Source organism: Ischnura elegans (genome assembly GCF_921293095.1).
Source record: "Ischnura elegans chromosome 13 unlocalized genomic scaffold, ioIscEleg1.1 SUPER_13_unloc_1, whole genome shotgun sequence".
NCBI classification, from domain to species: domain Eukaryota; kingdom Metazoa; phylum Arthropoda; class Insecta; order Odonata; family Coenagrionidae; genus Ischnura; species Ischnura elegans.
In genome coordinates this window covers 12,323,897-12,468,075 of record NW_025791657.1, presented here as the reverse complement: position 1 = coordinate 12,468,075, position 144,179 = coordinate 12,323,897, and the positions used below count along the sequence as shown (strand labels likewise).

Genomic DNA, 144,179 nt, shown 5'->3' with positions numbered 1-144,179 from the left:
AGGGTGGGCAGTCCCGAACTAAGAGGGTTCACCACCTGCTTAACACACACCCGGGGTCCACGAATAAATATCTTTCCCGCTCAGGTCCCGCACACAGTGGCAGAAAAATGTTGACGCTCCCGCAGTTAAAGGTTTTAAGCTACTGGCTGCGTCCGCCGAAGATGAAGATGTTGTGTCAACATTTAATCATTAAGTTAAGCTGCGATATAAGCAAATTTATATGTCGAATAAGCAGTCGTGGAGAAAAGGCAGCAGTGATTCGAGCAGATATGAGCCTATCCCTGGGCAAGATAGGCCAACTAAATGACACACAAAACCTCTGATAATGCCGTGATTTGGCGATGGGAGGCTTCTTAATTTGCCTCGCATCATCTAGAGGAGAAGGCAGCGGGTCATCTTCAAATGAGTAAAGGCAGCTCCACGGCGGTCAGTACAGCGACACTCATTTCACTGCAGGCGTGAGAACAGTTACGTGAACGGCTGTAGTACTGCGATGAGGAAGGCAAGGGGAAACAACCACATTATTATCCCGAGGAGTCGCTGTCTCTCCAACGTTATATTATCACTCACGATGGAATTCCCTTGGGTAAAACATTCCAGAGGTAAAAGTAGTCCCCCATTCTGATGTCCGGGAGGAAACTGCCCGAGAGGTTTTAATAGTCACCTGCGATAAAGTTTTGAAGATAGGTATAATGGCGGAAAAATTGACGCACGGCTCATCAGAGTGTGAAAGCGGCCAGTTCAGGAACCACTTGTCTTCCAAAATTTCCTAGCGTTTAGCGTTTTCGAAGTCAATCTTGGGCATGCTTCACAATGGCGGATATACAAAATTGTCTATTTTGGTGGGCCTTTAGTGCGTTTCCATTCTGCATTTCAAGGATGTATGCATCCGAGACATCGGAAAAAGGTGCGAGGGTTCTGGCAAAACACGGCGTAGTCACATAGTCACACCAAAATTCTTAGCATTTAGCGTTTTCGAAGTCAACCTTGTTCGTGCTTCGCAATGGCGGATAAACGAAATCGTCTATCTCGGTGGGCCTTAGGCGCGTTTCCATTCTGCATTTCAATGACATATGTATCCGAGACATCGGAAAAAGGCGCGAGGGTTCTGGTAAAACACGGCATAGTGACACTTTTGTGACTTTGTCGTGTTCTGCAAGAATCCTGTGGCAAGGAGACAGACGACCCCATATGAAAGGCCTAGTGCCATTCAGATACAAAGGCGAATACACCGAGTCGAGTGCTCTTGCGGAGACTCGTGCATGTGCCAAACACCACGAGCCTTGAAATGCAGAATGAAAGAACACCAAAGAGCTACCAAGAATAGATCATTTCGTTTATCCGCCATCGCCGAGCATGTATAAGGAGGGCCAATGCACAACCAGACAGAAGCAATAATTTCCCCGGCTGATTAAAGAGGCTATCGAAATAGCCAAAACACCAAGCTTCAATAGGGAGGACAGCTACTCGCTCTCCAACGCCTCGAAGAAACTTCCCCAAACCAGCCAATTGCCATAGCTTGCCGCATCTGCGCTCTCGGTTCGCTGCCTGTTTATTACTTTTGTTTTACTGCTGACATTTAACGTGTATGATCTACGTATATGTATTACTAACATTCTACGGAAGACAACAGTAGGTACATATCAATTTTCAATTGATCCCCTGGTTTGGAAGTTAGCAGAGGTTTGCGTTTTATACAACAACTCCGTTAATTTTAGTGGTATAAATAGCTTGATTTCGGCTAACTACTAGTGATAGATGTGGCTTGTTCATATCAAGATTGTAGTTATAGGAACGAAAACTACGGTAAAGCCAAATGCTCAAATTAGGGAAACTTGATTTTACGCGCATAAAACGGGTTCTTTTGGGGAAAAAAATTAAGAACAGGAAAAACTATGAAGCCGAAGATTTTTTAAGCACATGTTACAACATATAAATGTATTCTATTTCGTATGCTCTTTGTTGCATTGAAGTTGATTGCTTCGTTTAGACGCTAGAGCTCCTCAAACTCGCGTATCTTGCTTTTTTACAGACAGTACATGAGTTGGAAAATGATGCAAGACCCTTTGAGAATAATGGTAATAGAATACACGTAACGGATCACATTATCTCCAGATCGCCCCGTGATTAGGAAGAGGAAAATTCTCGAGCTCCTGAAGGAGAATGAAGAATGTAGCCCGAGGACGTGCAAATAGTGCATGCTATCCCCGGAAACGGTAACGAGGAGGCTGAATCGATTGATGCAAGAGGACCGCATTCTTTCATACACAAATGAGACCTTCACTTCTACAGAAAAGAGAGAAAACTTAAATAAAGTACAAGAGCAAACATGAGCAAGAATGTCTATTGCTTTGCCCATTCCTGCCTGATTGTGATAGTGACTCTACTGAAAACTTGGATATATCATTTTGAGGCAGTGTATGGAGAAATTCCTGAGAATATTCAGAGTATTGGTATATTTTTAGTGAAAAACATAGAACCTGGGTGTAATGTACTATCCATCCAGACATTGTCCAAGTGTTATGTTGCCATATAAAGAAGGTCAGTTTTTATTAATACCATATTTGAATATAGAAAAATTAATTAGTTTGACAAATAAATCTACAACAGAAAGATGCTGATGAAATGTTGTGTCCTAGAAAATAAAGGTGATGGACCCTCAGAAAAGATTATTTTTTTCCACTGTTTACCACTAACCTTGTCTTGTCCAATAGCATTGGTTATTCAAATGTTAATGTTTTCAAACCCAAACACTATGTAAGCATAAAAATTACGTGTGGAATCATTCGGATGATAGTGCAGTAGTGCGAGCATCAGGTGAGTTCTCTTTAGGATTAGCTTATAATAGGGTGGCTTCCTATTATTTTTTATTGCATATATCGGAAGATTATTACTCCTGGAGTACGTATTTCACGCTTTTAGATTTTAAATGACGATATCTATTTTTCGCGATTAAATGAAAAGTGAAAATTTTCGAGCGCGCGAAAACGCGACGGGTAAGGAAATCTCTCCGTGTGACGTATTTCTGGTTCCCCCTCCCGCCTTGTGAGGTGACCTTGATCGAGGCTCTGAGCGCTGATAGGACGCAGGATGCTATCGGGTAGCTGAGTACCTTGATGGCTGGTAGCGCTTGGCTTAAAAAAGGTTTATTAATACCTTATCAAACGAAGAAAACTTTCCGACCGTAGCCAGTTTTAATAGGTGATTCTTAAGACATGTTTCCCTGAGCTCTGCGCCTCATACATGCATTTATAATCTCAGACGATGTATAACTCCTATCTTCTCCTATAGAAACTACCTCCCTGTGACGTCACGTGGAGTTGCATTGCATGGGCGCCAATCTGGCCGTTTTCAAATGAGGATAAAAATGGGCCATTGCCATTCGTCTAAACCGGTATTTCTAAAACTAAATAATTTGTATATTATGAAAACAGTAATGGTGGGTAACAAATAGCAATCAATGCCTTTCGGTTTCTTTGATGAAGGAAACTACCCTATTCTTACGGTGGAGGGTTTGTTGTAATTGCACATGCCTCCCCCTAGATCTGCCTATGATGAGATGTTTCGATCCCACACGAAGTTTTATTTTCGGCTAATGTTTCAAGCTAATAGTTTTATTAACCTTGCCACACCTCGCATGCAGAAATCATCTTTGGATTTAATATGCTCTTGTGTCCTAACCATACCCTGAAACTTGGATAAATCGAGCATCAAGGAACCAGTTAAAAACTTTGAATTATCCAAAAATTCGATTAAAAGAGGTCCTTCATAAAAAAATTCAAAAAATAAAATTCTTCTTTCCAATCAAAACTCACTCACTTATTGCCCTATGCTTCCTTGAAAAATCAGTGGGCACACACTTTTGGACTCCGAAAATATCCTGATTGAGAAAAGCTATGCTTCTGGATGGAAGCCGCACTCTATGAACAGCACTTGTCCATGACAAAATCATCTTCCTCATCACCCATAAACAAATGAGGTGCATATACTCCATTGGACTCTGTCACCACCCTAATTCCAGGTATCCTAAGGAGGATTATAATTATGAATTATAATTCCTCATGATTTTCTAAAATAATGTTGTTATTGTAAAAATAACTGCAGAAAAGGAGTGAGTATGCCAAAAAAACATTAGTGGTGCCATTTTCAAAACAATCCCACAAAAATCTGATTTTTTGTTCTACTTTCTCGCAATCCGGACCACTGTTCGCCGTTTCTATTACGAGGTTGGGATAGGGAAGGGTAAGTTTCCAGAAAAAAGAATCAGGAGTTGAGGAGGTGGAGTATGAGTGTGTGTGTGTGTGTGTGCGTGTGTGTGTGTAGCTGCACAAAGGGAAGATCTATATTTCATTGAGAAAGAATCTGGAAAACAGAAGAAAATGGTCGCGTTGAATTCTTTTTAAAAGAATAATTGTCGCTGTCCTAAAATTTCCGAAATAGCTCTCAGAAATAAAGTCTCACGTTTTAAAACTCACTTTCTCAGGTAATTAGATTTAAATTATACTCCGTTCGAAGAGTTTCATTGTCCGAGATAACCCATAACAGTACTGAATCAATCGCAAAATATTTTTTATACGAAATTCATGATAAAATTAAAAATAATGTATTTCGGAAGAACATAATATTGCATGAGGTTTGAAGTCATCATAAACGGGGAAGGAGTTTGAAATTTCAACTATTAAATAACATAATTGTTTGCGTATTATTTTCTTTTACATTTGTAGCAGCAAATACTGTTTCATAAACTTTTATTCGTTGTTCTAAGGAAGGACCAAAGACTCAGTATTGTGTTGTAGTTTGAATGCGTGTACCACAATCACAATGCAATTATTTGTACAAATGACAATAAAATGCGTCCTCTTGAAAACAATATATTGCCAGCCATGGTTTCTCAGGGAAACATTTCTGCTTTCCAACTGCCTTGGAACCCGTTTTAAAACACCAAAATCTCCCATGGAAATGCTGTAGAACTCCATTTCGATTTATTTATACCAAAATTTGACAGTATGAAGACGTTTTTAACTCATTTGTAAACACCTTTTTAACTCCTTTTTGCAGAGAGTATTCGTAAGGCACTGCTTTCTACACGTTTGGAACTCCTTTTGAACGATTCGGCAGGATTTTCAGACGTCATCATTCGTATTGTAACTGCTGTGTACTGAAAAGATTCATGTGTAGCTGCTTTCCATATGTTTGCAACTCTTGTTTAATGACTCCATGTGATTTATAGACGTCCTTATTTGCTTTTCAACTGCCTTCTTCGCGCCAACACAACATGGACAGGTTCAGTCTGATTCGTTTGGTCAAGAAAGCGAAAATTCTTTAATATAGGCAATATTAATGTATAAGCGGTTAAAGAAATAGTAAGTCAGTTAATAGAAGCAGAACTCTTAAATATTCACTCGAATGAGGTTAAATAATAATTATTCTATTTTCCTTGTAGCTTAAATCGTATTTTTGGGGCAGTTTTGAAATGCGACAAGGTTATCTTCACTACGTACACAGAATCTTGGTTGCGTAGATTAAGGTATTTAATTCAAGGAATTTATTATTGTAAAAACATCAATGCTTTCGAAGTACATTTCGCACTCAAATGTTGAATTTTACGGTACCTTTTGCAAATTTTTGTCAATTCTTCTTTATATTTTCGAAAAAAGTAGTATTTTGCATCGATTTATATACATAAAACAAACCGGTCGACGCATTGTATTCCATATCCCCGGACAATGGTTTATGCCCATCTTTTGTTACGTATCTCAGGACTTAATTTACGCAAAAAATGAATTCCTCCTTAGAAAATCTGTTTCAATGTCGCGGTATTGAGACAATTTCAGAAACCCCGAAAGGAATTTTTCCGCATGTTGCATAGGATTTTCGGGTTTTTTAACATGACGGTTTTCAAGAAAACAATATCCAAAAATGGAGGCATTTCACTCAGAAATGAACACTGAATGATCCACGCCAACCAATTAAGACCGGAGTTAGGCTCTCAATGTGGGCTTTCTTGACCACCAAATTAACTTTCCCCTACTTCCGTATGAGTACGTATTCTGCATGGTAGTACTAAAATAAATAAGCAATTGCGCATGCCGACGGTCGCGTGCGGTCAACCGGATTTCATTTCCAACGTGCATCTTGGGAAGACTACTGGATCTTATGGTGAACAATTTTTGTTTATAGGATATTGCACCCAAGGAACTGCGATGTCTTTTTGCTCGGTTTCTGGCTGCAGCAATAGCTATCGCAAATGCAAAGGGAGTGTGAAGTCTTTTCGTTTTCCCAAAGATTTGGAGAGAAGGAGAATTTGGATCGACGCTTGCCGGAGACAGAACGTAGTGAGTGCAGAAACAGCTACGATATTAATGCAGATGGTTAAACACTATTTAAAAAACTTTCGTTTTCATGATAAAAATAGTTTATCTTTTACCAATATTCCGTTTTCAAGTTTACTGATTGTAAAATTCGGAAAAAGGAGCATAGTATTGTGTTCAGTCACAACGTGCACTGGGTTAGGCATGTGCCGAAGAGATAAATTTGCATCTCCCGTAGTATTGTAACTATTGCAGCATTTATTGTGACCATTCAGAGCATTCATGAAAAATAGGAAGAATGCATTTTTGTGCAGCTAACGCTTGAGGTAGGATTCCACGAAAGATACTAACTTTAAGTTAAATTCCGGCAATTACATTACATTTAGCTAAATGCGCAAGTGATTCATTTGTTTGAATACAGAAGATTTCATAAAATAAAATATTTGCCTGTTGTAAGCACTAAGCGTATAGGAAGGGCTAGGGTCGTAGAAGGCAGAATGAGATGACAAGTCTGGTTCCACACGTTTAATTGTCAGAGCACAGGTACACACTCCCCCTCCGAGACACAGCGTAAGACTCCTCGTGTCTATTCCTTCCAAGGGGCTTCCTCTCGTGTCGCGTCCGTCCCGTGACCCTCTCGGCGTCTTCCTATTGGCCGGGAAAGGCCGCATGGTAATGCATTCCAGACGCCTTACCACGCCAAGATACTGCAACGTGTTACGGCATTAAGTGTTGGAGAAATACGCGGAGACCAATTCCCAGGCGAGAGCAAGTTGTTAATCGGGTTAGGGTGTCAGAGTCATGCACGAGGATGGATCCCACGCGAGAGGTTGCATCGCGTTATGAGTTTCAGATACTGGACCCATCACTCGAACGCGACTCTGAGATTCTTCCATTACCCCGAGAGCGAAACCGAGCTGACACGAGACGGCTAGTGACACCCTTATACCGTTGAATTTTAGAATACTGGCAAATTCCAACCGATTGCTCTCCCTACTACACCTTCCCACGTCCATAATGCAATCCTAGACCTAGCGCTCAACTTTCTATCACCTCTCCTCCCATCTGAATTCTCTCCATCCTTACATCGATCCTTTTCACCTGCCATACAAAAAAATTCACCTCACAAGTTCCGTCCCATCCGTCCGGCAATTGAATGTTTTCCTTTCTCTACTGGTTAATGCTTTGTTAGCTTATATATTGTTATTGTATTGTCTTATTCATGTAATTGTAACAAAAATGCTGTAAATTGGCATCGTGTCTGTATGTGAAAATTTTCTTAAATAAATAAATAAAAAGAACAAGATCACAATGTGAAGGTTTTCGGGGTTACAACCGCGTAGTTTTATCTCTGCGGACGACAGTTTTGCTGGCATTGTAGCAGGCTTCTTCAGGTCAACCAAGTGGAGAGCAAAGCCAAAGGTAAAGCCCCCGCAGGAAACGATTGTGGGGTGTAGCGAGTCAATTGCACCTTTGGCAGAGCATATAACGAACAAACTTGCAGACCCCCTCAAGTTGCGGCTCCAAGAACACCAAAGAGCCACAAGGAATCAACAACTGCGCCTCTCGGCCATAGCTGAGCACACGTGGAGTAGACCGAATCACTATCCCGACTATGACAATGCGAAAGCCATTGCCAATGAAAAGAGACACTTCCCTCGGATCATTAGGGAAGCTATGGAGATAATTAAGACACCAAATAACCTCAATGGGGAGAATGGATACCAGCTCCCTAACACATGGAGAAAAGTCCTCAAGAGTAAACCCGGAGAGACAGGACAGAGCCGGGAGGTGGGGACCAACGAGAAGCCACCTGGGCCTCATGAACCAGCCAATGAGAAGAGACCGGCCTCCGACGGGGTGCATAGGAGACAGTGATACCACGAATCTCCACTTCATTGACCTGAAGAAGCCTGTTACAATGCCAGAAGAACTGTCGTCCGCAAAGATGAAACTACGCGGTAGTAACCACGAAAACCCCCACGTTGTGATATTGTTCTTTTTATTTATTACTTAGGTGTTTTTTGACATACAGCCATGACGCCAATTTACGGTACTTGTGAGGTAAATTTCTTGCACGACAGGTAAAAAGGATCTATGTAAGGATGGAGATAATTCAGATGGGAGGAGAGGCAATATAAAGGCGAGCGCTTGGTCCAGGATTGCATTCTGAGAATAAGAAGGTGGAGTAGGGAGAGCAAGCTGGTGGAGCGAATCCGTATTCTGAAATTCAACAGAAAGAGGAGTTCAGGACAGTCTGAAGTCGAATTTTTGCGGCCTTAGTGGCTTTCACACAGGGCCGCAATAGTTCGCTACGCAAAATTTCACCTTCAGTCTCTAAGTCTTTTCTTTGTTTGGATGGGAGCACAGAATTGATGGCAAGCCGGGCTCTGCCTCCTGTCAAAATGGCGACTCTTTCCCCGCATATTATGCTGGTAAAGTCTTATCGGGTTTCCCACCAGGTGAGATCTTTGTAGGCCGATGTTTGAATGGCTGCCTCTGCCATCGAAACGTCGGCATACAATCATCTCACCAGATGGAAAACCCATGAAAACCTCACCAGCAATTCTACTATCAGTGAATATGTTGCACTCTCCTTTTTCTTCTCTCATTCTGTCTACCTAATTTGTAGTTTCTTAAAACTGCCTTATGTTACCATTATTTAACGTGTGATATTACGGTAATTTTCATAAATATTGTGTGATGAATTGACCCATGGTCCTTGTATGCAGGGACTGTACGTTAACCCTCGTGCAGGCAAGCCTGATATTTTTACATGGCCGGGCACTTGGCGTACTTTGACCACGATATATGCATTTTATATGATAACACTTGATTTTTGTTAAAATCCATCTTTCTTTGTGGAAATTACTTCAAGCTTATACATTCATAGTTGAGACAAATTAATAGGTACAGATTTGATACATGGCCGGTTGTGCGGCGTAATTTATAAGCCATGGGTGTTGAGTTCCTAATGCCGATCGTAAAAAAATCTGCTACAACACTTCGAGCTTTGAAAAATCACACTGTAGACAGTTAAAGTAAAATATATGAATACACGAGGCCAATTTAGACCAGAATGTAAGTACAGTGTTGAAATCCTTGGTTTTCGAAGACTGGCGAACTTATTCGTCAACAAGCTACATAGCTCGAGTGTTAATAGTATGCATTTGCATCCTGCCGTATATGCAACACACAAATTCTCTTGTATCGCCGCGCAGTGTGGCGCACAGGAAAATAAAAAGTCAAAGCAGCGACTCCTTTTGTTTGGTGCAGGCCGGCCAAATCGCATTAAAGGAAAATATATAATACTCGTTAATCCGAGCGAAAATTTCGCACTTTCAGGGCATGAATCAAGGAATTAGTACTTTAAGGAAACGGTATAGTTGGGTTTCAAAGAGAGAATAAAGTACTTTCTTTGTACTTTTTCTCTTGCAAAAATACACAAAATATATGAATACATTACAGGCATGAGAGTTTTATACCACTAGAATTGTTAAAGGCGTCTGTTAATGGATAATGGCACGCAATTCACAAAACTTCTGTAAAGATAATACCAGAAGTAACATTGTTGTTTAACATTATTCATACTTCTAAGGTTTTTATTTTTATTATTTTTGCGTGTTTATGTTAAGTTTCTTTTCTTTGGTTTAGTTATGGGTTTCATAGGTTTTTAAACTTTTTTTTGAAGTTTAGAACAGAAAAATGTGTGGAGTCGATATACTTCCATATGAGAAAATCGAAAATTTTCAGTGAAATTAAAAGGTAAATAGTGCAATTCGAGATTGAGATTGTGTATTTCGTCTAACGCCGGTGATTCAACGTTTAAAATGATGCATCACATATCAGCGTATGTGCAGTATTAACGGAACACATGCGGGATGACAGAAAAGACCTTTCTATAATAATACATAGAATAAGGGATTTATTTTTTTACTTAACTTAGAAAGTGACGTGAAGAAACATAAATGATACCGATGGTCGTCAAGGGGACAGTAATCAAGAAACGCTAAAGTTCACGCATTTATATGTTCTTTTTTTCGAAATTCACAATTAATATTCACTTGGGAAACAAACCACGAATGCAAAAGTGAGAACGTGTATTTATTTTTCTTTCGAATGGTATATGTTTCAACTATATGTTACCATTACCACTAATTTAAATATGTAAAAGAAGAAAGATCAGCAGGTATTAATAATTAACATCTTCTACACGCATTTATTATCGAAACTTTTAAGTCAAATTAATAGGTAAATAGTGAAATTCGAGGTTGAGGTTGTATTTTACGTCAGAAGCTGGCGAGAAAAAGTTAAAAATGATACCTCGTTTTTCATTTTAGGTGCAGTATTAATGGATCACATGCGGCATTTCTGAAAAACACCTTTCTTTAACAATACATATGATTCAATGACTTACATTGTCACCTAATAATTAATATCTTAATGCAGCTCACCACTTTCGACCCATTTCTGACTTCTTCATGTTCCACTCATACTTAAGACCTCAAACTCAATCCTACATTAGCTATATTAAGTCGCAAAGAAATGAATTCCCTTTCAGATATAAAAAAGTAGGCAAAAAGAGAAGAGAATGTAATACACATCAGAAACTATTCTTGGAACAATTTCTGATGTTTGCAACTGCTAATACTGCCAACCTGTGCAAATTCCATGTGTAGACCACGAAATCTCCAATTGTTAGTCCACCAATTACACGCTTTATTCTCAATGAGATTGATTTTTATCAAACTTGATGACTTAGTCCACTTTAGAGATATCAACAGTTGTCAGGGGCTGATCCAGGATTTTTTTCTGGGGGTCGCACGGGTCTGACAGATCTTCTCATCTATGAGATTAAAAATGAAATACAACAATTACTGTAGAAAATATTCCCTTTTTTGATATGAAATTTATTGATATTAAATTAAAATGATTGAGGCTCCGAAATAAAAAAACAAAACAAACCTAATGATAATTGTATTAAGAATCTTGTCTATTTCTTAAGCATCTGGGAGGGACGGCTCTCCTAAATCCACCAATGCCAGTGGTAATGGGAAAATCTGTCTGATGAGAATGAAAATTGATGGCTGATATTGTAAAAATGGAAAAATATTGGGGTCGTCATTCTTGGTCGATTATTTCTTCTCCAACACTGTCGGCTAATTCAACATTAACCCAAACATTTGCTATTTTCAATAATTTAATCTCCACATGCACCTTTTCAACCATGAAAATCCTTGATTTTACTTGATAGCCACAATAACAGCCAGATTCAACTTAACCATGCATTATAAAATCTAATTTAGGGACTAAACCAATGCTATACTCAATAAATATCTAGTTTATTCAGACGTTACAAAACAGCCCTTGATCTGACAACGCTTACGTCCCATGAAAATGCCGTAATCATGCTGATGATACATTGAAACACAATCGTTCTGTTTGATACCTTTCTCTGTCAGATGAGGCCTACATTCATAATGCACCATACATCTCAGTCATCCATGCATAAGACAAAATTTATCTTTCAAATCCAAGGAACTACATACAAAAATGTGGAAATGATTGGAAGCCTTCCATCATGCACTATAGCAATTGACTTTCCGGGCTAAAAAAAAAAACACGTTAAGCCAGTCAATAATTCATTTTTATTGAAAAATGAAATAACATCGACGATGTTTTTTTAAATAATGACGAATCCTCTGTAATAGCAAAACCTTTATTTGACGAAAACCATTAGTGTAATTTTGAACTCAGAATTTTACATAGTATTGACAAGGGGAGAAAAATGGACTTATTAGAACAGTTTGAGATTGTGAATTGCCCCACTAAACTTGGTAATGACCATATGTTCCCCACCCAGTCACCATTGCTTTACGTCACACTACCATCCCCCTACGACCCTCAGCCTTGATTCCCTCATGTCTTTTAAACCTTTTGAGAACCCCTCCTCCCTTTATCTTTTTTCTTTGTCGTTTATCCCATGCAAGCCAACCCAAGGTCCCCCCACTCCTTTCTTCAAGAAACAGCTTTACCCGTCATCAACGTTCCTTCCCACCCGCCCCCCTTTTTCAGTTCTCCCCCCCCTTCCACCCAAGTTTACCCATTTAAGAGCATGCCACCCATCCAATTGTACCTGATGATAACACTAGATGTTGAAACCCGGGTCGTACTATTTAAAGTAAAGTGAGGAATAAAACAAAGTTATTTTATTTCATTCAAATGAGGTTTTTGACTTCTAAAGGACGATATCTATTTTTTGAAATGAAATGAAAAGTTAAAATTTTCAAGCGTGTGACGGCTAAGTATGAATTCTGGGAAAAGCCCGTTTGACATCATTCTGGTTCCTGCTGCCGCTGTGTGAGGCCACCTTGGCGCGCGGCTATGAGCCCTGCTATGATGAAGGCTGCTAGCAGAGTCCCCTTCTGGTAGGTAGTGCTTGGCTTAAATAAACATCAATGGCTTCAATAACTATTATATTATTTTTATTATTATTATCAAACTTTAGTTAGAAATAAATATTGGTTTAAGCATTAGCTTTTTTTACTTAACAGCTGGTGTCCTAACACCCCCTGCCGAACACCTTTTAATGCGGCTTCCAGGGGGAAGTAGATCTAGATGTAGATGTGTGCGGTGCCGACAGTAGATGTCATTTAGACATGGATTATTAGAAGATTATTGCTTTTAAATCTGCAGTTTATTCTATGATAGATTTACTTTATATATAGTTATAAAAAGTGTTTATTTCTGACGCATGTGTTTACTGAACTCCAAATCTTAATCCTCTCGACCTCTTGGCAACGCGTTAAATAATAATATTCTTCGAATTTGAGCCACCGTATTCCTAACGGCAATACCTGTAAAGTATATTTCCCTCAAAGTCATATTTAAAAACTGTACTATTTGATGGTACTCACTAAAACGACTTCTTTTAACCTCAATAGTGTTGTATTTCTCCCCTATTTTCAGTGGCTTCTGCACAGGGTTTCTCGTCTGTACTGGCTGGTGGCTAAAATTGTGAACTCCCTTAGCCCAAGGGATAAGCCATTACACTCATATGACACAAATTAACAATGATGTTATGCACAGGATGCATTTCGGTGTGACTGCACTTGCGGTTGGACACAGTCGAAGGTGATCACGCACGAAAGATTCAATCAGGAGGAGGCAACATAAAATATCCAAGACAGATTATGAGGGGATGAGAGGGAGGAGGAGGATACAAAGAAGATAAGGGATAAACACACGATGGAGATAATCAGAAGGCCGACGCAATCAAGAAGGATGGAATCTTCTTAAATGGGAGTCTCCACCATCGTCAACATATTCAGAAGTGAAGTTTTCGAGTCGGCAGTCTGACTGTATTGCATTTGGAGAAGTCGACTGAGAGAGTATAGTGAATTTGCATTTCCATGAAAAAGGAGAGAAGGGAGTGTGAAGGGAGACCTGACTTCGTCATTCATAGGAATGGCAAGGTTGGTATCAAGGCTTAAAGTTCCATCCGAGGGACGGAATATTATAATTAAATTTTCCCTGGAAAGTAACCAACTGGAGAAGTAGGAATTTCCTGATATACTTCCACCAGCGTTTGCTTTTGATACAGAAACCGCTGGCACGACTTCTTCATGTTTTCTACCGAAGTAACTTTTCAATTATTTTCGTATTTTCACCACCTATTTTTTCATCATATTATTTATGAGCATAGATTTTCATATACAACTTAACGAGTTTCATATTTGTCAGGCGTGAGTAGGATTACTAACCAATAGTAGATTTTAGTTTTCAATGTAGACGTATTAGTCATTACATCTTTCAGTGACAGGAGCGATACTTGGCAAGTGGTAGTACACTTCAGCTTATGGAATATTTGTCTTCTTTTATTAATAAACATATATTTCACTACGATTTAGCCTGCTTATAGGGTAATGGCAGCCTGAAAACATATTTGGAAGTGGAAAATGCGGACAAATTAAGTTTCATTTACGTTTAAAAAACATGGCACCCATAATTTTCAGATTAGTAACATAAAAATTTATAATGCCGAGTCATGCTTTAAAATTTGGATGTGTAAGGTTCAATATATCGATAGCATCAGGGAAAGGCAGGATTAGTTAAAAGGAAAAACTCCATTACTCAAAGCAGGTTTATTGGGCACATCCGCACTCTACAGCCGCAAAACACACTCTCTCCGCTCTTCGTGGACGCAACTCCAATGGCCGTTCTCATAGCACGCCTCTCCGCGTGATATCTCCTCTATTTCCCAATTCGCGGCCACCCAAGAGGCTGCCTTCTGCTGACGCTGCACGGTTCTCACGCATAAGGCGATGGGGAGTGGGGTGCGTGACAGGAAGGGTGATAAGACGAGACGCAAACCGCCAATGCAGCGGCGCGTGGGCGGTGGGTGGCGAGAGGTGGAAAAAGGAGGTCACGTCCCATCTTCGTGATACTTACATCACCCTCCCTCCAAACAACATTTAATCCCCCGATTAAATGGGGATGGCCGGAAACTGAAAAAATGCTTAATAAGTGACAATATATACCAAAGAACCAAAAACATCCAAGCAATTGGGATTACCCACACGATACAAAAGAAAAAAAATTAACACTCAGTAATGGTAAATCATGTCCCCAAAATAAAAGAAAAAACATAGCATTCAAGGAATAATGTTTACACAAAAATAAATTCTAAGAGACAATAAAAAATAAACGTGATCAAAACCATCGTGGAATAATAATTACACTTCTACCATTACACAAATCAACAAATTCAGTACATCAACAATAAAAGCACAAACCAAACTATGAAAGTACACTTCAAACGCCACCGTGAAAGAAAGAATTGGGAAGAAAACAAATTATTCAAATTTTTCACGCGCCTTTCTCTCTCTCACTTCACTTCTCCTCACTTTCATTTACTCTACGCGATACACAATAAAAATTTCTTCACTTTTCTCAGGATCTCTGACAGCCACGAAAAAGCTCTTCGGGGCAAGGGGGTTGGGAAGGGCAAACAGTTTTATTTTAAATCAGTCACACACTCTGAACATTTCACGCTACAAACACTGGCCTTTGAATTACTTTTCTCGTCTCGGCCGTAAGTCGTAGACACGGGGACCACTCACACCCACTGGGACCTCGTCGGGGGAAGCAGGGGAGGCTAAGGGCGTCTTCTCGTCAATGACGTCTTCTCCAGCTGGCGGCGAGACGTCCTGCCGTGGCGGTCGAGGGCGGAGATGATATGGGGGTCTCCGCGGAAGTGCCGGCGTGTCGACCTTCGCAGGAATGCAGCCTATCTCACGCTCACCGCCCAGATGATGCCGCATTGTTTGTTGACACTCTTCTTCGCCGGCCGCCGAGTTAACACTCGATTCTTCGTTACACTCCGTATTCAAGTCTGGGCTTGATGCTTCCTCTCGAGAGACAGTGGACTGAGGGGGGGAAACTTGAGGGATTTCACCAACACTAGGGGTGGGGGAGGGCTCACTTTGGGAAGGGGGGGCTTCAACTCGCGTATTCGGCGATTCTTGGGGAGGACATGTGGAATTAGTCATATAAGGTAAATTTTTCCTTGGTCTTCCCCGTTTTTTCTCTCCACTCGGAGGGGGAGGGGTGGATAAATGGCTTGGGTGGGGTTTAACTCTATCCTGGTGAAAAATTACCGTTCGGTGTTGAAGTTGCACCTTGAGATTGTGGGGTGGGAGAATTTCTATTATCTGGTAGGGGCCCTTCCAGGGGGAGTGGAATTTTCGAATTTTGCCAGTTTTAATGGTCGGGTCCGTCATATAAACATAATCACCCACTGCATAACGCCTATTACTTAAACTAGTCTTTGCCCCTCTGGCCTGTTCCTCTCGAGCTTTGCGATCATTACGTTTACACTTACCCCAAACTACCCTTAGTCTGTCTTGCAGCTGCGACACAAAATCGTCCACTAGAATCGTAGAGGAGCCGAGGCACTCGAAGGGGGTTTTCATTCGTTCTCCATACACTACTTCGTGCGGGGAGTGGCGAACACTCCGATGCCAGCTTGTGTTATAGGCCGTGACGGCGTAACCAATTAAAATGTCCCAATTATTGTCCTTGCTATTTACATAGTGGGAAAGAATTTGAGCTATGGTTCGGTGTACCCTCTCCACACGCCCATTGCACTGAGGATGAAATGGCGACGTTAGTAATTTCGTAATCTTTAATAACTTGCAAACATTTCGAAAGAGTTCGGAAGTGAAGTTACTACCTTGATCAGATAGCAGTTTTTCGGGGACACCAAATTTAAGTATCCATTCACGGACGAAGGCCACGGCTACTGTTTCCGCTGTTTGGTCACTTAAAGGTACCATAACTAAATATCTCGAGAAGTGATCAATGATCGAGAGTACAAAACGGTTTCCGCGCTCCGTCTTCGGTAAGGGGCCGACAATATCCATTGCTATGAATTCAAATGGTCTACAAGCCTCCGGCAGTGGCTGCAAAGGCGCCCTCGTTTTCCCATAGGGGGATCTCCTCAAGCATGACACGCACCCTTTCACATACCTCTCGCAATCTCTCTTCCAACCCGGCCACCAATATTGCCCACTCACACGATGTGTAGTAGATTCTACTCCCAAATGACCAGCAAGCATATGGTCATGACACTGTTTAAGTATTCCATTTCGCAAACCCTTCGGCACGACTATCTTACGTTCTCCTTCCTCTACGCGGCACAAGAGACCATCCACTACTTCGAAATGTTTCTCCTTTCTCCAATGAATACACTCCTCGTCACCTTTTTGAGCATTTCGAATGTCCATTACCTCGTCTGCCATTATTTTTCTAACTTATCTGCTTAAACCATCCGCGTTTCCGTGCAATTTTCCCGGCTTATAACATACTTCATAATCATATTCTGACAATTTTAATGTCCAACGAATCAACCGGCTATTAGGATCCTTCAGACTAAATAACCATTTAAGAGCCGCATGATCAGTGATAATGTTAAATTTTCGCCCATATAAGTAACACCTGAAATATCCTATGGCCCAAACGACGGCGAGTAATTCTCGTTCAGTGGCAGAGTAATTTTGCTCCGCTTGATTAAGCCTACGAGATGCAAAGGCGACGGGATGTTCTTCTCCACCAATCTCTTGTGATAACACGGCGCCGAGGGCGTGATTACTAGCATCGGTAGACAACGTGAACGGTTTCCGAAAATCAGGATATGCCAGCACAGGGGTGGAAGTTAGAGAGTATTTCAATTGACTCAACGCAGCCTCGCATTCAGCGTCCCACTCGAATGCCCTCCCCTTTTTAAGAAGATTTGTGAGCGGCTTTGCAATCGACGCGAATCCCTTTACAAATCGCCGATAGTAGTTAGCCAGGCCGAGAAATGACTGCAGCTCTCGGACGTTCGTAGGTGTTGGAAAATCTCGCACCGCTTGAATTTTTTCTGATTCCGGTCGCACCCCTTCACCACTTATCACATGACCCAAATACTTCACGCTGCTTTCCGCAAAATTGCATTTCTCCATTTTTAACGACAACCCAGCGTCACTTAGCCGCTGGAAAACAGAGCGTAACCGGTCAACATGATCATCCACCGTGTCACTGAATACGATAATATCGTCTAAATAGACAAGACAACGTTCCGGCTTAAGGCCTCTAAGTACGCCGTCCATCATCCGCTGAAAACTTCCCGGCGCGTTCCTAAGGCCGAAGGGCATGCGTTTATACTTATACAGACCGCTGTCGACAATAAACGCGGTTTTCTCCTGCGAGTCTTTAGCCATGGGTATCTGGTGATAACCACTCGTCATATCCAAAGTAGTGAAATAGCGACACCCCCCTAAATAATCCAAAGTTTCTACTATGTTAGGTAGCGGGTACACGTCAGGAATTGTGACAGCATTAAGTGCCCTTAAGTCTACACAAAAACGGTACGCCGGCTTTCCATCGGTAGACTTTTTTGGAACAATAACAATTGGGCTTGCCCAAGGACTGGAACTAGGTGATATTACCCCAGTTCTTAACTGCTCTTGGACGAATTGTTCAACCAAGGGCTTCTGGTGAAAAGGAGTCCGATACGGACGTCGGTATATTGGACGAGCGTCACCAGTAGGAATATGATGTTCGACGAGATTAGTAACAGGGATGGATTCCTTTTCACTAAATAGCCCCCGAAAACTTTCTATTAGTTCCAGAAGAGGTTTCCTTTCCGACTCTGAAAGGTGTGCAAGTTTTTCCGTGAGATCCCACCCCGACTTGTCCTTCTCCGCGCGTCTAATCACTCTTTCCGGAACTTCACTGATTTCCACACCGTTTGCCGCGGCAATCGTCGTACCTCGACGTATTCTAATTCCCTCGTCACTCCAATTAGACATCATTACTATTACCCGGTTTTCCTCATCCACCCTACTCAGAGTCCGGGCAACGGCACACCCTTCCACTTCAATCAATCTGGGTTCTATCACAACCATTTCTGCGCCCCCTACCGCCGCGCGTGGTACAGTCACTCGAAACCTTTTTTCAGACCGCGGCGGTGTGTACTCCTCATCTGAAAGAATTACCGCATGGTCCTTGTCCGTAGTGATCCGGAACGCACTAAATGTCTTTTCCGAATGATCATTCTCTACCCCATCAGCCCCGTGCAGCGGAATTACACGCCCGTCTAGTTTCATTGCCCTTTCTGGAAGGTTGATTACACATCCGTATTTACATAGAAAATCTAACCCCAAAATCCCTTCAAAACCGCCCAATGTTTCAACTACTTGCACATTGATTGGATAAACATAACCGCCTATTTCTAAAGACACCGGCTTCTCACCATAACTTTTCAGCACCCGCCCCGCGACGCCTCGGATGCGATATTGTGACGGCTTCATCCCGCTCCCTCTACACGATCCCCGCACTAATAATGACACTTGGGCCCCAGTGTCTAATAGAAACGAGCACATTTTCCCTTCAACCACCGCTCGCACGACTAAGTCCTTCACTCCCGCACTCACCTGAATGGCTGGAATCAGCACTTCCTTTACCAGGGGTCGGTGCCGGCGGGACGGTCGACCCCTTTGCCGTTTAAATTGGCCGCCCGGCTCGATGACCCCTTCCTGCACTCACGAGCAAAATGGCCCTCCACGCCGCAGCTGTAGCACTTCCCACGGCGTTGGCTGCGACACTCACGGGCGAGATGGCCAGTGCGCCCGCAATTGTAGCACTCATGAGCCGTCACCTGGAACGCTCGACGACTGGGCGATGGATTACGCGGCGTCCTCTCAGCCTCCCGGATTCTCACTGCCGTCGCGACGGCGGCGTCGAAACTCTCGGGCATAGCGAGTCGGCATAGCCTGCCCAATTCGCCCGAAAGGCCTCTCAAGAAGGCATCCAAGGCTCGCTGATCAGCCTCGTATCTCATCGCCTCCATCCGCTCCGGAGTTCCACCAATTTCCGCCGTCCGCGCGTTGATCCGCCTGACTCGATTCGCGAACTCTTCGATGTCCTCCTTCAGCTCCATGTGAATGACTGCTAGGAGCTCTCGGTAGAAACGAGCGGTCTTCTTCGAGCGATAGCGGTCGAGAATGATGTTCTTCCACGCCGAGTTAGTGGCCGCCGTCTTACATTCTGATCTCGTGCGCTCGTACACCGCGGCTTCCCCACCCAGACGTAGCCGCGCGGCGGCGAGCGTTTCCCCATCGCTCCATCCGCTCAGGGACGCCACCTGCTGGACTCGCTCGAGGTAGGCATCGACGTCATCGCCGGGGCGACCATGGAAGGGTAATATGGAATTTAGGAGTGTGAATTTTGCCCTCGCGGGTGAAGCGACCTCCTGCCCTTCTCCCCTGGCGACGACGGCTCTCAAACGCTCGTTCTCAGCACCCAGCTGCTCAAGTTTGTCTGCGAAGTCGTCGATCACCCGTTGGAGGTCCACCTCTTGCCCGCCGAAACTAACCCGACTCGCCATCTCGCCTTAGGTCGTCTCGTGTACTGCCCCCTGATACATATCGATCCCCACTTCGGACACCAGATGTAAGGTTCAATATATCGATAGCATCAGGGAAAGGCAGGATTAGTTAAAAGGAAAAACTCCATTACTCAAAGCAGGTTTATTGGGCACATCCGCACTCTACAGCCGCCAAACACACTATCTCCGCTCTTCGTGGACGCAACTCCAATGGCCGTTCTCATAGCACGCCTCTCCGCGTGATATCTCCTCTATTTCCCAATTCGCGGCCACCCAAGAGGCTGCCTTCTGCTGACGCTGCACGGTTCTCACGCATAAGGCGATGGGGAGTGGGGTGCGTGACAGGAAGGGTGATAAGACGAGACGCAAACCGCCAATGCAGCGGCGCGTGGGCGGTGGGTGGCGAGAGGTGGAAAAAGGAGGTCACGTCCCATCTTCGTGATACTTACAGATGGTATATTTAAGACAATAGGGTGGTTTCCTATTATTTTTTGATTGCCTAAATTGAAAGATTATTACTCCTGGAGTAAATATCAAGCGCGCGAAAGCACGAGGTGTAAGTATGAATGCTGGGAAAACTCCCGTGTGGCGTCCTTCTGGTTCCCGCTGCCGCAAGTGAGGTGACCTTGGGGCGAGGCTCTGAGCGCTGATACGACGCCGGATGCTAGCAGGTAGCAGAGAACCCTTCTAGCTGGTAGCGCTTGGCTTAAATAAGGATTATTAATACCTTATCAAACGAAGAAAACTTTCCGACCCTATCCAGTTTTAATAAGTGATTATTAAGACACGTTTCCCTGAGTTCTGTGCCTCATGCATGCATTGGTAATCTCAGACAATGTATAACTCTTATCTACTCGTATAGAAACTAGGTCCCTGTGACGTCATGTGCAATGGAATCGCATGGGCGCCAATCTGGCCTTTTTCAAATGAGGATAAAAATTGACCATTGCCATTTGTCTAAACCGGTATTTCTAAAACCAAATATTTTGTATATTATGAATACACCAATGGTGGGTAACGAATCGCAATCAACGCCTTTTGTTTTCTTTGATGAAGGAAACTACCCTATTATCAACTTCACAGGGTCGTCCCTGGCTAAATTTTCAAGTTCCTAGGGCATTACCTTTGGATATAGGTTACATTAGCTAGTCGTGGTGATGAGTTATAAAGTTACAATGAGATTCTAAAATTTCAGTTCGCTAAAAATGGTTTGCAGTGACACACTCTTAAAAGAAATGAGTCAAAGCGAATATTTTCACAGAAGACAATGCATTTCACATTTTTTAATCGACATTAATTATCCCATTAGTCATTTCTAACTTCACGAATCCACGAAGAATTACATGGCCAATCTGTTTATGGACGTAAATTGTATAGGGGTACGTCATTCATTGACTCCTACACTCAACTTTTTAGATTCGTCCCGGGCAGATATGACTTGAAGTCTACCAGTGTCATTTACTAACGTTGCAAATCGTGTACTAATTCCAGATGTGAGTGCAAACGCTGTTCAGTAAGTGGATTAACTAGGCCTTTTTTCCCTTGTATTCCAGTGCGGTAATTTGCATTCGCATTTCGTGTAGGCCCACACCTCCAAGTCATTTACTATACCCTTCATTAACTCGAGGCAGTGGAAAGTATTTCATTTTTTTACTTAAACGTTTCCCTGCGACCAATAGAAACGCAGAACTCGTCTTGCTGTCTACAATGACAACCGAGTTATCATTCCATCGAAGAATACTGAGGCTTACAGCTTCATCAAATGCTTATTCTCATTTTCCTCTCGGTCTCATGCGGATGATTTCGCCATATTTTACCAGGTACTCTTCCGTTCTATATTCACGGATGGTTAAAATGACAAAAAATCATATTCCTTTCAAAACAATAAATAGGATTCCCGTTCTGATCCCAAAATGAAATTCCATCAAGGAAAAAATGAATTTTCTGCCTATAGTGAACTTCAAAATGATTTAGCGTCAATGAAATATCTCTTTTCCGTTGTAAAACGGATTGTATTTCAGGTACTTGTACCTCAGACTTTACCTCAGATAGTAGGCCAGTTCTACAAGTGTTCCTCTAGTGATAATAAAAATAGGTTATAACTTGTGATGGTTTAGAATGAAATGAATGACCTGGCATGACTTTATAGTCTCCAACGCTCACGCGACCATCGAGTATTTAGAAGAACATGTAATAAAAGGAGAGTTCACCTGGAAAAGAATCCTTATCACAAAGTCAGTATACATTAAGACGGACTTCCGAAGTTTCACTGACTAACGCACTCACTCACACCGATGTTTACGGTGAACGGGACAAGATACGACCAAGAGCCATTCCATCACCCCCTTCAAAAATCGACAGAAGACCATGGCAATATTGTCGCAACGCTTGAGCCTCAGACTGCAGGAAAAAATATTTTAGAAGTTTGACAATTGCTGGACTATATACCTCAGTTTCCCATACTTTTTATTGCCTCCCGGGAAGAGCCTAAGTGACTTTTCCTCACTGTAGGGATCGCTAATGCTGCTTAAGCCCCTCCGGCCATCCTCACTGCAATGGATGATTCACGGCATATCCTATCGCACTGCCCATTTCGTATTATTTCTTTCTGACTCCACGACGTTAATATGCCTGCAAGAAGTCCGAAAAGGAAGGTCTTTCGGTTATTTTCCATGCCATTGGTTTAAAAATGAAAAAGTCTCAATATAGGTATTGCATTATTAAAATTACATAATTTTTATGTGATAACGAATGTGGAAATTATTTACATTTTCCCTTCCTTTTTCGCAAAAAGTGACATTCTATGATTTCGTCATTTTGGCGTTATTTTCCACTTTGCATTTCCTGTCCTGCAGTTAATTTCATATTGTTTTCTTGCCGCTCCACGCTGTAAATGGCCTATGAAAAATGCCCAAATGCAGGCCCATCTGTTGATGAGAAAGGAAAAAGGGTTTCTCCGGATTATATGAGTCCACTCCTTGCGAGGCAATCGGCTGTGGATTTGAAGACGCCCAGCTAGAGGAAAAAATATTTCTTGCTTTTCTTCCGCTCAGGCTGGTAACTAAAATCAAGAACTCCCTCAGCTCAAGTGTTGATTTTCTCTTTAATGCAGTGTTGCCATTGACTTTTGCCTAATTCATTAGGGTGGTTTCCTATTATATTTTTACTGCCTAAATGGAAAGATGGAGTACGTATTTCACGCTTTTACATTTTTAAATGACTACATCTATTTTTCGCGATTTATTGAAAAGTGAAAATTTCCAAGCCCGCGAAAACGCAACAACTAAGTATGAATGCTGGGAAGAGCCCGTATGTCGTCATTCAGGTTCCCGCCACCGCCATGTGAGGTGACCTTGGAGCGATAGTATGTACGCCACTGCGATGCGGATTGCTGGCAGGTAGCGCTTGGCTTAAATAAGTACTATTAACACCTTATCAATCGAAGGAAACTTTCCGACCGTAGGCAGTTTTAATAGGTGATTATTAAGAGATGTTTCCCTGAGCTCTGTGCCTCATGCATGCATTTGGAATCTCATACGATGTAAAACTGCTCTCTTTTTGTATAGAAACTAGGTCCCTCTGACGTCACGTGGAGTGGCATCGCATGGGCGCCAATCTGGCCGTTTTCAAATGCGGTTAAAATGACCATTGCGATTCGTCTAAACTGGGTTTCTAAAACCAAATTATTTGCATAATATGAATCACTAATGTTGGGTAACTAATCGTAATCGATGCCTTTTTTTTCTCTGATGAAGGAAACTACACCATTTGGGGTGTCAACAAAATATTCGCTTCGAAAACTTCATTTTTGGAATGTAGGCCACATAATATGTCGAGACCATTTTCAAATTTGACCAAATCCTAGTTAATTCTCTATTTAGTTACTTATTATCTCAACAACGAGGAGAGATATTGTATTCTGTCATGGAGACGAATATAAAGCGTACGCCTTTTCCATAGGAATCTGGAGGCGGAAGGGAAGCACAGCCCTCTCATCAAGTGTTAGAGAATCGCTTTTTAATCCTCATTGAAATTCACTTTCATCATTACGTCAGACCCTCATTTTTCAACTGGCCATCCATTTTTTTGGAGTTCTCCATGACAGTATATTTCTACTTCGTACACTGCATCAACTACTAGTTAAATGGTGAAGTTGTGACATCAGAAATAGCTGTTGACCTGTTATAGCATATAACGGAAATAAAGTCGCATTTCCTAACTCACCGACGAATTTCTTAACATTACGTTTCCCTGAAATCGTATCATTAAAGAATCATCAAGTATTTATAATTTTCAAGTATTTTATGTAACTGCTGCTTCTTAACTTGCAAGTCCCTCAATCATTTTCAGCTTCAATCTTTTTAGCAGTGGCGTAACTCTTTGGATGACGGTGGATGAGGGGATGTATCCCCCCCAAAGCCTCAGAGATATAAAAAAAAATATTTAAATTTCTTGCCTGGATTTGACATACACTAAATGCGTCTGCTTCAAGTTAAATTCAAAAAGAAAAAATGATGTAAAATGCGTTTTAAGGCATATTATGATTTTGTTTTCCTTAAATCCCCGTTTCCAAAGCATATTCTCTCAAGAATATACCTCCGCTTTTTGGTACTGATATATTGTAATTAATCAGCAAGCCCAGGAGTTAACTATCATTTTATAACCGTTTGATGTAATATTGATTTGATTAAACCGGAAGCCTGAGTTATTGATGACCCACTGGTTTTTCGTAATGAATAATGGATTATTTGAATCACTTATTAATCGTGTCTTCAATTCACTTTGAATGAATCAATTGCGATCGCCCTATTCTTAGTGTGAATTTGAAGAGACCCTAGTACATACCTAAAATAGCGCCCTTAGACGCTAATTGTTATAGTTTAATTTTTGTTGTTCTGTTGGGAGTAATTGAAAAGGCTTTTATCCCAGCGATGAGTGTCTATCTACACTCATCGCTGGGAACGAGAGATACATTTATTTATATGTATTTGCATGCTATACGATATTTCGCGTGTATTCTTACAATTCAAGCCTATTGTGAATCGTAGTGCATTGATAGTTGAAATTTCAGCTCTGCCAAGTAGAAAAGTAACAGTTGCGTAAACTATTTTACTCTACTTAATTTCTCTATATTCTTAAACGTAAGAATTTACAATTTCTTTGGTTAAGTTAATAAAATAAAAAATTTCCTGCAAAACGCTTCTCAGGAGCCTTTTGTTTCAGATGGCTCGTATTCAGGTGAGTAACCGTTAGCTGAAAAGTTGATTGATCAATGGCGGATCCAAAATTTATTTCTATGGCGGAGTTACGATGGTCTGACAGGTAAGTGGTCTTCTCATACGTGAGCTAAATATCTATGTATGTCCATTACTAAATATACTTCTTGTTTGAATATTTAAGTTTAATTTATGAAAACATTAGGACCTTAAATGTATGATAACAACAGTTTTCCTAAATTTTTCTTTACCTATCTTATATTTATTACTATTCCCTCGTGATCAATGTAAGATAAACCGGTATGCATTTACTTTGATCTTTGCATAGTATGCGCTGTATCGCCTAAAATATTTTTTTGAATTTCGCGTCTCACCATCTCCGTTCACGGCCTTTTTTTCATTTTAATTGGGAAATAACTTTTCATATCTGAATTAACGTGCGAAAGAAAAGCTTATGAAGTACCTCAACCTTCAACTCTGTTTCTGATAACACGAAGCATAACGAACGAAATGATGACGGAACCGAATTAAAGATTAGTCATTTTTTTCCTATTCGCGCCAACCCCGGTGTGGAGCCGACGGGCAGCTTCCAACGCAGAGCACCAGTCGTCGGGTATAGCTGTCGCTGATTTTTCAACACGGACGACGGCTCTGTCCAACGTGCCTTAATTGTGGGATACATTTAGGCCCGGCCTGAGACCCAGGTAATCGAGTCCTTAGGGCAACTCCTCTGCGATTAAGCCCAATCCTTCCACTCATTTATGACCACCCTCATTACAGGAATCCAATGCAAAGTGGTTACATTGCCAATAGTTCGTTCTACGATATATGTTGCTGCATACTACAAATTTTTATTCTTTGAAATGAGTTTTTCGTCTTATTCTGTCCGTAGGCAATATTTAAGATACATTTTAGCGTTAAAAATAACAAACTTCGGGACTTAAAGCCGTTTTATTTCATATTTACTATATTTGATGTAATCAACGGTAGAAATCCGTTTAACACTAGAACCGCGGACTTTTTCGTATACCTAGAACCGCGGAGGGGGTCATTTTGACCCCTCGTCTTTTCTTGCCATATTTTTAGTATTTTGGGTTCCTTTTGGATGCTGCACTATGTGAAATGAATTCTCTGAGATTTTACATGGTAAAGTATAATCGGATAGTTCCAAGTTTGTTGCGTAAATTTGGCTTGTTCACGGGGCAGGTTAACGCAACGCTAAACCGACGCTTGACTGATGCTCAAAATAGTGTAAGAAATGTCTCTGTGAAGCACCATTCGTATCAAGTGACTTTAGGCCTGCCAGTCATAGTATCTCTGTTTGGAAAAAATGCACTGCGTTAACGTGCTGCATGCCTAAACGCACCACGGTGTGCCCTACACATTCAGGTTTAATGTCTTGCGTCAAGCACCTTCTGATAAACAACAATTTTTTTTTGGTTATCAGGCGCAACGTAAAGCGGATGAAGCTAAAAAATAGCGAAGCGAAGCAGTGACAGAGCGAGGGTTTTTTTGGGGGATAAAACCCCTCCAAGAGCTCAGAGAATTTTTTAAATAAAAACTTATGTTACTAATGTTAGGAGAACGGATGAGTAACAAACAAAACATATTTTACTATTCACACACACGCAAAACCAACTATTTTGAACCATTTATCTTAAAAAATGACTGAGGGAGGGCCCCCACACGTCTCGAGTAGTACCTTAGCGAGTTTTCTATTCCCTACAGACCCGTAGTATTACCTGCGCTTAAAACCTCCCTATCCTAGCCGCACCTTTGAAACGAAGGAAGAAATACAGCGGATGGTTTTCCGACTCGTAAACGTACTACGTTTAATTGACGATGAGAAAATCATGGGTTTTCATTAGCAAATGAGCACAAACATCACAAAAACTGAAAGCTTGGCCATGCGATTTGTTAATCGTTATCACGAATACAACACAATTTGGAAATTGAATACGTTTAAGCTCTAACGGGCACATAAGTTTGGATAATGGAATCTGCGGAATGGGAACCTCCTCATCTTTGAATTTTCCTTTGAGTGAAGTCGCGTTAATCACATTCATTGTCAATTTTTTAATCACCAAACGCGTTCCGTTGGATAGTTATGGTTGGTTTAGGTTTCGAAAGATCATGAACACAGAGCCGATTTAGTTATAAATCGTGCCTTGGTAAGCCAGGTACGTCCAAGGACTTAAAATATTCAGATAGATAGTTGGTGATTTCGTCTTCGTTTGTTACAGTTAAAATATTCTAATTCATGCTGAGTACCAACTATCTGATCCTTATATACCTCGTTTGAGTCATTCACATCTTCATTCTAGGCCGTCAAAATTGTTCGCTCAAACAACCATTTGATTTTTGTGGTGATCAGTCATATTCTGGAACACTTTGTTGATGAGCTCACCTTCCGATTAAACTAATTTGCAAAGTTCCTCGACAGGAACACGGACATTACGGTTTGTCAACAATTGCTTGGAGATTTGTTTACAAACACGGTAGTGAAGAGTCAACTCGAGCTGGGCTTACCATTAGCTCGAATTAATTTTTTTTAAATCAATTTCAATATTTTGAATAAACTTAGTAATTAAAGTGTTATATTGCTACGAAGTTCAGTTATTAAATTGGTAAAAACAAAACAAATAATTTAATTTGTAGTTTTGACCGACTTATCAATTGTTGTTGCGTTACTAACTCCTAAAAACATATCACTAAGAAAGAGATGAATATTTTTGCGGAATTATCCTTTTTAAATGTCCTATATGTTATCCGGGGCTAAGACGAATCCAAAGAACCTAGTGTGATTAAAATCGGTGCAGCCGTTCTTGAGTTATAAGTGTTCTAACTAACACGATTTTCGACTTTCTTATATATATATATATATATATATATATATAGATTAAACATTTTTAAAAACGATACAGCTGTTCTTGATTTATAAATGGTGTAACTAAACACTACCCATACAAAAAAAGCTGTGCTGTGACTGCACTAAATCTGCACTGTAACTGGACTAAACTCTGTGTTTGGCACAGTCACAGTACACTTTTCTGTACTAGACTGTACTATGGCAGCAAGAATTTGAGAAGAACTGTACTGTAACAGTGCTGGATCACTGTGCTTGATTTGTGCTAGAGCTCAGACTGCACTGCGACTGGGCTGGGTAACATGACTGGAGCTGTACTATGGCTCAAACTGGACTGTGACTGGGCTGGGTAACTGGACTGGAACTGTACTGTAGCTCAAACTGGACTGTGACAGGGCTATAAAACATGACTGGAAGTGTACTGTGGCTAAAAGTGGACTGTGACTGGGCTGGGTAACATGACTGGAACTGAACTATGGCTCAAACTGCAATCTGACAGGGCTGGACTTAAACTAGTCATTGACGGGAGAAAGTATTTCCTATATTATTTCATATTACGATCAACTATCATTTCCATAAGAAAATGAATGCGTAAGTTAAATAAAAAATTTATGTTGACATTACCGCGGCAATGCATAGCTCCAGCTTGCTTATTATTTTGGTAAAGTATGGTCAAAAGAACAACTTCCGCCGATACTCGGCCATCTTTGTTAGACAGCATTGGTGTTGAACTGGTGGTAACATAACTTGTTTACCTGCTCCCATCCTATGAATTCCACGCAGTACGATGGATGCGATAACGTAATATCGACGCTAAGAACGTGAAGAAGTGAACTTTACTTCAATTACATCAAAATAAGCTACTTAGCCGGGAATTTTTCTTGCGGGTGAAGTGATATCGTCGATTTTGCTGAAATCCGTGTGGTTCGCGATGAATCAACTTTCCATGATTTATTCCGACGACTCGCAATCTACTCCTTTTGAAGCACGAGAGAGTTGAAAAAAGACATATCTTTATTTATACTCTGCTGCTGGGAGTAAGTACTCAACTTCTCTAATATTAAATCCAGACAAACTCAAACAGTCAAATTTTGACGTAACACTTTATTAGATATCAGTATGTAATGTGTTTTCCTTTTAATTTCAGGAAGGAAGCCAAAGAGGCAAATGAATTGAGCGGCCATGCCTTAACAAGACTTTCATTTTTATGTTTATAATCATGAGTATATTTGTATTTAATAAATTTCTTTTATTTTCATATCTTATTGTCATTTATTGTGCTCCACGGCGTTAGCACTGAAACTTCATCAACAAAAAATATCGAGGTGGGCATATTTGTGGCAACTAGACAAATAGCACCGAAGTAAATGTTGGTGGTTTTTATGTTGAGTGCCCGTTGATGTGCAGAATAGGATTTGTCAATTTTTCTCATAGAACTTAAGTGCTTCGATAGCAATATTTTTAGTACCATAAACTTTGTTCATATTAAGTAAATGGAACGTAACAAATTCAGTGAGTGTCTGTTAGGAATATGGTTTATCTTTCCTTAGACTAGTCAATATTCGAATGAGTGTATTCGTTTTGGCCACTGTTATCTCTTTGCGGTTTTCTGATGGAATCAGGCAACCATTCTTCCAACACCTAAAAATGGAACTATATATCTCTACTAATTGGCCTATCTTGATTTAATTCTGCTTCTTGCTTTCAAAAAGATATACAGGGAATGCAATAGTCACATCAAGACTTTCAATTATTCATTCATGGAAAGAGTATTACAGTAAAAACTGTGCTATGGCAACTGCACTGTGACTCAGCTATGGCAGCTGCACTGTGGCTGTGCTATGGCAACTGCACTATGACTGTGCTAAGACAACTCCACTGTGACTGTGCTATGACAACTGCACTCTGACCGTGCTATAACTGTACTGGGATGTTTCAATTCAAGTTCAGTTTAAGTAGAGTCACAATACAGCCCTTTTAGCACAGTTACAGTGCAGCTTTCGTACAGCCACAGCACAGATTTTTTTGTATGAGCAAGTTCATTGATTGTTAGGCGGTACGAAGTTCGCCGGGTCAGCTAGTATTAAAACAAAATGCAAAATAAGTAATATAGGACTGAATAATGTATAAACATTTTCGTTATATTACAACAAAACTTGCAGTCGCGTGTCTTGAATTTTGAAATTTTCATAAAAAATAAATCGGGATTTAGAATAAAATTTCCTTTAAAATGACGTTTCATTCATTATAATTGCATGCACAAAGGTCCAGATATAAATTTGCAAATTACAGCGGCACATCATTTTGACGCCTACAGTAAGATATTTGCTGAGCAGTGCACACAGACAACCACTTGAACGTAATATAGTAACACAATATAGCGCATGCAAACTTGAGGAAAAAATAAAATACATCCAATAAACATGGGGTCGAAACTCCTTAGTTAACAAGCCATGGAAAAGTAAATATTTTGTTGGACACACTTTGCAGTTAATCCAGTAATGGTGCAGATTTAGTGCCGTCACAGCACAGATTGTTTTTATATGGGAATGCAAGCATCAGAGCCGGCCAATCCATGGTACACCAAATAACCCGGCCCATGGAACAAACGCAGTATGTCTTCAATATCAGGAAATATATGACTGGGGTGTTTCTGGACCAGTCCAAAGGATATGACATGAGTCTGTTAAAAGGGATTCATTTGTGAACAACTCTCCTATTCCGATTCATTTCATCAAAATCACCCAATGTTAACCTTCAGATCAAACGCCATTCTTCCCCGTAAGCCATTTACGTTTCTACGTTCACCCTATCACATGCAATGCTCCACAACGATAAATTCAGTCCCCAATCCACATCTGCGGATATGTAATCCAAACGTCTTCAATTGTGACCTATCCACTCGGATGAACATTCATCCTCCACACTGAATACTTCTCCATTGTCGCACGTCCTTCAAACAAATCACGGATGTGGACTGCATCCCGTAACACCTGGACTAAGTCGAAGACTGGATTACCACCAGGAAGCTTCAATTTAACCCTTAAAAATCAGGTGATACAGTTCACAAGGAAGAATAAACACTCAACATGAATCCTGATTTACCATGGCAAATATAGAATCAGGCGAAGCAAAACACTATGAAATTTCTAGGAGGTACTGTGGATGAAGACATGACTCGGAGCGCAAACAACACAGCACCAATCAAAAAGGCGTAAGGTTCATCACCAGCAATGACACTGAAATATTTTAGAAATGGTTAAGGTCCAGCCAATACTCGAGTGCTCCCGGTTAATATGTGGACTGAAATGGGAGAAGGCTATCAGCCCAAGGCTGTTGCTAAATCGTATATATAACCATTATTTTGCTTTTTGTCAGAAAAATTTTTCAAAATTACTGTCAACAAAAGCTAGATCCGAGCTACCTTGGCGTTTCGTGTCTTTATTTCAATTTTTCATTCATACGGCACAAATTCACTAAAATCGAGTCAACATTAAATCTCATCATTCATCACGCAGAATCCACAGCAACCTAATTTCTTTCATACACTGCATGGGCATAGACTAATTGCCCTACAAGTGAATAGAATTATTAATGCAGCGTTGAATTATTAATTTATCTACATAATTCACTCAAAAAAATTATAAATACTAAATAACACTTGAGTATGATAAAAAGTATGAGATGTTAAATGTAGTTACTAAAATTAGCAACGTGAACAGAGCTATAGAATTGTTAATTGTAAAACACAATACTAAATGCCAAATAAATTCCTTCCTCTTCAATATTTTTGTTGAAGAAGTTGACTTATATTTTGGAAAGAGTAACACCAAAATGTAAGACAGACAAGTTGTATGATTAAATTTTTATGACTTTGCTTCCAAAATATCTACATGATAGCAATGCCTTTGCGGACTTAGAAAACTGGGGCTTTTCATTCCCTGCGATAAAAATATGTATATTAACCACAATTTTACGTGAAATATTTTGACCATGATAAAATCATCTCAATTGGCATATCTCAACAAGCAAAACCACGCGTGTTATAATACCAATTAACTAAACAATGTAAATATACACAGCAGGCAAGTTGCACAAACGCAACACAGTTACCAGTAAATATACGGAAATTCACCTTAAAAAGAAATTCCTTGCATCGATCATTTTGAGCCTTAACCATGGCTAGCAATGTTTTCGAGAGGAAATATTATTGCCATTTGAACTAATAATTGCATGGTGATTGTGGTGCAGGCATTCAAACTACAACCTAATACTGATGTTATCATTGAAAAGAATGTGGGTACATCAACCATTAAAACAGACCAGTCACTCAGTTAAGTACTCTCTTCATCAATCGTGTATTATTATTAACCCATTTACGGCCAACGTTGCGAAAACGCAACATTATTGAGAAATGCAAAATAAATGTTTCAATTGAATTTTATTCATGTTGAATTCGCTTTATTCGATAAAAATAAGTTTTAAATTGATTTTTAGTGAGATTTATGACATTTAATGACATTTAATAAGTATTTCGATATTTATAAAAATGCTGAAAATATGTCAATTTCATAGTCTCCTGTTATAAGCAAGATAAATAATTTTTCCTAAGAGTAACTATTCCCTTTATTAAGTTTTTTATTCGTCCATGTGAACGTAGAAACTTCAATTAATAGATATTAAAGCTTATATTTCGTCAGTCAGTCAACATTAAGCCAAAATCAGATCCTGAAAATAATGTTGCGTTTTCGCAACGTTGGCCGAATCCGGTATCTATAGGCATTTATGCAACCCGCATCACCACATATTTCCGCCTCGTAGAATTATGGCGTTTTTACTGTCAGATATAATCCTACGTCTTTTTTTGCCTCGTATTTGACAGATATCGTCATATTTGATTATTAAAATTCTTAGATATTATATTTCCAATGAGATGCTGCATTATTTTACCTTAATCCAATATAAATTAGAGATGCATTACGGCTTGAAAGAAATGAGTCAAAGTGAATATTTTTACTGAAGATAACGTATTTTCCAGTTTTTAATTGTCATTTTCATCACAACAGAATGAATTACAACAAATAATGACTATTTATGAAACAAATGAAAGCATTTCGGGTGCAATGTAACACAAAACTTTGTACATTCAATCCGAATTAGTCCTTCCTTACTTCACGATTCAGCGATATCACTGACTTCCACAACAAGATATTGGGTGAAATAAGATGATAAGGCGTTGATTTGGTTCGGAAATGATTGAAAGAAAACATATTTAGATTAATAAAAAATAATCTACACTTTTCAGACAATTCCTGTCTGGACAAAAATGACAGATTTCTAAATTATGACCTCTTTTTGACAGCTTGAATTAAAAATTATTGCAATTCGGAATATTTGCGCATAGATTTTGAAATAATGACCACATGGTCCCTTACTTTGGTCACTAGAGTGCATATTTGTTATTTTAAAACAAGTCTTTTAGATTTTGCTTTTAACTTTGGTGCTTATGTTATTCAGACGGTTTTAGGGTTCAACCAGGCGATAGAAAATTACTTCCCTCGAAATTAAGGCTTGGGAGCAAGTGTTATTCTAGAATTTGTCAAGGTTATCCCTGATCCCTTGAATCATCGTATGTTTTTCGATAACTTCTTTTCATCTTGAAGATAATTTATTGTTTTGAAAGAAAAAGGATTATTTGTAACTGGAGCCATCTATGAAAATATAACAGAGGAGTGCCTGACATAATATAATAAAATCGTCGACGGGAAACCGAGAGGAACATGAAAACAAACATTTGATAAAGCCGAAGGTCTTAGTATTGTTCGATGGAATGATAAATAGATTGTCCATGTTAACAGCAATACAAGTGTTTTGCTTCCATTGGGCACAGGGAAAAGTTTCAGCAGAAAAAAGAAAATACTATTTCACATACTACTCTATGTTAATAAAAGAAAATACTATTCGTGTTATTGGGGAGTATAGTAAATACATGGGTGGTGTGGACCTACTAGGTAATCCAAAATACCGAACTAGAATTTAGGGGAAAAAAGGTCCTAGCTTATCAACTTACTGGACAGCGTTTGCACTAACGCCAGGAGATTGTACAGGTTATGCAACGGAAGTAAATTTCACTGGTGGACTTCAAATCGTATCTAGCAGCGACGCATCTAAAAAAAGAAGTGAATCAGTCAGTAGATGACGTACCCCTATACAATTCGCGTCCTTAAACATAGAAAAAGTTCATGTAGTTCATCGCGGATTCTTGAAGCATGAAAGGACGAATCTGGCCATAGAGTTAAAAAAATTCAGTAGTTGCCGAAACAGTGTAAAAGCCCAACCATGGATGAATGTACGAAAGTTTATGTTCCATTGCACCCAAAATGCTTGAGTATTTTCTTAACTAGCCATTTATTGCTGTAATACAATCTGCAATGATAAAATTTAAGTCAATGAAAATATGTGAAATACATCTTCTGAGCTCTTCTGAGAATATATTCGCTTTGACTTATTTCTTTCATATCGTAAATCATATCTATTTTATAGTGTATTTAGGTCAAATAACAACATCTCATTGGAAACATAATATATAAGGATTTTATTAATCCAATATGACGCTATTTGTCATATACGTGGCATAAAAAGGTATAGGATTATATACGACAGTAAAAACAGCAAATTCGTACAAGACGGCAATGTATTGGGATGCGGATTGCATAACTGCATACAGATACCGGATTCGGCCAACGTTGCGGACACGCAACATTTTTTTTACCATAAGCAAATTTTTTTGAAGCCCATATTATCAATGTAACTTATTTAGCATGTTATTAGGTGAAATGAAGAGAAAAAACATATATTTTCAAGTATTTCTTTACTCGGCCGGTAATGGGTTAACTTGATATTTGCATGTAAATTAAATAGAAGCACAACATCCTCACATTGATCAGGCAATAAACATTGATCAATCACACAATTAAAATTGACATGACATTGAAAATTATATTTGCCACTAAGTGCCTAGAGTTTGTATCGATAGTTTTGAAATGCATGGCTTACATTTAAATGTAAATAATTTTCAACCAGTTAAAAAAATTAGCAGTTAATATACAGTAATAAATTATTTAGTCCTTGAAAATAAAGCAGAATAAATATACTTGAACATAAATGAAATAAGGTCACAGGCCTAACTAAATATTTTTTATAATTTTCAACATTATGGGACGCTTTTGCTTTTCATACAAGCAGTACTCGTAATAATAAGAATTGTTTCCCTTGATTAATATTGATTGACATTGATAATGAATACCAATCAATTAGACAACTAAGACCTAACCCTGTGTGTTTCCAAGTGAAAGAAAAGGTGGATCTATAAGGAGCAAGTCTTATCACATTCATTTAAAGAATAAGGTTTCTCCTTCGTATGAGTCCGAATGTGACGGACAAGTTGACTCTTTACAGAGAAAGACTTTTCACATTCCTTGCAAGTATAAGGTTTCTCCTTCGTATGAGTCCGATTGTGACAGACAAGAGTGCTCCTTCGAGTGAAAGACTTATCACATTCATTGCAAGTATAAGGTTTCTCCTTCGTATGAGTCCGAATGTGACAGACAAGAGTGCTCCTTCGAGTGAAAGACTTATCACATTCATTGCAAGAATAAGGTTTCTCCTTCGTATGAGTCCGAATGTGACAGACAAGAGTGCTCCTTTGAGTGAAAGACTTATCACATACATTGCAAGAATAAGGTTTCTCCTTCGTATGAGTCCGAATGTGACTGACAAGTTGACTCTTTACAGAGAAAGACTTATCACATTCATTGCAAGTATAAGGTTTCTCCTTCGTATGAGTCCGAATGTGATTGACAAGGGTGTTCCTTTGAGTGAAAGACTTATCACATTCATTGCAACAGTAAGGTTTCTCCTTCGTGTGAGTCCGCATGTGACAGAGAAGGTGATTCTTTTCAGAGAAAGACTTATCACATTCATTGCAAGAATAAGGCTTCTCCTTCGTATGAGTCCGAATGTGACGGACAAGTTGACTCTTATAAGAGAAAGACTTATCACATTCATTGCACAAATAGGGTTTCTCCTTCGTATGAGTCCGCATGTGACAGACAAGGGTATTCTTGTGAGAGAAATACTTATCCCATTCATTGCAAGTATAAGGTTTCTCCTTGGTATGAGTCCGAATGTGACGGACGAGGTTACTCTTTTGAGAGAAAGACTTTTCACATTCATCGCAGGTATAAGGTTTCTCCTTCGTATGAGTCCGAATGTGACAGACGAGGTTACACCTTTGAGTGAAAGACTTATCACATTCACTGCAGGCATAAGGCTTCTTTGCTGTGTCTGGACTACCTGTGCATGATTTCCCACCTTCCATGAAGCTTCTCCTCATTTCCCTCACATTTTTTTTCTTCCTTGTTCCTCCGAGGTTATCCCTAAGAAGCCCATTTCCTTTTTGTCTCACCCCTTGCCTTTTACACATCAGCTGATTTAAACTTTTGGAGGAGATGGGCAGACAAGAAGTTTTAGTTTCTCTTCTAGAAACAAGGGTTTTAAGGGACGCATCCTTTCCGATTGACAAATTTGAATCATTATCCAAATTACCAGAACCGAAATGAATCTCGAGGTGCTTAATGAGATCATATTTGGTATGGAACGCATCTCTGCAGTTGAAGCAATGATAAGACTTTTTCGTTGAACTTGCAAGCTTTCGAGGATTTTTGACCATGAAAGTACTTCTATCTTTGTTTTCCAGTAGAACTGCCTCGGGGCCATTCTTTACATTCTCAGTTCTCCTGAAAAACGTTACGGAGCCTGCATTATCACAACCACCTCTCTTCCCAGCAATAGTCATTGTTGCTCTATCCCCTCTGATTTTAGACGCATATCTAGATTTAGAATGTAACCGTTCATCATTAGGAATTGAACACGACATTATTTTATCAGCAAGCAAGGTTTCACATTTTTCAACGTCTTTATCCATCACATCCTTTCCTTTCCTTGAATGTGATGATCTAATCTTCGGTACAAGGGCTGCAAACAAGGCTGAGGCTAGTTCAGAAGCTGGGAGATCTAGAAAAGAATTTCACATTAAAAATAAGTAAAGTCAGGCATGAATTCTAAGATAAGTTGAACTATTTCATAACAGCATTTAGACAGATATCAAGGTAGCTACTTAAACCGATCCTTCAGTTAGATGCTATAATTATATCAAGGTGTCAATTAATTTTATACGGTGGTCTCCATATATTTCTTCACAAATGAAGCGGCACTGCTTCTAAGAGAAAATGAGCAAAATATTGCGTACTAACCTCAAGTATCTACGCCACAAAACACCTCAATGCACTTTTTCATTCACAGAGGTAATCATTAACTCAAAATACAAATCGTAAAAATACACATAACATTGAATTGAAACAATGATCATTTTTATAAAGAAAACAAATACTTCATTACTTTACAAACCTTAAAATATGTAATATAGAAATGCAAAGGTAGCAGAGGGGCTAGAAGGTAATTAAAGCTCACAAAAAATCATTGCCAGCTTAAAAAATCATAGAGATGAAGATGGAGGGGCAAAAATGGCATATTATAAGAACTTACCTCCAAGAAAAACATGTATTAAATTTTTGTATGAACAACAATAGCAGTAAAAGAAGATCAAATTCTCTGAGTGGCACACCTTTATATTTCTAACGAAATTTTCATAACCACTTCGCCTTGCATTATTTATCAAATTATTTCAAGTATAAAAGGATGGGGTATTAATGATCTCATACCTAGATTAACATTAGGCATGGTAGATGGGATGCCGCACATCCAAATATCCATGGTAATTGCCCGTCATTGGATACATTGGATCCAAAGTTGCGGAAGGCATCGGATCTGGATCCGAAATTTTATATAACTGCTCAGTGAAAGCACACTCTATCTGAGAAGAGTGGAAAGGGTTCTAACTCTCTCCTTGAATGCGTCCTCACAGTGCCGCTGATATATCTTTCTGCCAGTCTTAGTTTGAGAGCATGGATGGTTCAGGATGGATTGGTTTAAAAAACCATCAGAACAGACCAAGTATGCAGAATTTTAACATAACAAAATACTTGTTATTTTTGCACAATGCGTCCAACATTTTGATAAAAGGCTTTGCATGCCAAGGCGCACTGAAATGGTAGACAGTACATTTTGTAACATATCAGTAGCCTTTCCTCCACACTACTTCCCGACGCCGTTAGAGGGCCATATACAATCGTCTGGTTTCACTTGCTGACCCAGTATAAGGGTTGAATTCACCATGGATTTGGCCTAGCAAGCAATCACCATGAAGCCTGATTCATGAGCAAGTCTGTAAGAATACCTATTTAATTTCCTCACTTCGTCAATTCACAGACTTCAGATGAAAAAGCTTAAAATCGGCAAAGATATCTGATTTCCAGGTTGTCCACATGCATCCATTTTCAAATTCCCTAATACTTCCCTTATAATTTATCGATTTTCATAAGCAATCATCACAATAATATTTTAATTTTGAATACGTCCAGACTGAATTTTCACAAAACTCAAAGTACTTAATATGCGAAGCAATGTAGAAAATACCACAAGAACATCCTAATAAAAATACACTTAATAGTTATAAGTTAAATTAACATCCTAATAATTCAAACTTCTCATATGAACCCTCAAAGATGCCTTGTATTTCCCTGCACAAAATTTAACGATTTGGATGAAGATATAACCTTTAAATCTTAGCTAAAGAGAATAAGTAAGCAAGGCCTGGTTACCCACTTTCATTACTCTGCAGAACTCCAACTACGGCACATAAGGTATTGAAAATGAGTTAATCCTATTTGTAGCCGAATTAGTTGTTTTCCACATCCCACTTTTTCCATGAAAAACCGTTAGGTTTATTGAAAGACAGTTGCAAAAACAGTGAATTGATTGGAGTTGTATCAAAGCAAAATTTTATCATCATTTTAAAATTGAAAAAAAAAACCAGTTCAGCTCATTTCAACAAGTACCATGTTCATTTTGTCTAAGGAGGCTTCAATTGATATGGTTCATAACTGGAATCTTATGCTTAGTATTCTTCACAAATGATATATTGGGAATTTTTTTCTATTATCCAGTCTTAAAGACAAAATTTTTACGTGGAGTACACTGGAATTCCCATATGAATGCACATGACTGCATATATTGGTTAATGCTACTGAAGCATGACGAAAATTTTAATTGATATTTGCCGACCTGATTACATTCTCAAGCAGAACTATAAATCATAAACTAAAGAATGTATACATGGATGACAAATACAGATACTACATCCTTCACAAGGGAAGAGTCTAAAAACAGGGTCTCAGATTTCAATTAAATTTTCTTGTGTTATACGTAGTCCATTGGGAACTATTCTTGAAATAGCCCCCATATGGGGATTTATAACCAAATAGTTTGCACAGTAATGGAGTTAAACATTTAAAGTTCAAATACATTAATGCATAAGAGCCACTCTGCAAAGGGCGAGCATTAGTCCAGTGGTTAAAGTGCTCAGTTGTCACACCGAGGGTCGGGCTTCATGAAAAAAAAAAATTTTCAGTGAACTTAAAGATAATATTGAGGAAAAACAAGCTTTTGAAAAATAGTTGTAGAAATAAAACACAAAAAAATCAAATTCAAAATTTGATTGAATTCTGATACCCCGTTTTTGGACTCGGCCTAATCAGAATTAGTTACAAGTCTTTTCTGTGAAGTGTAATTTTCAAACACTGAAGATCACTCACCTTCTGCCTCTGTCATAAACTCCATGGCCATTGAGTGATTCTGAATCAGCTCTCCATTTTCTGTATCAGTAGGCTGAAAGCAAGCAGATTTCAGATTTACTAAATACAAATACATCTCAAAAATCATAAAATAATGAAACAAAAATCTTAAATTCTTGTTAATCTCTGGCTTGAATAGAATAACATATGAAGTTACAACACCAACATTAATCCTAAACACTCTCCAATAATATACTGTCCTAATAACTAATATATACACTCCTTTCAACAGGTCTTCTGCAGAGTTAGTTCTTCTATTATTGATTATATAGGGGATTTCTTCGTGAATCTTCATAACTGGGGGAAGCCATATTGGATAACAGTTTTACTTATCAGCTCTCCGTCATGGATGGGGATGATTTCCTCGGCTGACTCCTGCAGCATCTTCATTCACCATGGGCTGAGTGAATATTTAATTCACGGCGTCGTGGGTTGACCTTTTTCCTCTTAGCACAAGTAATCACACACGATTATGAATCAGTTCTCCTTACCTTGTGAATGCTGATTTAAAGGTACCCATGAACCATGCCAAGGGGCATCGTTTACAATACTTTGTGACCATTTTTGAAAACAATGATAAAGGTTTCAAAATCTGGGCTCAAGTGCCCGAGTTTACAGTACTTGAAATTGAGGATTTCTCCCAAATGTCACTCAAAAACATTAATTTAATTGAATGTGAATTTCATTCATACCTCAGTGGCATCAGTCTCCTTGGGAGACAGTTCGATCTTGGCCAAAACCAGCAGAGTATCACGGTCTATCACAACGGCTCTTGTGCCTTCAGCATCCACCTCATCGCCTTGGGAAGATGTTGAGGCCTGTACCTGCATATGAGTCCAAAATCAGCATTATTAAAGACATTGATACAGAAATATAGAAAAAGCTTTGTGGGTACACAAAAAATATTGATTCCTCTTTATAGCATTGATAAATATCTACACACCTCCTCAACACATACACTTCTGTAATATTCAAATCTTAACAGCTTGTGTTATACATTTACATGCAATAAATTGTACAATTATCTATCATAGTACTCGAAAAAGGAAAAACTCATCTCATCAAGAAAATGCAGGATTAGTCACAATTAAGAGATCAATACTACTGCCTGAACGAATATTTGTCTAATGCCTCGATGTGACTGAGATTTAGGTGTAATTTGAATTGCTTCAGGATATTGTTGCCCTTATTATTGTTTACTTTGACTAATATTCTATGCAAGCAAAAAGTGTTCTAGATAAGGAAAATATTCTCGCCTCACGTACAGATACAACATCTATTGAAAACCGTCAAGGATAGAACTCCAATACAAGTCGAAGGGGTATACCGAATTCCTTGCCAGACCTGTGGGAAGAACGGCATCGGCGAAACAGGCAGATCGGTTAAAACACGTCTAGAGGAGCACGAGAGAGCAATTCGACTGGGGCAGTCAACGAAGTCCGCGGTAGCCGAACACGCAGCGCTGGGCCACACAATCGACCTTAAGGAAGCAAAAATTGTTGCGAGAGTGAAAGGCTTTAAACAGAGACTCGTAAGAGAAGCAATAGAAATATCTAAAGAGGAGAAAAAAAACTTCAACAGAGACACTGGCCTTAAAATCAGCCGTACTTGGCAACCCGTAATCGGCAAAAATAATCGACAACCTACTCCTCCAACCTCTCACTCCCCTCCCCCCACCACCTGACACGTATACCTATATATACCAAATTTAAATCCCACCTCTTCAGATTCCCTTGAGAAAGCGACCAGCATCGGTCGGGAAACGTTGGGGCAACCCAAAATCTGACGCGGCGACATAGCCCAAAAGTTTTAATTCAACATGACGAGCACCCGCGAAAGTTTTAACGACGAATTATCCCATACATGTACATTAACAAACTTTGAAATGATAAAAAGAAGACTAAAGAATGGTTATAATGCAAACAACGTTTATTAAACTATTAATTTGTTTAATAAATCAGCGAGATTAGTTAATTTAATAAAATTTTTAAGAATGATAGTAATCTTAGTTGAAAATATTTTTCACAGTCTCACGGGATTCTGGATGAATGTCATTTACTAACTCCTATTGAAGAAACATTCACGGTTAATTAGTTAATAATATGTGATTCCTGAAATTCCTAAACATGCAAGTACTTTCATTTCAAATCGTATCTCCTCGTCCAAGGAATTTTTCTAATGTTCTCTGCAGCATTCTCGTCATCCTCGTCGTACGACCCAAGTCGGCACAGAAATCCAATGACGACTTTGGGCTATCTTCATTGCCTTTTACATGAAGAAGAGTCGTAAACCCTAAATGAACCTCCTTGCATCCAGAGTTATCACTTAGCTACGGTCAGGTGCGATTTCATCTCCATCACCATCCTCACCTTCAGCTTCACTGTTGCCTGTGTAATATGGTTTCAGCAATATCAAGTTCACAGTTTTCATTGGTCCAAATTCCAGTGAATATTATCGAGCTCTTCATGGCTTGTTATGTGGCACAGTTTGGAGTTGAATACATTTTCAGATTCTGCTGTAATGTTGTACACTGCACTGAAACTTTAGAAATCGCAATGAAAAAACAATTTAGAATTTTTTGACATTTGACATCGGGCCAGCTTTTAGCCAGAAACAATATTGCTCGCTGAATGTTCACCTTTGAGCTTAGCGCGTTGGCGGTGGATGATGATATCAGAACGTTATCTTCTATAGATTCTAGAATATTATTTACTTATTTCCCACGGTAAAGTGTTCTCAAATTTTTAATGATCCCCATATCCATTGGTTGCTCCAAAGACGTCATGTTTCCAAGCAGAAATTCCAACTGATAATTTTTTAACACACATTTTGGCAATTAGCATGTGCCGTACAATTGTCAAGTGCAAGAAGAACCTTTCTGATTTCCATGCTAATTCTATATCCCCACTGGTCAATCATTGCGTAAAGAGACTCACTGTCATCGCTACCTTGCTATTGACTTCGTACATTGATGGTAAACTGCTTATTCTTAACCCTTTAAAGCATTGAGGCTTAGCACTTTCCAGAATTGCCAGAAAAGTTTTATGTCAGTTCCCGAAACATTTAAACAATACTAAACAGTGATGCGATCCATTGATTTTTTGAAGCCCGTTGGTCCTACATGACTGTAATAAGAAGAGCCATTTGGTGTTGCTCGGTATTACAGACCCGTTTCATTGGCATTGTAAATGCCATCAGCGCAAAAATTCAGGAGTACCTTGGGCAGTTTGTTCAATTTCCACTCCTCTGCACTCACAACATTAGCACTTTTTTCCCCGTTAGCTCTCTTGAATTTTATTTTGTTTCTGGTCTTCCATCGAGATGCCAACCATCTGTTGCCTTAAAATGGTCATGACCAAGTTTCAAAGCTAGTTCCTCCGACTTCTTATTTAACATTGGACCGCTTACACAAATCCCTCGATCGCTTACAATGGAATACCATTGATTTAAAGCGTCCTCAACATCTGGATCCTTACGTTGACGCTTGCGTTTCATAGACGATGCCTGCTTTCCTTTTTGACTCCATCTGAGCTATCGTCAATTTTGGCATCCCGGTAATCTCAGCCAAACGGGGATGACTGGATTGAGGATAATCTTTATTTTTGTCGAGTATAGCAAATTTCAGCGAGTAAAAGGTCTTAACGTGGCATATTATTCAAGAAATGGAGCGTCACTGAATCTCAGAATTAAAACAATATCACCTATCCTAGGTTCACTTAGATCGTAGAGCACGAGATAAATCCCACCAAATATGCGCACCATTTAAACTGGTTTTAGACTGTTAGTTCACAGATGACTAGTTACAAGTGAAGAAAAAATGTCTTTTGTGCATGCATAGACTACTGGGAGAGTGATGGGAAAAAGAGAAAGGAACGAAGAAACGTAATTTTCCGATAGTGACTACTCAGTTGTACAGAGGGAAAGGAATTGAAAGGATAGATTTCATGAGTAAGTTGAATTTTGTTCAAGATGCTGCGAACAAAAAGCTCTTTGTTAGCGAAATTGTTCGCCTCGTACTGTCTCCTCTGTTCAAAATCAGCCTGCAATTCCTAGAAATTGGCCCGTTCTCGCTCTTACACCCTCACCACGGGTGTCATCAGCTCTATCTAACTATCCCGGGCTCATTCTATCACCTATAGCCTGCCACAGGAGTCCTCTCCTCTTGAACACATCACTACGTTGAATGAGGTCTCATGGTCAGGAAACGGAATGCGATTCCTCACACGGATGATATAAGAACAAGAGTTTTAAGTTTAAGGCAAGAATAGGTACGCTTGAGAAAAATAAGACTAAATTTTTGAAGGAAAATTTAATAAACAGTATTCTGATACGAAAAAATTTTAATTTCGTCGCGAGCAGAGAGTCAATGTCGCCGACTCACGGCCCAATAAAGCGGCATGCTGTCCCAATTAAGCGGAGAAAACTCTGGGATATTCTTCAATTGGATTCGGTTCTTCAAGATTTTATACCTTGAATGCAAACGCACAATCAAAGTGCTACTTCTCATGACGTCTCCTATCGTTAGCGAAATTCAGGTCCGGCTAAAGGGTGTGGTTGCAAAAATTGAGGGAGCAGGGTGGCATGAAAGTGAAGAAGTACCTAATTTTTTTGCCAGGGTTAATGTCTTCCAAACACAGGTTTAAGGTCAATGTGCTGTCATGGCACACGGACCAATTAATAATTGTGCTTCGAATACACGTGCGGAGATAAGTGCCTAGGCAGGGTCTGCACATGACTCGGCCTAAAAACATGATCGAAATATCGATTTTTCTTATAATATTGGCGTGATGCAGCGGTAGAATTAATTTTCTTATCACAACTAACAGTTTTTTTCACTTTTTTATTCTTCCTCTTAATCTTTTGACGTTAAAAAATTATGAAAACTTCCATGCTCTCTCTCTCTCTCGTGAAAATCAACAACCCATTATTGTTTTATTCCCATGACAACTTTTATATTTGAAGTTATTGACGGTTTTATATTCCAATTATATCATACTTACGTATGCCAATCTGCCAATGGTAGTTCTACATTCAGGTTTGAGAGATTTCTAAGATTTCATGGCGAAATTTTTTTTTGGTGCTTTTAGATTTTTGGTGCTTTTTTAGGGGTGCATCGTGGGTAGTAACTGTATTAAATGCGTACAGGGGTCCCACTCTAACTACATTATAAAATTCACGGCTTTCGCCAGGTTTTTTCACGGTACACGAAATTCACCGCTCATTCACGGTTTTAAGGCTTTCACGGTTGCGTGGGAACCCTGATGTATAACTTAAAGCACACAAATATAACTTTTTAAAATACTAATCTTACTAATTTTACTTAATTTTAAGGTTTACCAATTCATGGGACTCAACGGTGTATGCAACCAGCTCTACACTAACTTATCTCTGTAAAAACTGATACGAAATCCACATAATCACAGTTCTCCTTATCTGGGTGTAAAACATAATAATCAAGTCTCCTTGGAGCAATAAATTCAGAAGCTATACAGGAAAATAACATGTACTTTTTTTTATTCTATCAGAGAAACTAGTTACTGATGTATTATTGTCAATTTATTATAGTGAATTCTACCTAAATGTGATGTCTAGTATCCTCATCTGGGGCTCTAAAACCAATTATAAAATAATCTTCAAAATTCATACGAGGATATTATAGATTATAGGTAAAATGTCTGCTTAAACAGCATGACTCACTCTACTTCAAAAATTGACTATATTACCTCATACATGTGCATTAATGTCTTCTGCTAATGTTTGTGCAAATAAATATATTTATAATTATTATGAATTTCTTCATAAAACATTTTTTTCTTTTCTCATTAGTACTGTTTTTGTCTTACATACTCACTGACATGCCCTATATTTGTCCAAACAAATCACTGGACCAATTCAAATATTATTATTATTATTATGATTAACTGAACAGAGGCTTGGGCCACAAGGCCATTTGTGGCCCCATCTGTGCTATCATTGTGCACATATCCTCCTCCATCATCACTGATTTGATATACTTTTACACAAGGGGACCCACATGTTCCCATTCCACTCTGATAAAAAGAGAATTAACACTAAATTGCTATGGGTTTTCACCAATTTGCACAAGAAGTAAAAATGTCACAACCAAAACATCAAATGTATGCACAAATGAAAAATTCCCTGAAATGGTATTCTGACCTCAAGAGAGGAAGGCATGATAAATGTATTGACCAACAAAATGTGGGCCGCCAAGTTACTCTGCCTTGCCAATTAGCCATAGGAAAATCTTCCCAAGAATGAAGAACAAATTTATCAGCAATATTTTGAGAAATGATGGTCTCATGACATCATTCATTGGCAACCAAGAATTTTTGTCTACATGTCCAGACAAAAATGTTGATTTCATCCATTTCAACCATGACATTTTATTTCATTCAAAGTTGAACATATAGCATGCTCCATCAAAATCAGCTTACAGAAAATAATTGATGCCTGTCAACAACCAACCTGATTTGCCAACATCCAATACCCTCTCCAAAGATGGTATCACTTGCTCAGTGAGCAAAGGTGTGTGATCAGAGCAGCTGTATGCCCCCATTCTGTTCAGTGCAATGACCCATTCATTTTGAATGATTTCGTCAAAAATGACACATCTCTTTGTTACTTAAAAAAGCATTTGGTCCAATTTTCCAAAACTTAAGGAACTGTGATTCCCTCAATCTTCCTTGAAAAAGCAACCAAAATAGGTCAGGAAACGTAGGGGTTAGCAAAAAATTAGCATGTCAACATAGGGGAGGAGCTTTTCTTTAACCAACATGATGAGTAACACTGAAAGTTCTAATTAAGACTTACGACACATCTAACATTTACTATATCATTTGATGAAGGAATGAAAAAGGCATTTTTGGTATGGCAAATGATATTGAATTTATCCATGGAGGACTATATTTGTGTAGTAGCAAAGCTATGCTTAACAAAGGAAACATGAACTTACCAAGTCGTCAGTTGCCAATGGATCCAAAGCATTACTTGAAATTGCAGCTGGATACGGTGTGTATATCTCAGGATAATTATCATATCTGAGAGGGTCTTTGTTCTCCTCTTTCACAGATACCTAGAAGATAATGCTGGGTGCCAATCAATGGGGAAAAATAAAAATGAAAATAATTATAAAAATTAACAATAAAACCTTCTCTTTCACCTGAGACCACTCAAGCTGGCTGAAATCATGTTTGCATAAGATTTTAGAGACAATCTAAAATGAAATGGCTGACATGATTAGTTTACTTTGCACGCCTTGGTGTGGAATGCTTCTCAATGTGCTAGTCACAGTAGAAGTGGGTAAAATCTTCACCTTTCGACTCAGGTATTACAGGTTCGAATCCCAAATTGGTGGGCTTCCCCTGTCCAGGCCTTGGTATATTTGCGTGTTCTCAACTTGATTGTAGGAGAGGACTTCAAAGTCTTGAATTCCATCAATCAATAAAGATAAAGCTATTATCACCATTTGTTCACATTTATTTAGAATAAGGGCCATTTGTTTCATCGACATTGCAGGGCCACCTGACCCTTGGAACACCATCAGCCCCACCATAAACTGATCTTGCCCTACATGTGCATTATCAAGCTTATAAATGGCCATTTTTTCTAACTAAACAGGTCCTAAGGCTTGCATGCCTTACACCTTAAAAAACACTGCCGCGAATCGTCTACTACTTATCATTTCAATTAAAGAATCTACGTTATACTGCATATAAAGGGAGAAAAGCTCAGATAAATAATTTTAAAATGTACAGCAACACAGCAGAATCTTCTCCTTATATATACAACCGCATGTGTAACCACTCACTCACTTTCAGAAGAGCTGGAGATCTGAAATTTAATACACAGGAGGGGGACCGGATATGATCCAGCGGAAAATTCCAAAAACGCGAAAAAGTCGATTAGTTTTCGAGATATATCAACTTGAATTAAGATGGGAGCCTTATGGTACTAAGATTTTTTTCCTTTTATTGCGTATTTACGAATGACTGAAGAAAATGAAATTCCTCTGACGAAAACTAGATTTTTTGGTTGATTTTTTCATGTGGTTGTCATTGAAATATTTTGTCAAAAAGTATTTTTTATGATTTTTTGAAAATTTCCTATGCTTTTCTTTCGGGCCTATCTTAGAATATTCATTAGTTGAAAGAATTCCGAGGAATAAACGATTTTCAATTTTCCATTGTTGAGATGACGAATTTTCAAACTCGGATTTGAGACATGTGCCATATGAAAATTTGGAATCTTCTGGAAAAACCGTTGAGGGTACTTCGTATCCTCACGATTTACCCTGATTTTCCCGTAAACCTCTTGGTTAATTCATAATAAAATTCCAAAAAATATCCTGCACATGAAAAATCACTGTCGCCATTATTTTGTGAAGTACACGATCTTGAATAACTCGGCAACCGTTCAAGCTAGACGAATGAAATTCTCAAGGTAAAACTGTCATGAAAAAAGTCAACTTTTACAATGCTGGCCATTCCACCTGATTGATTCATGTGAGAGTTATACCGATACAAATCTCTTTGGATACGCTTTTTTCGCTAATAACTTTTTTGTTATTCAAAGTATGAATACGAAATTCAAATATAATATTAATTAAATTACTGCAAACGTGTTTAATCAGACAAAAGTAAAATCTAGCGGATCGAATGATTAGAGTGGAAGATATTATCGATCCAAGTGTGCATTCGATAGATGCCTTTTTCAGACTTATTTACATAGTTACGGGGATAAAAGTTATAACAGATTGCTTAGACAGCAATGTTCTCTACATGCATATGAACTATTTTGATAAGCAACGTTTCTATATAAAGATATATCGAAATGAAATAATATCGATAGGTCTCATTTTCTCATTTGCTATTTACCGTACCCAGCCTGTGCGAAGGCTTATTCGCAACAGGAATCAAAGTAGCTCACATCTGGTGGCCAATTTCAGAAGTGAGACGTAGATGATCGGCCGGCTCGTTTACTGATGCTGATGCTACAGCCTAGCGGTGAGCGAAACGGGTGTATTTTCAGCAATTTTGTGAAGCGAATACTGTTGTATATCTCAGTTGTGAGTAATGGATGAAGTAATTTTCACCACATCTGACGTTCTGGAGTTCAATGGAGACTTTAAGAGGTCCTTCGTTGAGGGCTATGAAGTAGAATGCTGTAATCACATATGGAAGTTGTCGTGATTGAAGCACTGGAGTATTTGGTTCTTGTAATGGGCTTTTTCATACAAACAAGAGTTATTAATGGAATGTCACACGAGATACAAGCTTTTCAGAAGAAAATTGGCGCTTTTTTCCGTTTTCGTGTGTATTGTTTGCCGATTTTATCAACCATCTATCACAATAGCTATCATTATTAAAATCATCAAACAATATGATAGGCATCTACTCACATAAGCCATCCGTCCTCAATAATCTATTCTTCTTAAGGGAATTCGACGTCGGTGTTGTCGTGAGTGGAATTCCCCTTGTATTGGCGTTTTGACTGCTATGTGGAGTCACTCGACTCTCATCGGCTAGCGAAGGTCGATGGGGAAGTGGCGAGACGGATCGCGCGAGGGTCTCCGTGCCTCGGCGCCGGTCGGCAAAATTGAATTTTGGCCATTTGGGCAAAGCGACTCGAGAAATCCTTTAACCCAACGAAGCACGCAGGCCTTAGGAACGTCGGGGTTTCGCCCCGCATCGTATTCGGAACAGCAGGGCCTAGCTATTGAATGAGAAAGAGACAGATGTTTTAAGGACCGACCTGGTTTTGACGGGCCCCCGGGCGGAAGATGTCCCGCTGATCGTGGGGGGGAGCTCTCGTGATCCGTGTGATAAGTCTTTATTTTTATGAAGTGAAAATGAAGCACTACCGTAGTGTTTCGCGTAGTGGTGCCCATATTTCAGGTGGGAGGTGGTGTACTGTCTTTTGCTTCGTATGTCAGTGCTAAAGCCAGTTGTCTGATTTATATTCAGTGCTCACGCGCCTTTCAGTGCATTGCATTTACAACTGTCATTTGCTGATTGCGTTGAAGTGCCTCCGACTGTTGGTTCAATTGTCCTGCATGGTTATGCTGTGGTGTACTGCCATTTGCTTCATATGCCAGTGTTGAGCTAGTTGTTTGATTGCTATTCATTGCTCACGCACCTATTTTAATACATTGCATTCTCAAATGCTCTTTCTTGATTGTGTCGAAGTGCCTCCGACTGCTTATCGATTTAATTGTCTTACATGGTTATGCTGCGTTGAACTGACTTTTACTTCATATGCTAGTGTTTGAGCTAACTGTCAGATTGCTATTCAGTGTTCACGTGACTATTAATGTATTGCATTCACAACTGTCCTTTGCTGATTGTGTTGAAGTGCCTCTGACAGCCTGTTGGTTTAATCGTCTTGCATGGTTATGCTGGAGTGTACTGCCTTTTGCTTCATATGCAAGTGTTTAAGCGAGTTGTCTGATTGCTATTCATTGTTCATGCACCTATTAATGCACTGCATTCACAACTGTCTTTTGCTCAATGTGTTCGAGTAAGCAATATTTCTTTCCTTATCCCTGAATGTGAGGCTATTTAATTGCCTTAGTATATTTTCATTTTTAATAAAACTGTTTCGAACGTTAGGCGTTGAAGTGGTGATCTATTGTTTTTCAGTGATCTTTTTCAAATTTTAATGTTACCTTGTTTTTTATGTATTACTGTTTTTATCAATAAAAATGACTTAAAGTTTAATTAATATAGGTTTTTATTTAAAAGAAACAAATTGTTTTGTGTTTCAGTATTACTATTACTGCGGTCACTGGATCACATAATTGAATAACCAGTTTTGCCGCTAATTGCTAGTTCTGCCATCTATGAAAGTTACCGTTACTACGACGTCTAAGGAAAAAGCGGGGGGAGGTGAGGGGAGGCTACCTCGTTTTAACATGGGAGTTCACAAAGCCCGACCGTGCCTGCCTGAAATTTTCAGGATAGTACGTGATTGGTGACTTTAGATTTCTGTTATCTTTTGGTCTCCATGGCAACCATAGTTTTAACTTTATGCCGAAATATATTTCCAATGTAAAGTAAATGGGAATATACTAAAATCGTTTTATACAAGTTTCCTCTTCTGCGATATTAATAAAAATATAAAGACATCATCTTTGACAGATAGGTCACATTTAGCAATGATGCACATTCCGCTTGACACATTTTCCTGAAAAAAATATCGAATCAAAAATGCTGGAATTCGGTTTTTTCCTTATATCTTTTTTATTTATTTAGGTGAGGGACTGAAACTCTAACTGGTAAATAAAAATAAGTTACAAAACAAAAAATAAGTTAAAGAAAACTAATGCAGTTGTTACAGTTGAAATAATGATCAATAAAATTGTGCATTTTATAGATATCTTTTGCAGACCTGTTACTGTAGTTGCTGGGATAGGGCTTTTAACAGTATGCTAGAAGACAACGCACTATTCATACATATAACTTATTTTGCAAAACTAAATCCCCCTATCAATATATGTCGATATGAAGTTAAATCTATATGTGCCATTTTCCTACCATATTATGGCTGACATGACAAGTTTGTTCTGCACATATTGGTGTGGACTGCTTCTCCATTTACCTGCCACAAAATAAGCGGGTTATGTCTTCACCTTTGAGCCTTCTCAATGTAGTTTCTAGCCAGGGGTAGAGCACGATGCAAATGACGATCCTATGAAGCAATTTTAAACCTCCTCAATGTAGCAGCTAGCCAGGGGTAGTGCAAAATGCATGTCCTATGAAGCAAATGTCAACCTTCTCGATGTAGCATCTAGCCAGGGGTTGTGCAAAATGCATGTCCTACGAAGTAGCTTTGAACCTTCTCGATGTAGCATCAAGCTAGGGGTAGTACACGATACATATCCAATGAAGCAACTTTGAACCTTCCCAATGAATCATCTAGCCAGGGGTTGTGCAAAATGCATGTCCTATGCAGTAGCTTTAAACCTTCTCGATGTAGCATCAAGCTAGGGGTAGTACACGATGCATATCCTATGAAGCAACTATGAACCTCCTCAATGTAGCATATAACCAGGGTTAGTGCAAAATGCATGTCCTATGACGCAACTTTGAACCTTCCTAATGAAGCATCTAGCCAGGGGTTGTGCAAAATTCATGTCCTATGAAGCAACTTTGAACCTTCTCAATGTAGTTTCTAGCCAGGAGTAGAGCACGATGCATATCCTATGAAGCAATTTTGAACCTCCTCAATGTAGCATCTAGCCAGGGGTAGTGCAAAATGCATGTCCTAAGAAGCAACTTTGAACCTTCTCAATGTAGCATCTAGCCAGGGGTTGTGCAAAATGCATGTCTTATGAAGTAGCTTTGAACCTCCTCAATGTAGCATCTAGCCAGGATTAGTGCAAAATGCATGTCCTATGAAGCAACTTTGAACCTTCCTAATGAAGCATCTAGCCAGGGGTTGTGCAAAATGCATGTCCCATTAAGCAACTTTGAACCTTCTCAATGTAGTTTCTAGCCAGAGGTAGTGCAAAATGCATGTCCTAAGAAGCAACTTTGAACCTTCTCAATGTAGCATCTAGCCAGGGGTGGTGCAAAATGCATGTCCTAAGAAGCAACTTTGAACCTTCTCAATGTAGCATCTAGCCAGGGGTGGTGCAAAATGCATGTACTATGATGCAACTTTGAACCTTCCCAATGAATCATCTAGCCAGGGGTTGTGCAAAATGCATGTCCTATGAAGTAGCTTTGAACCTCCTCAATGTAGCATCTAGCCAGGATTAGTACAAAATGCATGTCCTATGAAGCAATTTTGAACCTCCTCAATGTAGCAACTAGCCAGGGGTAGTGCAAAATGCATGTCCTATGAAGCAAATGTCAACCTTCTCGATGTAGCATCTAGCCAGGGGTAGTGCAAAATGCATGTCCTATGAAGTAGCTTTGAACCTTCTCGATGTAGCATCAAGCTAGGAGTAGTACACGATACATATCCAATGAAGCAACTTTGAACCTTCCCAATGAATCATCTAGCCAGGATTAGTGCAAAATGCATGTCCTATGCAGTAGCTTTAAACCTTCTCGATGTAGCATCAAGCTAGGGGTAGTACACGATGCATATCCTATGAAGCAACTATGAACCTCCTCAATGTAGCATCTAACCAGGGTTAGTGCAAAATGCATGTCCTATGACGCAACTTTGAACCTTCCTAATGAAGCATCTAGCCAGGGGTTGTGCAAAATGCATGTCCTATGAAGCAACTTTGAACCTTCTCAATGTAGTTTCTAGCCAGGAGTAGAGCACGATGCATATCCTATGAAGCAATTTTGAACCTCCTCAATGTAGCATCTAGCCAGGGGTAGTGCAAAATGCATGTCCTAAGAAGCAACTTTGAACCTTCTCAATGTAGCATCTAGCCAGGGGTGGTGCAAAATGCATGTACTATGATGCAACTTTGAACCTTCCCAATGAATCATCTAGCCAGGGGTTGTGCAAAATGCATGTCCTATGAAGTAGCTTTGAACCTCCTCAATGTAGCATCTAGCCAGGATTAGTGCAAAATGCATGTCCTATGAAGCAACTTTGAACCTTCCTAATGAAGCATCTAGCCAGGGGTTGTGCAAAATCCATGTCCTATGAAGCAACTTTGAACCTTCTCAATGTAGTTTCTAGCCAGGGGTAGTGCAAAATGCATGTCCTAAGAAGCAACTTTGAACCTTCTCAATGTAGCATCTAGCCAGGGGTGGTGCAAAATGCATGTCCTAAGAAGCAACTTTGAACCTTCTCAATGTAGCATCTAGCCAGGGGTGGTGCAAAATGCATGTACTATGATGCAACTTTGAACCTTCCCAATGAATCATCTAGCCAGGGGTTGTGCAAAATGCATGTCCTATGAAGTAGCTTTGAACCTCCTCAATGCAGCATCTAGCCAGGATTAGTGCAAAATGCATGTCCTATGAAGCAATTTTGAACCTCCTCAATGTAGCATCTAGCCAGGGGTAGTGCGAAATGCATGTCCTAAGAAGCAACTTTGAACCTTCTCAATGTAGCATCTAGCCAGGGGTGGTGCAAAATGCATGTACTATGATGCAACTTTGAACCTTCCCAATGAATCATCTAGCCAGGGGTTGTGCAAAATGCATGTCCTATGAAGTAGCTTTGAACCTCCTCAATGTAGCATCTAGCCAGGATTAGTGCAAAATGCATGTCCTATGAAGCAATTTTGAACCTCCTCAATGTAGCATCTAGCCAGGGGTAGTGCAAAATGCATGTCCTAAGAAGCAACTTTGAACCTTCTCAATGTAGCATCTAGCCAGGGGTGGTGCAAAATGCATGTACTATGATGCAACTTTGAACCTTCCCAATGAATCATCTAGCCAGGGGTTGTGCAAAATGCATGTCCTATGAAGTAGCTTTGAACCTCCTCAATGTAGCATCTAGCCAGGATTAGTGCAAAATGCATGTCCTATGAAGCCACTTTGAACCTTCTCAATGTAGCATCTAGCCAGGGGTTGTGCAAAATGCATGTCCTATGAAGTAGCTTTGAACCTCCTCAATGTAGCATCTAGCCAGAGGTTGTGCAAAATGCATGTTCTATGAAGCAACTTTTAACCCTCTGGCAAGAGGTAGTTCACGATACATATCCTAAGACGCAACTTCGGACCTTCTTTTTGCACGATCTAGCCATAGGTAGTGCAAGATGAATAACCAAAGAACATCCTTTGCACTACTGCAGGAGAATGTTCTTTGAACTCGGGTAGTGCGCCATTTGTTGATTCTTTGGACGTTCATGAAGAACATTCTTTGCACTAAATTTGCTTTGCTTGAGAATGTTCTTTGCATATCTTTTGAACTAACTTTTCCCCACTGTGAAATAGTATTAGAAATTAAATATGTTGTTATAAAATTTTTGAGTGAGGTACTTTCTGAATTGGTAAAACATACATGATTGTATGCAATTGTATATAATATAGATATGTAACTTGAAAATAGGATCTGTGTCACAAAGTCAGACACATTCATCCGTTCCATTGTACTGAATTTTTTGGGTAAATATAATACTTTTTCATGACATATGATTCCTTTTTTCAATAGACTAGAGCTTGTAACGTTTTGTTTAATATTTTTTCTCTAACTTAACAAATAATTGAATTACACTTTATTAACAACATTTATAATTTAAAACACTGGAGCAAAAAATACACATCCTCCTGCCATGACTATTACAATCCCTTTTGTACTATCACTCACTGAGCCACTGCCATGAACTGCACCAGTGGGGATCTTGAGTTCTGCCCTATCTCTTCCTCCGGTCTCTCAATACAACACTACGCTTGCTTTTCTCCCGATCTTTTTATAACACGTCTATCTCTTCCTTCTCTCCATACACGACTCCCTTATTATTCCTTCTGCATCCCTCACTACCATTGTTAATTTTAATTTATTCATTTAAACAACAACATGGCGGGTTGTTTACGGGTTAAACATTTTTACGGTACTTAATGTGCAATGTGGAAATGCTAAATGAGGATAATTTGTACTTTGTTCTCTAATAGAATGAACCAAGACCACAGAAAATAAGTATTAAATGCAGAAAAACATTAAATGCGAAGATGTTAAATCAAAATCAGACTCAGTTGTATTAATTTTATCACTGATATCTTCTCCATTTATGTTTGGAACTCACCAGTGCAACAGCAACCGCACTGCCATCTGCTGGAGCTGCTCTCACATCCATTACTTCCTCTAGCTGTCCCTCCTCAGCAGTGTTCTCTTCCATCATTTCCTCATAACCCCCTTCGTAACGCTCGTCATACGACTCTTCCTTACCCACCGTCCCTTCAAGCGGCCCCTTCTCTGCACCCAATTCCTCCACATACTCTTCCTTCAAGGGGGCATAAAGAGGTAAGCGATTATATTATGTTCCAAACATGCTAGATAAACAATGTACAGTAAAGTTAAGTGAAAATTATCATTGAGGCGCTTGTGGAAGGGAAGAATGGCAAATGTGGGCCTCATATGAGATACATACAAGGATTGTCCAGATAGTAACAGAAATTTTGAAATAAAAAATATACATTGAAAATAACAATTTTTATAAAATACGAGGGATATCCTGTAAATAAATTCCATTTTGGTGTGTAGATCGCTAGGGGTGCTTTTTGACAAAAGGGTGGTTTTCAATTTTTAGAAATTGCTTAAATCAAAAGATTATTTACTCCTGGAGTATGTATTACACTCTTTTAGATTTTTTAATGACAATATTTAATTTTCACGACTAAATGAAAATTGAAAATTTTCAAGCACCCGAAATCGCGACGGCTAAGTATGAATGCTGAGAAAAGCCCGTGCGACGTCATTCTGGTCTCAGCTGTGAGAGGCCACCTTGGTGCAAGGCTATAAATGCTTCTACAATGCAGGATGCTAGCAGGTAGCAGAGTGCCCTGCCTGCAGGTAGCACTTGGGTTAAATAAAGGTTATTAACCCTTTTCTTCCCAATGTTATGTGAACACAACGAAGATTTGCAATTTTTTTTCTCCGTATTTGTCATTGATAAGTAGTTAACATTTTTAACATAGGTAGTTCAATGCTTCCTAAAATGTTATGAATTTTTCTCCGGAAGAAAGTTTATAACTTTTGTTTTTACATTGACCTTTTCATTTATATGCAAGTCATTATTTTACATTATCTTCTAAGTTAACGTATTATGTAAATTCTGATGCTCTTGATGATTATATCTCTCTGCAAATATAATGATGAATTTGTATTTTAGGCCATTACAACTAATTGAGTGAATTTGACTTAGTGGTTTTCAAATTATTAAAGAATATAGGAAGTGTTGCGTTCATGCACAATTGGAAGGACCCCGGTAATCCAGGGAAAGGGTGAGCCATGGCAGTAGTCGTTTAGAGTTTTTCTTTTTGGACTGAAAAATGAAAAAGTTATCAAGAAAACGTTACATTTTTATGGTAACACTATGGCTTCAGGCAATTGTACAATATTTTAGTCCTACATATACATCTTAATACGTTTTGAAGGGTCTTTAATAGAATGTTTGGCAGGTGGTGGGTTTTCACAGAGTTGTGACTTTGATATTTTTAACATCACATATCGAGCAAGATTAAATCAGCATTTTACTTATGCTATAGTGGGAATTCACTGTGACTTAAACATAAAAGAAGCATAAAAACTTTGCTATAGAGTTGTCCAGAAAATATAATGATCTCTGTGAGCGTCTGCAATTCCAAGATATGCAGGCATCCTAAGGTAAGAACGATCTTTTCACCACAGTTGACAATAATGCTAAAAGCAAGTGAGTATATGAGGGTTAGGAAATAGATCCTAAAGTCGTATTTATGTGGTATTGTTGATTAGGATTCAAAGAGAAGGCAGTGGGAGGGAAAAAAGCTAGGCTGGGCGGGGACATCCCGGCACCAGTGCGTCTCCGTGCACAGTGGGGGTTGGCGAGTGAGCAAAAAGAAGGCAGAGTCAGGAGGGATCACATTATCACAGTATTTTCTGAGAAATTCATGCCCACTGGCCACTGATGATAATGAGCTGGTAAGGCTCCAAATTGCAGTCTTTTGTCTCTAATGGGATTTTTCAAAATTATGACTATGGAATCCCTTGTAGTGCGAGAGAAAAGAGAGTCATCAGGTGCCCTCTTCGCACTCAAAAGGAACTGTCCAAGTGAAAGTAAGGATCTTTTGATCATATGATCGGTAAAAAGAATGCATTATTCTTTGAGTTGTCATGATATGTAACTGAACATATTACCACATTTTGGTACACTGGATACATTTGTAAATTTGAAGTTGTGATTGGATTAACCATCAGTTACACATTTTTGTTAAGAAATAGTGTTATGTTACCTCAAGAAAAAAGAAAAAAGTGAAGGAGCAATAACACTTTATCAATAGCAGACACTAAGTTACTTCCACGATATAAAATTTACATTATTAGATCGGTTGCTTTATATTTTCTGTACTTTATAATGGTGTAATAGTCGAAACGGGTCAAATAGTTTAATTTTTTACAAATACTTAGTGGAAGTCACAAAGTGTCTCTTATTGATAACATGGAGACTTCCACCACGTACAAGCTTCAAGTTTTTATTTGAACAACTACCCTCATAGTCACTAAAATTGCCATAATAGAGGACATAATAGATTAAATAATTTGCAAAATGCAGTTAGGAAAGACAGGTTGGCCACAATCGTGACGAAAATTAACAACAAAGATGCCGAGTTCCTAGCAGCCAGAGGATAAGTGATTACCAAAAGTGCAATATTCATCAACATGCTGATTGCTCTTCTAAATTTCAAGAACAATACAAAATTTAATAAATATTTTAGGTTAATTATATATTTAGGTTATAAAAAAAAGAATTATTTGCAAAAATAATAGAGTTCTGAAAAAAGTGCAACACGGCTCATTCGACACGGGAAATCCCAATGTTGCACATGCGCAACGTTTCACTAACGGCAAACTAAAAACAATAAAAAAATATTAATGGATAATTTGCCTTATTTGAGTGTTTTATTGCTAATTCATCAAAATATTTGGAATTTTTAAATTGTTAACATGCTTGGGATTTAATGAGTTACCCTACCCTATCCTATACCCTATCAAAGGAGGATACTTTCTGACCATAGGCAATTTTATAAGGTGATTATTAAGAGATGTTTCCCTGAGCTCTGTGCCTCATGCATGCATTGCTAATCTCAGACGATGTAAAACTTCTGACACTCGCATAGCATCTAGGTCCCTGTGACGTTACGTGGATTGGCATTGCATGGGTGCCAATCTGGCCTTTTTCATGTGAGGTTAAAATTGATCATTAACATTGATCTAAGCTGGGATTTCTAAAATCAAACAATTTGTATACTATGAATGCACTAACGGTGGGTAAAAAATCGCAACCAATGCCTTCTGCTTTCTTTGATAAAGGAAATCACCCCATAGGTTAGTGATTTTTGCTGACGAAAACCTTTTCACAACTCTCAATTCACAACTGGCTGGATACCACGGCTGGTCGCATATGGAGTGTAGGAGCAGTTGTATGCAAAGAAAGTGGCACTAGGCCCACCAACTGATGTGCTATGTCTAAACATGTTATTTTCTGGAAAGGCATAGTACAGAAACGAGACCAAGGATGTAAAGTAGAAGAATTATGTTAGTGTTAAAAGGCTAGGTGATACAAGAACAGCTAATAGCAGAGATTCATCAAACCAATCTTAGAATTATGTGGCACTATGTGGTGGAATAAGATTTGGATGAGGCATGTTTTAAGAGGGATGGGGATTTTAAATACAGCAGTTAGGTAAGAGTGATGGGAGAAAAGAGAAGAAGAAGAATAGGACCGAAGATGATGGACAAGGTGAGATTAGGATGAAGTGGAAGGGGAACCAAAATGGAGGCCTTGGACAGAATGAGGTGGAGACCTCTTTGGTGTTTGGGACAACTACCAATGAAAGACAGAAAACCAGCTGATGATGATGTGGTGGAAGTTATTAATTAGAGATAAGTTCTGGTACCTGGTTCTTGCCCTGTGGAACTGGTATCGATAAACAATCACACAGTGTCGGTACTTTGGAATCAGCTTAGAACGGTCAAGAGTATTTGAATTTGGTGCTGAGAGTGGAAAAAAATTTAGATGCATGCATTACTTTCTGATTGCGTGGAGATCATATTCTTTTATTTTGAGAGCTGCTCCAGGGAGTACCTGGCATATGATTTCAGTACCCATGCATTAAAACATATTTACAGAAAACAAATATATTCAATATCAGAGAATTTAGTTAGAGATTTAGAGCATATCGGGTTATACTTCATTTAATTACCATCAATTTTGGCAAATAAAAATAATACTCATTTTCATCAGTCTAAGTCGTTATTTCACAATGGCCATTTAGTAAAATTATAAAAATGGCCTATTTTTTGATCCCAGGGAAAATAGTCAGTTTTCACTTGTTTATAATTTTTGCAATAGTTACACTATCATGTTGGAAGATTCTTGTAAGAGATCAATTTGTTGTTACTTTCAGGAAATATTATTAAAAAAGTTGAAACTTCAAATTGGTTGGGAAATACATTTGCTCCAATTGTTTGAAAACCAGAAAAAAGTGCCAATTTTAACATTTTTTAAAGCAATAAAATACTTTTTACTGTTCAGGGTAATGAGTTTCATCAACATTCATGGTAGGTGGGGTAGGTGTGACAAATTCAGTCTTAATTTTATGGAACCAGAATATTGGGAAAATCTCATTTTAAAGATATTCGACCATAATCATTAATATTCAGTGATAATTATTACCTCAATTTGCAATCAAAACCATCTCTTTATATGTTAAGCCCCCCTCATTTATCCTACATTTTGACTTTGCTCTTGACCCATCTGAAAATAAATTCTTGCAGCGAACATAGCCACTGCCTGCTGCTTTGCAGCACTTCTGTCCAAATTATCTTGGAGTGAATGTGGCATTCATTGGATCGCGCCAGCAATGAGCAAAGTTGAGAGGCAGAACACACCTATTCTTTTCATTACGATGCACAGTTCGTTTTGAAGGATGCAGTCACAAATGATACCTCTGTACTCTATGATTCAACTTTCATCAACTTAGGGAAAATGTTGTTTTCCTGCTGAGTGGCATTGGGAATATTCAACCATGGAATGAATTTATATGATAGCACAACTGCACTGAACCATGGAAGAGTTCACTCACCAATTTATCAGTTGCCAATGGATCTGTTACATCTCTTGAAATTTCCAGTGGATTTGGAGTGTACATCACAGGATAATTCCCTTCACTGAGAGGGTCCTCGTTCTCCTTTTTCACATGAAACTAGAATAGAATGCTAGGTGTCACTAAATAAAGGCAAAATAATAGTACTAAGACCCTCTTTAACACATTCAATGTAGGCCTGATTTTCATTAAAGTCATCAAAATTGGCCGATATAATAAGAAACAAAAAAAGCAGGAGGTTTCTGCAACAAAATTTCCGTTCAAATACTGCTTTTACAAACGGCGCACATGGTTCAAAAGAGGGAAGCTTGTTGAAGGCCATACACACCATCGGAAGACTCGGAAGCAAATATTAGTTACATATGGAGGCGGAGAAAGGGCTCCCGGCCCTACCAGTAGAGCACGTCAATTGAGGTGCTCTGCACTGAATGTGTTGAATGATAATTATAAAACTTCCTCTTTCACCTAAGACCACTCAAGCTGACCAAATGCATGTAATCATGAGATTGTTGTCACTCCCACTTCAAAGTCAGGAACATTCAACCTCCGCAGTAATTTTACCATACTTTCCATTATTTGTAATTTCATATAAATAATTATGCCCAATGTCATTTCTTTTTTTGATCAAAATCATGAGACCATAAAAATTCAATGGATTAGAGAATGAGTTAATACTTTTGAAATTTTGATACACTTTTTTTATTTAGAGCATGAACTTTCGGAGGAGCTTAAGCATTGTTTCCAATTATTTTAACGAGAGTTTTTTTACTGGAATTCCATAACAAAGCAAAATATTCAATTCAGGCTCTAACCAGTGCATTTTTCAATATTTAGGCGTTAAAAACACATACTGAATATTAATAACTGTTTGATCCAAGCTGCTAATAGATCTGTAAAATGAAGTTAATATTTCTGATGGCATATTCCACCAAATACTTAAGTTTTCTATGATATGTCTTACGAGTTAATCCAATATTTACTTAGATCTGTAAAATGAGGTTTATATTCCGGCGGGCCAAATCCACCAAATTCTTAAGTATTCTATGCTACTTCTTACAAGTGCCAATAAATATAATTAATATAATGATATCCACCTTCAATCACAGTTTTACACCTGCCTCTTGAAACACAAAACTTCATTCCATGCTATGTGTAAATTTGAGCTTTCTAACAATAATGAATGAATTATTTGTGAATAACCCATATATTTATCTTCACCACCCCAAAAACAGTGCCCTTAAAGAAGGGAAATCTAGCAAATGTTAAGAAAAGATGGTCATAATCACCAATATCCCGGATATTAGCAACTTAACAATGATCACACGAACCCACGACCTTCAGTTAGTCAAGCAAGTACTTTATTCTGCCGCCACTTCTGAGACCTGCATTTTAGGTAACACTGCAGTAAGTGTAGATTGTAAAATTTCTACTCAATACTGGCAATAGAGTGTTTAAGGTTGCTAGAGAAAGCATAGAAAAGCTATGAATTGAATTACCTTTGAAATGCACCCTGTGGTATATATAGAGGGCAAGAACCTAACAATCTTCCTTAACCCTCATATGGATTCTCTGCACCTTAGAAGAGCTCATAGTTTTCCTTCTTTCTTACCATCTATAACCCATGCTTTTTTTATCTCCCACCAATCCAGGAGTGAAACCTTATCTGCCGCACTACACCACATCACATTTACCCATCCATCTCTAAGGAAACGTCCTCTGTGAGGGAATGGGGCTCTGCGGTACGAAAAAAATACCAGCTCTTCTAGCTCCACTCCACAGCGGCATTGAGTTCTTTGACATGTTGCTTATTATCCCATACTTTTTACATTTGAAAACCCATAAGACTTTATTTTTTTTAATGCAGGATATAAGCTCCCAGAATAATCACATGATTTGTCTTGATTGCCAGAATCACTGTAAAAATCAGAAAAGTAACACTTGTCACTTCTCACTTCACCTACACCTGTTCGATTATTAATGTTTAAGAACTTCGCCTTCTATGTACACTGCAAAGATATAACATATAAGGGGACACAGTGAAGCAAAATTATATATCACATGGTCACCTAAAACCTAGTCGGTCCTCTGATTTCGCATAAAAAACAAGAGAATGGAAACATTAAAAAGCAGAGTTTTTCCAGCACTGTGTATCAGAAAAAGTATTCCAAGCAAACATTAGACACAAAATTAAAGCTTTCATTTGAAAATACCAGACAAAGGGAACAAAAATAGAGAGCATTATGGCAACAAATGGAAGATAATGAAGCGTTCAAGATTTTTTGCTACAACTACCACAATACAAGTTTAAATCTAGCTGGCAAAACACAGTGAGAAATGAAAATATTAGATGTAACTACCATTATCTATCAGACAACATATAAATTATGGTTACTTTTGAAAGACACTATAATAACAAAAAATAATGCAGTGCCGCTGCAGCCCCCTAAATCCGACAATGTAACTTAATTCCTAAATCCATATAAGGGTTAAAGAGATTTACTGATCACATTCATCTCATGATGTGAGATAGGTACGCATCATTGAGCCCAGGAGGAATATTAGGCACATGTAAAAATGAAAATCAACGAATTTCATATTTTACTTTAAATTAACGTTGAAAATATTTTTAACATTAATCACCTATAAATGGCCACTTAGCTTCCCTTAGATGATAATACTTGCCACTCACATTGCACACCCATAGTGTATTGTTTGCTAATCTCACAGATGTTATGTGAAGCAATACAACATTACAATTGAGACACTCCAGTTGTGCTGGGATCTTGGTAGTATTGTCACCTGTCATATAATTCTATCCTTACTCTTCACAATACGTTTGAGGCTTGGATGGTAGCAATGAATGGGATTTAGAGTAAGAAAACATCAGGACACGTGAAATGAGGACCCAGGATGGGCTCGCATGGTTACTCTTCCAAAGGCCAGGTCTGTTTGTCTTCCCTTTTCACCTGCCCACCTCGGGAGCAGATGGGCAGTGAAGGAAAAAGAATAGGAGGAGCCACCTCGATAAGAGCCTGTCAATGCCTCCATGGAAAGGTTAGGGATGGAAGGGAGGGGATGTGGAAACAGAAACCCATCATTGGGGCAATGAGGGCCACTACTAGCAAAACCATAATTAGCTGTTTCTACAGAAAGGATATATTTTCCAATGAGGAAGAGAAAGTTATGATTTTCCGTAGATAGTCATTGGGAACGCATAAAGAAAGGCCCCATTCCATTCTGTAAAACCTTGATTTATGTTTTCATTAAGGGTGCAATATAAAGGGATATCAAAATGTGCACAGCATGGCAATAAGTGCAAAGATATCAATTTAATCTAAGTATTTGCTGATTAGGAAAGGAAACTATAAATTATCCATGCACATTTTTGAAGCTGCTTATGGATGGAATTTCAAACAATCTACCATGAAACTATCATCTACAGTGATGGTAAATGAATCATTTACACACATGCTCACTCTTTTTAATATTTTACCATTTGCAAGCAAATGAGGAGATACCCATGAAAAAAATCCCTTCAAATTATATAGTGTACCTAATACCGGTATCCAACACATAACACAAACATAGCAGTATGACTTACATTTTCTGTGCCATTGGCTGGCTTTTCTGGAGGCTATTTCACATCCATAGCCATCAATACAATTGTTACGGCACAGTGATTCAAAATCCAAGTGATCATAATATGCTTAGAGCACATCACTTCATAAATACATTGAATTGTGTTCTTCTTACCTTTTTCGTGATTAAAAAGAGGTGCCATGAGTTTTTGCCAGTTCCTTAGCTGAGGTAAAGCAGGAAGATGAGAAACTACATATCAGTTTTCCTGGATATCACACAATTACTTATACCGCCTATTTTTTACAGAGCGCGACCAGGGTTTCAACAGATTATCATCACCTTCAGGTGCAACTTATGATTTGTTTATCTCATTATTTTTTCCTTGTTACTCGATGAATTTTAAAATTGACACCAGAATAGGGGAAAAGGATGGGTAGGGATTGAATTCTGTAGAGATTATTACTTCATATCACTTGATATACATAGAACTGTGTTCTACTTTGCTTTTCCTATGCCTATAAAGAGACATGAGAGTTTAGGCACGTTTCTTAATCAAGGTGAAGTGGGAAGATTGAACAAACAGGGATCTATCTTAAGACCAATCAGTGTTATACATAAGAATATTTATTAGCTTGCAAGCAGACTCAAGCTATCTCAGTTCAGGCCGACATTGGATAGGCAAAATTTCTGCCATACGATTAACACTGTTCCGCAACAAACATCGCCACATGTGTAAATAGATAATAGTGATTAGGCTATTTGACTCGCATAAACTTGCTGTTCCGTACAACTGAGTTGTAGAATAGAATTGAGAATAGTATCTATTCATGTCAGGCACACCCATTTTCGTCATACTGATGAGAAATTTACACAGCACAAGGTCATCCTACTCAGGTGTTACTGTAGGTGAGAATAAAACTTACCAAAGCATCTGGTCTCGTTTCTAGGCAGTCTGACACAGGAATGTATATTTCAGTAGTTTGGAATGCACATGGGAGCTGTGAAGTGCCTTCATTCGCACTTTGCAAGCAGCCATTTGAGTCAGTAGAAGACCGTAAATTGTCATCACCTGTCCCCTCTTCTTTGATACTCTGCAGAGAAAGTAATGGAGATAAACAACTCACCTTCTTCAAAGTCAACAAATTAGGGGCACACCTAGATATAATGAAACAGGATTATTGAAATCCTACCTCTAATACTAGAAAAGATTATGTTAGATTGAAGGGCCAAGCATGCATTGCTAAGTCACTCCACTTGAACTGCATTTAAGGACAAAAGACCTAGAAAACACTGTCATGAAGCATTGGTGAGGATATTTCAGGGTGACAATAGTACACGTACAGAGGTATGGTTATTAAGGTGTACTCTTCAGCTAACATTTTATTCTTTGGTTTATCTAAGAATTCTACCCAAAAAAACTGCTGGAAAAGAGAGACTTGAAGCAGAGAAGGGTCATTTTGGCTGAATACCTGAGCCTCTTCCATGAATTACCAAGCAGCAAAGGAAATTTCAACATTGGGAGAGAGAAAGAGATTGAACACTATTTTAGAAAAACAGCTTTTCCCACCGACCAGGTAACAGGATACATATTGTAGAACAACACACTCCCTGAACACTTTATCAGCTAGCAATAAAGAATCTTAATATTTCCCCAATACTATGCACTATTGACTGCCATCAAAATGATCCCTCCCTTCTCAGATGACCTCTCAGCACTAAAATCTGTTAACAAAATGGAGTCTCTTGCGGTAAAATTAGAAGCAGTTAAAGAAGGTTTTGAAAACATGCAATCAGCATGGCCGCAATGCACACACTTCCCCTTACCTTTCTATCTGCAACCCATGCATCCCAGACCACAAAAGTCTTTACCACATTCTGCTTTCCTATTACTCATTGGACCATTACCAGAACAAAATTATGTCTCCTCACTCTTTAATAACTTGACTACATGTATTCCACTTAACTTCACTCCCACCTTTTCCCTGGTGCTCTCAACAACTTACCATGTTGCCTCCAGGATTTGATGCTGCTAGCCAAGGTGCATCCATCAGCAATGAACATTCTTTGCACTCTACATCGGAACACTGAGCTTCAGTGATGGCCATACTAAGCACAAAATCCATGTTCTCCTGTACTTTTGTAAGACACTGGAAGGCCTCATTGTTCAGTAAGTAGATTGCATGATGACACAAATCGAATCCAAGGAAAGGGTTAATGCAAGCCCCTAATATTTTACAACAATAATTTATGTCATCAGGTAACTTGGCCATGAAATTCACTGTCACGTTCCCACCAGTAGAGTGAGTTAACCTCTGACCATTGACCAAATCTTGGTTTTGTGACGGCAACAAGTTTTTCCCACAAAAGCTGTTCATAAATCGATACTCCTTCCATATTATAGAAGATGGTAGAGAGGTAATTACACATTCCTGAGATTTTATCAACACTTTCACCGTTTTTTGCTCACTGATCCATTCAGGAAGTCTTCCCAGATGCACTACTACATTATCAGTTTTGGAGTATAATGGTGATTTACATTGATTCATGATATCCTAATACAAATTTATAAACACTACAGACAAATCAAACAGAACTATCTGCTTTTTAGTCAACAAATAATTTGCATAAAATTTGGGATGATGTCTGAGATCAATCTTCCACTAGTTGCAATGTAATATATGAACATGTCAGTTCCCAGGAAGGGTATCATTAAATGTCCATGGCTTGTATTTTAATAGCAGTAGGCCAATAAACCCTGAAAAAATAAACGTTATTATACACATTAAGATCAAATAAATTCACAACAGTAAAAGACACTGCCTAACATAGTAATGGAAACCCACGGAGACACTGTTATCTTATTATGATACATGTTATTATATCTTGCTTATCCATTACGAACAATCCTAAAATGAAGAAGTGGGAAACCTTCCAATGCAATGAGTGGATATCAAACGACTAGATTTATGACCAAAGGTTACAAGGAAAAAGGTCCTCATTCAAAGAATTCAACATTACATTGTACATATCAATGCGATAAATTTAATTCAAAGTGTATAACAAAACAAGAAAACCAATTCTGAGGAGCTTTTTTGCCTGAACGAAGCAATCAATTTCAATGCCACCAGAAGCATGAGAGAGAGTACACAGCTGTGATGGGTCAGAAAATCCTCTGTTCCATAGTGCTTCATTCATTACATGTTAGTTTATTCTCATTATAATTATTGCACTTAAATTCATGTTACCCAAGTTTGAGTGCCTTTGTGTCCCTTATTTTTCATTCCAATTACTCACAGTTTGGATGCAAGGACACTAATATTATTCCCAGCTGTTTGAGAGTGACAAATTTTAAAAACCATGAAAATTGAAGATGATGCTTTAACGATGCAAATATCTGCTAGTTTTAGAACCAATTGCTCAATTGATTACCTATTGGTACTGTTATGCAATGCATAATGTCTTCAATGCAGCTGGTAAGAGTTTATAAAAGAGAGAATCAGTCAACCTTAACCTTCAATTATTTTAGGTAAAAAAAACTAGTGCTGTTGCTGATCACACCATCACGCATGGAATCTCCTTTAACATCAGGCATGCTGAGGCATAAACAGAGAGACCAAAAATAAACCCCAATGCCTGCTACAGAAAGAATGCTGAAAAATTAAGCCTAACTCATTTGGCTTAATTTCAATGATTCAGGAGCAGACTTAAGCATTTGGTCAATCAAAACAGGAACTTAGCTTGTCACCATTTCGTACCACTGAGCATACCATGCTGCGAATGGTGGCTGGTGAAAAGTTGTTTTGTCTGAAAGCTGCTTTAATGTAGCACTGGCTGCATTTCACGCCATAGACGGCACACCATAGGGCCAAACTGAGTAAACATACAAGTTTTCTAACAACCAGTACCCAAAGTATTTGCAACCGAGTAATCTCCCAAATATCTGAGTGTGGATTTGAGCTGTAAATGAAAGGAATTAAAAAAAACTCTATCATGAATTAGTCTTCAAATTTCATAGCAAAAAATGAAACATTTACAACTAAGTCCGTATTCTCGTTTTAATTTATTGCCTTCTCGTGAGTATATCAGAACATGCAAATGAAAAAATTCCTCCCATAATATTTTTGTTTCTATTTCAGGTACCCCTCACTTAACAATAAACATGTTCCTAAAGAGTGTCATAATAGCACATTTCATGCTAAGTGAGGTGTTTTTAAAGCATAACAATACAACTTATATCCTGTGCACCACAAGATGACTTTTCTGTGGCTAATTTAGATTTTAGAGCAAAGTTGCTAATGCACAGTGATAACAAAATCCAGGTAATAGGGTTGTTCAAGCCTATCAAAACGGTCTAAAAAAACGAATGTATATCACTTCTGATGTAATTTTATTTTGATTGGGATGAATGACAGATGCGTTGAAAAAGTAATGATGGAATTATTAGCAATCAAAATTCGAACAATTTTAAACGCCGCCAAAAACGGTCGGCCATCTTGAAATAGAGGTGATGACGAAACAAGCCTGTACGGCTGGCCTGTACCCTCGATCGCTCGATGCCAAGCTGAGCACTCTGCATGCCGACTGGACATTTGCCAAGGTTATTCCTTATTTTGAAATGGCCTATGTTGTGCATGAAGCTTCCGGATGGATCAAGGCGACATAAAATCCATTCTTCAAGTTAGGCAGGCAACGTATGTAGTGTAATTGTTGACAGGAATTGAAAGTTTTGTATAGCTGCATTTGCAAGGAAACTACCTACGTGCAGTGAACTTTCATTTTGCCGCTAGTGCAAGTGAACAAAATTTGTGCCCTTAATGTACCCCTGAGTGAATTGATTGCATATAGACGATGAAGTAAAGAGTGAAGCGACAAGTGAAGTGAGTTGTGAATGTAACATCTTCGACGAAATTATTTATTTCTTCCATGCTGGTTCAATCAACCCTATACATTTCGATCTAAGGTATCTAACTATTGCGAAGGATATGTTTCATATTTGAGCTAGTTGTACTTAGAGGATACATCGAAAGTATATTAATTTTCATTCGTTTGTTCGCTTCTAAGTTCTGTTTGATTTTATCACCTATTGTCAATTCAGTTGGAGCATTCGTCAGTGTTTACATTTCACGAATTTCGTTGCGCTGTTGTTTGTTTTGGTCATATTTGGTTACGGTAATAGTGAAAGTGAAATTCGAAGTTTTTTGATGTTACAATAACTGGTTTAACTAGTTTAATAATTTTTTTCAGCCTATTCATTTCATTGTCTTCGTAATGTCAATGTAAAATAACGTACACTGATTCTAAGTCGTTAGTGATGAGTGGTAAGTGAGGTGTGGAGAATCCTTTCGAACTTCAAGGAGTGCAAATTCTTTTGTGTGTGCAGAGTGATTGGAAAACCGATTGTCATGTTTTATTAGTGTTACATAATAGTGTTTTATATTTATGGTGAGCCAAGTTTTTTATTGAATCAGTTGATTTGGAATATACTTATTATACGTATCAAAAAGACAGCTCGTGAAATGTGTGCGTTGTAGTGCTATTTGTGATATGATGAGCAATAAATATGTACAAGTAAGGGTAATTTTGCTTATTATTACTCTTATTAAAGGATAAATTTAGATTTTCTTTAAACACTGATCTGGCGGCAGACGCTGGAGATCTTAAAAAAAAGGGGAATAACCCTGCTGAGCCACTTAAACAACACTGCAGCAGGGCATCTACAGGCTTGTGACGTCACACATCAATTCAAGATGGAAGTAGGGCTTTTTGGCGTAACGTAAAATTTGTCACTGTTTAAAGCCTTCTCTAAACATGTACAATGAAGAAAATAGCGTAATATAATTGTCATTGCTCCTTCTGAAGCACGATCTTTCAATTTCTTAAATAAAAAAAATATGGTGAACAACCCTATTATTATCTTTTGTAGAACCATTTACTTCATTAATACATTGGATTGTGTTCTCCTTCGCTTTTCCCATTCTAATTAAGAGGTGACAGTAGGTTTATAGCTAGTGCTTTAGCTGATGTATAGCAGGAAGATTGCTTGAACATTTACAGAGCAACCTCTCATTCCAGCCATGTTTTACCAAATACTATTGCCTTGAAAATAGAATTGAGATTGTTTACCATTGGCCTACTGCATTAGATACAAGACATTTCTCCTAGGAGATTAGCAGTGTTTTAGTGATTTAAAACTAAGAGTGACTTAAATGAAAATAATTATGGTTACGCTTTTTGCCTCATATCATACAAGTCATACCCCTGAAGTTCGCACAATTGACAGTGACTTCCCGCAGAAATATTTCCACTAGGCGAACCCACTTCCTTTCTTTCACCAAGAACTCAGTGCATCTGGAGGTTTTTTATCTCAGGTTTCACAATAGATGAGAAAGAAACTAACCAACACATTGGCTCTCAGTAGATTACAGTCTGGTACAGGAATGTGTGCCACAGTTGTAAGGACAAAGCATGTGAGCTGTGAAGTGCCTCCAACCGCATTTTGAATGCAGATGCAATTGAAGGCACTTCACAGCCCCCATGCAGTCCTTTGTCTCTGAAGAAAAATCCAACTCGTCACCAGCCGCCTCATTTCCTTTCCGAGAAAGTACCTGTGATAAGCAACTCACCTCCATCAAAGTAAAAAAGGAAGAGATGCTCCTAATCTTGATGAAACAGGATTTTTAAATATTCTTTATCAACAGTCAACTAAATATTGATTATTGTCCATCTGTTGCTAAATGGCTTGAAAACTACCGAACCAAATGAAATTAATTTTGGCAGGAAGAAACTCGGTTAACTTGATTCTAATTCAGGCAATGCAACGACCTTTGAGCCTTCAAAGGCCTTAAAGTGGGCCCTTTCACAGAAAAATATATTATGCATATGGATTAGAGTATTATGGGTCGTGCAGATGTGGTTTTATTCCCTTAATTTAATTGTAATTATATTCTTAACAGCAATGTTGATGAAGGTTGTCATTGTCACATTTAAGTGAATGAAAATGAACATTTTTTTAATTCCTGCACTCAATTAGAAAATCAGGAATGTCTGAGTAAAGAGTTATAAACTATCAATATCACTTAATATATTTTATTTAAGCCCAAGTCTTACCATAGAAACCATTGACATAGCATATGCTTTAGATATACTTCTTTCATTCTTGATGTCTTCTTTATGTTTAGAGATTATCTCTGGGGCTTACATCATTATGAAAAACATACTTGCTGGCTAACAGAAATTTATTTTCTACTTTATATTATGCATGTGAATTGATTAGAGCATAAAAAAATTAAAAGTGGTAAAGCACTAAAAACTTATTTTACGTAGTAAAAAATGTCCAATATTGAATTCTAAAAATTGAAATTAAAATTCTATAAATAATTAACAAAATATATCTGACATACCTTCATGTACTTGTTCCATTTGTATGCAAGTTGCTAATTTGTGACATCATAATCGCGTTTATTATATTTATATCAACTTCGACCATCCAGATTACCATAGATTTTACTTAAACCAGCATTGTGAGTACTATCATTACAATTTTAGTATGCCTGCATGTAAACAACCCTTTTTTTTAAACAGTTGTGATACACTACATCCAGGATAGAAAATTTTAGAGATTTCTTGACCAAAGGTATGGTTTCCACTATTCTTCAACCAAACCATAGAAATGAGTGGTAATATTACCATTAATTACCATCTTAATACAATTGCAAAAACAACACAGAAAATCATCTTCTATGGTAAAAATATTTTTTTCATCACGATTTTTTTCAAATAACCCTTGGGTCATTCCATTTCAAATCAACCAGGCCATGACACCCACTACCTCAGATTTTCATGAAACTTACCATGGTCATACATTTAGGTATGATTGGAAATTGTGTGCAATTTTAGCCTCCAATTGTCATTTGTTAATGAAATATGAGCAATTGAAATTTGGGCGAGACACCTAAAGTGCCGCAACGTGCAACACATGGTGATTTTTATTTTCATCCATAACTCCATTTCTGTGAGATGAAAAGTCATGATTTTTTTTTCTAATGCTAAGTGGTCCATAATGATCCCACCATTATCATTAGATATTCACTGCATGAAGTAATTGAGCTGCAAAAAAATTAAGTTTACAAAAAAATCTCCCTTGCACTATTTTCCATTATCAGCATCCACAGGGAAAGGCCATGCGAGTACAGACTCCTGGTTTAATTTAAAGTAATCACTAATGTATGAGCAAAGATCCTGATGAAAAAAATCGTGAGTCCGGCGTTCCTTTCAGTAAAAAAAAATACTCGTTCATGTTCACGGGAAAAAAATGGCTCTTTTTCAAGGCACCTAGAAATTAAACAATTTAGAGGAGATATAAGCTAATACTCATGATTAAACAATATTGGATCATGCATCAGCTACCTATCAGGTAACTGATGATGCTGTAAAGCGAAACCGGTAGTACCAATAAATTTAAAATTGTGGAAATTGCTCCTTCTTCATTATGTCACGTTTCCACTCAAACTCTCCTGAAACCTCAGATTGTATTTACTTGTGTGCTCTCATCGTCTTCTTTGCTACTTAAAGAAATGCGAGTGTTATCAGCTTAAATGCTGTACTCCTTTGCTAAACATAAAGGTCCTGTGACGACCATACCTCTAAAAAAAGTCTAAGTCTATGAGAGCAGCGGGCATCCTGGTGAAGCCTGGAGAAAAATTTTCCAGTAGGTGTGACAAGAGGATTTCCAAAATTTGTAAAAGTGAAATTGTTCCCAATGGCAGTGAGGAAAGCGAGAGAGAACTTACATCAGTTAAGACTGTGTTGGAAAGTGATAGAAAATAAGAAGAAGCCAACTGCAGCTTGGAGGCTTTAGACTGCTCTCCTTTGAAATTACATTCTTTGTCTTCTAACAGTAGACGCTCACATGGAAAAGGAAAGATAACACCGGCTAAGCATGACCTTGTTTCTAAAGTGTCTGGTGCATTGAAATTAGTGAATCCATCCCTGGAAAATATAAGTAGCAATAAAGATGGGAGTGACAGTCAACTCATCAAGCGAAAGGCAGCCAACTTGGATGGCCTGCTGACTAAAATTAAGACTAATTGCCAACAGTTAGTTGGCAGGGTAAAATTAAAATGCTGACCCTGGCCCCTTTATCTTGGTCTAGGAAAAGGATTATAAGTGAATTTCATGTTTCAGACTACACTGTGAGACAGTCAAAAAAGTTACTTGATGAGAAGGGAATTCCTGCTATGCCATCACCATGTGCTGGGAAACCACGTTTAAACTCCCCAGTAGAGCTGGAGAAAATATTTTACCAGCTTGACAAGAATCCTAGACAGATTCCTGGAGTCAAAGATAAAGTCAGTGTGAGTAAGAATGAGTAAGTATATGGAGAAGAGGTTGATTTTATATAACCTCAAGAAACTTTAAGTGATCTTCAAAGAGCAATATCCACAAGAAAAAATTGGGTTCTCCAGATTTTGTTCACTTCAGCCAAAATGGTGTGTGATGGCTGGTGCTTCTAGGATTCATTCAGTTTGTGTTTGTGTCATACATCAACATGTGAAACTGCTAATTAATGCCTTGCAATTGAAGAAAGCATAAGAAGTTGATCGCTATCATCATCTGTGACAAAAACAATGCAGAGTGTATGCTCAGAAAATGTTTTTACTATCCAGATCCTTCCAGGCTAAAAGATATCATCATTTCTAAGTTTTGTGAATATGACCCTTCTGATACAGTGAAATATAGGCAGTGGGTTTCCACTGATAGAACAGAACTTCAGTTGTATATATCATCCATTGATGAACTCTTGGACATTCTATGCCTCAAAATGAATAAACTGATACCACATTATTACGTAACCTAAGAACAATCCTCGTTTTTTTTTAAATAAGAAAAGAAACCCTCAGTCATGAAAAGGCAGTTATCATAATGAAATTTAGTGAAAAATTTTCATTTTTAATTCAGGATGAAGTTCAAAAATATCAATGGGCCAATCTATCATGCATCATACACCCTTGCTTGATTTACCAGAAGAAAGATGGTGCACTCACTACCTCATCTCATTGTTTCATATCTGATGACCTTAACTATAATGTGGCCTTGGTTATGGAAGTGCAACGTCACCTGATAAAATTTTTAAAGGGAACTTCGCCTATGATCCAAGAGGTTCAGTACTTCACAGATGGATGTGCTGGGCAATATAAAAACTGCAAATCTTTTATAAATTTGTGCCATTATTATAATGACTATGGAATGAATGCAACCCAGTCTATTTTTCCACAAGCCATGGAAAGTCCTCTTGTGATGGTATAGGAGGTACCATTAAACGAATGGCACAGCAAATAACAAACAGCACCGGGATACATGAATTCTGTAGAGATAATATGAAAAACATCAAAATCCATACCTTACATTAAGTTTAGGGATGTGGCTTGGTCACGTAGTTAACTTCTTGAAAGATCCACCAAGGCAAAAACAATTCCAGGAACAAGAAATTTCCATCATTTTGTGCCTTTATCAGATAGAAAAGTCACTGCAAAGTTCACTGGCCTGGATGATGAGTACAGCATTATATTTGATTTTTGTTCTGAAACAGTGGATTTCCCAGATAATATGGCTGTTGGTTCATATGCAGTGTGTATTTATAGCAAGCCGTGGTACATTGGAGCAATGAAAGCTTTCAACCATGAAGATGGTGATATTTCAGTTAAATTCATGACACATAAAGGGCCCTCACCTTCATTCTCTTGGCCAGAGAGATATGATGTTGGTCGTGTGCCACAAGGGCACCTATTGTGTGTGCTTAATTCTCATGCAACCACAAGCTCTAGGAGGTCATACTACTTCTTGAGGGAGGAAGTGGACAACATTAGAAAAAATATTTTGACTTTGTGAAAAACAATGAGACATCTTAGAATGTGGACAGCCAGTTAAAAAGAGAAGGCTCACTTTCAAATCAATTGGTAAGGTCATTGATTTAATTTTACTCTTTTTGCCTAAATTTCCAATGATATAGAATGACTAAATGAAACAATGAAAATAAGCATTAGGATGAAGTACCAGAGAAATTTCTCAATTCCAACAATTTGATGATGTTTCCCTTTGACATTAGATAATGTACATTCCTGTGATGTAAATACATCTGGATATGAAATGTATTTGGTCTTTGGACACAGATTAAAAGGTATGTAGAATGTAATAGAGTACAATGGCTCATCCAGTTTTTTTATTAAAACTCCCTCTGCTCGAATAGTTCTGATAGCACAAAATTAGCAGTAAGTGGGGGAGTACATTCACATGATTGCCTTTGTGTTTCCTACTCTAAGAACCAGTAGCATACAATATAGTGAGATAATGCATGATCCAATATTGTATAACCATGATAGTTGTTTAATCATTGAGCTTATATCTCCTCTAAATTGTGTAATTTCTTGGTGCCTTGAAAAAGAGCCATTTTTTTCCCGTGAACATGAACGAGTATTTTTTTTACTAAAAGGAACGCCGGACTCACGATTTTTTTTCATCAGGATCTTTGCTCATACATTAGTGATTACTTTAAATTAAACCAAGAGTCTGTACTCGCATGGCCTTTCCCTGTGGATGCTGATAATGGAAAATAGTGCAAGGGAGATTTTTTTGTAAACTTAATTTTTTTGCAGCTGAATTACTTCATGCAGTAAATATCTAATGATAATGGTGGATCATTATGGACCACTTAGCATCAGAAAAAAAATCATGACTTTTCATCTCACAGGAATGGAGTTATGGATGAAAATAAAAATCACCATGTGTTGCACGTTGCGGCACTTTAGTGGTCAAATTTCAATTGCTCATATTTCATTAACAAATGATAATTGGAGGCTAAAATTGCACACAATTTCTAATCATACCTAAATGTATGACCATGGTAAGTTTCATGAAAATCCGAGTCGGTGGGTGTCATTTGGTCAAAATATTGGTTGATTTGACGTGGAATGACCCCCTTATAACAGAAAAAAACAATAACACAGTAATCATGAGCAAACAAATAACCACCGTTCTTTTCTGGCCTGTGCACACCATGCATACACTTGAACAAGATAATGTGTGGGCGATTATAGTACACCAGAATGGAACAAGTACAAATGTATGAACCATATTAGAACAGGTTATATAGGTAGAACAGGTACCATGTAAACAGGCCTTTACCGTTGCACCAAGAACATTATTTTAGAAAAAAGAAACCTCAAAGTCATCTTCTCTTACAAAATTATTTCATGAAAAATTAAAAAAAAACCCTCATATTCATATCCTTAAAACTTGCAAAACCAATCATGCAACAATTTTGCATTGCCCTCTAAACTTTTCTTACACAGAAAAAAGAAATATAATATGTTTACATGCACTTGGAACTAAAATTGACAACCGATCAAGTATGGAAGAGCCATGTGTGTGAATTGCCTTGCTAAGTTGATAAAGGGTGAAATCGAATCCCATACTTTCCTGAATATCATTTGTCTATTAAACACTAAGTTTTACCAGAAGATGAAATGTCTTCAGTCTTTGGCACTGAAAAACCAACTGCAACATAAATAGCATCCTGCCAAGTGCTCAGAGATAAGGAAAAACCGTTTATGGGAATTTGGACTTGTTACATTTTTTCCGTAGACCATGGACAAGGACCTTTCATGTGCCCTATTATTGTAGATTACCAAAAGGTATGCTAAATTATCTTTTGACCGTTAATCGAAGCGCCTTTTTAGTTAGCATTCCAATTAATGGCCACCGGTAGTACTACAATATTATATTTCTCCAATTGTGTCACCAAGAATTTAATCGATTACAATATAGAGTTAATCCTCACAACTTTATACAACAAATTTTTCAGTCCGCAAAATTTATCTTTCAAGATTCCTCCTGTTGTCGACAAAAACTGAAGAGTGTCACCTTTAACTCTGCCATACTTACACCACGTCAGTCATCAAATAAGAAAAAAGGAAAAGTACTCACCCTGCAGCAACTACTCGGCAAACTTTCTGTCTGAACTGCGTCTGCTGATGATAAAATCTTTTTGAAAACACTGCATTCCGTAAGTTTCTTCAAGCACACTTGTCTGGTAGTGGGCAGGCCATCTCCCACAGATCTGAGATATTAATAAACAAATTATTAACGTATCACAGCGATAAAATTCATGTAAATATCACTAGACACTCTGTTTTATTCTCAATGCACTTTATTTACACCCACTTCAAGATGGCTCTCTCATTAACAATTTATTTTTTATCTTTTATCACCATAGCATCGTCTCAAACAAATAAATAAAAATAAAAACAAACATGCTCACAAATAAAAAAACAACAAATGAACTTAAAAACAGAAAATAAACTAAGCATTTACAAAAGTGATTTTGGTCATAAAGGCACATGCATCATTATACATCAACGGATCTCGTAATAATCTTGGAAAAAACAAAATAAATGAAGCACCATTGTAAAGAAAATCGATAGCACTTTATGTGCCACTCACATGTAAGCCGACTAAATCATGTAGGGCATCCTTCACAGATACTATTGCATGCTACATCCGAAGTGAATATATTGTAATAATAATCATGATTTTTCCTACTAAGTCAGCAATTCCTTCCTGAAGATTCCGTGAAAATCCCGCTGGTGCGACTTATGTTTTCACTTCAAAATCTCATTCACTGTTTTAATCAGGTACATCGTCAAAGACATCATCCACTCACTGACAAAGATCTCAAAATCACACAAGGAAACTACATTCAGTACGTTGATGTTTGAAAATGAAAATACTTATGATTATTATGCTCAACGAAAGGACCAGCGACGCCAACAAGGAACAAAAATCGCCTGAGAGACATTTCACGACTCAATAGAAAGGGCTGAGAATATTTTCAACAATTTATGACATGGTTGTAAATCTTACGAATACATCATGCACGACCGCAACGTTTACTTGTTAATACAAGAACATGCAATCAAGCCTCAGATTAGAATCGATGATATCTAGTTCCCATTTTATCCGCAAACAGCACACCTATAGAACAGGCCAAACATCCGCGTTTCAAGACAAATTTCTTTCCATTTGAATAAATAAAGGGACATTTAATATATATTCGTCAATTTTCTTTCAATTTTTGGTAGTATTATAATTTAAGTTTAATTATTATTCTATGCTTAGGACAGAAACTGAATTTAAGGCCGACTTAAGCTTCCACACGATCACATTTCATTTACGATCTTTAAATATGAAAAAGGTTACAAAATATCTTGAACGCTGAATTTAAAGAGCTTTAAATATTTATGTTTAAAAAAATTCAAGTAAGCTCAATTAGATATATCTCATCGTTGCAAATACATCATTTATCGATGTAGGCCTATTGCGTACGTAACCCTCTAGTAGTCAGAAAGGCAATTAAAGTCTGGTATCTGAACTAAACGTTTCTACCTTGGTCTGTTATATCGTAGAACGTCAATAAACATGGAATTTGTTGAAGTATTTGCTGATTACTCTGCTGCGATGTGATATCTTTTTGAGGTCATATTTAAATGTGAGCTTAACACGCCCTTTATCTTAATAATTCCAATGTTTTTGCATTGGTGTACGCAATGGAAATGATCGTAATTTATTAGGAATTTAGTAATCACTGAGTGCTGTGTGGATGCTTTGCTTGAGAAGTGAACTGGTTTAGAGACTGAATTAGTTATAGCTGTGAAACCATGAGTGCTACCACTGGGAATTACTTAGAGTCTTTAGACAGGATTTCCAAGGACACCCCGTGCAGACTTTGCTTGAAGAAAAATGATTATTATTATAACATATTCACTTCAATTGTAGCAAGCCAGATAACTGTAGAGGATGCCTTATATGATTTAGTCGACTTAAAAGTAAGTGGCGGGTTACATGTTATCGATTTCCTCACCTCTTGTTTTATTCCGTTCTATGAGTACATATTTTCCTTGGTACGTCTGAAATCTCTTGCATATGTTTTCATTCCTTTCTTAGGTTGCTGTGGGAGATGGCCTGCCTGCCACTTTATGTCCATTGTGCTTGAAAAAGATCATCGAATTCTACGATTTCAAAAATATTTGTCATGAATCGGACGCAGAACTGAGAAAATTTTCGTCCAGAAATTACTTCAGGGTGAGTGCTTGTCATTTTTTTCATTGGATGCCTCGTGTAACTTCCACATGATGTTAAATCGTTCTCGCAAACAGATATTAACTTGTTCGTGATTATGTACCGTGTAGCCCGGTATTAGTAGTTTTAAGTTTATATCAACGAGAATGAAAAATGTAGCAAGATGTTTGTATTTGTTGGTTGAACTGGTTATAACAGTTACTTTAAAAAGTAAATTGATTGTGTATTTGATGAAGCACTTGCTACGACGAGGTAAGTATAATGCTTTATGACTGTAGCAAACTGGTACGTGCAACGTTTGTTAAAAATCGCTTTGATTAGGCATCAAAAGTTAATGGGGTATTAAATTTGTTAATGAACAACATAAGATGGTACTAAAGGCCCTTGTGCATGATCGACTGAACAGTGAAAAGAGTCCAATGTCCCACATAGTGTTTCCGAATTAGTTAATCCTGACGAGGCATTAGTTAACTCGCATCTGGTTACTCAATGGTGAAGGGTGAAGTCGTTTTTTTATTTTGGTATAACTAAGTGTTTACAATTCAATCATAGCCGAAAAAGTGAATCATTTGAGTTCATGAATACCCAACTCAAAATAGATATCAATGATCATGAAAATTTTGTTGAATATGTTTTCGATGTATTTCTTTTGCTTTTTACCTCCTGTTTGGTTTTAAATTCCAGCACTTACAGTTTAGATAATTTATAGAATCGTACCTGCCGACTTTTAGAAGTTTATTTGCCATTTTGAAGTTGAAATGCACGAAGATATATCCAATGAAATATTTTAACAAATCGATCTAAAATGTTTATAACAGGTTAAGAAAATTTATTGTACATACCTGGCTATTTAATGTGCTTGTTCGTTGCAATGTTACAATATTAAGCATATGCATTATTTTATATTTGTAACATATCTGATTGATTTGATAACAATATTATTTGCTAAAATTATCTTTGTCAGCTGTTTATGAAATTTTTTATGTCTTCGCTCATATAAACAGTTAATTCATACAATTCTTCAATAATAATATTTTGTGTACATGATTTTGGTGCTATCAAAAATCATGTACACAAAAGTGTGTTTTTTATTTAGTGACAGTTTGGTTTTTAGTTATTACACTGTAAAAATGGGTACATTTCTATAGGTATCCTAATTTAAAGAGATGTTTTTCAATGTAAAATACTATTTTTTATGTATTGAGATGTTTTTCCCATGTAAGAATTGTAATAATTGTGGCTGGGGATATTAAACACTGTATTGCTTTTTAAATCGGTAGGGGTTATTACAATACGGTTCATGGTTAAAGGTCTGTTTACTCCATGAATTTACCCGTGCTAGTTATTGTCTAAATAAATGAATCCAGAAATGTACACAAGAATGCATTGTGTAACACACCCAACTTGTGTGAATGCATGAATAGAACATTGAACCTGTCTGATTTGATCCTTGCATTCATTATTCATGCATTCACACATTAAGTTGCATATGTTATTGTTTGGTGTAAACAGGCCTTAAAAGTATGAGGTGATGATTTTGATTCTCATGATATATTTTTTCGGTCAACTTTTTTGAAAATGCTTATTATTTGTACAGATATTTTTTTTGCAAATAGCTTCATGGCATAGGGAATGGGATGTATTTCATTTTATTGATCTATTTTGTTCTATGAATTTGAAGTGCATGGAAAAATTGTTGGAGTAGAGATTGGAATGAACTACTTGAATGGGAAGGTCTTCTTTTCTTGTATATTTTTGGGATATCTTGCATTTTAATTTTAATGGCTGTCTTTCCAAAATCACCACCAGGTTATGACACGCACAATAAAAACTGTAGAAAGCAGCTTTCCTGAGGCCATAATATTATACTCTGTTGTGTATGAGTGTGTTACTTTGCTTTGTGCAATATTTCTTCAGCAGACGCTCGCTCGTTGGCATGTATTTTTGCATTGCACGATTCGTTGTCTCTTCTTGAAAGATGCAACCCATGAAGCACTGGCTTAGAATTCAAATCCTGGAGATATGTGCTGAAATCACCCTGAAATAGCCTATTCTTGTAAAGTCGGCATCATCACCTGTTCATTCCTGTTCCTGGCTCCACAAAGCGATCGTATACCCATCTGTCGATCATTTCAAGCTTGTCAATTTTCATTCTCCCTGATCTTATATCTTTCTCCCACATGGAACGTGGGTAACTCTTCAGAGACAGTACGTTTAAAATCTTTTGCTCTTGAAATAAGTTCCCTTCATTTTGATGCCAGCACCACAGTTTTACCACTCCTGCTTGGATGAATCTTGGCGACATAAATGTCAATATAGGGCTTATTCTCAAGAAGCAGTCAAGTAAAAAATGTGAAACGTATGAAATCAACTAATTTGAAGAAGATGGAACAGATTACAAAAATGGAGGTGGCAGACTGGAAAAAATTTACTCTCTCCGAGTCTCGAACCCTGGTCTTTCAAAATGGAAGTGTGGTGGGCTACCCCTTGGCCAAACTGGCATTGAAACAATGAGCCAAATTATTTAATTAAAATCAATGTGATCGTATTTTTAAATTTTAAATGCTTTTTTCCCTCAAACACTGGCTTATATGGACAAAACCCTTCAACAGTATTCATATCTAAGTGTCTACTTTCAAATAAAAAAAGTTTCATCTTCTTTCTTGACATCACTTGCACAACGTCTCCATGAGACTATAAAAGATACTTAATGGTGATATCAGGTTGCCTCAGGGGATCCCATTTTTTATTTGAAATCAATTATCTATGCTTTCATTAAACAGCCATAGTAGACATTAACATAAAATATTTTTTACAAATATACTTTCCTCAAAATTGTAATCTGCATTGTTATCTCCTATTTATCTTAACGGATTTTAATCATTAACTTCAGTTTTATACAGTTATAAGAAGTGATATAGCTTCAATTGAGCAAAGTGTATTTGAGTAATGTAAAGGAACTCTACTTGATTCATTTCATTAGAGAAACCTAAGAAACGTAATGTTGTATCCATATAAGGATACATTAGTAACGATTTTTTAAATGAATTAAACGCTCTCATGAGTAGATCTGTGTATGAAACTAGGAACTGTTTTATGGTCTTTATCCAAATCATTATGTTCATTGGTAGTTTCATTGTTCCTTGAAGGAGTTATTGTTGTTTATAATAAATTTTTTTGCTTTTAAAAGTTTTTTTTAATAATGGGACTTACCCTTGATCAATGTTATCCTGTCAGGTTCTTAAGTTTAACAATGTCAGTACAATTATTTTTCAAAATTTGAGTTTTTTTAATATTTCTTTACTGTAACCATCACTTAAGACACGTGAATATCGCAAAAGCGATATGGATGCGATGTGCGCAAATGAATGCAAGATAGATGTGGTGACTGGACTTTCATGATATTTTACGCAAATTTGCTTTTTAGACGGCAAAATTCATACCTTATGTGCCAAGCTCAGTTTGAATGCTCTGCCGACACTTACCGCTTAAAACATGTGAGCCACTTGCCAGCTGCTAGTTGGCTGGGACTCTACATGGCCGCAAACTACAAGTGGGCATGGGCAAGCTACATGTCCGCCACTATATGTCTCGTTCCATAATTTATTATTGTTTTACTACATAATTATTTAAAATATTCTGTAATTTGTCATATAACTGTGTTTCACTACATTTTATCATCATCTACCTCATTATGAAAATAAAAAATAGATGCTACAAAATGCGATAAACTGTTATTGAAAGTGCAATAAAATAAAAATGAAAGTGCCATTTTCACGCGATGTCAGTTTTAAGTATAATAATAGTATAATAATTATTTGAAGAGTTATCCTGTTTTTTTTAAAAATGGTTTATGCATAGGAGATGATTTTTCATCTCCTATGCATAAACTCCATCCTTCAGTTGGTCAACTTAAGTAATTCTACAATTATTGTATAATTACTATTGCTATTCTCATTTAAGCATATCCTAGCTTCACAAAACTGCTTATCTTCTGTCAGAAATATCAAACGCCACATGGAGTAAGCCTATGTTGATCGGTGCCTATTCTATTAAGAAGCTAAATGTCTTCATTTTGGACCCCATATTTTTTTAGGTATGACAAGAAGCTAAATGTCTTCATTTTGGACCCCATATTTTTTTAGGTATGACATGTTTAGATGTATATCGAGGTCATCAACAAAATAAATACATTCCTCTTCAGTTTCTAAGACACCGCTGTGTAAAATTATTAGTTAGTGATTTTATCCTTATAAACGCAACTTCTCAGACTATTATTGCAGAAGCAAATTCAGCATTAAAAAATTCCTTTTTTTTTGTTCATTTAACAATGATGATTGTTACCCTAAATCTTTATTTTAAGTACAAGCTTGTAACTTAAAAAAAAGGAAGTTAGGATACTTTGCATGAACATGATATTCCAGGGGTAACATGAATTTTCTGTGAATGGGACGATTTGAAGGCCTTATCCTGGCTCCAAGGATTTTGTGATAAAGCCATAATATGAGCAGAGTTTCAAAAAGCTTTAGCTCCACCTGGCAAGGTCACCATGTGCCACAATTTGTGACGCTTAGTGGACTGCATTTCCTGATCCATTTGTCTTTTCCAGTATGACCTATCTGGGCCAGCCAAGGCCTCATCGACTGAAATAGGATCCTTGCCACTAAAAAAACTATCCGAAGCTAAAATGAAGGTACAAAGTCAGGGTAAAGTTTAGGGGTCCTATTTCTTAAAGGGTATTTTCTCTCCCTCTCAATACTGGATTCCCTGGCTTCAATGGATTCACCACAATTTTCAATACCAAGGAAATCGTTATTGGAGTCTACTTCCCCATCCAAAACACAACCTTGACTTTCTGTCATTGGTCCTTTCATTCTACTCTCATTAAACCCAATTTACATAACATTATTTAAAGGCAAACTAGATTCATTCCTAGGAAAAAGTGATAAAAAATGGTGCACTGCATCATTCTTACCCTTATTGGATACACTTTCATCCCTTACATTAGGCCTCGCATATTTTTCTAAGAAATCATTTTTTGCCTTCTTGACTCTGGAGGGATTATTTTGATCAATTTGTCTATAACCTTTTCTTGTTTCACAATACCCAACAAAATTAACCTTTTCTCCTTAGCATCCCACTTACTTCTTTTCTGATCAGGAACATGATCGTATGCAGGACACCGAAAAACCCTTAAATGTTTCAATGGTGACATTTTTCCTCCCCACAAGTCTTGTGGAGTCTTACCTTGAATAGCTGTATGTGGTACTGGGTTTTTAATGTAGACTGCAGTGTTACAGGTCTCCGTCCAATAACCCTTTGGTAAGCCTGTATCAAACAACGTGCATCTATTCATTACACATATTGTGCGATTAGAACGTTCTGCCACACCATTCTGTTCAGGGGTATATGGGGTGCTAGTATGATGCTCTATTCCATGTACCCATAAAAAAGATTAAAACATTGATTAGGAAATTCAAGACCATTGTCAGATCTTACAGCCTTAATCCTTTTATCAGTCCTGTTCTCAGCCCAAGCTTTAAATTCATTGAATCTATCAAATGTTTGACTTGGATTTCAAAAAATAACAAAATGGCTCCCTGGAATAATCATCAACGAGCACAAACATGAATTTTGACCCACCAACTGAGACATCACTCATTCGACCATAGAGATCCATATCTACCAGACCCAAAACTTGATTAACAGGTATGCTGACACCACTCCATTTTTATATGAAAGCATAGACAGTATGTTTGACATTCTTTTTTTACTTTAGAGCATCCCATTTATGTATTTTTAAGGAGATACGTGTTTTTTCACTGTTACTTTTTCAGCAGAGTTTTGAAGGAGGAGAGGCAGCTGATGACAATTCCGGGCCTTCTGCGGAGACTAAGGGCTGCATTCAAGGTGTAATTGAACACATTTCACAGCTCACATGCTCAGCCCAAACCACTGAAATATACCTTCCTGTGCCAGACTTGGTATTGCCCAGGGACAATGAGTTGGTAAGTTATGTTCTCATAAACAGTGAAACCTGATTTGAACCACCTTCATTTGTACAAATTTCTTGGTTCTATAAGGAAGAGGGTATGTCTGTCATAAATATAAGTATATTCACGGGAAGTCACTCACAGTTATGCAACCGTCAGTTGAGGGCTTTACCAGTTGCATCGTATGAGGCAGAAAGCTGACTCACTAATATTTTTCAGTCAATATCACTTGTAGAACACCGGAAATATTCTGATAGAAATTGCACGTACCTGATGAAGTAGACTTGTTGATAACTGTGTGAAATGTCTGTTCAATCCATTTGTCTTGGTTATAACTGGGATGTGTCTCATTATTGCCCTCTTTTTGTTTTAACCCATCTTCCTCCTTTAATTCAATGAAGTATCCAGCTTGTTGTGGCACCTCTTTATTAGCCTGGGTAAGGAAAAGATGAAAACAATTCAATGTACAGTGGAACCTCGATCTATCGTTCCAGCTGTTTTTGCCTCTGCTGTAAGTGGCCAAGACTCTTATTCAAACCGCACGCTCTTTGTGACATAACTCCCCCTCCCTTGTTGAGCATTGATATTCTGGAGTTTGATCTGTGAGTGGCAAGAATATCATTAGTACATTGGCCAGCTGGAGTGGTGTTAAGGAGAAGAGGATTTTTTTATCATCGAATGAGATAATTATCATTTTTTCTTTAATTGAGTGAAGCCCATTACTATCTTCCAGTTTCAAGTGAAAGATGAGAATGAAGGGAATTATCCTGAGCTGTACACATCAGATCCCACAGGAACTTCCACTGATATCCCAGACCCATTGGCCGGTGATGACTTGGTGAGTGTACTCTTGCCTTGTACAGTACTGTTTTTCCCCTTATTGAACTTGCGTAGTTGTGTTTTTCAACACACAGTGTCATTTCTTTGTGGAATATTACCAGCACTTCACAGCAGAAACGTAAAGCATTCTCCCTCACTTGATCAATAATGATCAACTACAGAATATATTTCATGAATGAATCATTAAAATTGAATGATTTATTGTAATGAACAGTTTTTCTGTTTTTTGCTAAACTAACAGCTCACATTTGTATACTGAGCAAGTGAGTGCACTGTCATCACATCACTGAGAAGTCATTATTTTTATGATCATAGAAACACAGTTTTTACTTCCGATCACCACAGAGCAGAAGGGGGGTAAAGAATTGAGAGTTTTACTGAGTACTGTTAAATTTGATACTGTCTGACAGAATTACCATGATGTCATTACTGCTCTTGAAATTAGAGAATCGGTATTAAGTCCATGGCAATTTTATTTCTATCTTATCATCTTTCCTTCAGGACCGGCTACAACACACTATAGTAACTGGGTCATGTTCTTTGATGGCACCATATGGAGTCCCACAAGGGAGTGTCCTCGGACCTTTACTGTTTGCTTTTTACATAGATGATCTGGTTAACATAGTCTCCTCCACCAATTGTAAAATATTAATATACACGGATGACTGCAGAAATTTTAAACAGATTGATTCCCCAAGAGAATGCCTTGCTCTGCAGAAGGCTCTTGATGCCATAGACCAATGGTCTGAGATTTGGAGTCTGAAAATTAATCCAGCCAAGTCTACAATCCTACCATTCACCCTACGAAAGTCTATCCTGAGTATTAATTACCGATTATCTGGAAATCAAATTCCTTCAGTCACCTCTTAGAAGGATTTAGCGGTTATGTTTTACTCTAATCTGCTCTTCCGTGAACATTTAAAATCCATTTCCACCCATGCTATGTCATTGGTGGGAATGATGTATTGCCACAGTGAGGTGTTGGATTTGATTACTCTACGCACCTTCTTCCTTTCCTGTGTCTCTTCGTTCCTAGATTACTGCAGTCAAATCTGGTCTACGACCCCACCTTCTTCATTATAGCTCATAGAACGCACTTTGAATTTTTTCCTTTCTAATGTCCGCTACCGCCACTTGCCTTTTCGTAACTTCTCCCTCAATAAGATTGAATCCTCTCTTGGCATTGCTACTTTAGCTGATCACCATATCCTCAATGTCCAGAGACTCTTCTTAAATATCACTTATGACAAATACAGATCATCTGACCTTTCTTTTTTTGCGCCTCGTGTTCCTTCACGAACGACGAGGTCGAGTGACCTATTTCACTGTTTCACCCCCTGCCTTTCTGTTTCTAAACTTTCTTTTCTATTCAGACTTCCTTTTTCCATTAACTCCTATGCTAAATGTTATGTTCCAAATTTTGATCCTTTTTTTCATCCATCTTGCACCATCACTATCATAATTTTTCCCTATTCCTTACACCACCCGATGAAATTTACAATTCTTTGTTATTTTTTTGTTAATACTGTTGAATATTTTTTTGTTCATTATTGGTTACATTGCTTCATATTATTAAATTTTTTCTCCTGTTATTTTAGTCCTCTGTAATTGGCCTCGTGCTGTTTTTGGACTGGATTAAATAAATAAATCATGATGCAGCTGCTAGCCAGATCCCATAAAATAACTCATTCCTTATGAGAGATTGATGTTCACAGGATCGAGAATATTTGTATTTTTTGCTGGAAGTGAACAGGAATTTATAACAAGGACTACGGATTTGTCCTGCTTTACCATTTTTGAATGGGGTGTTGGAGGATAGCAGTGCAAGTAGATTGCAAAAAGACCAACTGTAAGTGACATAAACTGATTTTCATTTACTTTGACTCAATTTTCTGCTGCAGCTCATAGTCTCTAAACCCTTCCACTGTTAATGTAATATTCATATTTTGCTTATTCTTAGATTTTTATAATATTTTTAGAAATCAGTGTTCTTTGCTTTGCTCCTTTTTTAAAATAAGTTATAATGAAAGAGGAATTCCACAATTTTAAGAGCTACTCACTCTCAAGATTATCCCAATAAAGATGTGCCTTCGTCTTTCCAACAATTTCATTAGATTGTTTTGAAGGAATGAGAACTTAATTGGCCAAATGTTGTTGGTTGATTAAGTAAATATATTTTCTACAAAGAGGCCAGAATAGTTCATCAGGGATTATGTTCTTGTTTACTACAGAAATCCTGTATTTCAAGCTTCATTCATGATCACTTTTGCTTGTGCACCAATGGATTAAAATGTGTATCAAAGTGTGTTCCTCTTTCCAATAGAGTGATCCATTAACGTACAAGGGCTCTTCTGTAAAAAATGATGAGATTAGCGATGATGAAGAAGGATATGTGGTGAATGATTGCTCTGATGCTGCCACAAGTAAACAGATGCATCAAGACTCTTCTAATCAGGTAATACTATTTATGTAGAATTTATTGTCTGTGGAACCTGAATTGCATATGAACTATGTTGTCATCATAAATCCATATTCATTAAAATTCTTTTCATAGATTCCTCAATTCTTGTCTCACATCTGCTTATTTTTTCATGTGTATGTTCTTCCTTTTGTCTATCCTTAATAACCTGACATATAAAATACATTTACAGCCATTTTTCCCCTTCTTTCTGTCCACCTCTCCTCCTCTTTGTCTGTCGATTGTTCTTGTAAGGTCATATCTCATGATATGGCCGATTAAGTTAAGGTTTTTGGAAGACATCTTTTCTCCCACTCCTTCATGCCTACTTGTTACTTAGTGAAAGTTTGTATCGTCAACATTCTTTGGGAGCAACACATTTCCAAAGCTTCCCCTTTTGACTTCTCTGCAGTTGTCAAATTTGAAACCTTACTACCATTTATAAATATGTTCCATATGTAGTGTCTGATGAATTTTTTCCTTACTTCTGTATTTTTGTTCTCAGCTTTGAGGGAATTTTTATTTTTTGTGGAATGCTTTCTGTGCCTGTACTATTCTACTATTTCTTTCTCGCTTCATCCATCACTGGTTTTTATGCTTCCTGTAGTATAACACATCAGTCAGTTTTCAAGGTTATGAGAAGTGAAAATGACAGTGATGAAACCATGGTCAGTAGTGGAGTTATACTTTAAAGTGGTGAGGTTATCATTTGTTTTTTATACTTATCATGGATATATTTTCATTTACACCTGAAACAATTTAACATCCTTGAAAGCACTGTTGTATACCTTTTGAGCAAATACGTTGTTAAGGATTCAGTTATTTCTGCTAAAACTAATGACATTCCACTTCAATATACATTATAAACTTTTTATTTAGTCCCTGGAAGTAAAAACACCTCAAGTACCTCTAGTTGGGGAAAATAAACCTTCATATTTTCCCATTGATATAAAGCATCTTTTGTCCTATAAGGAGTTATTTTATAGATAACTTTTTTCATTAACTTGGAATTGCCTCCCATTATATCTAGTCTGAGTAACTTATTTTTATATGTCACAATGTTTGATATACTCACTTATAAACCAAAACAATGGAAATTATTCTCCTGTATTGACCATATTAATTTTTCATGAATGTGTGTTATTAAATTTGTGCTCTGAATAGAATGCCCTATTACAAATAGTATTACATCTGGAGTTTTACATTTCCAGAAACCATTGCCCTGAGATTCATTACGTGGCTTTTGAAGGGGCGTGCAATGCAAAGAAGAGGTTTTAAGTCTGTAATAAAGTAGTAAATTTAATGAACATAAGCATAAACATTATAAAATCTTGATATTACTCACTTTGAGGATTCTTGTAGGGTAGCATGGATGAAGTATCCATCTTTAATGAACTTTAATTTTATTTGTGAGATAAATTCTCAAAAGCATTTCTTTCTTTTGTATCTCAACCATCTATGATGATGATTTGGCATTATGTGTCAGCCCATAACCTTAACTGCTTCCCAAGGGGAAAAGGTGGAAACTCAGGGCACAGGAGCCATGGTGGAAGATGTGGAGTGGACACTGATTGGGGCAAAGAAGGAACCATCTCTGGAAGAGAATGCCCAGGTATGTATAGAATTCTTGTTATGGAATTAAATTAACCCTTTTACTGCCAGCAGGTCGATATATCGGCTCTCTCTGTTTGAGAAAAAACTGCAGGGGGCCGATTTATTTGCCCGAATCATTTCACTTCTTTTTTGTGATTGTGGCCTTTTCCATGGCTGTAATTTTTATAAACCTCCATAATGTATCTATGGTTATTAGATGTAATTATATCTTAAGGATTGGAAAAAAAGGCTAGATGTATTAAATAAAATTAACCCTCGAACGCCCAGAGATTTTTTTTCGTATAAATGTATTAATTTTGAGTCATTTCTATTTAAATAGACTTCATGCGATGGAATACATAGAATTTTTAATGATTAATAACATTATTTTGTCATAAATATGGGTTGCGTATACGCAACCGTGGGCGTTCCCCATGTCAGCGAGTGTCAAACGCCATAATCTAAAATAGGCAGCATATACCAGTTGTAAATATTTATTTTTTATTAAATAAATTTGAACCATACAAACTAATTGCAGCATTTATATATATATATATATTTGTGCCACAAATATTTTCAAATTGTTCATAAAATAAACCAGTAATTAATTCTAATGGTACAAAATACATATAATTTCTAAGAACTCTTCACAAAAAGGTGGTACTTTTCAAAACAATACACGCACAAACCGACATTGCACTTCTTGCAAGATGTTTGACATATTGTCTTACAAAATTCTCCTGCACATTTACGTCTTCTCTTATCACTATTCACGATTACAAAATGGCCAATCGAGTCAAATCGCAGTTCTTCTGTAGCGGCTCTATTTCTTACATTCCCTCGTTTTCCTTTCTGGCAAGGCTGGACATATTTCAGAAGGTAATGTTGGACAATGCTTCTCCTAAATTGAACTTGCGTCAAAGCCTGCCCTGAATGCCGCATTGAAACCCATGCATTCTGGACCGCAGCATCAATGATCCAAGTTAGAATTGGCCAGTACCATTTTTTCCCTCTGATAGCGATTCGGCAATTGCTTATATTATCGTCCATTCTATCAGTCCCTCCCATGAAAGTATTGTACTCTCGAATCATGTGTGGCCGTTGTATTGCAATGCGTTTACCAAGTTTTTTGCACCAGCGTTTCACTTTTTCTGCAGGGTGAATACCATGGCACGTTGAAGCAACAGTAACAATTGAATTATCTACCCACTTGCACACGATTACGCCCGAGTTTGTCTCACAACGATATGCATAACTTCCCCGAATCATCGTTTTCATTTCACCCTTGGATGGTAATGGGCAGTCTTTAGGGATTCTATTTTCTCTTAGAGTTCCCGTACCACCTTATCCCCGGTTTTTTAGTTTTTGTAGGAGAGGAACACTAGTAAAAAGGTTGTCAAAATATAGACTAATAGGCAGGCCTTTTGCTTGCTCAGATAAACGGTCTAGCATTACCATCATCGGTGCAGCACATTTCCCAAACTCTGTTTCATATTCATTATTCCCAAAAGGATTCTTACCTTGATACACATCGAAATCAATTAGATAGCCAGTTTTTGTATTCAGACACCACATCTTGTACCCGAAACGGATAGGTTTTCCGCGAATAAATTGCTTACAAGAATGTCGGCCATAATATGCAATCATGCTCTCGTCATAATCAATTTCTCGTACCGGTCTAAAATGTTTGCGGCAATTTAGGCTAAACTTCTCTAGAATAGGGCGCAATTTCCACATTTTGTCACCTGTAATTGGACTATTGTTATCCGCACAATGCAGGAATCTACATATTTCTAGGAAGCGATTACGTCGCATAGTCCCAGCAACCATTTCACAATGGGTATCACCGCTTTCTTCCCAAAACATTCTCTTGTTGGGTAAATGTTGATAACTCGAAAGCAAAAGAATTCCAAGATAAACTTTGAGCTCATCTTTCTCGATATTTTGATGTGGCAAATTTAGGAAGAGCGCATATTTATTGCTCTCGGTCACTAAATGTTCCAAAATATCACTATCAAAAAATAATTCAAACATTTCTACGCATGATTTATTACTAAACTCAGAGTAATTTTGTTCCGGAAAAGGGGGCAGGAAATAACTTGTCTTTTTCCTCCCAAACAACGTCCTCTTGATTATGAACACATTTTCTTTTCTTTTTGTAAATGTTTCTTCTGTCACTCAAAGACAAATTATGTGCAGTAGTTGACTCACTCGGCGTTGCGGATGTGTAATTCTGCTCTCCACAAAAGACGGCAGGCACAGTCCCAATATCAGGTAAAAGGTTGCCAGATATCCTGCGGAAAACAACCTCAGCACCTGCACCCAATTGTCGACCAGATAAATTGTCAACTTTGCCGGCGTCATCTTCTTCTGCGGAATCTTCATCAGACGCGATGTTTCATTCCGGTGGTTCTATGTAAATGGCATCTAAATCACCATCAATATCATCAGCTTCAAGGATATCAAGAGCTTCTTTCAATGTAATATCACTGAAATTTATAATTAATGCATAATGATACTCGTCTTTGTCTTTAATAATGCAAATCAATAATACTCATTTTTCAAAAGATCATAAGAAATGTATGAAGTAAATAATCCATCAATAATTGGGGAGAACCTATAAATAATTTACTTCCCAATATATGCACAAAAATATTTCTTTGTTGTGTTAAACATTTAAACAAATATATACATCATAGCTGTGAAACTTATATTAAAAACTGCACGATGACATAATAATTTAAAAAATCGCCGATATTTGAGAAAAATTCTAATCGCTACCATTACCGCCCGTGGTTGCGTATACGCAACCGCATGAATCAAGACCAATTATTTTGAACATATAGTCATTAATTTGCCAAAAAATGATATAGTTAGTATCATTATAGTATCTGTCAACAAAGTATTGCAAAATATGTGCCGGAAAATACAAGGAATAAAAATTAGACTTCTACTTACACGAAGCGTACATCCATATTGAGCGTAGACTGCACCGCGAGCTATGTCTGCCACCTTTTCTGCCGTGTGCTCGACTGGTTGCCGAAAGAAATCATTGGAACATGTAGATAGAACACTTACGCACAATGTAGTAGTTTCATTAGCCGATAAGAATTACGTTGTGGCGTCAGGGACTGTATTCGCGACATTGTAACTTCGGTTGCATATACGCAACCGTGGGCGCTCGAGGGTTAAGTAGGTGAAATATTTTTAAATCTGAAATGTTGCTGAATCTGGAAAAGAGCCTTGGAAGTCTCTGTACATCCCACTTGAAATGGGCTGGCAGTAAAAGGTTTAATGGATGAAGGAGATAGTAGGTAAAAATCTAAACATTTATAATTGTAAATGATAGGACGTTTTGCTTTCTGCACAGCTTTAAAGGTTTTTTATTCGATTCAGAGTTACTAATTACTCGAACAAGGTTTCTTATCTTAAAACAAGCTGTCTTTCCTTTTTATGTTGTACATGTGTGTTGTTGTTTTCTTTTCTTATGTTTAACTATGTAAAATACTGGGACCAATAAACTAAACCTTATTAGCCCTTCTGCGGGCACATGGGGCACCTTGGTGGCGGATAATGTGTCATGCGTATGCTGTCATTCATGTGATGACATAAAATACCTGTGATATTCAGAATCTACCAATCATATAGGAGTCAAATGCCTCACATAGATGCTTGTTAGTAACCGGCACATTTTAGCATTAAATAGTGCACAAAAGGAAGTGGGCGTGTATGGGCTACGAGCAAACAGTGTAGGCCATGTTTATACTACTTTTATTGGTACTTTGGCTAGTTGCCTACTTTCATGCCTTCACTGCAAGGGAGGGGCGTGGGGGTGCAAGCGACCTGAAGCTCTAGCGTTACGAGTGGCAATGCTCAACTCTTTTCCCTGCAGTGAGCTGTCCTCCTTCAATGTAGGAGCGTAGATTCCCAGTGGGGCTGTTTATTGAAAGTACAGTGACTTTTCCGCAGGATTCCCTTTCCTTTGGCTAGGCTTATGCACTGGTGTTAACTGGCAGGGTAACCCATTCCATTCAAACTTTCTAATGACTGAAGCAAGTATTCTTATCTCAAAAGAAGCCGTTTTTATTCCCACTTATGTTTTATACATGCATTGTAGTGAACTTGCCTTATATTTTACGGTAAATCCTAGTACTAATAAATCATATCTCATCAAGTAAATCAGATTTTAGATTCAAATCTAACTTTTGATATTTTAATATGTTGGAAGCTGTCCACGAATCACCCCAATATGGGGTTACATAACCCATGGTGTAATGAAGAAATGCAGTTCATCATTTACTGGTGTATTTTGTTCCCTAATAAATGGTCTCCCTTCATGTAGGAGAGTGTACTCCAATAGAATGTCCACACGGGTGCCAGGTCAAAATCGGGGTTAAGGAAGTCCAAAAGGTGCAAAGTCAATGTACAGGAAGCGATCAAGGGAGGCAATGTGCAAGGTTACTGGTCGAAGTACAAATGCAAAGTGATGGATTACCAGCTTTGCTGGGGGTGGGGGAGTAGGTCTACCAAGCAAAGGATGAGTCATGCCATGCACATGTGACGTACGGTCATGACTAATTTTGTACTGTTCTTTCCGATAACATGCTTGGCTTTTCCCACTACCCATTACCTGCATCATTAGTGTGCTGGGTCATAACTCATCTTCTACTGTTTTTTCCGATAATATGCTTGGCTATTGCCACTACTCACTACCCGTATCATCAGTGCGCTGCCCACCCAAGAATACAGCCCTAAAGATAACATTAAATTATGGCTTCATCTCGGATAAACCACCCTTGATCTATGACTTGAGGTTTTCCAGTGATGATTGTCAATAAAACTCTCTTGTGGATTCCAGCCAGTATAGCCCGAGAGAGTTTTGTCAGCAAACTGCTGTCATTTTTGGGGATAAAAAATTAAGTTGACGTATTCCGGATTAGCAATAAATAACCATGATTGAGTGCTAATGCATATTTTATTAATACTCATTAAATATTTTCACCAATCGAAGTTGCCCTTTATACTGAAATCTGTATCTTTATCGATTTTTTAATGCCACAACTTTCTTTAAGGGTCTTGCGGGTATTTTAAATGGCAGAAGACTTCCTGCTCATATTGCATCAAGTCGATCCTAATAATGCATCAGCGTAAGTGCATCAATGTCTTGATGCAATTTCGGAACAGCTGCATCAAGGTCATGCGTTGATGCGTGAGTCGGAACGCCCCCTTGGTATTGCAACCCAGAAAACGTGTGCATTGTGGTGTTTAATTGTTTTTATGAGGTTAAAGTACTAATCAAATATTGAGAAATGGAATAATAGCCAAAAATAAAATGATATCTACTTTTTTAAATTAAATAACCGTAGCATAAGTGAGGAATATTTAACTAGTTAAACAAATTGGATAGAAATTAAAATTCGAGCTTAATATGTGGATCACGAGCTTGCTTCATCAACAGTACGAAAACAATAATAAGTGATACAACCCCCAATGAAAATTTTGTATAGAACGTATACAGGATTTCCTGTTTAAAACTCTATACAATTTGCGTACAAAATGTGTACATTGTCCACAAGTTTGGCTTTACACAATTGTATACAATTTACACATTTTCATGCATTGTATAAAATTGTATGCAATGTACATATAAAATTGTATACAATGTACACAGTTTTGTTTCTAACCTTCTATGTTAAAATAGCAGATCAAGATATTTTTTGGATTGTGAGAATATGATGTGCAAAGTCCATATCCTGTATTCCAGATAGCAACAGCTGTTAGCAGATGTTTCCATAATGATCAAAACTTCTGAAATGAGGAGATGAAATTTCATGGACCGATTGCAAAAATCTATGATTGGTGTATAGATGAGAGGAAGGAAGCACTTATAGTTCATACATCCTTTTTATTATTAAAGATACCATCTGAGTGACATAATACGGACAGATATTATGCCAGATAAAATTCAAGCAATTGACAATTCTGCCGGTGAATTTTGGAACATGCCTTGATTGGAGGCCTTCTATATCTATGGGCCTCTAGCGGTAGACGTGAAAACTAACATTCAGCGAAAGCAAACCAATCTTTGCTTGCTTGATCTTATTTAGTATACCAAGGGTGCGGTCGGTTGAATGCTACCAATGCTTCGTAGCGCCACGACAAGCTCCCAGGCAGTCCGTTATTTGCTACGGAGCGCTACAGGTTAAGGTGTGACATCACAGAAAACGTCACACCCGTTTCCCGCCTTGCTCCAGACGCTCCCCTGAAAACTTGGGTTAGCGGAGGAGCGAGTCATTTTTTGGCGGAAATTCGAAGGGAATTCACTGAGGCAATGGAGAGCTTACTAACATTGCAGTTGTTGAACGAAGAATGTGGACGCCTTCTTTCTCTAAATGTGACTGCAAAGTAACGGAGTAGACTCACATAGTAAATAGATGTAAATTTAATAGTGATTTAAATAAATATATAGTAAGCACTGTATCTCAGCAGATATTCTCGTATCTCCCCCAAAATGAACTCAAATGTCTCTGGAAGCAACCTTTACATTCAAAAGGCAACAAAAAATTATTAAAAGAGACATGTACTATAAGAAAGGATTGGTAGAACATATATCGACACATCAACTCATGCCATAAATTAAAATCTGAAGAGAAATAGGATAAAAATGGAATGGATTAATGTTTTATAATAGTTTTTAGCCATAATAAGTTAATATGTTTCAAGTGAGAAAACAGTGGAGTACCTACTTTTTCCTTTACTAGGGTAATGAGTTTCAATTAGAAGGGGTAGGCACGGGTAGGTGTGAGAAATACGGTTCAAAGTTTCTTGCTTTACTTTGTGGAACCTCGATGCTGGAAAATAAAATTCATTTAAATGGTATTCGAACATATTTATTAATATTCAATGACCATAATTGCCTAAATTTGCATTTAAAACCATCTCTTCAATTTCATAATCCCAGTTTGCATGCTCTCGTTCATTTCCGCCATTTTGACCTTGCTCCTGACCGGTCCAAAAAGAAATTCTCGTAGTGCCTGTAGCGCCTATGCACGGGAGCTCCGGAGCACTTCCGTTGGTAGCGTCTGGCAGCGAAAGTAGCATTCATTGGACCGCACCCCAAGTACCATCCTGCCTAATTTGGTTTCAGCAGCTATTTAGCTTTTGAGTTATTGTTAAGAGATACATGTCAATTTTTATGCAAATGCCAGGATATCACATTGAAAATCCTTTTTCATCAATATTAAGAGTATGCTTCAATTGTTGACTTTGAAGGAGGTGAATAGTTTATCACAGTTACTTTCTCCACAGAGTATCCAAGGGGGTGATGCAGCTGATGACGAGTTGGGGACTCCTGCTGACACAAAAGACTTCATTCAAGATGTGATGCAAGGCACCTCTCATCTCACTTGCTCAGTCCAAAGGACTGAAATATACATTCCTGTGGAAGACTCCCAACAACCCGGAGGTAATATGTTGGTAAGTTTTATTCTCATCCACCGTGAAACCTGAGTTTAGTGACCCTAAGTTGTAGATATTTACTCGGTAGTAATAAGAAAGTGGCTTTGCCCATTGTGAATGCATGCTTTTCTATGGGAAGTCACCTTCACTTGTGTGACTAGAGAGATCAGATGCCATGAGGTGAAAAAAGAGGACGGCACCCTATTGAAAAAGGGATAAGAGGAAAAGTAGGCCGCTTGAAAAATAACGTCAATTTTATTAGTTGGATCAATAAAATTAATAGTGCTGTGATTTTGTATATTTTTATGTGGACCTTATTTTCTCAAGCAGTTTATGTATTTGTATCAGCTAGTTAGATATTAACCCATTTCATCCCAACGTTGCGTGAACGCAACGCAAACTTTGCGATTTTTTTTCTCCTTATTTGTTGTTGATAAGTAGTTAATATTTTAAACAAGGGTAGTTCAATGCTTTCTAAAACGTTATAAATTTTTCTACGGAAGTATTTTAATAACTTTTGTTTTTGCAATGACCTTTTCATTGATATGTAAGTCGTTATTCTAGGCTATCTTCTAAGTTTGCATATTATGTTAAATTTGAGGCACTTGATGATTATATCTCTGCAAATACAATGATGCATTTGTATTTTAGGCCATTGCAACAATTTAGGTGAATTTGACTGAGTGGTTTTTAAATTATTTAAGAATAAAGGAAGTGTTGCGTTCACGCAACGTTGGGAGAACCCCGGTAATCTAGGTAAACGATGCGCCGCGGCGGTAGTCGTTTAGATTGTTTCTTTTTGGACTGCAAAATGAAATGCTTATCAAGAAAGAATATGTTACCTTTTTATGGTGAAACGTAAGTTTTAGGCTATTGTACAGTATTTTAGTCCTAAATATACATCTACATAAGTGTTGAAGGGTCCTTACTAGGATGTTTGGCAGGTGGTGAGTTTTCGCCGAGTTGTGACTGTTAGATGTTTTTAATTTCACGTATCGAGCAAGATTAAATCAGCGTTTACTTGCGCTATAGTGGGAATTTACTGCCTCCTACACTAAAAGGTGCATAAAAACTTTGCTATAGAGTTGTCCAGAAAAATGTCCAGATTTCTGTAGGCGTCTGCAATTCCAAGATGTACTGGCATCCTAAGGTAAGAACGATCTGCTTACCACAGTTGACAAGTATGCCAAAAGCAAGTAAGTATGTGAGGGTTAGCAAATAGATCTTAAAGTCGTATTTACATGGTGTTGTTGACTAGGATTCAAAGGGAAGGTAGTGGGAGAGTAAAAAGCATAGTTAGGCTGGGCGGGGATATCCCGGCACCAATGGGTCTCCGTGCATAGCGAGGGTTGGTGAGTGAGCAAAATGAATGGAGAGATAAGAGGGATCACACTATCGCAGTATTTTCTGAGAAATTCATGGTCACTGGTAGCTGACAATAATGAGCTGGTAAGGCTCCAAATGAAGGCGCAGGCCATTTCGAAAGAATTTTTTGAGAACTATGAGTGACGATGAATGAACTGGGATTCCAAGAAAAATATCTCTTGGTATATTGACTCAGGTAAAGGGCTTTATGGGTATTACGGTATCTAGAAGGGGCAATGCTCTGTTCCACCTGCTTTTACTATATCTGTGGTTGTCTGTTAAACAATTGTTCCCTCCAAATGACCTGAACCCATATTTGCAGCCTGAGTTGCTCACTATCGCCAGTGATCATACTGCGTGAAATTCTCAGAAAATATTGCAGTAGTGTGGTATTTCTTCCGTTCTGATGTTTAGTGGTTATCACACCTTAGCTACAAAATATTACTGGAGTAAGGACGCTGATAAAGGCGTTCCTCTTGTGCGTCAAACGATGTCCCTGAAGCGTTTTGTTGAACCTAAAATGTTCATATGCCTGGTTGGTAACAGAAGCTTGGACAAGGGGGATAAGTTTTCTAAGATACGTCCATACTTTGCGAGCTCAACCAAATATTTCTACGGTTTGATGCAATTTCTCATAAATTATCTTTGGCGAGAAGATGATGCCATATTTTGGCCGCCATTCCGTTAAAATGTTTATAAGAGAAAAACTAGCAAGATTTGGGGTTAATTTGTGGAGAATGATGTCTTCCTTGGGAAAATTTTCTGTCTATGGATGACCATCTGAAAAAACTGATACCTCTTTGAGTTTAGTGGAAAGGGTTGTAGTTGGCCTGGCAAAAGTTATTGAAGTTTCAAGGTATCACTTATTGTATTTTGAATATAATTTCAAGTTATTTTTTACTGATACTTTTGTCTCAAATGGGATTTTTCCCAATTATGACTAAAGAATCCCTTGTAGTGTGAGAGATAACAGAGTCGCAAGTTGCTATCCTTGCACTCAAAAGGAACTGTCCAAGGGAAAGTAAGGTTGTTTTGATTGTATGATTGGTTAAAAGAATGCGTTATTCTTTGAGTTGGCTTGGCTTTTCAATAGGAGACACTTTGATACTTTCGAAATATAAAAATTCCTATTATTTGACTGGTTGCTTTATATTTTCTGTACTTTATAACGGTGTAACAGCCGAAACCGGTCAAATACTATAAATTTTATAAATACTTTGCAGGTGATATAAATTGTCTGTTATTGATAATATGGAGCCTTCCACCACGTACAAGCTTCAAGTTTCGATTTAGACAACTACCCTTATAGTAACTAAAATTGCCATAATATAGGACATTACGGAATGAATAGTTAGCGAAATGCAGTAAGGAAAGACAATGTTGGCCACAATATTGATCGTGACGAAAGCATTCACGATGAAGATGCCGAGTTTGTAGCAGGCAGAAAATTAGTGATTACCAAAAGTGCAATATTCATCTACATACTGATTGCTCTTCTAAATTTCATGAGCAATACAAAGTTTAATCAATATTTTTGGTTAATTATATGTTTGGGTTATAATGAAAAAGAATTATGTATTTGCAAAAAGAAAAGAGTTCCGAAAAAAAGGCAAAATGACTCATTTGACCAGGGGAACTCCCAACGTTGCGCATGCGCTACGTTTCACCGACGGCAAACTAAAAACAATAAAAATATAAAAATCGATAATTTGCCTTATTTAAGTCTGTTTTATCGCTAATTTATCAAAATATTTGGAATTTTTAAGTTATTAACATGCTTGGGATTTAATGGGTTAATTCGTTCCATGAGGATGCGATTTTCATGAAAGTCATCAGCATCGGTGAGTCAAATAAGAAAGATAAATAGAGGGAGTTTTCCACAACATACTTTCCGTTCAAACACTGCTATTTACAAATAGTGCACACGGTTTGGAAGAGGGATCCTTGCTGGAGGTCATACAAATGGTCGAAAAACTTGGTAGTGGATATTAGTTATGTCTGGAGGCGGATAAACGACTCCTGTCCTAATTAACCTTTCATAATATTTTTATAAGCAGGGAAAGTACAATAAAGGACCAAAATGAACTTATTAATTTAGTAATTGAATCTACAAAAGATTACTTTACAAATAGTGTAAACATGAGGGAAACATGTTTCCTTTATGTAGAGTGAATGCGTCTCTCTCAACCAAAGGAACTTTTGCAAGCTCCCTTCAACTCTCACAGTTTCCTTTGCATTGTGTTAGTGCACATGCCTCAATCAAAGAAACCCTAGCAAAGTACCTTCATCCATTGCAAAGGCTTCCTCTTAGCTGAGTGCTTGTAATGGGTTTCCAGTTGAGATGCTGGGATTGGTCACCACTATGAATTCTTCCATTCCAGTAAACCAACACAGTATTTTTTTTGTCATGACTCTTGATCCGTGTGTTACGGCCATACGAGACTATTTTCATGATTCAGAATTGAAGCACAGAAGACATAATTCTGTCACTAAGTGGATTCACAGATAATGAGGGTTTTACTGCACTCCTTTGAAAATAATGAAAAACACTAATCTCTCTGTCCCTATTGTTGTGCTGTGGACATTTTTAATGCAAGCTATAACGCCTTATAAATTGCAATATAAATAAAGCTTCTACAGGATGGAATAATGTGAGTTGGAAGGTGAAGAATTTACCCTCTTTTACTGTGGCTAGCACATTGAGAAGCATTCCACACCAAGGTGTACAGAGTAATCTGGTCATTTCAGCCATTTCGTTTTAGGTTGTCACTAAAGTCTTGTGCAAGCATGATTTTAGCTAGGTTGAGTGGTCCCAGGTGAAAGAGGAGGCTTTATTGTTATTATTTATAATTATTTACATTTTTATTTTGCCCCCATTGATTGGCACCCAGCATTATCTTCTAGGTAACTGTGAAAGAAGAGAATGAAGACCCTCTCAGTGAAGGTAAATATCCTGTGGTGAAAACACCGAATCCAGATGGAATTTCAAGTAATGCTATAGACCCATTGGCAACTGACGACGTGGTAAGTTCACGTTTGCTTTTTTAAGCACATTTTTGCTGTTACACAAATTTAGCCCTCCATGTATTATTCCAATATCATTCACGATAATAACAATACTTTTTCCCTACCTTCATCAAATATGGAATTGGAACATGATTACAGGAGTATTTCCTCAATAGAATCTTCCTGTATCAATTGCTAGAAAAGGAAAACCTTTACCCTAACTTTGTCAAATGTGAATAAGTTAACTTGAAATGTGTCGTAAGTCTTCATTAGAACTTTCACAGTTAGTCATGTAAGTTGAAAAAAAGCTTCTGGGCTATGTTGCCTTTGCAAATTTTTCGGGGGCTCCAATGTTTCCTGGCCAATTCTGGTTTCTTTTTCAAGGGAGATTAAGGTAATCAAAGTCTCAAAAGTTTTAGCCCATTGGCGCAAAAGGTTTTTTTTACTATCATAGAGATGTGTTGTTCTTGACGAAAAAATTCAAAATGAATGATTCATTGTTCTGCACAGAATGGGGGCATAGAGCTGCTCTGATCACTCACCTTTGCTCACTGAGCAATGGGGAACATGCACAATTTTTTTAAAGTACTGGAAGAAGAAGGCCTCTACCTCAAATGTACTCGTCGAAAATTTCGCGTATGAATAATGATTTTTAGCTGAGTTATGAGTCTTTAAAAATTGATCTTCATCGGCTGATTGAAAACACGACGTCATCGGAGCGTGACGTTACGGAACGGCGTCCACTGATGATAGACTGAGGAAGTGGATAGAAAATCGATCTACGAGGGCTCAAATGCAAATTTGGCGATAATAATTGCAATTTGTACTTTAAATATCTTGCATTCAAGCCTCTAACACTCTAATTTCTTAGCGAAGTGAATGGTGTACCGTGCGATTACGTCAGAAGGCGTTTCAGGTCACGTGACTTCAAGCGATATTCGAGCATTTTTAATTAGCATTTATTGACGTTTGTGGAGTACTAGGAGAGTTTTGGCTTATATATTTGGACTCGTGAGAAAATTTTCTATCCAATGAGACTAACTAGGATGATGAACAAATTCCATGCATGTTCCCCATTGAGGATTGTGACGTCATGGCATTTCCCATTTATGTGAGCATAGAAACACCATGCTGTCTTCCAATCACCACAATACAGAAGGACGGATCATCTTCATAAGTCCTAAGATATCTTTGAGGCAACTTTCCTGTCCGCTAACCTTTTCATTGGGGCGTATTTCTTCTCTTTTACATCTTTTATAGCCTTAACTATTCTTCCACCAGTCCTTCTACGACTGTTTTCATCAGGCCATCGTATCTCATTATGTTTTCAACTAACATAAGTAGTTCTGTGCTCTGCTAAGGGTTTTCAGTAGAATTCTCTTTTCTGCCGCTCTTCTTAGCACTTCCTCGTTACTTGCATGGTCGATCCATTTTATCTTCATCATTCTTTGGCTGCACCATATTAAGAATGCTTCTACTGTAGAATTCTCTGATGCTGCTCAACATCCAAGCCTCGCATCCGTGAAGAGTCATATTGAAATTCTTTTCCTTCCATATTGTGCCTTCAAAATGGAAGGAAGACAAGTGAAATTCATGCTACCTATTGTAGCATTTGGTACTCTCACCCTGTGTTATTGTGATGTCATGATCAATAGATAACCGATCGTAGTGTGGCTGGGTACCCCCAATGATTTGTATCATGATTCCCTGGTGAAATCGTTCCAAATGAGAAAAAGCTTTCATGGTGAATCATAAATCCTGTTGTGTATGTTCTGGTTGGCTGTATTGTCACGCAATAAGGTGATGCAGTTTCTAGCCAAATCTATCAAACATGAATTTCTCCGCTGATTTTGATGGAGCATGATGTATATTCAACTTTGATTGAAGCAAAATGTAATGATTACCATTAGTGGATGAAATCAGCATTTTTGTACTCTGTCTGCGCATGTTGACAAAAACTCTTGATTGCCAATGTATGATGTCATGAGACCATGATGTCTCAAAATATTGCTGATAAATTTGTTCTTCATTCTTCGAAAGATTTTCCTATGCCTAGTTGAAAAGGCAGAGTAACATGGTGGCCCATATTTTGTTGGTCAATAAATTTATCCTGCCTTCCTCTCTCTGTAGTCTGAATAGCTATCCAGGGAATTTTTCATATGTGCATACATTTGATGTTTTGGTTGTGATCTTTTTGCTTCTTGTACCAATTGGTGAAAACCCATGTCAAGGAAGTGTTAATTCTCTTTCTATCAGAGTGGCATGGAAACATGGTGGTCCCCTTGTGTAAAAGCAGATCAGTTTAGTGATGATGGAGGAGGATATGTGCACAATGATAGCACTGATGGGGCCACAAATGACCTCATGTCCCAAGCCTCTATTCAGGTAATCATCAAAATAATGATATTTATATTGGTTCAGTGATTTGTTTGGACAAATATAGGACATGTCAGTGAGTATGTAATATACAAAATCAGTACAAGCGAACAAAGAAAAAAAAAGTTCATATGAAGAAATTCATCATAATTATAAATAATCTTTTTGCACAAACATTTGCAGCATACATGAACACACAAGTGTGAGGTAATATAGTCGAATTTTGGAGTAGAGTGAGTTATGCTGTTTAGGTTAACATGTTACCTATGAGCTACTGTATCCTCCTATGAATTTTGAAGATTATTTTATAATTGGTTCTAGGGCCCCAGATGAGGATACTAAACATCACATTCAGGTAGAATTCACTATAATAAATTGACAATTATACATCAATAACTAGTATCTGTGATAGAATAAAAAAACAAGTAGATGTAATTTTTCTTCGGAGCTTCTGAATTTGTTGCTCCTAGGATACTTGATTACCATGTTTTACTCCCAGATAAGAGAAATGAGATTTTGTGCAATATGCATCAATTTGTGTGTGTGATAAAAACATCTAATAGATAGTAGAATGAGTGATAAAAACATCTAGTAGATAGTAAAATGAGTGATAAAAACATCTAGTAGATAAAATTCACCGAATGCAAACACATTTTGCTTGTGTAGAAAATTAGTCAAAGTAAACAATAATAAGGGCAACAATATCTTGAAGCATATCAAATTACACCTTAATCTCAGTCACATTGAGGCATGAGACCAATATTCGTTCACACTGTAGTATTGATCTTTTACTTGTGACTTATCCTACATTTTCTTGATAACATGAGATTTTTCTTTTTCGAGTACTATGATTGATTATTGTACAATTTATCGCATTTAAATGTATAACAGAAGCTGTAATATGTGAACATCCTAGAAGAGTATATTCTGAGGTGGTGTGTAGATATTTATCAATGCTATAAATAGGAATCATTGTTTTTCTGTGAACTCACAAAGCTATTTCTATATACGTGTATCTCTGTCTTTAATGATGCTGATTGTGGACTCATTAGCGTTCAAAAGGCAAGGAGAGCTGATTCAGTGTCCTGTGTGTGTGCGTATACGGTGAAGAATGAATGGAGTGTTGAGTGTTTCCACCTCCCCCCACGATTCCCCGTTTTCCCAATTTTGGGGTATTTCCGTGGTGTGTACGTGACCAGTGAAATGTCCACATTTTTCCCAATCCCCTCACTCCAAACAACACCAGTGAGCACCGAATGTAGGGTGATGGAATCTGCACCCCTTCTCACTACAAAGTGAGAACATGCTTCGTGAAACCCCCCTCCCCATGATGAGGATTCCATTCTCCTTCCTAAGTTTCCTCCAGTTGCCCCGACCTCAGAAAACTAACACTCTCTGGTTGAGGAAATGAGGACGAATTGCAGCTTCAGGAGACAGATCGACTGTGGCTTTGTGTTGCCGCAAAAGGCTATGCCCAACAGCTTATTTTGTCTTGCGTGTCAGTTTGAAGATAGGTAGAAAGAGAAGAGAATCGTGGAGGTTAGACCGTGAGGTGAAGAGTGGCGAAGAAGAGGTAATAGGAGAGCTGAATGGTAGATTTCCCGGACCAAGAGGAATAAGGTCAACCGAGGACGCCTTGAATTAAATATTCTCTCAGCCCATGTTTAATGAAGATGCTGCAGGAGCCAGCCGAGGAGGTCATGCCCATCCATGATGGAGAGCCGATAAGTAACACTCTTATCCCACATGACTTCCCCCCAGTTAAGAAGATTCACGAAGAAATCTCATATATACTTAAGAATGGAAAAACTAACTCTGAAGAAGACCTGTTGCCCCACAATATTTTAACCTTGCATTTTGTTTATTCTTTTGGCCCACCCTTTTTCCCCCGAAGGGAGTGTGCATTTTAGTATCTAGGACAGTGTATGATTGAACTGTGTTTAGGATTAGTTTTGGTTCTGTCACTTCATTTGTTTTTGTATTCTCGCCAGAGTCACAAGAATACAAGATTTTTGCTTCATTTTTTTTATTATTTTAGAGTTGTCAATTTTTTTGGTAAATCTGAAATCTGCTTACTTTCAGCCTACTGTTACGGAAAATGGAGAGCTGATTCTGAATTGCACAATGGCCATGGAGTCTATGACGGAGGCTGTGGGTGAGTGCTCTTCAGTGCTTGAAAATATCTCTTCACAGAAAAGACTTGTAATTATTTCTGACAAGGGAGTATTAAAAACAGGATCTAAGAATTCAATCAACTTTTGCAAACCTAGTATGAAATATTTTATGTATATTTTTCGTATTGTTTATGTTACAGATGAATTCATCAATATTTCCATAAACTTCAGTGTTCATAATTTTTAACGTTTGTGTCAACCCCAAATCCTTTGCGGGACAGCTGGGCTCTTTTAACATTTGACTACCTCATTTAACATGCTAACCCTTTGCAGAGTGGCTCTTTTACATGAATGTATTTGACCTGCAGGGTTCCCACTCAACCGTGAAAACCTTAAAACCGTGAATTAGCCGTGAATTTCGTCTACCGTGAAAAAACCGGGAAAAAGCCGTGAATTTCATCCTAAAACCAAATCTCTCAATCTTGATACTAATACCTTCCCAGAAATTTTCAACTTCGTTCGTAGCGAGCGCACTTCTATTCGTTGTGGCGAGCATCGTCGCATGGGTCAGAAAAGCGTGGGAACGAATGTTGCCCGAAGAAAAAAAACATCTTCCCCAGCGCAGGCCTCTTCTCTCCCCCTCCTGAAATATGACACCACTTCTCATCAGCTTGTTTACTTTCCTCCACTGGCTTGGTTTCCCCTCCCTCGGTCACTGCTTAGTCCCCCTTCCATCCAATTAGGCTTCCAACTGGCTGCAGCGACCACTTTCGGAACTAAATCTAGATGGCCTGTGTCGAAAAATTTGAACGTTAACCTTTTCGCGCCGAGCTCCTTCGCGGGAAGTTGCTTTTGGCTCTACGAAGGGTTTGAGATTTTCTTTTTCGCCCCGTGCGGAGTTTTTTTTTCGGCTCGGGACTGACCAGGTAGTCGCTTCCTCCCCTTAATGACCTTTCCTAGTGGGGATAATCCTCGACCCTTTTCCCCGAGAGCAGCCCATCCCGGCGTACTTTTGCGGTCAGTTAATCGCATCTAGCCCGGATTCTTTTCTTCATGTTCAATTATTTTCAGTCCATCTCTTAAAGTTCTCAATAGTTTTTTCGGAGGGGCCATGGTCCGAAGACGAATATATTGCAGAGCGCCTTGGGTTGTCCGCTAGCACATGACAGTAGGTGTGGGGGTAGAGTGAGCTACCTGGAGAAAACAAGTAGAGATATGAAGGCAAAGATCCAGGTGGGCGTGCCACTGACGATTAGCGCAACATTGTTCACGCTTTACACACTACCTCAATTATATTAAAAATATATTCATTAGACAGGAACAATTCAAGTAATAGACTATTTTTGGCCTTCGTCATCCATCTCATAACCAGTCAATGCGCCGGCGAATACGGTTGTTTTAGGCACAAAATGCACATTGCTCTCGTGAATACGTGTACTGGAAATGGTGTTTGATGGATAAGAATTTTTACATCAGACTGAAACCCATAATAGCAGTGTAAATGCCGAGTGGAGAGCAAACATTTTTTTAGTGAGGTGGCGTTTTCCTTCAGAATTTTGAAAGAGATATGGGTCGAATCAACAATATGACCTATGTGTCTTGATAAAGTAGTACTATTCCTGTTATTATCTAAAATATTGTTTGAAACCTTTAATGAATATCTTAATTACTCGCCAAAATCCTGCGTTTCCTGGGACATAGACAACCTAGCAAAAAAATGAAGCATTAATCGTTTTTCCGCATTCATTTTATAATCGTATCGTTATTAGGAAAAACAAATTTTCCCCTAGTGGCTTTCCAAAAAAGGAGGGTAGTCTTAGAATCGTGTTCGTAAAAGATTTGTGCTAATACGGTGTATGAAATTGTTTTTCGATTTATTATGTTCTACAAACAATTTTCAAAAATATTTTCCGTTAAATAAGAAAGAATCAATTTATTATATTCTATAAACAATTTAAATAAAATATTTTCCGTTAAAAAAGAAAGATTGGGGTGGGGGACATTCGGTTACTGTGCAGTAATAACAACGTGCGCAAAAAACAATCTCTCGGCGAGGAATTAAAAAAGGACCTCGGGTGTCCGGACGGAAGAAGGTCCGAAGGGTATTCGGCGTCCGGGCAAGAGCGCGATTGGGCTGGTCCTTGAGCCGGCCCTGAATTTTTCAAACGATAGATCACGTCATAACAGATATCACTTTTCATTGCGGCGTTAACATTCACGGCGTTTGCTGCGTACGTTAATTTTCTGTTGATATACAGCCAGTGATTTTCTTATTGTTGGCTTATTAACGGACCGTGAATTTAGCGAAATTGAGACCGTGAAAACCTGAAAAATAACCGTGAAAACCTGGTAAAAGCCGTGAATTGCATTATTCAGGTAGAGTGGGAACCCTGACCTGTAAATGTTTAACTGCATTTAAGTTTTAACTATTTGGTTATAAACTCTCATATGGGGGCTGTTTCAGGGACAGCTCCCAATGGACTATGTATAACACAAGAATATTTGATTGAATTCTGAGACCCGGTTTTTGGACACTTCCCTAGTGAAGGATGTAGCATCTGCATTTTTCATCTATGTATACATTCCAGAAGTTTATGATTTATTGTTCTGCTTGAGGATGTGATCAGGTCGGCAAATATCTAGTAAAATTTTCGTCATGCTTCAGTGATAGTAACCAATATATGCAGTCATGTGCATTCATATGGGAATTCCAGTGTACTTTACCTAACAATTTTTCTTTAAGACTGGGTAAGAGAAAAAATTTCCCAGTAAATCATATGTGAAGAGTACTAAGTATAATATTCCATTTATTCACCATGTCAATTGTGGTGCCCATAGACAAAATTAACATGGAACATGTTGAAATGAGCTCAAGTGGTTTTTTTCAGTTTTGAAATGATGGTTAAATTTTGCTTTGATAGACACCCCAACCTATTCATTGTTTTGTGCTCTTGGCAACTCTGCTTTAATATGCCTTGCAGTTATTCATGGAAAAACTGAGATAGGGAAAAAAACTTTTTTGGCTGAAAATAGGCTAAACTCAACTTCAATACCTTGTGGGTATCAGTTGTAGTTCTGCAGAGTAATGACAGTGGGTGACCAAGCCACTAAGTTAGCTAAGATTTCAAGGTTATAGCTTCATCCAAATTGTAAAAGGTGGTAAAGCGAAGTACAAGGCATCACCGTTTTTGGGGGTGGATATGAGAAGTTTGAATTAATTAGATGTTGATTTTACTTATAACTGCTCTGAGTATTTTTTATTAGGATGTTCTAGTGGAATTTTCTACATTGATTCTCATTTTAAGTACTTTGAGTTCTATGAAAATTCACTCTGGACGTATTCCAAATTTAAATATTATTATGATGATTGCTTCTGAAAATAGGTAAATTATAATGGAAGAGATAGGGAACTGGAAAGTGGATGCATGTGGGCAACCTTGGAATCGGGTATCTTTGCCAACTTTCAGCTTTTTCATGTGAAGTCTATGAATTGACCAAGTGAGAAAATGAAATAGATATTCTTACAGGCTTACTCATGAATCAGGCTTCATGGTGATTGCTTGCTAGACTTAATCCATAGTGAATTCAACCCTTAATACTGGGTCAGCCAGTGAAACAAGACGACTGTATAAGGCCCTAGGATGGAGTTGGGAAGTAGTGGATTTTATGAAAATGTTGGATGCATTGTGCAAACACGACAAGCTTTTTATTATTTTAACATTCTGTGTTACTGGTCTGTTCTGATGGCTTTTGAAACCAATCCATCCTGAACCACCCAGGCTCTCAAGCTAAGACCCGGGGTCATTCCATTTCAAATCCACCAGTTCATGACACCCACCGACTCGGATTTTTATGAAACTTGCCATGGTCATACATTCTCGTATAATTAGAAATTGTGTGCAATTTTAACCTCCAATTGTCAGTAGTTAATGAAGTATGAGCAATTGAAATTTTGGTGTGAACCCCTTAAGTGCTGCAACGTGCAACACGTGGCGACTATTTTCATTCATAACTCCATTCCTGTGAGATAAAAAGGCATCATTTTTTTCTAAAGCTAAGTGGTCCATAATCATCGCACGACGATCTTTACATGTGTACTGCATGAAGTAAAATAATAAAGTTTAATAATAATAAAATAAATAAAGTTTACAAAAAATCTCGCTTGTACCATTTTTCATTGTCAGCATCCACAGAGAAAGGCCATGCTAATACATGCGACTCATTGTTCAGTTTAAAGTAATCATTAATGATGGACAAGGATCCTGATGAAAAAAATCGTGAGTCGGACATTCCTTTCGTTAAAAAAATACTCATTCATGGTCATGGGAAAAAATGGCTCTTTATCTTATATCTGTATCTTAATCATGAGTCCTGATTAAACAATATTGGAGCATGCATTACCTCACTAAAGTGTATGCTACTGGCTCTTAGAGTAGGAAACACTTAAGCATGTGAATGTACTCCGTCACCTACTGCTAATTTCGTGCTATTTGAACTATTTGAGCAGAATTAATATTAATAAAAAACTGCATCATCCGTGGTACACTATTACATCCTTCATTCATTTTAATCTCTGTCCAAAGGCCAGATACATTTCATATCCAGATGTATTGACATCGCAGGAATGTACGTTATCAAATGTCAAAGGTAACCGTCATGAAATCATTTGCATTGAGAAATTCCTCAGATGCTCCACCCTTTCAATGATTCATTCAGTCATTCTATATCATTAGAAATTTAGGTAAAAGTAGTAAAATAATATTTACAACCTTACCTATTGATTTGAAAGCGAGCCTCGTCTTTTTAACTGGCTGACCACATACTATGATATCTTAGTGTTTTTTACAGTCTAAATATTTTTTTTGGAATGTTGGCCACTTCCTCCCTCAAGAAGTAGTATGACCTCCCAGAACTTATGATTACAGGAGAATGAAGCTCGTACAACAGGGGTTCCCAAACTGGGGGGCGCGCCCCCCTGGGGGGCTTGGAGAAAGTCCAGGGGGGGCGTGACACCCAAATGAAATAAATAAAAAAATGACAAAAATAATTTCCTTAGATCTTTGAAATAAAGTCTTTCTAAGCTTTCATAATTGTTTTTGTAAAGATTCAATAAAGTTGTAAACTTTATCAAAGAAGGTTACAGTTTTTAAAACTACAAAACACACAAGAGTTCAAGGTTCTCAAAACTGTCCCCCTCCATAGCAGTTACTGTCAGACGCAATGGGTGTGTGTACTGATCTGGGTTGAGATATCTTTATACTTCACTCGCAGTGCAAGCTCCCTTCTCATTGGCGCAAGGGCAGCTGTATTGAAAATAAAAAGATCTTTTTATCTTACAATGAATATGATCTATCGAGGTAAGTATCACACCCCTATTGCACTATCAATTGCTGTTTTTTTTCATGTTTTCAAGTTTCGAAGAAGATGGAGAAATCTTCAAAAATTTATTGATAAAAAAAGTTTCTGTTATAAATTTCTCAGTATCGTTCCCCTGCACGTTTCAAACAACCCCCTCGTGCCTATGAGAGCGGAGCTCGCAGTATCAGTAATTATATTCGTTTTTCATGTAATACTTGTTTTAATTTTCATCTTATGTACAATTATTGAATCTTTCCATTCTGCGTCACCGCATTCAACAGTGAACAAAAAAATTACCTACTCACGGTATCAAGTAGGCACATACTTGTACGAGTACAAGTACTTGTATGAGTAGGAGTTGGTATGTACGGCACCGTGGAAATAGGGTATTGCAAAATGGAAAGCTGATATGTGTAGCAGGGGGGCGCGGTACAAAGAAGTTTGGGAACCCCTGACGTACAACATTGTCCTAGTGGCACACAGCAAGCATCATAAATCTCTGGCCAAGAGAATGAAGGTGAGGGGCCTTTAAGTGTCATGAATTTAACTGAAATATCACCTTCTTCATGGTTGAGAGCTTTCACTAGTCCAATGTACCACACTGCTTTCTGTAAATACTAGCAGCATATGAACCAACATCCAAATTATCGGGAAAATCCACTCTTTCAGAAAAAAAGTCAAATATAATGCTGTGCTCGTCATTCAAGTCGGTGAACTTTTCAGCAACTTTTCTATCTGATAAAGGCACAAAATGACGGAAGTTTCTTGTGCCCGAAATTGTTTTTGCCTAGGTGGATCTTTCAAGATTTTTACTACGTGGCCTTGGCACATCACTAGACTTAATGCAATGGATGTTAATGTTTTTCATATTATCTCTACAAAACTCACAAATCCTGCTGCTGTTTGTTACTTGCTCTGCCATCCGTTTAATGATACCACCTATACCATCAAAGGAGGACTTTCCATGGCTTGTGGAAAAAAAGACCAGGTTGCATTCATTCCATAGTCATTATAATGATGGCACAAATTTATAACAGACTTGTAGTTTTTATATTGCCCAGCACATCCATCTCTGTAGTACCGAACCTCTTGGATCATAGGCGAAGTTCTCTTTTAAAATTCTATAAGGTGACGTTGCTCTTTCATAAAATAGGACACATCATGGTTAAGGTCATCAAATATTAAACAATGAGATGAGGTATTGAGAGTACCATCTTTCTTCAGGTAAATCAAGCTAGGGTGTATGGTGGATAATAGATTGGTCCAGTGATAACTTTGAACTTCATCCTGAATTAAAAATGAAAAGTTTTCAATAAAATTCATCACGGTAACTACCTTTTCATGACTGAGGATTTCTTTGCTTATTTTGATAAAACGAGGATTGTTCTTTAGTGACGTAACAATGTGGTATCAGTTTATTCATTTTGAGGCATAGAATATCCAAGAGTTCATCAATGGATGATGTAAACCCATGTATCAGTGGAAACCCACTGCCTATAGTTGACTGTATCAGAGGGTCATATTCACAAAATATAGAAATTATGATATCCATCAACTCCTTATATGTATCCTTCAATGAGGAACTTGCATGGGTCGTAGATTGCTCTAAAAACTATTTTGAATGCGTAAAATGGATACATTAGGACGCAAAAATACATTCAGTTTCTCCATTCAACATCAAAAGAAATAAAAAAAATTGCATTTAAAATCGAGAAAAATTTCTCTGAGCCGACCACTGCGCGAAGACACCCGAGCGTTGCCGAGGCCAGGCGTGACGTCATAGGTGCCTAAACAACCGTAGGGAGTAGGGAAATACGCTGAGCGCATGGTGTAAAATTTGTTTTGAGGGAGTATTTAGCCGCTCATCGTCACTTTATTTTGTTCTGTTATTCTTGGGCAAGTTTTCCTATTGCTATTGTGCCGCAATTATAACTTGGGATATTAATAATTAGACACCGGGATGATGAAGTATAAGCGTTTCACTTCGTATGTTTCAGTCATCAGAAAAATGGATGATATCGTTGCCACTCGTTCGAATACTACACCTGAAATTCATCTACGTCTACATAAAACCCCGCAAGCCGCCTAAAAGGCGTGTGGCATGGGGTGTTAGGACACCAGCCTTTTTTTAGGACACCAAAAATCGATGCCACGACCCTCATGGAATTTGTTAAGACAAATTATTGCTATACGTCGGCGGCAAATCGAGTTGTAAAAGAAACTTGTAATACTGGAGGATAACGATCGTAAGCTGTGCTGTTGAATTTGGCAACGCCGGATTAACGGAGAAGGTAGTCCTATCCGTCCTACGGTACGAATTCACAGCAAAACAGTCTGCACACAATCCACATGTGAGATCGCGAATCGGTTCCGCTGCCAACACACACACAAGCTACAACCTATTTCAATAATATAGGTAAATCCATAAACAATATTCTAGCATATACCATAAAAATATAGTGGGAAATAAGCAAATGCTCTTATCAAAAACTGGATGTCACTATCACATTCTTATATTCATCACGTACAACTTACAATAACAGAACTCGTTATGATGAATACAACTATTTATTCACTGATTTAAACCCTGAAATTAGCCCACACAAGTGACATTTCTCACTACTATTCGTTGAAATAATGGAATAACAAACTTCACACACAGTTTTTATTTCAATAGCGTGATCGTGAAATGTCATATCTACGGTGAACAACGGAGATTAGCACGCCACTGACAATTTTTACACTACTGTTAGACATTTATCGATAGCGTAATAGCACTTTTTACTATTCAATCACGATGGAACTCTGATAACTCTTGGCCGACATTTTTCAACCTTGTCAAACTTAGTGCATTACAACCACTGGCACTGTGATTATTAGCAGTAGCTTAACGGGAGATGTCACGTTGAAAATAACACTATTTTGGCACAAAAATGTTCCTAGATGTCTCCAATCAGCGAGCAAAAGTTGCATTGACTGGAATTCACCCCATAATACAAGCACAGACAGTCCTAAACGACGAATTCTCCGGTACCTACGAATAAACGGATGAAGTTATTGTATATAAAAGCTAAGCGGACATTAGTAAACATCCCTGTAAACACAAATAGCTGCAGCAGCGCTCCACAGGGGTTTCACAGCTGCAAGTTCGTTTCCGTTTCAATGAAGCGCGGTAACAGCGCTTGTGCAGCGCTCTTTCGCAGCACGCTGGCGAAACATGCAATTGCAGCGCATCAACAGCGCATGCCCAAAGCATGCCTGCAGCACGCTGCTGGAACGCTGCTAATGCGAGTTTGTGCAACAATCCTCCGCTACGCGATACGCGATTGTTTACCAGGGTGCTTGGGAAGTTTGCTGAGGCTATGGCGGCCAACGTCGTGGAACTGTTGATCGTCCTTGGGGATTCTAATTAGGTAAGAATTTATCATCTTCTTTTAAAATGTATAATTTTAGTTACTTTAAATTCAATGCTCCTTGAAATTAGGTAGGATTGGCTTTCTTTCATGGTGAATATAAGCACATTTTAAGAGTAAGTGTTTTTGTTTACATACGTGGTCGTAGTTATGTTTGGAACCATTGGAAATAAGCTTTAAAATAATAATCATATAGGTTTCCATAAATAGTGAAATAGGAAATCTGTAACGTATATCTCAGGAAAAGTTCACAGCTGAAAAGTTTTTAGTTAGCCAACCTTTTTAGTAAAATACTAAAAAGATTGTCCAACGAGATGGGCTGACGCGGGAGTCAAAAAATCATTAAAGCGACAGAGAGAATGCCCTGCTAAAATGGAAGATGTCAATACTGATTTATCCAGTAATTATCTCGTGTTACTAATTAAAAAATATAAGTTGTTTAAAGCTTAAGGAAGCCTTCAAGAATGCATTGACGAATTTTAAAATGAAAACGCTGGTAGAGGAGTAACGGGATAACTCAAAAGAATTTTAGTCTGGTGTTAGGGAAGTACGAGCAATGTAAAATATTTTCCGTTTGATCGCTAAAATACGATGATGGATAAGTATTAGCAAACAGTTTCGTGAAAGTCAATTTATTGAATTCCTACTTCAAGAGTGTGTTCACTGAACCTTCTGAGAACAAATTAGAAAATATTGACAATGTTTTTGCAAGTTCTAGCTTCAGGGTAGATTGCCTTCATGAGTGTTTGGCAAGTTTAGCCTTTATATAAATGAGAAAGTGTAATTTTCTGGCGTATGTAACATTGTTGTGACCGTGTGGTGTGCATGTGGGAATCCTCTTGCGTGCTTATGATTCATCATGATAAATATTATAATTATTGCAAAGCTATTCTTGGTATAGTTTTTACTCTTGTCATTTATTCCTTCCCTCCTTTCACAATTGATCTCCCATAGATTGCGTCTTTTGTATCAGTAGATGCTTTATGTGTGTTCTTTGGTATTTCCTCAGATGCTGATAAGAAGCCTACGCTGGTTCATGTTGGTTTTGGTAAAATAAATAAAAAGATAGGAGAGTGGTACCAGAAATTGCACCAGGATAAGGAGATCTGTTTTTAACAGCGATTGTGTATACTGTTGCATTATTATGAATATATGCTTTTATTTTTCATTGAATTGCTCTTGCTTCATCTGATGTGTCTAGCATAATTACTTTAAACGACCACTGTTTATTCTCAAATTTTCAGTTTTGTATTTCGAAGAAAGAGCATAAAAACTTCCACTGCTATTATATGCCATGCAATTCTGCCCTTGGGTACTGTCATTTTGTTCTGTAACTAGGAATTGTGGTGCATTCTCATTCTATATTGAGTACTATGTTTGTTGCCTTTGCTTTTGATGATTTTTCATTGTAACTGCGTTGAATTGATTGAACTGCGTAATTCAATTAAGACCTAATAATTTATTTCAGTACTCTTTCATAGCGTATGCCCAATAGCTATTTCTTCATTCACCTGCCAGGCTGACGAGTGCCCGGACAAGTAGACATATCTACGAGCATAGCAGCGATGATAATTCAGACCTGCACATGAATGATGGAATTGCTTTTGGGGATAGGCCACCGGGTAGTAATTGGCAAGGATAAGCTTGATTCAGTACGCAATTAAAGCGAAATTCGGGCGCCGCAGCACCGCTGGTGTAGCGTTGCTAATGCATTTCTACAGCGCTGCAAGACGGTTGTTGCAGCGCTGCCGCAGCAACTGAACGGCGCTGCTGCAGCTATTCAGCAGCGCTCGTGATGCTCCTCCGTTACGCTGCCGCAGCTGTTCTGCAGCGCTACAGTGGCGCTCTAGCAGCGCGTGTGGCATTCAAAAAACGGAAATTTGAAGGTTGCTGTCGCGCGTCAGCAGCGCGTGGGCACCGTCTGCAGCGCTACGGTGAAGCGCTGCTGCAGCGCTTCAGCAGCTATTTGTGTTTACAGGGATCACAATCGTTCTAATTACATACTTAAATGAATGATATGCCGTCGATAACATCAACTTACCATTAACGTATCCCCATTCCAATGGCCGTGGCTCAGACTCCTACAACGATGTTATTTAGGTATTATCAAATTTTTGGTTTAACTGCTCCAGTTTTATATTTAATGCCCTTACTCAGATATTAATATTATAAATAATACAAAAGACGAGGGCTTCCAAGCCTCTATCGTCGGATATTTATCTTTAAATATAAAATAATCAACACGTCTAACAAACGAAGCTCTCACAACTGCTGGCAACTATTACAAACAATCACAACAATAGCTTCGCGTGATGTTTAGGCACCTTTGACGTCATCGAGGCTTCGTCGGCAGTGGCTTGGAGGGTGAGGGAGTTTTTCCCGCGCTTTAAAATTCGTTATATTTATCATTAAATATCTCGCGAATGAAAACTCCGATTTGCATGCGGTTTTCTTTGTTGCATTCAGAAAATAATTTTCTGTCCGCCTATGAAATAAAAAAAATTCATGCAAGTTCCCCATTGCAAGACACTAATTAGAAGTTTTACATTTTTATGTATGACTCAAACACAAACTGATTGAGTCCCAGAAGCACCAGACATCACACACAATTTTGGCTGAAGTGAGCAAAATTTGGAGAAACCAATTTCTTCTTGTGGATATTGCTCTTTGAAGAGCACATAAAGTTCTTTGAGGTTTTATAAAATCAACCTCTTTTGCATATACTCAATCTTACCCACACTGACTGTATCTTTGGCTTCAAGAATATGTCTAGAATTCTTATCAAGCTCATAAAAAGTTTTCACCAGCTCTACTGTGGAGTTTGGAAGTGATTTCCCAGCACATGGTGATGGCATAGCAGGTATTACCTTCTCATCAAGTAACTGTTTGGCCTGTCTCACAGTTTAGTTTGAAACATGAAATTCACTCATAATCCTTTTCATAGACCAAGATAAAGGGGCCAGGGTCAACATTTGAAGTTTACTCAGCCAGCTAACTGTTGGCAATTTATTCTAAAATTTTAGACAGCAGGTCATCCAAGTCGGCTGCCTTTTGCTTGATGAGTTGACTGTCACTCTCATCTTCATAACTTCTTAGATTTTCCAGGGATGGATTCACAAATTTCAATGCACCAGACACTTTAAAAACAAGGCCATGCTTAGCCTGTGTTATCTTTCCTTTTCCATATGAGTGTACTGTGAGAAGACAAAGAATGTAATTTCAAAGGAGAGCAGTCTAAAGCCTCCAAGCTGCAGTGTCTTTCATCTTATTTTCTATGACTTTCTACCCAGTCTTAACTGATGAAAGTTCTTTATCGCTTTCGTCAATGCCATTGGAAACAATTTCACTTATACAAATTTTGGAAATCCTCATGTCGCACATACAGCAAATTTTCTCCAGGCTTCACCATGATGCCTGCTGCTCTCACGGACCTACACCTTTTTAGAGGTATGGTCCTCAGAAATTTCCTCACAGGACCTTTATGTATGGCAAAAGGGTACAACATTAAAGCTTATAACACTCGTATTTCCTTAAAAAGGAATGAAGATGATGAGAGCACACTGTCAACAGTGATGACATAGGAATATTGCACCGCAGGGTAATGAATTATCTGTCCACTTCTGGTAGTTATTTGAAATAAAAAAGTTTGTGTAGCTCTTTTTGTGAAATTCAGAACTGAGTTCTTTGCCAACACTGCACAATGCTTTCTCTGACATGGCAAGACATGCCTCAATACGAATAAGATATGTTACAATGTAAGCCTGACTATTAATCACACACATGAGTTGCTTAGTCTGAAATTCAACACAATATCACAAAGGCAGCACCATATGAATGAGAATTAAATTAACTTCACTTGGACTGAAATTGGATAAAACTTTCTGATAGCTCTCCTCTGCCTTTGCATTTTATACCATACTACTCAGTAGCTGTAGTATTCGAAATTAGCTGTACGTTGGGGAGTACATTCACACATTTTCATTCTCTGACCAGCTCTCGAAGAGTGAGGTTGTGTGTGCCGTGCGCTCCTGAAACCGGTTCTTCACTGACCGCCAGCGATTACCTTGGGCTTCCACCCCGTTGCTACCGTCTTTCCTAGAGTAGTGATTTTAGTGTGTATTTCTATTGATCATATTTTGCGAAGTAGCTAGAGTAGTAAAGTGTAGTAGTGAAGTAGTGTTGTGAAGCTTCCTGGTCCTGTAGCTGCTACTGTGCCTGCCACGCGACTGGGGAACGGATAAAGAGTCGTTGACCAACTTACTCGCTTTTAACTTCTCTTCTCTCTTCCTTATTTCAAGTTGCCTTAATTGTTTTTAGTGATAACCTAGTTATAATACTATTTGTCTCGTTAAGTTGTTAAGTAGTAGCATAGTACCTAGAATTTATTGATAGATTTAAGGTATTAGTGTTAATTCCTAAAATTACTTGATCTTCTATTGTTTGCGAGCTCTATCACTGACCCTTTCTTCTTTATAATTATTAACTTCTTAGCTACTCGTTAAAAAAAATAATTAGCTTCATCTTACGCAATATTTTTATCATTATTATCGGTTTGTGTAACTTCTAAGCGTTGTTTATAAAGTCGATAAAGCCCCTAGAGTAGTATGGCTGGCCGATCTTCCGTCACAAAGGCCAAGAGCAAGGCGAAGAGCGACCTCCTTGAGGCACGCGTCACCGAACTCGAGAAATTGGTGGCAGAAATACGCGCCCGGGTAACGGGTTTTGGGGAAATCCCACGATCCGGGGATCGTAGCGTCTCATCTACGGCTCTGTGCAATACCAAGGTGGTGTCTCGAGCAAGCTCGGGGGAGGTAGCCTGCACGAAAACCTTGGATGGGACGGTGCAGTCTTCGGGTCAGGGGATTACTCATAACCTGAGGCCCGAGTGGGTGGCTGTACCCCAAGGGCGGGGGGCGGTGGCACAGCCAAGTCGGGGAGCGGGGGAAGCGGAGGCTAACCCCATACCCGTTCACAACAGCTTCGCGGTCTTGTCGGAGGACAATTCCGGGGAGCTAGTTGTCGAGGTCGTGAAGCAACCCCCTGTCGCGAGGGATGCAGCTTCGAGAGACAGCCGGGGAGGGAGGGCGGGGATCGTATTGTTAGGGAGTTCCAACGTTCGGCGGATTTTCTCCCAGTTGGAGAAGAGGGCAAGGAGAGACGGAGCGGACCAACGGGTCACCTCGTGGTGCATACCAGGAGGCCTTGTACCCCATACTACGGCGGCGGTAAAATCAGCAGTGAAGGACACGGGCTGTTCTAGACTGCGGGTGGTGGCCCATATTGGCACTAATGATGCCTCTGAACGCAGAGCTGATAAGATTTTAAATTCCTTCAGGGATCTAAGCTCGGAAGTGGAACGCGTTCGGAGGGGCACTGGTATCGATATGCGACGGTCCATCTGCAGCATTGTTCCACGGACGGACTGCGGCCCTCGAGTTTGGGACAGGATTTCCTGGATCAACAAGAGGCTGTGGGAACTCTGTGTGAGCATTGGAGCAGAGGTCGTGGATCTTCGGCCGGTGATTAGATCGTGCCGGGCTCCCCTCAATTCGTCTGGGGTGCATTATTCCAAAGAGGCGTCGGAACGGGTGGCTCGTAGGATTTTTGAGCACTGTGGGTATTTTTTAGACTAGAGGGTAGGTCATCTAGCGGGATTATCAATGATTTAATTAAACGTAGCCTCCGAGGAAATCCGCAATGCGAAAGATACGAAGAAGTAAGCTTAAGAGCGGTAACGCCGAACAATAGCGTATTTATTCCCAAAACGCGTGCTCCTGAGAAAGACAAAATGTCAAATATTATTGGTACTGCCAATAAAATTCACCCGCTGAGTACACAAAAGCTTAGAAAAGAACCAACCGAAACTCTAACTACAAAATATGACATTAACCTAGTTGTAGTTAATTGCCGTAGCGTAAAAAACAAGCGCGCCGGAATCGAGCATATTTTTCAAGACGCAGACGTGGTCATGGGGACAGAGAGCTGGCTTACGGAAGATATAAGCGACAGCGAAGTTTTTCCTCCAGAATATAAAATTTACAGATGCGATCGACGCAATAGAACAGGTGGCGGAGTTTTTATAGCAGTTAAATCACATTTGCACAGCGCCGCCCACGAAATAATTGACAACGAAATAGAAAGCGTATGGTGTACAATTAAACAACGAAACAAAAGGAGTATTCATGTTTGCTCTTTTTATAGACCGCCGAACTCCGAAGTCGATGTTATGTACCTTCTAGAAAATCAAATATCTGCATTTACTCAGAGAGACAGTAATAGTGTAATAGTAATCGGGGGCGATTTTAATCTTCCATCCATAAACTGGGATACTTACACCGTAAAAACGTATTCAAGGAATAGAGAAATCAGCGAGGTATTACTCAACATACTTGTAAATCACTCTCTAGCCCAAGTAGTTGACAAACCTACGAGAGGAAAGAAGATATTAGACCTTTTAGCAGTAAGCCATCCTAAGTTGATAAAACAACTCGATATTATTGTCGGTATAAGCGATCACCGAGTAATCTTTGCAACGTTAAAAATTGATGTAGTGTCAGCCGTAAAACCTAAACGCAAAATTTACTTATTTGATAAATGCAACTTCACTAAATTTGGCGAGATGCGTAAAGACTACTACAAAAATTCGTAGTTACATCAAAGGACCAAAGCACAGATGCGACATGGAAACACTTCCTAGAAATTCTGCGCCAAGGAATCAACGAACATATTCCGCAAAAACTGAAGTGTGATAATAAAGAACCTCGCTGGTACTATAACGATGTCAGAAGGGAAATTAGGAAACAGAGAAAACTATACAACTTGTACAGAAAATCCATCATGTCACTTAATAAATCGAAGGAACTTGAAGCTAAAGAAAGTTACGCTGCATAACGCTCAATGACCAAGAAATCAATGCGAATGTTTAAGAAAAAAGTACTCGGTGAATTACTCGAAGAAAATCCGAAATCCTTTTGGTCGTACGCGAGAGAGCTTCAGGGAAAACATTCAACCGTATATTCTTTATTTAATAAAGATGGTAAACTTGTCACCGAAAATATTGACAAAGCTAACACTTTAAATTTCCACTTCCAAAGTGTATACACTACTGACGATACTCAGTTCAATTTAGACATCCCATATACTGAGGAATCGATGGAAGAAATATCTATACAACGTGATGGGATAACTAAACAACTACAATCGATTAAGAATAGTAAATCTTCGGGTCCGGAGGGAATATCCGCGCGTGTCCTCAGGGAGTTAGCTCCACAGATCGCACCTTATTTAGAGATAATATTCAAGAAGTCACTCTCCGAAGGGAAGTTACCGCCAGACTGGAAAATTGCAAGCGTTACACCCATATTCAAAAAGGGAAACAGACATGACCCAGGCAACTACCGTCCGATTTCATTAACATCGATTATAGGCAAGATACTTGAGCATATCGTCGTTAGCAATATCATGACTTTCTTGGACAGACGTAACTTCCTCCATGACTGTCAGCACGGATTCCGAAAAGGTAGATCATGCGAAACACAGCTCGCGCTCTTTCTTCACGACGTTATAAAATCTGGTGAATCGAAAAGACAAGTTGACGCTCTGTTTCTAGATTTAAAGAAAGCTTTCGACACTGTACCTCACAACAAACTTTTGTACAAATTACAGTCATGCGGATTAAACGAAACAGTTTTAAACTGGATACGCGACTTTCTCAGAGATCGTAAACAAAAAGTTGTTCTTGACGGAATTAGCTCCGATGTTGTAAGCGTTACATTAGGTGTTCCACGAGGAAGCGTAATTGGCCCCCTGTTGTTCATTTTATACATTAATGATCTCTGCTCCCGCATTAGCAGTAAAATACGTAATTTGCTGACGACGCTGTCATCTATCGCGAAATTAGTGATCACTCTGACTATGAAATTCTATCATCTGACTTAAACAACGATCATTTGTGGAGCCAAGAGTGGGGACTCAAACTAAATCTGAGCAAATGCATGGCGGTACATTTCCTGCGGAATTCGTCCAACTCTAATCACGTTCATGCAGTGGATGGCATTAATGTAAAGGCAACAGACGAAGTGAATTACCTGGGAGTTACGATAACCTCGAACCTCACGTGGGGAACACATATAAAGAATATTTGCGGCACAGCCCTTAAGAAATTAGGATTCGTCAAGCGTATTGTGGGAAGATTTTCGGATGAGAAAGTAAAGGAAAGGTGCTATTTCGCTCTCGTCCGACCGCACCTTGAATATGCAGCGAGCATATGGGATCCGGTGCAGAAATACTTAATCCGCGAACGGAATAAAATTCAAAGGAAGGCTGCGCGTTTCGTCAAAAACTGCTACGGGCGTACAGACAGTGTTACCCAGATGTTAAGCGAGTTAGGCTGGGAGCCGTTGGAGACTCGGAGGCTGCGCGCTAGGCTTAGATTGCTTGAACAATTGAGAATGGATATCTTTAAGAGCGATACAGAGAACATAATATTTGAGCCACACTATATTTCCAATTCCGATAGAAGTGATAAATTAAGAGAGATGTTTTGCCGAACGGATAGATATGCGAATTCGTTTTTCCCCCGAACCATAAAGGACTTTAATAAACGCTAGTCCCAACTTCGTTTGAGCACTACATTTTTTTATAGCTGTAAACGGCTGGTGTCCTAACACACCCTGCCACACACCTTTTAGGCGGCTTGCGGGGTATTATGTAGATGTAGATGATTGCTTATGTGTTTCCTACTCTAAGAGCCAGTAGCATGCACTGTAGTGAGACAATGCATGCTCCAATATTGTTTATTCATGAGTATAAGCTTATATATATCCTCTTAATTGTCTAGAATCTATGTGCCATGAAAAAGAGCCATTTTTTCCTGTGACCATGGATGAGTATTTTTTTAGTTAAAGGAGTGTCGGACTGACGATTTTTTTCATCAGTATCTTTGCTCATACATTAATGATTGGTTTAAACTGAACCATGAGTCTGTATTCGCATGGCCTTTCCCTATGGATGCTGACAATGATAAACGGTACAAGAAAGATTTTTTTTGTAAACTTTATTTTTTTGCACCTGAATTACTTCATGCAGTGAATATTTAAAGATAATATTGGGATCATTATGGACCACTTAGCTTTAGAAAAAAAATCATGCCTTTATTCTCACAGGAATGGAGTTATGGATGAAAATAAAGATCACCATGTGTTGCACGTTGCGGAACTTAAGGGGTCACGCCAAAACTTGCTGTTTGCTGTTAAGCAGTAGTTTATGAAATAGGAGCAAAAATTGCTCCTATTTCATTAACTACTGACAATTACAGTCTAAAATTGTACCCAATTTCTAATTATACGAGAATGTATGAGGATGGCAAGTTTCATGAAAATCCTAGTCAGTGGGGTCATTTGGTCAAAATATTGGTTGATTTAACATGGAATGAGCCACTGGCAGAAAGTCATATCAGCGGCAATGTGAGGCCACATTCAATGAGAGAGTTAGAACCCTTTCCACTCTTCTTATTAGTGGTGTGCATTCACTGAAGCCATTATATATAATTTCGGATCCATATCCGATGCCTTCCGCAACTTTGGATCCGGTGTATCTGATGAAGGGCAATAACTGCGGATATTTGGATATGAGGCATCCCATTTCACCATCCCTAATGTTAATCTAGGTATGAGATCAATAATACCCCATGCATTATGTTTGAAATAACTTTTTAAATAATGCAAGGTGTAGATGTTACGAAAGTTTCATGAGACATGGAGAGGTGTGCCTCTCATAGATTGTGATCTTAATTTACTGCCATTGTTTTTCTTACAAACCCTGATAAAAATAAACTCCTCCATTGAGGGGAGGTCTACCCTCCATTGAGGGTAAGGGAAGGATAGGTGTACCCTTCCTAAACCCTTCAGCAAGGGTACACGAAGGGAATTTTAGAACATTGGTGGGTAGGCCCTCTCCTTGCTGGAGTGTACGGGAAGGGTTTGGCCAACCCCAATGAAGGGTACAGGAAGGATAGGTGTACCCTTCCTAAACCCTTCAGCAAGGGTACACGAAGGGTATATTAGAAAATTGGTAGGTAGGCCCTCTCCTTCCTTGAGGGTACGTAAAGGGTTTGGCCAGCCTGAATGAAGGGTACAGGAAGGGAAGGACTAATTTAAAAACTAAAAAAAACATAAATTAACATGAAATTTAAAAAATCGCTAAGCAACTAAATTAAACTAATGGGGATGAGTTGTAGCAGTGATTTCTTAAATTATAAGACAAAAAAATTGGCCAAGACTCGATCTTGAACGCGGTACCCACATATTATAGGACAATGACCTAGTGCCTTAACAACCTCGGCTATCGAGTTACTGGTGAAATAAAGCTTCTTAACAAAACTTATTCTACAAAATCTTAAGATGAGATTTGCACCCGAGTCTACGTGGAAGAAAGCTGTGACTTTTTTCTACCACACCTATTTCGTTTCAGAAAATAAGATCGGCATACAAATACCAAACATCACTCTCGCCATGTCTCATTGTCAGCCACACAAATAGGTTACATCCTAAAAATGTGAATGAAAGAACTTCTAATGGAGCTTTTTTCACACAATTTTAGAATCTATTGTGTACAGTGGCGTAGCCAAGAATTTCGTTGGGGGGTCCAAAACCGGGTGGGGAAATTTTTGAAAAACAGGATACTAAGAAATGGGCTTTAAAATAATTCAAACATTTTTCATAATCGAAAAAAAATTCAATCTTTTAAGAAATTTTTTTAAAATTCATTGTTTTTCAATATTTTGTTTTCTTTTATGAAGGAAAATGATTGTGTTTTTATATTTCGGGGGGCGGAGGGTACGACTCATAGACTGCTTCCGTTCTTGTACAGAACTCAATGCTCTTAAGCAGGTGAAAGTAGCTGAGGAGACACTTTCAGGATATGTTTTCCTCAGTTATAAATGCTAAGTCCCAAGAAAGGGTACACGAAGAATTTTTTATCCTTCCCTTACCCTTAACGGTGGGTAGAGGAAGGGCTGACGGATGGTAAGCGAAGGAGTTCCAAGGAAGGGTACACGAAGGATTTTTCTACCCTTCCCTTATCCTTAATGGTGGGTAGAGGAAGGGTTGACGGATGTTTAGCGAAGGAGTTCCAAGGAAGGGTACACGAAAGATTTTTCTACCCTTCCCTTATCCTTAATGGTGGGTAGAGGAAGCGTTGACGGACGGTAAGGGAAGGGGTTCCAAGGAAGGGTACACGAAGGATTTTTCTATCCTTCCCTTACCCTTAACGGTGGGTAGAGGAAGGGTTGACGGATGGTAAGCGAAGGATTTTTCTACCCTTCCCTTATCCTTAATGGTGGGTAGAGGAAGGGTTGACGGATGGTAAGCGAAGGAGTTCCAAGGAAGGGTATACGAAGGATTTTTCTACCCTTCCCTTATCCTCAATAGTGGGTAGAGGAAGGGTTGACGGACGGTAAGGGAAGGAGTTCCAAGGAAGGGTACACGAAGGATTTTTCTATCCTTCCCTTACCCTTAATGGTGGGTAGGGCGTGGGTTGTGCAAGGGTAACTACCCACCATAAGGCTAATACCCTTCCTTTACCCTTCCTTAACCCACCATGGTGGAGTTTATTTTTATCAGGGAATATTTTTATATACCTGTTCTTCTGAAGATAAGTTCTTATAATATGACATATGATATCTTCCACTCTATTATTTATTAAGCTGATAATGGTATTTGTCAGCTTTTATTACCTTCTGGCCCCTCTACTTCCTGTATTATTCTATACTGCATAGTTTAAGCTTTGTAATGTAAGCAAGTATTTGGTTTTATAATTGATATTTGTTTCAATTAAACATTTGTATGTATTCTTTTTGTAAGTTTAGTTTATTTTTACTTCTGTACTTAAAAAAGTGCATTGAGGTGTTTTCTGGAGTAGATACTTTAGGCTAGTGTACAATATTTGCTCAATTTCTCTGAGGAGCAGTGCCGCTCAATTTGTGAAATAATATATGGAATCCACTGTATAAAAATTAACAGACACTTTGTTATGTGTATATCATTTAACTGAAGGATCGGTTAAAGTAACTACCTTGGTATCGGTCTAAAGGGTGTTATAAATTAGTTCAACGAATCATAGATTTCATGCCTGACTCTACTTATTTTTTATGTGAAATTCTTTTCTAGAGTCTGCAGCTCCTAAAAGAGACTCGGCCATATTTGCAGTCCTTGAACCAAATATTACAGCATCACACTCAAGGAAAGGAAAGAAGGTGATGGATAAAGACATTAAAAAATGTGATACCTTTCTTACCGATAAAATAACGTCGTGCTCAATTCCTAATGATGGACGGTTACATTCGAAAACTAGATATGCGTCTAAAATCAGAGTGGATAGAGCAACAATGACTATTGATGCTAACAGAAGTGGTTGTGATAAGGCAGACACCATGAAGTTTTTTAGGAGCACTGAGAATGGAAAGAATGGCCCCGAGGCAGTCATACGAGAAAACGAAGTGAAAACTACGTGCATGATTATAAGTCCTGGGAATCGTGCCAGTTCAACGAAAAAATCTTATCATTGCTTCAACTGCAGAGAAGCATTCAATGCCAAACATGATCTCGTGAAGCACCTCGAGATTCATTTCGCGACTCGTAATATGGATATTGATTCAAATTTGTCAATCGGAAAAGATTTGTCCCTCAAAACCGTTGTTTCTAGCAGAGAAACTAATAGTTCTTGTCATCCCATCTCCTCCAAAAGTTTAAATCAGCTGAAGTGTGCAAGCCAAGGGGTGAGACGAATAGGAAATTGGCTTCTTAAGGATAACATCGGAGAAACAAGGGAAAATAAAAATGTAAGGGAAGTGAAGAGAAGCTTTATTGTAGGAGAGACATCATGCACAGTTAGTCCAGACACTGCGAAGAAGTCTTATTCCTGCGGTGAATGTGATAAGTCTTTCTCTCGAAAGAACACACTTGTCCGTCACATTCGCACTCACACGAAGGAGAAACCTTATTCTTGCAGTGAATGTAATAAGTCTTTCTCTGTAAAGAGTAGCCTTGTATGTCACATTCGGACTCATACGAAGGAGAAACCTTTCTCGTGCAATGAATGTGATAAGTCATTCTGTCTTAAGAATGCCCTTGTCAGTCACATTCGGACTCATACGAAGGAGAAACCGTATTCATGCAAGGAATGTAATAAGTCTTTCTCTGTAAAGAGTAACCTTGTATGTCATATTCGGACTCATACGAAGGAGAAACCGTATTCATGCAAGGAATGTAATAAGTCTTTCTCTGATAAGAATACCCTTGTCCGTCACATTCGGACTCATACGAAGGAGAAACCGTATTCATGCAAGGAATGTAATAAGTCTTTCTCTCAAAAGAGTAACCTTGTATGTCACATTCGGACTCATACGAAGGAGAAACCGTATTCATGCAAGGAATGTAATAAGTCATTCTCTCGTAAGTATTCCCTTGTCAGTCACATTCGGACTCATACGAAGGAGAAACCGTATTCATGCAAGGAATGTGATAAGTCTTTCTCTGTAAAGAGTAACCTTGTATGTCACATTCGGACTCATACGAAGGACAAACCTTTTTCTTGCTATGAATGTGGTAAGACTTTCTCTCAAAACAGTAACCTTGTCAGTCACATTCGGACTCATACGAAGGAGAAACCGTATTTATGCAAGGAATGTAATAAGTCTTTCTCTGAAAGGATCAACCTAATCCGTCACACGCGGATTCACACGATGGAGAAACCTTATTCTTGCAGTGAATGTGATAAGTCTTTCTCTCAAAAGAGCAACCTTGTCAAACACATTCGGACTCATACGAAGGAGAAACTTTATTATTGCAATGAATGTAAAAAGTCTTACACTACCAAACAAAACCTTGTCTTACACAATCGGGTACACCGGAAAGATGCCTTATTCTTGCAATGAATGTGAAAACCCAGCAAGGAAAAACTGATTTCCATTAGATTTGACATTGATTTCCAACAGGTTCCACGCCCTGATTTCCTTCTCCTTTGAATCTGTTTTGAAAATTGAAACAGCTGGAAATCAGTAGGAAGACAGTGGGAAATCAGTTGTGAAGGTCCAACATGGCGGCTGTTTTCCTACTCATTTCCATGAATGTGGTTTGACTCTGGTTTCCACTTTTCAATAGATTTGAATCCGGTTTCCCCGTTTAAGCTATTTCGAATCTGTTTTCCACATTCATACCTATCTGAATCTTGTTTGCGACTCGATTCTCACCTCCTATGACCTGCTGATGCATAAGTTAACTTCGGATACATGAGTTAACTGCTGATACCCGAGGCGGAAGTAATTATTTCCGCCAATTCCAAGTTTCGCAGAGCTGCACTCAACCAACGTTTCTAACTTCACATTCTACATCTCTATCATCAATCTGGATGTAGACTCAGCTGACAAAAGTTTACAAAATACAGCCTAACAAAATGAACTTCATGTAAGTCTCCCACCACAACAAAATGACACAGGCTCTATTAACGTATTTATTAAGAATGCACAAACCCTGTTGGAAGTACATATTCAATTGAAAATACATAGTCATCTAATTTGGTAAACTTCTGAGGCAGAATACACTTAAAATCACAATTTCATGCGTTAGAAATAATTTAGGGAAACACAGAATTTACAGATTAAATCTCATTAGAAGGAGTGTTAGACAAACTAGTCGTGCTTTTTGTAATTGTTTATCAGTTCTTGAAAAGTCATCGAAAGGCAAAAGTTTTGCCAAGAGTAACAGAACAGTCACTGCACCAGAACAACAACAACTTACATCAGATTCCACAATCTTGAATTATCGAAGAGCACAAATTTTTCCGTGATTAACAGAAAAATCACAACACTAGAAAATATTTCAGATGCCTTTATGAAAGAAAGACTTCTTTACGTGACTAATGAAAATAATTCTGGTTCAGAATTAAGCCAACGATATCTGCATGTTACACTACAGAAACTTGCCATTAATTTTTAAATACATGAACACGGTCGTTTCACTTAGCACAAACAAACCAGCAAGATACACAATATTCTGAAAATCCTGGTAGGTTCTCTTCGGCGACGTAACGCAAGTACATATTATACATATTGCATACAAAAATATTAGTAATCGCTCAAAATCTGTTGACACAAGATAAATTATCCAATGAAAACACAAAAGATCGAAATCACATCAGACTTCCACTGTCGCTTGAAGACTGAAGAGATGCACGAATGGCTTAATTCAACGCTGCGGGAATTTAGCACTGGTTAAATAATACTGATATGATTATTTTTTCTCCACGCCCTATTACTTTAGCACAAAACAGAGCCACAAGCACGTAAACATTCAGAACGGAATCGGCGTATCGGCGTTGCTGCTTTGGTTTGCTATCTTTTGTAGTTAGGTGGCAGCACTATGCCCGCTATATTTTTTAAAAGGCGAAGTCGCAAAGTGTGGTTTAAACATGCTTAAGCCGTATTAGCCACTTAAATCGCATGCCCGGTGAGCGCCAGCAGGTGAAATGATGCACAATTCAAAATGTGGATGATATACAGTAAATGTTTTTCATCACCCGTGATTTTTTGAAGACGGCAAGGTACATATTTCCTCTACGTCATTATTTTATTTCTGACCATGATTTTGAACTAATTATACTCATTGAAACCTCAGAAGAAGTAATTTTCCAATCAACTCAGTCATAAAGCCTGTGTGAGATAGATTTTTATAAGACACTCATTTCAAGAGAATTTAAAATAGAGTATGTGCACATTTTTGGGAAGTGATCTTAAAAAAGAATTTACACCTCAATTAGGCTAAATTCTGAGTCTGAGAATAGAGAGGTACTTTTTAAGCGAGATATTAATTATTAAAATTTTCAAAATTAATGATGCGCTGAAACACCAGTCGGCCATATTCTCAAGGCTGTGACGTCATTTTGTTCGACGTGTTCTCAGGCATATCTTGTTCTTTAGGGTGAGCCCCTCCACAGCGTATACTGAGTTTGAAAGAAGCCATGGAATGCCTTATGAACTAGATTTAAAGTGTGTGCATGCCATCATCTACATCTTTTAATTCATTTGTTTCTCGGTTACGCTGACGACAAGGCTCTATCAACTTTTCTACCTCGAACTACCTAATCGTATTTCTTACTCCTCGGTTCTCGCATTTGCGTTCGTTTGCAGATTTATAATGATATTAAAATTAAGAGACACTTAAACAGTGATGATCCTTGAAAATAGTACGACTTAATTCGTGAAAACTAAGTCACTAATTAGTAACTAACTTAGTAACTGTACCCGTACTACTAACTAAAAAATGGAAAATTAATTTTCGATAAAAAGTGACAGTTTGGGTATTCAAAATGTTTGTAATTTAATTCCAAACACAGTGATGCTAATATTTTCCAAATCGGATGTGAAATAAGCTCATTAATACGTATCACAAGTCGGGACTACTTTTTGGAAATGCACCGCGCGCAGGGATTCCTCGCTTAATGGATAGTCATAACCGGTCATAACAAGACACTTGTACCTTGAAAACCAATAAAATTATGCTGTGAAGAAATATAAAATGAACCAATTATTAAATTGTGCTAACAAATGCTTCGAGAAGCATATTGAAACCGAATGAATGAAAAGTAATCGTCTGATCTAACTATCAAACATTTGATTTCCAGCCCGAGAAATTTCCGTCATTCAACCGGACCAAGTTTTCAATAACCAATTTTTAGATATACCTCACAAATGCTATTCATAAACCTCAACCAAGCAAATGTACTTACATCTGACTGACATATCTATGTTAGCGAACTGAAAATAACTTGAAGAAACATTGAAATAATCAGAACTCTGCTTTTGAATACATTAATTCTACGAAAGAACAAATACGTCGACTAAAAGTGCGTTTTTTTAAAGAAATTAAGATCAGATTACTGCTTAAACTGGACCAAAATGTAACTTCAGTTATTTGTGCTTACGTTTAAAACCTTAAATAGCCCAGAAGAAGAGAAACCCAGCTCAGTAACGGCAATGTAATAATTAACTATGGATATTCATCCAGTCACCACGGGCCATAACTGAATATGAAAAATTATTTTTCGCGAGTCAGTAGGTTAAATAGTAATAGAATAGAAAATAGTTAAATAGATAAATTAAATTATGATCGGTATTTGAAATGACAATAATACAAATATCGATAGTTATCTACGTACCGGCACTTTTACTTCCGTAAACCTTCGAATCGTGCTAACAAACTTTTGGCCAAGTACCTACTGTAAACAATCTTACTTAATTCACTTATGTTAGACCTAATTTCCGATGAGGTTTCCCGTCCATTTCTCTTTATTATGAATGAGACAAGACAACAAAAAAGCTCCAGTTCAACAATAAAACTTCGTGCCGAGGCATGTAGGTAATCCAACATAATCAGCTCGGTCAATCATTGAATCATCCACCTTCGGGATATTATTTGAAGAAACCCTCACGAAACCTGATTCCATGATAAGCACTTAAACGTATTTCCCTTTACACAGATCAGATCCACCAACTTTTTCCAATGCACACGTAGTTTATTGAATCATAAACACGATCATAACACGATAAACACCTTGCACGCTGATGAGATAGACCAGAATGACGTCACATACCGAGGAGCCAATAGATGAGCGTTTTCGTCTGCCTAATATCGTTGCGAAAACAATGCATATTAAATAGTAATTATTAAACAAACTAAGCAACAATTAATGGTGTTAATCGGAAGTAATTATATTTACGATACACCTAATCGAATAAACTGCATTTCAATCGTATTCCTCCCGAGTGCACATACTCTATTCATTCTACAATTCAACTCTGTTGGAAAGAACTTGTGGAAAACACTTTCAAGCCAATAAATAAGGAAAAGAGTTTTAAATGACATTCAATTCAGTGTCAATACAGTCCGTGTGGAAGACGGCTGGAAACCAGTTACAATGGAAATGAGATGCAAATCACTTCCTTCCATTTCCTGTCCGCTGGAAACCAGTGGAAATCAGTGTCAAGACAGAGTCAAATCAGATTTTAAGGATTCAGATCAGATTCAAATGAGGTTCAAAACTGTTGGAAATCAGTTTTTCTTTCCTGGGAAGACTTACTCTTCATTTATCCACCTTTTATTTCATTTGCAAACACAGGGTTAGGTTTTAGTTGTCTAATAATTGGTATTTATTATCAATGAGGGTAAATAATTCTTATTATTACCAGTACTGCTTGTATGAAATGAGAAAAATGTTCTTTTATGCTGAAAATGATAAAATAATATTCAGTTATGCCGGTGACCTAATTTCACTAATGCTCAAGTAAATTTACTGCACTATATTCTCTAGGACTAAGTATTTTTTTCTGTACATTTAACTGCTAATTTTTTAAACTCAAATGTATGCCAAACATTTCAACACTTTCGATAAAAACTTGAAGCACTTTGTGTCAAGATTAATTTTCAATGTAATTTCCATGTTAATTGTGTGATTAATGAATGTTTAATTGTCTCATCAATGTAAGTTGATGTAGTGCTCGTATGTAATTTATCTGCAAATATCAAGTTAATAATAATATACGATTGATGAAGAGTGCTGAACTGAGTGACTGGTCTGTTTTAATGGTTGATGTACCCACATGCCTTTCAATGATTATATCAGTATTGGGTTGTAGTTTGAATGCCTGCACCACAATCACCATGCAATAATCAGTTCAAATGACAATAATATGTCCTCTTGAAAATATTGCTAGCCACGGTTAAGGCTTTAATGATCAATGCAAATAATTTCTTTCCTAGGTGAATGGCCATATATTTCCTGGCAACTGTGTCCCGTTCATAGGCATGAAACAAATATCTTCCATGATGTGTATAAATAGATTTTTTAGTTAATTCGTCGTAACACATGCGTGGTTTTCCGTATCGAGATCTATCAGTGGGAGATGATTTTATCATGGACAAAATATTTCACGTAAAGAATGTAGTCAACATACGTCGAAACTAGTGGTACCACGTAAATAAATTGGTGGATTTATTCATAGTTTGTTCGCTTTCATTTATTATAATGAACCTCCACAAAGTTGAGCCTGTTACGATAGATATTATAAATGATGAGATTTCATGCCGACTCGATTTTAGTGAATTTTTGCCGTGTGAATGAATAACTGAAATAAAGTACCGAAACGCTAAGGTAGCTCGGATCTTCAGCTGTCGTTCAAAATAATTTTAAATAAATTTTCGAGCAAAAAGCAAAATAATGGTTGTAATCAGTAAAACTTTGATGAAGTAGATTTTACGCAGTTGGAAAATATGGAAATATACCGAAATATGGGCACTGTGTAAAATCAAAAGTTGGTATTGAGGAGTAGTATAGTTTTCGGGATAACACTTGCTCATTATTTTTAGAAGACTTACTCATACACTTTTGTACAGTTCTGATTGAAGCCAGAACCGGAACCAGAAAAAGTCTCATATGTGAAGTTTTATGGTAAAAGAGCATGAAATCGTTTTCTATCGCTTCAAATATGTTTCCCGGATTCAATTACTCATTTGGAGGCAAGAAAATGAAGCCTAATAATCTTATTAACTCACGAGCATCACCACAGAATACGTGTAACCTTAAGAGAAAGAGCGCTTGGGACAACCGGAGAAATCGGCAATAGCTGAACTCAGCATACAATACGCCCACGTCATCCAGTTTGATGATGCCGAGATCCTGACGCATTCCACCAAATATTGGGATAGAGTCGTAAAGGAGGCCATAGAAATTCGATTGGACCATAAAAACTTCAACCGTGACGCAGGCTATGCCATCAGCAACACCTGGAAACCCGTTCTGTCAACTCTAAAAAGCCAAAGGATCAACGGATTGGCTGCCAAGAGACCAGTCCTCAACCAATCACGTGACACCTGACCTCCAAGCAGGGTATATAAGGGAATCAAAACCTCAGTCCGACATTCAACTGCCCTGATGACGATGCTCTAGTCGAGCCTCGAAACGTCGGCCATGGAAAGCCTCAACCGGTGGAAAACCCGAGAAGAATTCCTTCAAATTGTTCGCCGGGAAAAACTTCGATCCTATTTCCCTTAACTAAAGTTACCATAGTAACGTCATTGTCAAAAAGATTGAAATTGATAAAAAATAATTGAGTGACCTGGAATTTAAGAAGCAGCAGTGACATAAATTACTTGAAAATTATAAATACCTAATTAATTATTCTTATATGATACGATATCAGGCAACCACAATGCTAAGAAATTCGTCGGTGATTTAGGAAATGCGACTTTATTTCCATTAAATGCTATAAGATGGGGCCGAAGAGTTTTTGAAAAAATTAATAACTAAAAGGTAAATAAATACACTAACAGGTTAATGGCTATTTCTGATGTCATAACTTCACCAGTAATTAATGCAGTCTATGAGATAGAAATTAAATGTAATGGAGAACTCAAAAAAAAAAAAACTAAAATTGGATGGCCAGTTGAAAATGAGGGTGTGGCGTTACGGTGAAAGTGGATTTCGATGAGGATTAAAAAGCGATTCTCTAACACTCGATGAGGGGGCGGTGCCTCCCTTCCACCTCCAGATTTTTATGGAAAAAGGGTACGGTTTACTGTCGTCTCTGCGACAGAATACAATATCTCCCGTCCTTATTTAGTTTTAGGAATCCCAGTTTAGATAAATTGCAATGGTCATTTTAACCGCATTTGAAAAAGGCCATATTTGCGCCCATTTGATGCCACTCCACGTGACGTCACAAGGACCTAGTTACTACACAAGTAGATAGCAGTTTTACATCGTTTTAGATTCCAAATGCATGCACGAAGAACAGAGCTCGGGGAAACATCTCTTAATAATTATCCGTTAAAACTGCCTACGGTCGGATTGTTTCCTTTGTTTGATAACGTGTTTATAATCCTTATTTAAGCCAAGCGCTACCTTCTAGCAGCCAGCATCGCAGAAGCGTACGTATTCTCTCTCTAAGGTAAACTTACATGGCGGTAGCGGGAACCAGAGTGACGACATACGGGCTTTTCCCAGCGTTCACACTTAGCCGTCGCGTTTTCGCGCGCTTGAAAATTTCACTTCTCATTCAATCGCGAAAAATAGATATCGTCATTAAAAAATGTAAAAGCGTGAAATGCGTACCCCGGGTGTAGTAATCTTTTGATTTAAACAATAAAAATATAATAGGAAACCACCCTATTGCAGTAGGTAAGAGTCAATGGCAACACTATTGAAGAGAAAATTAACCCTTTAGCTGCGGGAGTTCATGACTTTAGCTACCAGCCTGTGCGGAAGAGAAGGAAAAAATATTCTTCCTTCTAGCCGGGCGTCTTCAAATCCACAGCCGAGTGCCTCGCAAGGAGTGGACTCATATAATCCGGAGCAACTATTCTTCCTTTCTCATCAGCAGATGGGGCTACATTAGGAGAATTTTCCTAGGCGTATTAACAGCGTGGAGCGGCAAGGAAACAATACGAAATGAACAGGAGGATACGAAATGCAGAGTGAAAAATAAGGCATAAATAGCGACTTCATAGAATGTAACTTTTTGCGCAAGAGGAGGGAATAATTACTTAGCCTGGGAAAGTATAATGAGATAGGGTTAACTACCTAACATGGGAAATTGTCATCACCTTCCATATTCCATTACACATAAATACCCATGCAAAAAAAAATCTGTGCGTCGACTGTTCTAAAGCTGCACTGTAACTGTGTTAAAGGGACTCTACTGTGACTCTACTTAGACTGCACTTAAATTGAAACATCACAGTACAGTTATAGCACACCCACAGTGCAGTTGCCATAGCACAGTCACAGTCCAGTTGCTATAGCAAAGTCACAGTGGAGTTGTCATAGCACAGTAACAGTACTGTTGCCTTAGCATTGCTATAGCGCAGCTGCCATAGCAGAGTCACAGTGCAGTTGCCATAGCACAGTTTTTACTGTAATACTCTTTCCGTGAATCAATAATTGTCAGCCTAGATGTGGCTATTGCCTTCCCTGCTGATCTTATTGAAAACAAAAAAGCAGAATCAAGATAGGCCAATTAGCAAAGATATATAGTTCCCTTTTTAGGTGTTTGTGAAGAATGGTTGCGATTGATCCAATCAGAAAACGGCAGAGATATAACTGGCCAAAACGACTACACTCATTCGAATGTTGACTAGTCTAAGAAAAGATAGACCATATTCCTAAGAGACACTCAATGAATTTTTTACGTTCCATTTCCTTAATATGAACAAAGTTGATGGTACTAAAAACATTGCTATCGAAGCCCTTAGGTTCTATGAGAAAAATTGAAAAATCCTATTGTGCACATCAACGGGCACTCAACATAAAAACTACCAAAATTTTCTTCAGTGCTATTTGTCTAGTTGCCACACATATGCCCACCTCGATAGTTTTTGTTGATGAAGTTTAAGTTCTAACGCCGTGGAGCACAATAAATGAAACAAGATACGAAAATAAAATAAAATTTTCAAATACAAATATACTCATGATTTTAAACATAAAAATGAAAGTCTTGGTAATGCATGGCCGCTCAATTCATTTGCCTCTTTGGCTTCCTTCCTGACATTAAAAGGAAAACACATTACGTACTAATATCGAATAAAGTTTAGCGTGCGCGTACGTGGACGAGGGAGGGGATCTTCGTGCGAACCAACGAATACACCGTTTTGAACAACAACAATATATTTGAGCCTTGAGGTTGCTAAAGTACAGGCAAGATGGCGAACACAGAACACAGAGGACGCCACTTCTTGCTGCTAGTGTTTGCTGGCGGGGGAGAGTAGGATGTTGCTTATTTTTTATTTTTTTCTCGGATTTTTGAATTCTACCTCTTAAAATATGCTATGGGGTACAGAATGGATATCCTAAAAATTTCAGCTCAATTTATTAACATTTAGAGGTCGCTCAAAGAGCATAAATGCAATAACATTAAATTTTCACAATTTTTTGAAGTAACATCATTTTCAGGGGTAACGCACGATTTTATGGCCCTTTAGGGCCAAAATTCGCTCCATTTTAACGTCTGCTCAACCGTTTTCCAGGAATACAATACTCTACCGCTAGCTACAGCTGCGCGTCACACCCCTGACGGCGAGCTGGTCGCTCGCGAGCCGCATTCACGGACAGCGACCGCCTTACGCCCCTCGCGCCTTCCCTAGCGAAAGTCGGCGGAAGAAAGGAGGAGTCGTATACTATGTTGGCGTTTTTCATACCGAGTGTTTGCTGTAGTTTATCCTTTAAATTAACTACATCACTGTTATTCGAACCTGACATATGAAAAAAAGGAAATTCTCAGGTTTACAATCCCCAAAAAAAATGATAAGACTGAGAACCTTAGATATGAAAACAGTTAGTTACCTCTATTTACGCTTGTTGAATCAATTGAAAATTGCTTTTTTATGTTCGCTAATCTCCATTATTCAACGCAGTCGTGAACAATCTCAGCAGTGGCCCGGCCCGGCCACTAGCAATTCCGGTGAGTTATGGAATCTTTCATGTTGTTTTTATTTCATCGATCAGCCAGAGATTTATAGAACCACCTAATGTCGTAATATACAAAATAATATTTAATTACTTGACTCAACGAATTAGTAAATATTTCCTTTAGTAGACAGTAACCCCTGTTACTACAACATAGTAGCAGCAGGAACCATTGCTGCTTATCTTGCGCTAATGCACAAGGCATCAAAGATCAGTGCAATTTGGGGTGCAATGAGGATTTTCCTACCAATCTATCTTTTACTTGACAAATCCATTGGCTTATCATCAATAGAATTCGTTTCAGAAACATCCTCACTACTTAAGATTAAAAAATCATCATTTCTTAAAAGAATGACGTATCATTAGCAACAATGTAATACAATGAAAAGGGAATCGATAGCGATTTAGTTTTACAAGGCCTACTTGGTTTACTGTGTACTCTTTAATTCAGACTTGCTGCGATACTCGTCATATCTTCTCTTCCTCTCTACTCGTCGCGCCGACTTCTCTGCCGCCTCTCTCTCTATTAAGTGCTTCGTTAAGGATCTCATTATTTGGCAAGCCAAAGGCGCTTTATAGTTGTCCCGGTAAACCAAGTTCACCCAAACCAGCCAGTTTACAATGCATTTCATATTATGCGCATAATATATATATGTCTATGATTTGGGTGATTAGTTTTGTTGGGGCAAGCAGAAACTCAAAACTAATAAATGTATGGAAGTTTTTCAGAAAGAAAAATATTTTGAAAACTCTCTCTCTATAAGCTATCTTTTGAAGTAGGTGTCACGGTCGCCTCTGTATTTTCAAGAGCACTTTATCCATATCGTTTTGAATAACTTCCAGAGCATTTACCGCGGAAATATCAAAGAACTGATCCAATTTTTCATTCAATTCCATGTCATTCTTTAGCTGTTTCGTAGATCGCCGTCAATAAATCTTGAATTTTAACAGCTCACTGCACACTGTGCCTCTATTTAATATATTTCCCGTATTTCTTGAATTATTTGAATTCTCGACATAATACTCCGGAATGGGACCACGGACATCATCGTTTGTCTCGTATTTGCATACAATCCTTGTTTCTGGGTTAAGTGGTGGTGATAGAACAACTGCAGCACTTCGCGAATCAAAGTCAGCTTATTTTTCACGAAACAAGAAGCGATAGCTGTTATAGGGACACCGATGAGGAATACTTCACTAGACTTGCGCGCGATAAACAACAATGTATTTATCAATAGCGTTTCGAATTCGAAAATTTACTCTACGCCATTCAAAATCCGACTGCGATGAGGTTAAAGAAAATGTGAAACACGCAAACTTGGGTAAGAAAACATACACATTTGTCTCTAAACATCATTCTTAACCCATTAATGCCCAGAAGATTTTTTTCAAAATATTTTACTTTTTTTGCTTAAATTATGATTAGACATATCTGATGCGGGAAAAAATGTTTAAAAAAATCTCTAACAATTGCATAGTACTTAATCCTATACGTATCTTAAGATACGTCTGGGCACTTGTGGGGTCAAAAAAATTTACATTATCATTTAATTGTGTTAATGCACGTTTTTGCTATTTAATTCATTACTAATGCCTTCATCAGTAGTTTCTTAATATAGTAATGAAGTAATTATAGTGAATTTGAATTTTTGTGCATCAAATAATATAATGTTGAGTATTATTGTAGTATTCTTGCATGAACAATTTGCATTTGCACTTTGAAATTTTACAGCTTTTGATTTTTGAAATGCAGCTTTTTCTGGTAGGTTACATACATTATTGATTCTATTTTCACGAAGTGTTCAAGTGCCACACAAGCTCCTTCCAGTCAACTTTCTAAGCAGCTTTTCTGATGTGAATAAGTTGTCAACAAGTATGTTTGTACCAAGTGGTAATTTACACTCATCCACGAGTCCTAAAAATACATCTCCTCCTTGACCAAGATCTGTTCTCTCAAGGTTGACTCCAGCATGATAAAGGTTGACTTGATTCAGAAATACACCATAATTTTAACCCAAATTTTACTCCTTTCCCTTTAATACGTTTCTTGCAGCCGTATCTACCATAGTAGGGGTTGATTGATTCATTCATCCAACAGTATCCTCCTGGGCTTACAATTTTGAAAGTCTTGATCAAAATCTCAAACAAAAGTTGAACTCTATGTAGCCTATCCTTGCCATCATTTTTCCCATTATAATAAGTATCTGCCAAATGCAGAAACCTTAAAATTTCTTCAAACTTGTTCCTTCGCATTCATTGAGAAACTATTTCGATGGTGCAGTCTGGAGATGACCTCCGATAAAGCCATCGACTAGGAAGACGGTGATAACCTGAGAGTAACGATATTCCTTTATAAATAACCCTTTATAAACGTCTTCGATTTGTACGTACGAATGTACTAACATTTTTAACAATTGTTCAGAAAACTTGTCTTGAATTTTTGTATTGACAGCGTTGATTGTAGAGCTATTTCAGATATGTTTCACCTCTGCTCATTCACGAAGGTACGTCTTCTCTTCTCAGCGGTAAATGGGAGCCCCTATGATGTTTTCCTGACTCATATAGCAAGGGGTGTGCAACAAAAGTAACAAAAAATCATTTACAAAAGAAACGGTAGAGAAATTTTTAAAGCACCGATTCCTCCTTATGTCAGGTATATCCATCGGAGACTTGAATACAAAATACAAAGTTTTGGGTGACATAGCGTGGTACATAGTGTCTTTACCAATGTTCACTAAAGTTACTTATTTCCTACTCTGATTTCCGGTTTGCAATCTGGATTTCATTACCAGCGGAAAGTTTAACGAGAAACAAAGTTATCAATCCATTCCACCGTCGGCGATAAAGAATACAAGTGATGCCACGACAGTGACAGGTACGCATGGTGGGAAGGGGGCGCGCGCCCCCCTCTTACGTGGCCGCCTGCATTGTCTAACATTGCAGAACTACAATTGTAACTCCTTCACATCATAAGATGGCATCACCTTGTACATATACGCGTATAATAATTTTAAATAAAACCTTCCTAAACTTTGAATGTGACTTGATTAGTTTTCGTCACGATACAAGTATAGGTAGCTCAAGATATCTTTTGCGCCCCCCTTGAATTTTTTTTTCTGTTTCCGCTACTGTGCCAGGATAGACTACTTGATATAGCGAGCATTTGCGCCTCCAGAAATTCAATACTCATTCATTTCATGCTTCCAATGAAGGTAATTTATCACAATTCAAATGAGGATACACCACAATTCTGAGAAAATACCTGTTTTTGCTGTATTTACCTAATTGTTCAATATTATACTTCATGAAATGGCAGAAATATAAAATTGTCTTCAAGATATCACATAATTAGGCTTATTAAATAATTATTTATTTATTTAATCAATAAATAAAATGAAACATACCTACAAGTGAAAACTTGAATTTTTAGTGCCACAAGTGCCCAGACGTATCTTTAAATACGTCAAAACTTTACTGATTAGTTTTGTAATGAGCTTGAAAGAAAAATAAATGTCTTTATACAGATAATATTCCTTAAACATTTGAGATAAAACAGGTAAAAACTGGATTCAGATAACTAAAATACTTTATACGAAAATTAAATTTTCACATGACCATAGCGTAGCGATTTCAGAGTAGTTCATGATCAGCCATGTGAAATCAAGCATAAAAATTGCAAATATAGGCTTAAATAATCTAAATCGCTTGTATACCATTTGAAGACTTCCTTTTGTCATATTACATAAATAAATTGCGTAAACAACATACTTAAGAGTATTTAGGAATTTTTAAAGTATGACGTATCTAAAGATACGTCTGGGCATTAATGGGTTAATGGTTCCATTCTGCGAATTCATCTCAACGAAAAAGTCTCCAGAATTTATAACAATGTAAAACCATACAGGTTTTTAGGTAACTCCTCCTTCCTTCCGCCGACTTTCGCAAGGGAAGGCGCGAGGGGGGCGTAATGCCGTGATCAGTTGACCGTGAATGCGGCCCGCGAGTGACCAGCTCGCCGTCAGGGGTGTGACGCGCGGCTGTAGCTCGCGGTAAAGTATTGTATTCCTGGAAAACTGTTGAGCGGACGTAAAAATGGAGCGAATTTAGGCCCTACAGGGCCATAAAATCTTACGCTACCCCTGAAAATGATGTTACTTTTAAAAATTGGGAAAATTTAATGTTATTGCATTTATGCTCTTGGAGCGACCTCTAAATGTTAACCAATTAAGCTGAAATTTTTAGGATATCCATTCTGCACCCCATAGCATATTTTAAGAGGTAGAAATCAAAAATCCGAGAAAAAATAAAAATTAAGCAGCACCCTAGGGGATAGCTTTACGACTGCTGCTCTCAAAGTCTCCCGTGGTGCCTTCTCGTTGGAGGCAGTTACGACTTATAGCGTTAACAAACTGGGTGCTCCTAGTGTCACCTGCTGGTCACCACGGAAACTACTAGGCGGCAGCTCGACAGCTGCTACAAAAGTGTTATGTCAAAATTTGATTGTTGAAATTTGTCTGAATTTAATTTTAGAGAAGTTGAATACTTACCCCCTGCAGCCACGACGCAAACTGCACACCATCGTGATTACATAATGCCATAATATGCTATTCATTGAGGTTAGTTTTAATAGCTATGAAAACTGGCCTCAATGAATATGTGTATGTGTATCCAGTTAGGAGGGAAAAAATTGCTAAATTCCCAAAAAATAGCCTTTTTCTCGTGAGAATGACTCCGCTCCAAATAGAGACTCAGAACTGATCAAACATCTGAGCAAAAGCTGTGTCTTTATTAATTTAAAATATATATTCATTATAATTATTGGTGTCATGGTGGTTGGACGTGTGTTACCCTTCTGCCTATGTCTGTAGTGCCGATACATTGTATTGTACACATATTGTGATAAAATGAGCTGTCACAAGTTTTAGTAAGTGTGTGTTCTCTTTGGTGTATGAGTGGTGCGACCCAAGAAGTATAATTGCGTGAGTTGTGACTGCTTTTATCCTTGTTTTGCCGAGCAGAAACAGTTTGTTTACATTTTGGCCGAAAACAAAAAAGCAGCGAATAACTCTTCAGGCTTTAATTTAATTATTATAAGCCAATTACAAGTTT

General features: G+C 38.1%; 2 protein-coding genes and 1 long non-coding RNA gene across 5 annotated transcripts; 2 read left to right on the top strand and 1 right to left on the bottom strand.

The window, feature by feature from the left end:
• Nucleotides 1-35,177: 35,177 nt before the first annotated feature.
• Nucleotides 35,178-77,559, bottom strand: LOC124172515 (zinc finger protein 37-like). The gene is made up of 9 exons (XM_046551954.1): nucleotides 77,435-77,559; nucleotides 66,457-67,208; nucleotides 65,377-65,544; nucleotides 60,854-60,973; nucleotides 55,816-56,013; nucleotides 47,110-47,229; nucleotides 40,829-40,960; nucleotides 40,098-40,170; nucleotides 35,178-37,398 (listed from the first exon to the last, which is right to left on the bottom strand). The coding sequence occupies exons 2-9, from the start codon at nucleotides 66,997-66,999 to the stop codon at nucleotides 35,690-35,692; spliced, it is 3,063 nt and encodes a 1,020-aa protein (XP_046407910.1). The 5' UTR covers nucleotides 67,000-67,208; nucleotides 77,435-77,559; the 3' UTR covers nucleotides 35,178-35,689.
• A 1,734-nt stretch (nucleotides 77,560-79,293) lies between these two features.
• Nucleotides 79,294-85,565, top strand: LOC124172522. Of its 2 annotated transcripts, none has more exons than XR_006868177.1 (3): nucleotides 79,294-79,332; nucleotides 79,451-79,588; nucleotides 85,426-85,565. It is a non-coding gene; the product is annotated as an uncharacterized LOC124172522 (long non-coding RNA). The 2 variants fall into 2 exon arrangements; XR_006868178.1 differs by having other exon boundaries at nucleotides 85,423-85,565.
• An 8-nt stretch (nucleotides 85,566-85,573) lies between these two features.
• On the top strand, nucleotides 85,574-129,634 carry LOC124172517 (gastrula zinc finger protein XlCGF57.1-like). 2 transcript variants are annotated; one of them, XM_046551956.1, is made up of 8 exons: nucleotides 85,574-85,593; nucleotides 86,312-86,416; nucleotides 88,017-88,873; nucleotides 90,363-90,488; nucleotides 97,778-97,945; nucleotides 102,197-102,316; nucleotides 106,757-106,829; nucleotides 127,727-129,634. In XM_046551956.1, the coding sequence occupies exons 3-8, from the start codon at nucleotides 88,850-88,852 to the stop codon at nucleotides 129,490-129,492; spliced, it is 2,277 nt and encodes a 758-aa protein (XP_046407912.1). In that variant the 5' UTR covers nucleotides 85,574-85,593; nucleotides 86,312-86,416; nucleotides 88,017-88,849; the 3' UTR covers nucleotides 129,493-129,634. The 2 variants fall into 2 exon arrangements, with proteins under 2 accessions (XP_046407912.1, XP_046407914.1); XM_046551958.1 differs by lacking the exons at nucleotides 85,574-85,593; nucleotides 86,312-86,416; nucleotides 88,017-88,873; ... (1 more) ...; nucleotides 97,778-97,945; nucleotides 102,197-102,316 and adding an exon at nucleotides 104,430-104,683.
• Nucleotides 129,635-144,179: the final 14,545 nt, after the last annotated feature.

Excerpts from the sequence above, each read along its gene's own strand:
- LOC124172515 (XM_046551954.1), bottom strand. The coding sequence starts at position 66,999 with ATGAATCAATGTAAATCACCATTATACTCCAAAACTGATAATGTAGTA. Across the intron at positions 65,545-66,456 it reads CAAATCCTGGAGGCAACATG|AGTATCAAAGAAGAGGGGAC; the intron begins GTAAGTTGTTGA and ends CTTTCTCTGCAG. Across the intron at positions 47,230-55,815 it reads GTGCGGTTGCTGTTGCACTG|GTATCTGTGAAAGAGGAGAA; the intron begins GTGAGTTCCAAA and ends ATTATCTTCTAG.
- LOC124172517 (XM_046551956.1), top strand. The coding sequence starts at position 88,850 with ATGCATCAAGACTCTTCTAATCAG. Across the intron at positions 102,317-106,756 it reads CATTGGCAACTGACGACGTG|CCTACTGTTACGGAAAATGG; the intron begins GTAAGTTCACGT and ends GCTTACTTTCAG. Across the intron at positions 106,830-127,726 it reads GTCTATGACGGAGGCTGTGG|AGTCTGCAGCTCCTAAAAGA; the intron begins GTGAGTGCTCTT and ends ATTCTTTTCTAG.